General features: G+C 37.9%; 2 protein-coding genes and 1 long non-coding RNA gene across 3 annotated transcripts in view; 1 reads left to right on the top strand and 2 right to left on the bottom strand.

Moving 5' to 3' along the window:
* Positions 1 to 38,627: 38,627 nt before the first annotated feature.
* Positions 38,628 to 48,096, bottom strand: LOC120533305. Its single transcript, XR_005634472.1, has 3 exons — positions 48,009 to 48,096; positions 42,129 to 42,396; positions 38,628 to 38,662 (listed from the first exon to the last, which is right to left on the bottom strand). It is a non-coding gene; the product is annotated as an uncharacterized LOC120533305 (long non-coding RNA).
* On the top strand, positions 47,971 to 123,047 carry LOC120533294 (monocarboxylate transporter 14-like). The gene is made up of 5 exons (XM_039760126.1): positions 47,971 to 48,618; positions 94,938 to 95,200; positions 96,161 to 96,304; positions 97,023 to 98,042; positions 122,058 to 123,047. Exons 2-5 carry the CDS (start codon positions 94,963 to 94,965, stop codon positions 122,204 to 122,206), a joined length of 1,551 nt encoding a protein of 516 aa, XP_039616060.1. The 5' UTR covers positions 47,971 to 48,618; positions 94,938 to 94,962; the 3' UTR covers positions 122,207 to 123,047.
* An 8,557-nt stretch (positions 123,048 to 131,604) lies between these two features.
* fbxo36a (F-box protein 36a) overlaps positions 131,605 to 144,179 on the bottom strand; it is a 52,004-nt gene continuing 39,429 nt past the window's right edge. The window contains exon 4 of the mRNA XM_039760114.1: positions 131,605 to 132,559. Coding sequence (XP_039616048.1) covers positions 132,374 to 132,559 — 186 coding nt within the window. The 3' untranslated portion in view covers positions 131,605 to 132,373. The remainder of the gene's footprint in view (positions 132,560 to 144,179) is intronic.

The following is a 144,179-nucleotide window of genomic DNA, read 5'->3' as shown; positions in this document are numbered from 1 at the left end:
CAGAGCTAGATGACAACATTCACAGGTTAAATCTTGCCCTGGAAACATTTTGAACAATTTTACATGAGATTAATGTGCTTGATGAAAGATTTTAAGTTGAATGATTGAGTGTTTTGAGCACATGGAGCTAGAATATATTCTGTGAATGGCTGCCTTCCATTCCTTTTCTGAAATATTAAGTTAAAGACCCTTTCCCCATTGTACCCTAGGATCTCTGAAAGCAAGGGACTTTAAAATGTTTTTGTAAATTGTAGAGATGCTATCTGAGTCTTCAATATTGATCAATATTTCTTCTGGAGTAGATATAAGTGGAAGGTGAGGAATATTGGGCAGGTTCCATTTAGCAAAGTTTGTAGCTTGAAAGTTGTGGAAAAATTGTGCTGTGAGAAGTTAATTATGAAGCTTAATTGCTCTTGGGATGCACAAACATTATCTATGTAGAAATCTCTAAATGTTTTAATCCCAGACATTTTCCAAACATTAAGTACTGTGTATGTTTGAGGGGGTGGAAAAATGTGGTTGTCATGTAGTGGTGCAACAGATAAGAGCGTCTCTGTCTTAAAATGCTTCCTTAATTGGTTCCATATTCTGAGTGAATGAAGGGCAATAGGATATTAGTGTATTGATGATAGTTTGTATTTACTGGAGCACAGAGCAGTGAATATAAGAAGTACTGCACAGTTTTAATTCTCTTGCAAACCAGGCTCGTGTATGTTCATCAGTTTGTGTTGTTGTATATGGGGATGGTTTGAAATAAGCAAAGAAGCTTGGTAAGGATATTCATCTTAACTGTGTTGATTCTCCCTGCTAACATGAGATGAAGGGTGAACAGCAAAAGTTTGTTGAAAAAGAACTTTGTGTGTACTTGTAATATTTACTCCCAGCTATTTAAACTGATCTGCTAAGATAAATGGAAGAGCGTCTAGTCCAATAATGTGTGGTAGAGAGTTCACAGGAAAAAGCACACTTTTATTCAAAATGATTTTGAGTCCAGATATCTTTTGAAAATCTGCTAGTGCTTTTAGGACTGCTGGAACGGGGAATTTTGTGGGCCAGATAACTACCACACCATATCATCTGCATACTGTATAGTGTTATTTTCTGTTCACATTCTTCTCTGATAATCCCCTTTACCTCTAATGCATTTTGAAAGTAAACAGCCAATGGCTCAATGGCGATTGAAAAGAGCAATGGCGATAGGGGACTTTCTTGTTGCGTACTGCATTCTAGTTTGAAGTTGTCAGAAATAATGTTGTTAATATGAACTGAGGTGTCTGGACTAGTATAGATTAGTTTTATCCATGCACATACAGTATATATTTGGGCAGTGTGGTGAATAGGTATTCCATTCAACCATATCAAATGCTTTTTCTACATCCAAGACCGTAAGATCTCTGGGGTGTTAGATTTAATGGGTGAATATAATGTGTAAGATTTGAAGTCAAGTGTCCACCTTTAATAAATCCAGTATGGTCTTGTGATATTACAGATGGAAACACTTTCTCAGTTCTTCTAGTTAGTAACTTTAGAGAGTATCTTAAAATCATTATTCAGGAGTGAGATTGGTCTGTACAGTATGGTGTACATTGTAGTAAGTCCTTATTTCTCTTAGGAAAAATTTAAATTAATGCTTGCCAAAATGTTTGAGGTAGAATTTTGTTGTCTTCTTCTTCTATAGATGTTGCTATTAATAGTGGAACTGTCATAGCGAAACAATTGTCACCACAGGGCTTTTTACCTGAAATGAAGGCTATTAGAACTCAAAACTTATATAGTAATTTCTTATCACTCTGACCTCGCTCAAATTAGCTCAGTTGCTGTTTTTCTCTGACTCCCTTCTGCACCGGTCCAGCCAATATCTCGAGTTCTCGTGGGAATCTTTATTATCTCTTGACTTCCCACTGCAGCTGGTCTCTGGTATTTTTACTGTCTATTGTCCATCTTAGTTTCTGTTTTGCTTATTTTTTATTGACCAAGGCCAGTACAGACATTCCCTCTCTTCCATTTATGGGCTTCATCTCGTCACTTCCTCTTACTTCAAGCTAGTTTATTTGGTGCCCAAAGCTAAGCTTTAATTAAAAAGAAATATGGCATGTGCCTTTATTTTAATCATTTGCTTGGCATGCTTGACTTGCCTTAACTTCTGCGCTAAAGTAATTCTAATATATTTTTCTATATTTATTTATGCTAGTGCCTGAATATACTCATTTTATTTTTCATGCATTACATCATCTTGACCTCGTTTGTAGCAATGCTTTTTGCTGTTTCTGCTGATTCACTATTCCAGCTGGCTTCTTACATGCCTACCAAGACCATTTTTCACTGATACCGTTCCTCAGCTTCCTAACTTTTTGAACACAGGTGCATGTGTCCCCCCTTCTCCTGTCCTTTTATTCCCAAATTAGTAATTCTGCTTCAAGCTTAAAAATAATGCAATATGACTAATTTTTTTCATTTAACTATTTGTTTGACATATCTTATTTGCTTGACACTCTAATTTATGCTAAATCTAATGTTTCAGAAGCTGTTAATTACTTTTATGGCTATTTATGCTAATATGCTATTTATGCTAATATATACATTTTTCTCTTCCGTAACTTATTTCAATTTTTTTTTATAAAATTCCACTGGTAGCCTTTAGGGCTAGTTGCTTTCCCACTTTGAAGTGAGTTTATAGTGTCTAGTAATTCTGAAAGTGTCAGTGGTTTATCCAGTTCCACAGCACTAAGAATAACTAGCTATGGTATCTGAAATGAGTCAAAAATGTATTAGATTATGTCTCATTGTTTTTAGACTGAGATGAATATAAGGACTTATGGTGCTCTCTAAATGTGTGGGATACATTTTTATGGTCAATGCTTTTATCTCCATCTGCGTTGCTAATTGCTGTTACTACATCATGGATTTCTTGCTTGTGGATTTGTTTGGGCTCTTATTGGGTTTCACTCCATGGTTCATAATAATGATGTCATGATTTAAAGAGGAACTGTTCATTTTCTTTAGTAGTCAAAAAGTTAGTCTGATTGCAAAATCTGTCTTTTCCTATAAAGTGTATTATTTGGAGACATGGCGTATTCTAGATCTATTGTGGTAATTTCTCTGATTAACTCAGATGCCTTCTTGGTTTACAATTTATTTTTATGAGGAAGATATGAAATAATCTGTCCTCTTAAAAAGTCCATCAAAGTATCTTGCCGAGATCTCTGAGGATGCATTTATCTCAAGAAAAGAATCAATTTGCTTGGATATGAATTCTGTACAGTTCTCATCAGCTGATGACAGGAGGTTGAGATGACCGTTGTGACAGATAGGGGGCAGTATCGTTCCCTTGAACCCCTGTCCAAGACTCCAGACACCAGATAAAAGTCCAAATGTTGACTTTATTAATATGCAACAGTGCATAAAGCACCCTCTCCTCCACTATACTCATACAGTACACAATACTACACAATAATAAACAATCCTCCACTCCCAGATGCGTTGCCCTCCTACCACCCAGCTCAAAACCATTCCGTAAAGCCCCCCACAACCCCCCCGCATCACTGACCTGAAAGTGTTCCAATCCTCAGTTCATGTGATCCTCATCTCTTCCGGGTCAGATAAAAAGTCCTTTTCTTCATCCTGGAAGTACGTCACTTCTGCTGTCGCTCTACCTATGACACACTTCCGGGTTATAGGGCACATATGATTCTCTATTCCTCCCTGCAGCGTCCTCTGTTGGCCCCTGGGGTATCCAGCAGGTTTGTAAGGGAAAACTCCATGGTCCATGATTCCCTGCTGGCATCCGAGGCACCTCCATGCTGCAGGGAAAGCTCCATCTGGCGGCCTGGGGGTATTGGACGTGGTGACAAGCCGGCCATATACCACACCATGTAAAGCATAGTGATTTAAGCTTCATGATAAGAGGGACGTAGTTTGAGATAACAATAGTGTTGTGCTTACAAGATTTGGTAGTGGGCCAAAATTTATTGTCTATGAAGAAATAATCAATTCTTGAATAACAATGATGAACTTGTGAGAAGAAGGAATATGCTCTTAGGTAAAGATTTAAAAACCTTCCTGAGTCTAATAAGTTCTGATCCATTGCAAACTGTGTAATTATTTTTACAGTATTAGAAGTTATCACTGCTCTAGCTGAAGATGTGGCATAAGAATTTACTGGTTGAGCATATTTTATTACAAGAACCAGAATTTACCATACTCTCACTGTCAGTTTCTAAAGAACCGTCACTATTATAACACAAAAAATCCTTTGCTTTCAGGCGCTCTACATTCTGCCAGCTCATTTTCAACTCTCCTGCAACTGCAAATGCTGTTTGAATAGCCGCCTTCCATCAGAAGTTAGTAGAGTTAAGCTAATCTTCACCATGCAGTTTGTAAAATTAGATCCATGAACTTGGATGTTGGGGTAGGCACTCCATTACCTTACAGAGTGTTCCTACAATGACATCACAATGGGTAGCCATCATCTACCAAGGGCATCTGATGGCAGAGCCCATGATCCAAATTTAAACCCAAAATGTTACAGAACTGATAACACCAAGTTCGCATTAAACATATAGCCACAACTGGGTGGGGGGTTCATGTTGACATCTTTTTTTGTTTTTTTGTTTGGATTGATTTTGAAGCATACTGTTGTATATGTTATGCTATTCTTACATGTATGATTGAACTCTGCTATTGTAATGTTTTTTTACAAATGAAATATATATATTTATATATATATATATACAGTCATATGAAAAAGTTTGGGAACCCCTCTCAGCCTGCATAATAATTTACTCTACTTTCAACAAAAAAGATAACAGTGGTATGTCTTTCATTTACTAGGAACATCTGAGTACTGGGGTGTTTTCGAACAAAGATTTTTAGTGAAGCAGTATTTAGTTGTATGAAATTAAATCAAATGTGAAAAACTGGCTGTGCAAAAATGTGGGTCCCCTTGTAATTTTATTGATTTGAATGCATGTAACTGCTCAATACTGATTACTTGCAACACCAAATTGGTTGGATTAGCTCGTTAAGCCTTGAACTTCATAGACAGGTGTGTCCAATCATGAGAAAAGGTATTTAAGGTGGTCAATTGCAAGTTGTGCTTCCCTTTGACTCTCCTCTGAAGAGTGACAGCATGGGATCCTCAAAGCAACTCTCAAAAGATCTGAAAACAAAGATTGTTCAGTATCATGGTTTAGGGAAGGCTACAAAAAGCTATCTCAGAGGTTTAAACTGTCAGTTTCAACTGTAAGGAATGGAATCAGGAAATGGAAGGCCACAGGCACAGTTGCTGTTAAACCCAGGTCTGGCAGGCCAAGAAAAATACAGGAGCGGCATATGCACAGGATTGTGAGAATGGTTACAGACAACCCACAGATCACCTCCAAAGACCTGCAAGAACATCTTGCTGCAGATGGTGTATCTGTACGTCATTCTACAATTCAGCTTAATTTGCACAAAGAACATCTGTATGGCAGGGTGATGAGAAAGAAGCCCTGTCTGCACTCACGCCACAAACAGAATCGCTTGTTGTAAGCAAATGCTCATTTAGAGAAATCAGATTCATTTTGGAACAAAGTGCTTTGGACTGATGAGACAAAAATTGAGTAATTTGGTCATAACAAAAAGCGCTTTGCATGGCAGAAGAAGAACACCGCATTCCAAGAAAAACACCTGCTATTTACTGTCAAATTTGGTGGAGTTTCCATCATGCTATGGGGCTGTGTGGCTAATTCAGGGACTGGGGCCCTTGTTAAAGTCGAGAGTCAGATGAATTCAACCCAATAGCAAGAAATTTTTAAGGATGATGTTCAAGCATCAGTCACAAAGTTGAAGTTATGCAGGGGTTGGACATTCCAACAAGACAATGACCCAAAACACAGTTCGAAATTAACAAAGGCATTCATACAGAGAGAGAAGTACAATGTTCTGGAATGGCTGCCACAGTCCCCTGACTTGAATATCACCAAAAATCTATGGTATAATTTGAAGCAGGCTGTCCATGCTTGGCAGCCATCAAATTCAACTGATTTTGTATGGAAGAATGGTCAAAAATACCACCATCCAAAATCCAGACACTCATCAAAGGCTATAGGAGTCGACTAGAGGCTGTTATATTTGCAAAAGGAGGCTCAACTAAGTATTGATGTAATATCTTTGTTGGGGTGCCCAAATTTATGCACCTGTCTAATTCTGTTATGATGCATATTGCATATTTTCTGTTAATCCAATAAACTTAATGTCACTGCTGAAATACTACTGTTTCCATAAGGCATGTCATATATTAAAAGGAAGTTGCTACTTTGAAAGCTCAGCTAATGATAAACAAAAATCCAAAGAATTAAGAGGGGTTCCCAAACTTTTTCATATGACATATGATATATATATATATATATATATATATATATATATAAACAAAGCCAAAACATTAAAGTAAAAATTAATTAAAGAAATTAAATATACAACATCCCAAGCTCAAATTGTAACAATTGCCATCTAGGCTGACAATAATGTTCAGTGTAAACTGAACACTTTGATCCAAGAGGGGGAAAGTTCCCAGAAATCTTTTAAAAGAATCTTTCTTATAAAAGTTACAGCAGTTCCTTTAGTCACCTTCTAAAATACTCTCCTTGAAATGGTATACTTCTGTTCCTGTACCCATCTCTTGTTACCGTGTCTACAGCCTCTTGCGTTTTTTTCTTGGATTTAGCAAATGCTCTTCAATCTCAAGTTTAATTCTGGGAACAAAAAGAAGTCACAGGAAGCAGAATCTGGTAAATGGGGGTGGGGAGGGGTTGTGCGAAACAACAACTTTATTGTTTTTAGTCAAAACTATTAACATGGTGTATGCAGGTGAGCTGTCAAAATCCACTTTTTGCTGTGCTTCTTCTCTGGACATTTATCCTGATGCTTTTCTATAGATGTCTCAGCACTTCAGTATACATGTATTGCAGCTCAAGGAGAATATTTTGAAAGTGACTAAAAAGAAAGAAAGTTTTATAATGAAGTTTATAGGTTTATGGGGGTATGGACTTTCCCATCCGTTTATTCCTGCTTCCTGCAGAGGTGTTTGTTACTCATTTACCTTATTCTAACCATGGAAAATTGTGTTTGTAATGCCTGCAAGTTGAGGCAAAGACCTCTTGTGTTTTTAGCTTTGTGTTTCATTTAGTTAATCTTTGGGTTACATTCAATCCTTTTTCTTGTGCTTAATAATTAATTAATAATTAATTTCTGTTATGGTTATATATACTTGTAATAAATTGTAAAAGGTTATTATATGTTAACTAAAACTTCCATAGTACCAAGGAATCAGAAACCAGGGAGTTATATTGTCTTAATTTTGTTCCTTTTTAATTTTTTCTCAGGTTCCAGCTGGTTTATTTCGTTAGTTTTTTATTCCCAATGGAGTTTTTGAATTATGAGGAACTCATTTCAGTCTCTTAATTCTAAATTGTTCTGACAATGTTATTATTTCAAATCATGAAACACTGCCATTTTGCCTTACCATGGGTTGTGTTGCAGGATTTTGTGTACTTTTGCAAGCTTGTGACACCCAGAAGCCATAACACATAACATCACCTTTGTCAGAAATTCAAAATACTTCATGTAGTACAGTGATCCCTCGCAATATCGCGCTTCGACTTTCGCGGCTTCACTCCATCGCAGATTTTAAATGTAAGCATATCTAAATATATATCACGGATTTTTCACTGGTTTGCGGATTTCTGCGGGCAATGCGTCCTTTAATTTATGGTACATGCTACCTCAGTTTGTTTGCCCAGTTGATTTCATACAAGGGACACTATTGGCGCATGGCTTAGAAGACACCCAATCAGAGCATGTATTACGTTTTAGATAGATAGATACTTTATTAAATAAAACTCCTCAATGATGTACAATATGCTTCCTGCGTGGTGCTTGATTGTTTGCTTTTCTCTGTCTCTCTCACTCTCTCTGACATTCTCTGCGCCTGATGGAGGGGGTGTGAGCAGAGGGGCTGTTTGCACAGAGGCTGTTTGCCTAGAAGATACGGACGCTACTCTATAAAATGCCGCTTTATCGCGGTGCTTCGGCATACTTAAAAGCACGTATTTGATTTTTTGATTGCTTTTCTCTCGCTCTTTCTGACATTCTCTACTCCTGACACGCATTCTTTGAAGAGGAAGATATGTTTGCATTCTTTTAATTGCGAGAAAGAACTGTCATCTCTGTCTTGTCATGGAGCACAGTTTAAACTTTTGACTAAAGGGTGCTATTTCATGTCTAGAGGGCTCTAATAATGTTAACAGTGTGGGAGAGTTTATAAGGGCTTAAAATATATAAAAATAACCATACAAACATATGGTTTCTACTTCGCGGATTTTCACCTATCGCGGGGGGGTCTGGAACGCAACCCCCGCGATCAAGGAGGGATTACTGTAGTTGTAGTTACTAGTAGTTGTTCAGATTTCTAGCTTTGAACCTTTTGCATGGTTCTTTTGACTTTTGGTTAACATTAATGTGCTTTGTTTTTTTCAGTAACTTTGACTTTGACTAACAGGTGGTTAGTAATTTTGACCCTGATTCTTACTCTACCTTTTCCATCCCGGGCCTCAAAACAATTGAAAATTTGACCAAGACTTTACTGACTGCCTCAGAACTAGGCCTCACCCCACACAGCCAGACCCAAAACTCAAGAGGCAGGTTTTGAGGCCTGCATATGTCAAATATGAGGTATTGACTTTAAAAGTTCAAATCTCTCAAAAAACACCAAATTGCCCTAAAAGTGAGAAGAAACCATGAGACATCTAGCTTGGAAGGCCAATATTTGTAAATAAGGAATGTATTTATCAACACTCAAAAAGGCAAAATAAGGTAAAACACAAAAGTAAAATAAGAGCAAAAGGATTTGCCAAACATGGCAGTCAAATGCAAATGAGACCAATTCCAAAATCCCTTATCAAAAACCTAGAAACTGATGCAAAAAGTAAAAAAAAGAAAAGAAGATTCAACAATGCGGACCTCCATGAACCTCACTCAACCAGTGAGATTGAACATCTAATGGATTCACTCTCCAGCCTGAAATATATAGGCTGAAGGCTGTCTATCTGCATTCACATAATGGTTCTGCCACTTAGGGTTCCTCCTGCAGAATACAAGGAATGTATACTTTAAGCACATTCGTACAACATATAATTCTTAAATACATAAACATAAAAATTAGAGCTATTAATTAATCGGCTTTAACATGTGAGATTAACTTCTTCACCCATACACGTTAGTAGTGTTGCCACTTGTTGTTTATACTATGGGATTGGCCTCCTGTATTGGAACATGAAGTGCTTCTTACTGCACTGAATCAATAAGGGATGTGATCCATCCTGTATTTTTGTCCACATCATTTCATATATACACTAGTTCCTCAAAATGCAGAGAATAACATATGAACAATTACAATCAAACCAGTTATACAAGTGGAGTGAATTTCTGTTAAGACACTAATCTTACAGACAGACCAGCTCTGCACACTTTATGAGATTGTGCATCAGCAGTGCCTTGATCAGACATTGATTGATGGCTTTATGTTATCATTTTTGTTTTGGAACACAGTAGTAATGAATGTTGCAATATTCTTTGTTCTCTTTGTTCACGGAAATAGATTTACTTTGATTACAAGTATTGGTTTCTTATCTGTACTAGAAAAAAAGATAACACAAAGGGAAAGCACAGTTTGTAATGCCTTATATTTAATAGTAAGTAATAATATAACATATTTAATTACTTTTTTGTAACTAATGAGTAATGTAAGTAAGTTCATGTTCCCTTGTGAACATTTCTTTTCTGTATCTGAATATCCTCCCTTGAACAACCAGTGCAAATAAACTAGTATGTTTAAGCAATAAAGAAAATAATTTAATATGCATAAGCAAGTGATTATTAAAGCTGGTTTGTACAATTAGTCACGATTACATTTTTTATGGAACTGCAGCCCTAATAAAAGCAGAAATTACATAAAAATGAAAAATACATGGAAAAATAACAATTCAAAAATGTAGAAAATAATCATAAGCCAGAGAAAAGTAGGAACACAATTGACAGCAATTGTCAAAAATAATACTTTAAGCAAAATCCAAAGTTAGGAAATAAAAGCTAAAATGCCCTGGCACCCTAATAATCATTTCACTAATTAACAATCTCATGAACAAAGGATTGTTTTGGAGTTTTAATCCAAAACCTTAAAGCTAATATTACTGTACCACCATCTTAAATAGGAGTTAGGTGATGACATATAAACATCAGTACAAAGATCAAATAGAAACATAGTAATTTCCACCATATCTTCTGTTACAGTAAGTAATAATAAAGTAATCATATATGTCATTTTCTGGTTCATTTTCTCCATGTTAAGATTAATTCCAGCTTTACAGTTCTTACCTGTAATGAAAAAAAGGGGAAAGAAGCTGTCAACCTTGCTTTGTTCTTAGTGTTGGAAAACCAAAATTAGCTGCCGCCACTCTCTGAAGTGATGTGGCCGTTGTGTTACAATTGACATACTTTTTTTCATTATTATAAGTAGTTATATTTTAGCTTGTGTTAATAAATTAAATGTTAATCTTTCATTACACACCTGAAAAGCATAGTCTTGAGTGAATGATAAACGGATGAGTCTCTTCAAACTCTAAAAAACAAAATTCTATAGAAGACCATTTCAATGTCACAGTTGAAAAAGCAGACAAAACATAATGAATTTGTAAATAACAGAATTCTGTTATTTTCGAAATAACAGATTTTCCATTTTCCTGATAATGCTTTGAACTCAACTCTTTCCAAAACAGGATATTATATTAAGGATTCACCTTCTGATGAAACTGTTGACAGTCTAACACTGGAGGAGACCAAATGAACAAAATTTCTCCTCTGGCTTTATCTTTGTTGTTCTACTCTTCTAGATGAAGGCAAGTTCGTACCTGTAACATCCATGTACTGCAGTTCTGTTGTGTTATATCAGTTAAGAAGTCTGTTCTCATTTGCTGTCCTGATCCCTTCTGATCTCTTAGAAATAGCAATTTAGGAAGCAAGACGTGACCAAAGAGTGTATCGATTCTGAATGCTATCTTAAGTTGTACTCCGTAAAATCAAGTTACTTTCCTTGAATATGTTTAGGGCTAATAAATTAAAATGATTGCAATCCATGTTTCTTTTAGTAGAATTTGAGAAGCCACAGCAGCTGGTATGAATCAACTTCAGTAATGAAACTTTTTGTTTTTCCTTCATTTAGTGATATTGCCATAATAACATTCATAATGTTTAACACCATATCTTGATTAGTTTCCCTCCCGTAGTCAGATAAATATTGGCTCTTGTTCACCATGTTGGTCACATTCCTTGTAATCTGTCCTCAAGTGGTTTACTCAGAACATTGTCATTTTGGTGTGTGTCCAATTTATTTCTTTTTTAGCCTTGGAATGTTCTTCAAAACATTTTTGTATTTCTTACTTTATGTGCAATGTACATACTGGTTTTAGGCCTTGTTAATTGATTTCCTTTATTTTCTTCCATGGTGCTCATTTGGTGGTGTTCATCCTCTGTTCTCTGTTCATATACTTAATATATACTTACTCACAGCTCTCACCACTTGCTAAGCACCTGGGTTACAGATGGCAGTCGCCTAGTGACAAAACTATTTTATCATGTTAACTCTATCCCAATCTACAATGTTCTTTAACATCTCACTTCCTCTCCTCCTTTGCTAATGTCTACAAACTCACAAGCCTGTTGTCTGCTTTCATTAAACTGCATATCTTAGAGCGCTTGGTAATCTTTTTATCGCTGCATTTCAGAAGATGACCACCATACTTCTGTCATTTTCATTTCTGATTATATCAAGAGCTCATGTCACATGTTTTCACAATCCCACCACAGTACCGCTATTTATTTTACCTCTAAATCAAGCATGCTTGTGAGTGAAGGGAAGAAGAATACAAATAAAATTTTTAAAGAAGTTCATACCTCTGATATTTGGAGGAGAAATCAGTACAGACCAAAAAGATATGGTGGGTTGCTTGCAAGAGGCAGAATCCAAGCAGATTAACCCACCATGGGCAAGATTAGCATCACTGTCATTAAATGCCCTGATCAATAGCTTGTCCTCTTTATCACAAGGTGGAAGCAGGACTGAGACAAAATTCAAAATCTGGTAGACATCATCAAGTAGGAGATGGCAAAGCAGGAAACCTTTGGCATGTTGAGTGTTGTTTAGCACATGCAAGTAAGAATTAAACCCTACATGTGACAATAGCAAACTAAAACCTAAAAACAATAAAGATGAAAGGAAGTTTCTTTGTCTTACTCTGGAGAATCAAGCATAACTGGACTGTGGTTCTTCTGTCTTAACCACTATTGTCATTTATAGAGTTTATTTTTTAATGATTGCTCACTTTCTGGAATCCATTTATGACTACTTCAGTACTTCATGGTCTTGTTCATTCATTTCTGTATAACGTTTCTTTAAACTCATTAAACATAGGGGGTCTCTTCATTTCAAATCCTAGTCTCTTCTCAGATAGACCTCCATAACGTCTCCTAAACCTCAGTTTTGTTTTCCTATTTAAAAGTATCATCTTCCTCTCAAACCTTAAGAGCAGTAGCGTTGTCTTTGATGTATTCATAATCACAATAATAATATTGTGATGAGTTCAAGGCTAGTGGATAAAACTGTTCTTAAAGTTTCAAGTGTTCCCAGGAGCACAGTGGCCTCGATAATTGTGAATTAGAAGTTTGGAACCACCAGGACTTTTCCTAGATTTGGCCATCCAGCAAAACTGAGTAACTGGGCAGGGACCTTGGTCAGGGAAATGGCCAAGAACTCAATGCAGAGCTTCAGAAGTCCCCTGTTGAGACTGGAAAACCTGTCAGAAGGACAACTATCAATCAGGCCTGAGTGGATGGATGGAAATCACTCTTGAGTAAAAAGTATATTTTGGCATTTAAAGGACTCCGAGAGCATGAGGAAAAATATTCTTTGGCCTGATGAGACAAAAATTGAAGTCTCTGGTTTGCCTTTCACCATGACAGTGACCCGAAACATACAGCCAAGACAACACTGTAGCAGCTTTGGGACCAGTGTCTGACTGTCCTTTAATGATCCAGCCAAAGCCCAGACTTGCACCCCATAGAACATTAATGGACAGACCTGAAGATGGCATAGCAGTTTATAGATGCTTCCAATCCAATCTAACAGAGCTTGAGTGGCTCTACCAGGAAGAATGGGGTAAACTGCCCATGTCCAGGTGTGCAGAGCTGGTAGAGACTTAGCCAGAAAGACTCTAAGATGTAGTTGCAGGCAAATGGGCTTGAACAAAGTATTGAATTATGGGTGTAAATACTTACATGAACAAGAGGTTTCAGTTTTCAATTTTTAATACATTTGTAAACCTTTCTGAAAACATGTTTTCTCTTTGTCATTATGGGTTATTGAGTGGCGATTAATGGGCAAAAGTGGCAAATTTATTCATTTAAAACTCAATCTACATCACAATAAAGTGTGCAGAAAGTAAAGGGGTCTGAATACTTTCTGAATCCACTGTATGTGTGTGAGTTATATATACTGTGTATACTGTATATATGTATACATATCCTAATGGAATACTGCCATCTGATGGACTAGTTTAATAAGAACAACTGCATTATCACTATACAGTTATACAGTACCTTGGTGTGGTATTATGGGTCCACAGCTCGCTGAGCAAAGGCCGTTTTTTTTTTAATAAATAATCACCGTACTCGCAGCGGCTTAGTGAGGGGCCGTTGGGCCATAGCAAGCCACGGGGCGATCTGCGGTGTGGGCGTTTCTCACCTATTGCACAGGTGAGGGACTGCCCACATCCGTGATTGTTCCCGTGGCTAATGTGCTGCAGCTGTTGTGGCCCCTCGCTGTATAAATGAAGCGCGAGTCAGTTGGGAGAAAGATCAGAAAGAACGAGAGAAAAGAAAAGAGAACGAGACGGAGGTGGAGGTTATAGGGAAGCATGTTGGTGCAAGAGAGAGAGCCACAAAGAGCGTGTGGGTGAACGAGCACTCGCGGGCAGCTGCGAGGAAGCCTGGGTGTTAGGCCTACACCCAGGGGTTGTAGTTGATGTCGCTACCGCTGAACGAACAGGTAGCGGGAGTGACCAGGGAAAGACGACTGGCTGCGGAAGGCCGGGAAAGGCAGCAGGAGTCGTGAGGCTGGGTGGTGGATTCTCCAACGTTTGCGTCCTGGCCGTTGGATTGAACCAAGTCTCGAGGCTGGGATGAGTGCCAGACCGAAGCCAGGGATCAGGAGGTCTCCAGTCTCGTGTGGATGCGATATGGAAAAGTGTAGCTGCAGAGAGCGTCTCGCCTGCTGCAAAGCCTAGTTGGGAGAGGCAGGTGAAACGCCAGCATAGAAGAAGCACCGAGCTTGTTGTTTTTAAAAATTGCTTCCTATATGAACGTTTTAACTTCTAGATTTTAAAGGATTGTTCTATTTATTGGTTTTTAAAATCTCCACGTTTGTTTTTGTTGGATTTTTAATAAAAGCACTTTTGCACATTTGAACCATCTTGCTCAGTTGTTGCCTCCACTGTCTAGCTCATCTCGGTTATATCTATTCACTGTGTTGGGTTCAAGGGCTCCCAAACAGCAATGGGAGCATGGAGTCGAACCCACATCGTCACACTTGGAATCCGAACTTAATCTGTTCGAGAACACCATTCAAGTTCAAAGACAATTTTTCCCCTTTAAAATAATAGAAACTGGGTTAATCCGTTCCTGGGTCCCACGAACTGGAATTTTCAAAATGATTTTAACAGTAAATTCATTGGATTTTACGGACAAATATTAACAAACAATAATATTTGAATAAAAATGTAAACTGATAAAAATATAAAAAACTCTTTTTCATTAATCCAAACTAAGAGGAGTTTTTCCATCTCTCCCATACTTTTCAATCTCCTAGAGGTCAGTGTCATAACCCTTTTCACCATATCAGCTGCTTTGATAGCTTCTTTATTTTTCAGAATCGTACCAACAGTCGATTTAGGCATCCTGAACAAAGTAGCGAGATCAGCCACATGTGTATCGCTTTCATGCTTAGCAATAAGATCTTTCTTAACTTCAATTGTAGCTCTAACAGCTTTCCTCTTACTCTTATTTTCCTTACTATACTTTTTAGGACCCATGGTAAATACAGTAAGTTGTTATTATATAAAAAAATAACACAAAACAGGCACGAAAGCATAAAATTAGCAGTGAAAATCACACGAGATGCTTTCACTACAGCTTCCGACAACGAACAAAACGACAAAGTGTATGGGTGGCCTGAGCACTGGGGAAACATACTCACAAACACACACGAATAACGTGCAGGGCGTTCGGTTTAGGGGGGAAAATTTGCTTGAATTTTTCGTTCGGATTCCTAGTTGTTCGAGTACTGAGGTGTTCGGATTCCGGGGGCAATACTGTTTAAGGATCCTGTGAAAAATAAGCCTCTGGGGGCCTACAGTCTTCAGAATTTCAAGAGTACTGTATTAATATTTGATGAGATCAGCCAAATGGTCACAATGTGTTTCCTTGGCTTTTTCCTTTTATGTTACCCAAGTCACTATCTGTCATGAAAGTGTGGCAGTCGGATGATACCAAAGTCACTGTAGAAGTACTGTCCTTCTTGGAATCATGTAGGCATTCACATTTGGGAATAATTAAGATTCATCATTACTTTTACAGGCACATCTTTGAATATGGGAGAAAATCCCACATGGATACAAGGAGAACATTCAGACTCGGCACAGACAGAAATCAGGCTAAGATTTGATTCTAGATCTCAGGAGTGGTGAGACAGCAGCAGACTGATAGTTTCATACGTCATCTGCTCTTTCAACAAAAACAGCAATTTACTTTTTTATAGCTCAAAATCACACATAGAATGGCTCAATGGGCTTTAACCAGGCCATGTTCATTTGACAGCTCTCCAGGCTTGACTTTATAAAAAGACAAGAAAAAAATCCCAAAATAAATCTTAGTGAGGGCAATTCAAAGAGACATTGCTTCCATGCAGGTTAGGTGTGCAATTTGTGTCAAAAAATAAGTACACAAAACCAAACACATATAATCCTCTTCTCAGAGCTAGCCGGCCAATCTATCATTACCACCTCAGAAATACAATATAATAATACAATATAATTTGTTCTTGCACAGCCTGCCTCAACTAGTGCAATTGCAAAAGGCTGCAAGATCTGCCGGGGAAAAATGTTAGAGTAGATTATACCAATCACAACCTACCACATATATAGATACGTATTTGATAACATACACCGAGAACAAAATAGAAACTGATTAACGTAAAATGGAAACCAACAATATTTGTCCATTAAATAATTGTAGAACTATGGCCAGTTGACAATGGAGTAGAGAGGAGAGTCAAAGAGAAAGTCAGACACAGTCAGAGTCCTGGGTATCTCGGCCAAATAGCCAACCTTCTTGGGCGTTCTATAGTAGAGTCTGTGCTGGTACATCCACTCTGATGAAACCTTCTACTTGATCACTCCAGTGCTCCTTTATTTGAGAGGAAAACTTGGGCATAAAACAATACTGAGAGTAAAAACGGAATAGCGATAGATTATAAATATTGTATTACTTATATTTCTGTACAAACGACTAACAAATAGAAAAGCAGTATGCACCTCTAATCAGTGGCCCCAGTTTGGCAGTTATGAGTCTTCAGCCGGGATTTAAAAGCTGAGACTGAAGGGGCACCTCTTATAGTACCAGGCAGACCATTCCACTGCTTCAGGGCCCTGTAACTAAAAGCTTGACCTCCCACTGTTATTTTATTAATCCTTAAAATCATAAACAGGTTGGCATCTTGAGATCGCAATGTGTTCTCTGGTTTGTAAGTAATTATAAGTTCAGATAAGTCAGCAGGGTCTTGTCCATTTAAGACTTTATATGTTAAAAAGAGGGTTTTAAAATCTGTCCTAAACTTAACTGGGAGCCAGTATAAGGACTTAAGAACTGGAGTTATGTGTTTGTATTTTCTGGTTTGGGTAATAATTCTGGCAGTACCATTTTTAATTAACTGAAAGCTGAATGAAGAACAATTAGAATAGCCAGTAAATAACACAATCCAGTAGTCAATCCAACTAGAAATAAATGCATGAAGTCATTTCTCAGTTTCCTGCATTCTTAGAAAATGGCTTCATCTTCCAAGCTTTCTAAGATGGAACAAACGTGTTTCGGGTAGTTTTGTAATGGGTGTTTTAAATGACATGCTGGTGTCAAAGATAACGCCTAGACTGCTGTCTGATTTAGTAAAACTAATGGTGATTCCAACTGAGTTGAAGAGTGGCAGAATTCTGATGTGGTCAGCACCATTCCCTCCAGTAATTAATATTTCTGTTTTTTCTATATTCAGAGACAAGTAGATTTCATCCATCCATTCATTTAATTCATGGACACAATTAATTAAGAAAAGCATCAGAGAAGTGGCGTTTGGTCTAAAAGAAAGGTATGACTGGGTGTCCTTTGTGTATGAGTGCAAATTAATGTGATGTTTTCTAATGATAGTACCCAGTGAAGGCAATGGGTCTATAATTTTTAAGAGTAATGTGGGTCTGTCTGTAGCTTTTACCGGTTTAATGACTGACACTTTTAGTATATCAGGAACTGCACCCTTCAATAATGTGCTCTCGATAATGCAAGAATGGGTGCTGCCAGTATATCCATTGAGCTTTTTTACTAGTTTACATGGAAATGGGTCTCGGGAAAAGGCAGTCAGTTTTCATTTTAGAAATTAAATTCAAAACTTCCTGATCATTCCATCCTATTTGCATTTTTGTTTTCCTCAAGCCTCACTCTTACTGACTTGTAGATCTGATCTGATCACACCACAGTTTGGAGCATTTCTACTCATAGTCTTTCCAGGTCAATTCTCTCTTTTACCATTATGAGTTTTTCCAGATAACATTAATTTCAAATTTCGTTGTCTTTAATTTGTTCATTCAGCTCAGTGTCTAGTAAAGCCGGGCCTTTCTTGCCAGATCTTTTTGCTCCTTGTGTCTTACGTTGCTCTGCATTTACCGTTATCTAATTGGTCTATGTGCTATTCATTTTTCTTTCCTATGAAATTTACTTGGTGATAACATTAATGTTTTTCCTTGCGGACTTTTTCAACACCATTGCTGGTCAACTTCTTTGTTACAAGCAGGGTCGTCTTAAGAACATCATAGGCTCCCAGGCAAAGTAGTGCCCCAGGGCCCCTGTTTTTTTAGCAAAACAGAAACATACATAGACATGAGAAACATCGTGGCCCCCTATGTGCCTTGGGCTCATTGTGCCCATACATTAAGACTGCCCTGGCACAAGTAATGATCTGAGACCATGAACCTGTGTAAAATAAGGCTCATGTAGTTTACGTGTAGACAACAACAAGATTTATTTATATAGCACATTTTCATATAAAAGATGTAGCTCAAACTACTTTACATGATGAAGAAAGAGAAAAGAGACAGAATAAATAATTAAAATAAGGGAACATTAATTGACATAGAATAAAAGTAAGGTCTGATGGCCAAGGAGGACAGAAAAAACAAAAAAAAAGCTTCAGACAGCTGGAGAAAAAAGTAAAATCTGCAGGGGTTCTGAGGCCACGAGACCACCAAGCCCCCTCTGGGCATTCTACCTAACATAAATAACCTCAATCAGTCCTCATGGTATTCAAGGTTCTCATGGAGGAATTTGATGATGACGGTCTTGGGGACTTCTGGCATTTAATCCATCAATGTAGGGACAGCGCGGTGCTTTGATCAGGTGGCAGTGGCGCAGATCGTCACCTCAGAAAACCAGAAAAAGAACAGCAGAGAAAGTAGGGGTTAGTATGGATTACAGATCCACCATAAATAATCATGATAATTAATTGAATATACATCAGCATCAGGATTTAACTAAGCTACGAGAAAGCCATGTTAAAGTAATGTGTTTTCAGCAGTTTTTTAAAGTGCTCCACTGTATTAGCCTGGCGAATTCCTATTGGCAGGCTATTCCAGATTTTAGAAGCATAACAGCAGAAGGCCGCCTCACCACTTCTTTTAAGTTTAGCTTTTGGAATTCTAAGTAGACAATCATTTGAAGATCTAAGGTTACGATTTAGACACTGTGTTAGTGCAGTAGAAAATGGACAAGACCAGCAGATCTCAGAATCTTATCCAGCCTTTGAAGCCTTTCTAGTTTCTTCTATGTTTTTACCGTCATCGTCTTTTAAAGACCATCACCCAGTCTCTACTGGTGTCTCGTGTCTCAATTTTAATATGCCTGCGGATTCTTTTTTTTTTTTTTGAAAATTCTATAGAATTATGAAAAGAAAAGCTCTGCTGCCTTTTTTGTCCAAAATACATTACATTTTCTAAGGCTATCAGAGAAGAACATTTAAAAACATAGAAAACATGCGTTTGTTTGAAGGTATTATGTGAATTTTAAAGTGCATCAGCTTGATTTGCACACAATATACTAGATAAGGACTCACCTATATTTTGGCATGAATACTGCATGACTTACCATGAATTCCATACATTTTACAATACCAGGTGTTTGAAAAAGCTTCCCTTAGTTTGGCCTCTAAGTCACACAAAACATCATTATTTTTTTTAAGAAAATACTGGAAATTTTCTGGCTTTCTAGGCATGTATGTAAGCTTTGTTTAATTTAAACACAGGTACAGTGAAACCAAAGTGAGTTAATTTCTGTACTGATTGTTTATGGGTTATAGAAGGTTCAAGTTATGATTTTTAAGGATAGCTGAGGTATTTCGCATACCCCCTACATGGCAAAATTCATAAGTATTTGATTGGCACTAATATTTCTAATATTTCAATAATATGGAAACCTTTTAGTCAGAGCACTGCAAATTCACTGGCACCATGTTATTCTGTTTTGTTTTCTTGCTCTCTCTGTTGTTTAAGGCCCTTCTGCAGTACATTCTGGATGGCAGTCTTAGGTAAATCAAGTTCCAAACTAAATATATTAAGCCAAGGCCATCTGGAGGAGAAGAAAACAAAACTCTAGTCTACAAGGACCTCAAAGAACACCATCCTGAGAACGCCAAAAAGAGAAGGCGTCACAGATTTGAAAAAGCAATAATGAAACCTCAACTTGAACACAAATGTTCCTCCTTTGTGAACTCGTGTCTCTCCCATGTACTTTCTCCATCCTAACCTCCACCTAGTCTTGTATCCATAAACTCATAATCCCCTGGAATATTGACTGTTGCTTCCAACTTAAACATCTGTCTCTTAAGTGAAACCTTGCCAAGTTTATTCTGAAAGTAGTGAAACTATGTAATTTGTACTCATGTAGCATGTTCAAAGAAAACCCCAAAATTCTTAAATATATTCTACCTTTCCAAAATCAACACTTGCCTATCTGTTAGAATGTTGCTTTCATTCGAATAATTCCTAAAACACTTCAGCACTGTTAAAGGATTGATATAAACCGTTTAGGTATTGGTCTGTGTTCTGCTGTCTTTCTTTGTCAATGAACTAGATCTGGTCTGGATCTTTGTGGAGTCTGTATAGTCTCCCCATGACTGAGTGAATTTTTCTTTCAGTACTTTGGTTTTCCACATTTCAAACACATTTATTTTAGATTAAATGGTAGCTTTACCGGCCTAATGTGGCTAACCTTCAGTGCGTTCACGAGTGATTGTATCCCATGATGAACTGGTATCCCATCCAAGCCTGCTTTCTCTTGTGCCCAGTTTTTGTCAAGATAAGTTTAAACTCCACCAAATCTAAAACTGGATTTAGCAGGTTCAGTTAATGAATGGCTTAATGCATATTTCCAACATGAGTAATTTATTGAAGATAGTCAGTGAGTAGTGTATAAATGTCATCCTCTATCTTTTGCCAAGATACTGCCTGGGCTGGAAAATCATTATGTTGCCATCACACCTTGATACCTTTGTAACCTCAGGCTTATTATCTGTTTTATCTTCTCTACTGTAAATGCACATAAAAAGCATTCATTATGTACTTAGCACAGTTCATTCCAGGACAAATGTTAACCTCGTTTGTCACTTTTTTTAATTAATTTAGCATTATGAGTGTGGTTTTGTTATCAGTTACTGCACTTCAATATCTGCAATAAGATGCTGCAGATGTTCTATCAGACAGTTGTGGCGAGCGCCCTCTTCTACACGGTGGTGTGCTGGGGAGGCAGCATAAAGAACAAGGATGCCTCATACCTGGACAAACTGGTGAGGAAGGCAGGCTCTATTGTAGGCATGGAGCTGGACAGTTTGACATCCGTGGCAGACAAACAGGCACTGAGCAGGCTTCTGTCAATCATGGAGAATCCACTGCATCCACTGAACAGGATCATCTCCAGACAGAGAAGCAGCTTCAGCTTCGTTCCTTCCTCACACTCGGCGATTCTTTGGAGGGTAAACAACATTATTATACAATGTTATTGACTGTTATACCTGCCTTTGCACTCTCCACCTTGCATTTTTAACTTGCACTGCATTTTTATTTAATTAATATTGGTTTTATCAGTATGCTGCTTCTGGAGTATGCAAATTTCCCCTTGGGGATTAATAAAGTATCTATCTATCTATCTATCTATCTATCTATCTATCTATCTATCTATCTATCTATCTATCTATCTATCTATTTAGAAGAATCTCCCTTTGCCTTCCAGTATTCCAGCTTGATGGATCTCTCTTCTCTTTTTGGTGTCTTCAATTAGTAAGACTTAACTATTTTCAGTACCTTAGCTGTCAGCCAGTGTTTGCCCATTTGCCTCACTTGCCCTCCATTGTCTGCAGTACCGGGAAGCTGCAATCACCTTTCACAAGAAGATGTGCTTGGCTAAATGGAAGATGTGAGATTTATAGTGACTCAACTGCATGCATATAGGATAGATGCTGTCATTTGTGACCTGAGTTAGCACTTCTCCATGCTATTAATTTCTCAGGAGGCAAAGAGTAGGAAATTTTATAACTAGAAATGATACATGTGGGACAATTGTGGGCCAAATAATCAAATTAGCTTTTGTTAAAGATGGCAAAACTGAAATCCGTCTATAATAGTTGGAAATGTTTAGTTTTTAAACAATTATTTTTGAAGAAAAGGTACAATTTGTGTTAAGGTACAGACAGAATCTGTACTGCACCTCTGGCTGTTCAAGTGGCCACATCACCCACTGATACTCACTCAGAGACAAACTGCAATCAGGATAAATACATTAATATGAAAAGCAAAGTGAAACATGACACAGTGTCACCAAGGCACCAATAAAGAAAACAATGAAAAAAATGAATGTAATTCATTTTTTTAAATGAAACTAGGGGGCTTTGCCCCCTGCTCGCTTTGCTCGCCAACCCCCCAGTCTGCGCTACGTGTTAGCCCCTTTGTGGTTCTGCCGCTTGCGTATTGGGATGCAGATGTACAATTTAAACAGATTTTTATTTTCATGAGAATTGTTACATATGCATTCATACCACGTATAACTGCCTGTGATTGAATTTCGTTTCTTTCTCTCTATTAAATAAAATGACTTTTTTGAATGTTTGGCTCTGAGATTTGTTAATTGTCTTTGCAAAAACTATTCTAACAGGAAACTGTTAATGTTTTAATATGACCGGCATATCAAGATCTCCTTTGTTGTTATCCGCGGAAGATGTAGTAAATTACCTTTCTTGGATACATCCTTCTTTCTACAGTAATACGTTATAAGAGTGGACGTTGTTCACAGTTGTAGATATTCTTTGGGATATTGTTGTTTATTGATAAGTTGTTGTTTTCATCTTCCGCACGATCACCACCAACTGTTTCAGCATAGTTTATTGATACGCATTTAACCAATTTGCCATGTAACCATTCGACATTTTTGGATGCATTTAACCATTTTGATGTGTAACCGATCGATATTTTTGCTGTTAATTCATTTGACTTCCTCGTTTCTCGGTGCTAGGATTGCGCATTTATCATTTTTTCTGTTGATAACCCTTCATGATGAAATTCTTCAATAAGATTCGGACATAACACGTCTTCTTTAATTGGGAACTTAAAGTGAGGAAAACGTTAAAATGTATAAGAGCTGAGAGCACAGGAAGTGTGTCTGACAAAGGCATTCACAAAAATTACAGTTAAGGTTTAGTTTGAAAATTTTTGTAAAGAGGCTGTGACTTGGAAAAAATGTCAAGGCAAAGGTCTTGTCTTGCGGGACCTGAAAAAAATCTCTGTCCAAGAAGTCTTGTCTCCAAAAAGTCTTGTTGCGTCAAAGGATTTTTTTGTATAATAGAGAGATGTAGACAAATTCCTAATACAGCATCAAAATGTATTTAATTTGCTGGAGATCCCAATATTATGCTGTGCCATCCACTTCACTCATTTTTAGTCCACAATTCTTTGAGAGTCCAAAATGTTTCTTTCAGTTTTTGCACCAGCTGGGGCACTAGAACACAACATTGTAGAGATTTCCACTCTGATAAAAATAAATATGTTACTGCTAGTCAAAACTTACTTACAACAGTATATAATTTGCTGTTAATTACCTTTTTATGCCTGAATGTACTGTAATGTTCTGCATAAATTCTCTTATCTGACAATGCATGCTATGATTTTTGCTACTTCTCCCCCATGTGTAAACGTCTAGGCAGTAATTTAACTGAAAGCCAGATGCCATCAGGGGGTCATTTACCCTGTGGTTTATTTGTGGATCTCAATGTCCCAGTTCACTGTCCTGTACCAAAATTGGTACCATGCCTCTGATGTAAAGCTGAGGCCCTGACTGTCTGTGGTCAGAAAAGATCCCTGGGCATCTTTCAAATGACTAGGGTACTTCCCGATGCCCTGAATAACTGACCAACTGGCCAACAATCTCTCTCACCCTTTCATGGCCTAATAGCTAAAGTGTGATGAGCATACTGGTGCAAAAATGGCAGCCATTGCATCATCCAGGTGTATGCTACACATTGATGGTGGTTGAATTGGTTCCCCACTGTCTATGTAAAGAGCTTTGAGTAGGTTAGAAAAGAACTTGTAAATGTAATTTATTATTATTATTATTAAAGGTAATGAACTGGATTGCAAATGTGCAAGGTATCAGTATTTCAGTTAAGCACCCATGGGATAAAACAGAAAGCATCTTAACCTTTCAAATTCATGCCAATCTCTCAATAAAGTTTCCAAATTTCAGGACATACCCAGATGGTCCTAGGCAATAGTTTCTTTTTACTGGAATATAAGAAGGCTAATGCCAACATCAGCAAGAACACTTTACAGCTTAACATTGCTGTGGCCTAATTCCTGGTTTACAGTATAACCCTGTTTATTCCCCAGAATATTTTTGGAAACTGTAGATCTGAATAACTCTTTCCTTAGAAATATGTAAAAACACAGCTTGGAAGACATGCCATGATCGTATTAAGGTTCATGAATAATGAGTGCAAGTATTCAAATATGAACTTGTGTTGCGACAATGATTTGGATAAAGAATATGAAATACAGACTGGTTCTGCAACAAGTGTCACTTAATTTTCCAATGATATAGAGTTACATGGCAAAAGTCAAGTCTGTCTTGTTTAGTTGCTAACATGTAATTTTCTACTTTTGTGTAAAATCTTTTAATGTACGTTCTAATGCCACTCCCTAAAGGTATCTGCACAGTGTAAAAGCAGCATGTGTGAGTTGGTTTGAAGGGCAAAGAGCAGCATAAAAGCTGCACTGTGCAGAAACAATGCTTCAGTGATTTATCACAATATTTTCAGTGCCATAAATTTTTGAATGTTTTTTGGCTATGGACAATTGAAACTTCAGTTCATTACGCTTACACAATATATATGGTCATTTTGTTGCTATAGTACTGAGTGCTAACTACTTCCTTAGAAGGTTGGCGTCCTTCAACATCTGCAATAAGATGCTGCAAATGTTCTATCAGACGGTTGTGGCGAGCGTCCTCTTCTGCGTGGTGGTGTGGTGGGGAAATTTTATTTTAGCTAAATTCTAATTTTGTTTTTTTAGGCCTCCAGGAAATTGGTCTTTGTGAAGTTCCATGCCACTATCCAGCCTTTTGTACAAATCAGTTTTGTTGGGTTAGTCTAGGGTTGTCAGATTAGAAAATTAGAAATACGGGACACAGTTAAAATCTCTCTTTACATTACTATATTTATAAATTTATACATGCCCCCTACACACCCAGACCAATACATTATATAAAAGTAGAGACATAAGTTAAAAACGTAAAGCAAGGATTTTAATTAGGTTATGAGGAAAACAAAAGTAAAATCATTTGAAAATGATTTAATACAAGCTAAAAAAAATCCAGTAAAAGTGAAATCATTTGAAAATATTTATTTAATACAGACAACAGAGAAATTATTATTATTGTTTAATACAGGCAGTTAGAAAAAAGTGGGCCGTGGCAAATAGTAACAACACACTTTGTTGACAGTCGCTGTATGTTGCAATGCTGATACAGAACTGCACAGCAGCGCAGCTGGAGAGCAAAACGGTAAAGAGTGTCTCTGTCCTCAGCCAACCAGAGCAACTGAACAAGTTGCAAACTGGCAGCAAACACTAGTTTCCTCATTACATTTGGGTTATTTTCATCAAGAGAATTTGAGAAAAGAAAGTATAATTACTTATAAAGTTACAACTAAGTACCGTAAGAAGGTAGTAAAAATATATTTTTATTATGAAATTTGAAAGTGAGTTTCCTCCCACAATCCAAAGACATGCAGGTTAGGTGGATTGGCGATTCTAAATTGGCCCTAGTGTGTGCTTGGTGTGTTTGTGTGTGTCCTGCGGTGGGTTGGCACCCTGCCCGGGATTGGTTCCTGCCTTGTGCCCTGTGTTGGCTGGGATTGGCTCCAGCAGACCCCCGTGACCCTGTATTCGGATTCAGCGGGTTAGAAAATGGATGGATGGAATTTGAAAGTGAACTAAATACAGGACATTTGGGTGTCCCTGAAAGGTCAATACGGGACAGAGGACAAAAGTATCAAATATGGGACATGTCCCATATATAAGGGACGTCTGGCAACCCTAGGTTAGTCTCTACTGGTTGTGGGATGATGCAACTTCAAATCAGCCAAATCTACTTCTCCTCAGTTCTCAGCTATGCATGGATAGACTGGCCTCCCCATTACAATGGGAAGTGCTGAATTCATATCTAGCATTCAAAAAGCAATGGAAACTCAGTTCTTGAACTGTTACTAGACACATTAGATCTAACAACACAACATCTTTAATGTAGACTATACTACTTGTCCGTAGATCTTTAACTGGTAATGCTACTTGGCATGCAAATGTATTAGATGTTGAAATTTAATCTTTGTTGTTCTAGCTAATTTGTGTTGCCCCTTCATGACTGGTGCATATGGTTTGCACACTTAAAATCTTTAGATACTAGTGAATTGCCAGGCAAATTTGAATCGAAGTGTCTATTAAAAGGATAAAAACAAATAAATTTTGCTGCATGTATACATCTCAAGAAATTCCATTTACTAAGTAAAGTAAATGAATCTTGTTCTTCTAGGATGGCACTAATATATGAGTAGAAGTATAAATAGCATAACCACCATCATGGGCTGTGCATAACTATATTAGGTCTATTAGCACATAACAGTAATGCGGCAAGCTCTGCTCAGTTGATTTTAGCTATTCAGGTTTTTCCTTTCATTTAATTGTGCTCATTTTTTTTCATGAGACATCAATTGCAGTCTTTGCCACAAACCATGAATAAGAAAGTAAAGAACAGGAGACACGCCATAGAGAACTTGGCCCTGAAGGTTTTTTCTGTGGATGAACTGAGTAAGAGTCCTTTCCTTAGTTTGACCTTCCAGGTTGTCCAGACAAGTTTTGCAACAACATTGATTTTTATTTATTTATTTGCAAGTATTTTGTTTTTCTTTTACTGCACGATGGACACTTGAGCGTCCATCCTATAAATCGGAAACTGTTTTGTTTTGAAAACAAACATGGCAGTCCAGGAAAAAGCTGTCAAATGCCGTTCTATATAGTCTTGCTCTGATGCTCAGATTGCCATTTTCACAAATCAATTTAGAAAAGTATTTTAGTTTTGTTATTTTAATGTTTATTGGTGTTCTTTAATGCTCTAGTTTTGTCTGTTTTGTTTTATACTATCAATCAAAGAACTTTTCTTTGTATCCCTTTAAAAGTCTATCTTATTAACCTTCATGTTTTAGTGACTGTAAAAGAATGTTGGCAAATATTTTAAAATGAAAAGAATTGCATAGTTAACTCTAAATAAGGATTTCTCAGCCAGAACAATTGAATGTGAAAATGTTTTCTAAGCTACAGTTATCCTTTAATTTTAGCAAACAGCATTACTTCTTTAATTACGTACATTGATGATTACATAAAATGATTTTTAACCTAATAATGCACATTAAGTGTATTTTATTGCACTTCTAAGACCAATGCAAGAAATGATTATGAAAATTACAATATAATCAATACTTGCTCTTAGTAGACTGGGCTGGACTGAACTGAACTGACTTAGTGTTAGATACTGACTTGCCAACATGGTAAACTCCTGAAAATGGAAAAAAGAAAGAAAAGGAGATTTAATTCACTTCTAGATTTTGTATTTCTTTGAATTAAAGGAACAGTTAAAGGCATAATGTATGCAATGCATCAAAGATATTTACATTCATAAAACCACTTAGTCTAATTTAGGATCATGGAAAACTCGAGTCTATCCTGGCAGCATTGAAAACAAAGCAGGCAGCATCACAGGGCACACACCCACACTGGGCCCACTTTTAGAGTCGCCAACTATCTTAACTTGCGTGTCTTTGGCAATATGGGAGAAAAACCAGAGTAACCAGCAGAAAAGCATTCAGACTCCACACAGACAAAAACTTGGCACAGGCTTTGAATTCAAGGTGTGTCATTCACGAAGCAGCATGTCCTCATGCCATCTGCTATAAACCTTTTCATTTTTAAAGTTTTCTTTAATATGAACCTGATCAGTAGGATGTAGTCTTCACAAAGCCTTTCTTGTACTAGTTATTATAGGAAGAAACATTAGTGGAAAGATATTCCATCCATTGGTAAGCTATAAAAAGAATGGGTTTCAAAGAAACATAAATTGTGATGAACTTTAACAATGAAACTACTGATGAATCTCTGCATTCATTTCAATATGGAAGATACACTAGGATTACGGAAAAGCCTGAGGAATGAATAAACATAAAGGGTAAATGCATCTGTTTGTACTAAAGGAAGAAAATAATTACATTTTCACTGGAAGAAAATTAAATTAACTTATTGTTTCTCAAGCTAAAACTTATAGTAAACACAGTACTGGGGGAGTATAAAAGCATATTTATTGATTTTACTGCAAAAAAACAGCCAACTGGCTTGTGTTTCACTGAAAATCTGGCATTATTCTGTCATATAAGAAAGTAAATCAGGTGTAAAAGGGAGAGAATTTGAGAAGACTGGAATTTTTTTTTGCAAATGAAAGACATTAGAAATAAGGACAATCTGTTAGCCCTCTCTATCACAATTTCCATTCCATAACCCATCATCTCTTCAGGATAGCAGGACAGCAGTGGTGATCATTCACTGCTTGCATCCGGCAACCATACTGGTTAATCCCATCTATATTTGAACCAACATAAGATTTTTCTGTGGCTACTGTCAGCTCTTGAATGGAACACCCCAGCTCCCCTAAAGTTCTCCAAAGTGTCTTAACTGGCATCCTACTTCGACTTTAAATGACCACAGTTTCCATCATATACTTCTAATATTATCCACAAGCTCATCATACCTTACATTTTCCCCTCTCAATAGCTTCTTGAAATACTTCATCTCAAAGAACTGTCTGCACTATTTCTGAAAACAAAACTCACTTTTGTAGGCCAGCCTTCATTGTACAGCGTGAAGTGCAGACGCTAGTCAAAAATACTTGTATAATGCCTCACTGTCTGCGGTGGGCTGGCGCCCTGCCCAGTGTTTGTTTCCTGCCTTGCGCCCTGTGTTGGCTGGGATTGGGTCCAGCAGACCCCATGACCCTGTACTTAGGCTTGGATAATGGATAGATGGATGCCTCACTGTGACTGTCAGAAGTCTTTTTAAATTTTATTTCTTTTTGGTCATTTTGGTGTGTGTTCAGACAATAGTGTGTGTGTATATATATATATATATATATATATATATATATATATATACACTTCATGCATCCGGAAAGTATTCACAATGCATCACTTTTTCCACATTTTGTTATGTTACAGCCTTATTCCAAAATGGATTAAATTCATTTTTTTCCTCAGAATTCTACACACAACACTGACACAATGACAACGTGAAAAAAGTTTACTTGAGGTTTTTGCAAATTTATTAAAAATAAAAAAACTGAGAAATCACATGTACATAAGTATTCACAGCCTTTGCTCAATACTTTGTTGATGCACCTTTGGCAGAAATTACAGCCTCAAGTCTTTTTGAATATGATGCCACAAGCTTGGCACATCTATCCTTGGCCAGTTTCGCCCATTTCTCTTTGCAGCACCTCTCAAGCTCCATCAGGTTGGATGGGAAGCGTCGGTGCACAGCCATTTTAAGATCTCTCCAGAGATGTTCAATCAGATTCAAGTCTGGGCTCTGGCTGGGCCACTCAAGGACATTCACAGAGTTGTCCTGAAGCCACTCCTTTCATATCTTGGCTGTGTGCTTAGGGTCGTTGTGCTGCAGAAAGATGAACCGTCGCCCCAGTCTAAGGTCAAGAGCGCTCTGGAGCAGGTTTTCATCCAGGATGTCTCTGTACATTGCTGCAGTCATCTTTCCCTTTATCCTGACTAGTCTCCCAGTTCCTGCTGCTCCTGGTGGTTTTTGAACTTCTTCCACTTATGGATGATGGAGGCCACTGTGCTCATTGGGACCTTCAAAGCAGCAGAAATTTTTCTGTAACCTTCCCCAGATTTGTGCCTCGAGACAATCCTGTCTCGGAGGTCTACAGACAATTCCTTTGACTTCATGCTTGGTTTGTGCTCTGACATGAACTGTCAACTGTGGGACCTTATATAGACAGGTGTGTGCCTTTCCAAATCATGTCCAATCAACTGAATTTACCACAGGTGGACTCCAATTAAGCTGCACAAACATCTCAAGGATGATCAGGGGAAACAGGATGCACCTGAGCTCAATTTTGAGCTTCATGGCAAAGGCCATAACAAAATGTGGAAAAAGTGATGCACTGTGAATACTTTCTGGATGGATACACTGTATATGTATATATATATATATATATATATATATATATATATATATATATATATATATATATATATATATATATATATATATATTTATTTATTTAATGAGCTTTTGTAAAGTTCTGTCTGTCTATCTATTGACCAATGTCTAGTGAAGTGACTTTATGTAAGCAGTGCTGGCAGGGTTTGACTCTGGCTTGTGTTGTGCTTTTTCTCTAACCCAATAAATCTGATGTTAGATCACGCTGTTTGTGGTTTTGTAGCTCTTCTAAGTCTTTTCAAGTTCAGGGCTAATGCCTTGAATATTTTATCATAATGCCACCTATTCATTCCTTGTGCTACTGCCATACAGCAAGCAGAGAACACATGTTAAGGGTTGCTTGTCCCGGTCCAAACAATGTGAAAGGTGGACTTTTATGAAGGTTGCTTTTTAGTGAGTCAAACATTGCACACATATAGCATAATTGAGATTGGCTGCATGTTGGTTGGGCAGCAGCTCAGAATTTTACTGTACTCTATACATGTGATAGCATTAATAGACACTGAATCCCAAGTAGTTCAAGTATTCACATATCACTCCATGTTAGCCTTCTATCTGTTGTTTCCCATGCAGTTCAAGTTCTTTGTTTTCTCAAATGTATAACATTCAAATTGCAAACTGAATTTCAACGACTGAAAAGAAATCTAACCTGTCCACTACTGCTACTGCTTTCCACAGTGCAAAATCAAAACTTAAGAACTGATTAAGGCAAACAATATCTGGCTATGCCCACCTGATTCAGATACTGTATAATGTTGGTAATAAAACATATATTTTAACCTAAAGCAAGACTTAATCTTTTATTTAGAAATGGATTTAAGCAAAAGTCAACAATCAAGTTTTTGGACTTGAATTGAGGATGGGTTTGGGGAGTGTGGTGGGAAATGTGAAGGTATAGGCCTAATTTACCTGTGGAGCTGTGTATCTTGTATAATTTATTATATTAATGTTCAATAAAAAACTCATAAAAAATTATCTGCTGATGACTCTTTAATTCATTTTCTGAGCCCAGTTTTAATTTTGGCAGGGGCCTATAGCAACATTGATAATTCGGCCTCATACAACCAAACCATCCTCATTTAGGATAAAGGTCACAGAGTGACTAAGGAATAACCAGAAAGAAGAAACCCAGATCTGTTTTTATATCCAGTTTATTCCAAACTAGAGCCCTTAATGGATCATCTTAATAGCCCCAAAAAACTTGTTTTGAGTTTCGGTGTACACATATGCCTTACATTCAACCTTATTCACATTAGAACATGTTGGACTCCCAAATCAATCTTAATTTTAAAACATGTTAACTGGATATAAACATTACATATCTTGGCTTGTTAATAGCAACAGAAAAAAGAAATTCCATCAAAATACCCTCCTTCAAGATGCCAATTATACTCCCACTATTCCATTGCAGACAAGGGTAAATGTTAATGTAAAAAAAGATAGCAGTCCAACTGTCATCCAGCAATTGGAGGAGACTGATTTCATGTCATTTTCTAACCCGACTAAACCAGACCAGGGTCATCGGGGTGCTGGAGCCTATCCCAGCTAGCATAGAGCACAAGGCAGGAACAAACTCTGGACAGGGTGCCAGTCCATTGCAGCTGAAGAACAGTGTGAAAACTAAAAAAAAGAACAGGGAAAAGAAACTGCATCACGGGGCAACCCCTACCCAGCTTCTGATCAACTGCCCTGTATTCAGCCACATGTAGATCATAGGACTCGATGAGTAGACCACTTTCACACTTCTAGGTTCATAAACTCGGAAATGTTGGCTTGCTGGATCTGGCATATCCAGTTAGATGACAACAATTCTCACACCAAGTTGAAGAGTTTTTGTAGTGTTCGTTTTTGTTCTGCTTTGAAACAAAAGCGACCATATCTGAGTTTTCACAACTTCCCAGTTGATAAAAGCCAAAAGAAGTGGACTCCAGCATTAAGACACAAAGAAGGTTCAGTGTTTCGTGTTAATCGAGGTAGCTCTTTTGCATGTAGTCTGCATTTTACTGAGAATGACTACCTTCCATTTGTACATTGTAAGCATCTCAAAATTGCCGCTGTCACATAAAGTTGAACACCTGGGGAGGTAGGAAGCAACCAAGCAGACGGCCGTCTGGGACATGATTTTTAGCATGTTGTTTTTGATGTGGCACTCGAAATGCAAGAGACAGACATAGAAAAACTGTCCAACACTGAAATCATGACAGAGCACAATTATGGTCATCCTCCATCAGGTATGCTTACATATTTTAATATACAGTAATAATGTTTAATGTAATCTTTATTGAAGCTCCAATGTACCACTTATGTGACTAACAAAGAATCAGTAATCAAGAGCTAATGTAAATTTAAGACTGATATTCAATACTTGTACGCAGTAACAGAAATTATCTTTTATCATTTTATCTGTTAACTGTGTGCAACTGTACTGCATATTTAAACAACTAAGGCAAGTTTCATGCCAATTTTATGCAGATGGACAATAAACCTTTATAACATTAAGAATAATGAATACTAGCCAACCCGCGGCATACCATACACCGCGTAATCAGGCCGATTTTTTAATGATTTTTAAGCACAGGGAGAAAATTAACATTTGAAAAATTGGTAATGTAATAAATCAGCAAGAAAAGCAACTTTGTAACAATGCACGGAACGAACCAACACACAATCGTCCGTGACTGAAAACTGGCGGACTGCCATCGTGCCTTGTCCTGCCAGACGGAGGGATGCGGCTCCCTCCATCGTGCTAGTCTGCTGATATGTCGTTCAGTATGCACTGCCCGCTCATGTGCCCACCTCCAACTCGTCACGTGAGTCGTTGTCGTCTTTACACAGTCCAGATGCACCTGTGACTCACATAGACGTTTCATTGCTCTGTACGGTTTTGGCTGCTTTTCTATATATAATCCACCAAGACACCCGACCACGGTAGTAGCGAGGTGGGAGGGGGGTGTGTACAAAGGGTAGGGACGCAACCAGTGGGAGCGTATGAGTCACACTTAGTGGGAATTCCACGGTTTGCAGCCCGAATGGGGTTCAACGGCTTACCCGCGCCTCTCAGCGCCGGGTAGACACACACTCAATCTCATGCATAATTATTAATTGAATGCTAAACACTTCTGGAAAGACACGGTTGTCTAAAAAGGGAGGGTTTGAGGATACAACAGAAAGTGAATGAAAAGATGGAACTCTGGAGAGAGCAACATATAATTGTCCGTGAGGGAAGAAGATGCATGTTTGTTGCGGAAGCGAATTGCTGTATGTAGTGTGAGTTGTGCGTCGTAACCGAAAACTCGGGTTTTAAAGACTGCTTACTTCATTGTGTTTTAACCTCAGTTGTAAAGGATTGTTTTAAGGATCCCATGGGATACCCCTCTCAAACCGTTTTGCATGCTGCATATGGCGATTCACCTCCGCGAGAAACTTGCCTCTATGAACAGTCAACGTGGCTCGGAGGTGCCAGGAGTTGGTGGCCGTGGCTCCTTCCTGCGTGTGCCATAGTTGTCATGTTTGTCGGAGGCTCAGTGAATCCATGCCCCTTCCGCCATGCTTTCCATGGTTGTCTTGCCTTAGTGAATTATATATATAGATACTGATTCTGACTTTAAATTATGTAATGAAATTGTCTTTGGTTGGTTATTGATTAGTATATGTGGGTTCATTTTCAACATGTAGAATTTTTGTATTAAACATGCGCACTAGATGCTTTTACCTTTAAAGTACAGGACCTGGAGTAAACTATCAGCAAACTGGAAACAGAACTGGCAAAACTTGTAGTGGCACCATTGCAGATCAACAGATTTTATGCATCTGATGTAGACTTTCAGTTTTTCACACATTTTCCTTCTGAGAGGGCCTTCAGAGAGTTTTGGCTTACAATTGAACTATCTCATACCAATACAGTGTATTGGTCAAAAGCACAAAAGAACGCATTAACTGAAAGCAAAACTGCTCCAATCCAAAACCACAAACTGCAGTTCATCAAGGAGTTTAACAGTTTAACTGCTAACGTTCAATGGCCACTTAATGTGAAAGGACACAAAGCTCTAGGAGGACTCTCTTAAAGCTCCTGTTATACTAGTAGCCATAACACACCCAGACTGAATTTGTTGATTTTATAAATATTAACTTCTTTTAAAGCCTGATGAACAAATCACACCTTTGAAAGTCACTTTTATGTATTTTGTTAAATAAATGACCTTGTTTAATCAAAATCATCTTGCTTTTAAAAATTTTGACAAAGTGTTGATGCTAGGTATTACTAGATACTAGGTATCTGTCCTGGGTATGACGTTAAACTGCATCCTGCCCTGCAAGTGGTCCTACAACTTTTAGGGAAATCATGGGGATTGGTGGCAAGATTGGCACTCCAGCCACCGTATAAAAAACTTGACACAGCTCCAAGATGACAGAAAGGCCTCCTTTTTGCTCTCCGCGGGAGTAGCTCTGCTGCAGCCGCCCATAGGAAGGCTGCTGGCATCATGAAGGGGATAGGGGAAAAGCCATCCCCGGAAGAGTTGAAACCGTTGGAGAGCCAATAGGGTGAGGTCTGTTGGGGATCGGAACTGGTGTGTTGCTGAGGTGTAGCCCACTGCATGGCAGCACTTGGGGCCCAGTTTGAGGCGGCCCATACAGGTGGGCGCATGGAACGTCTTGTCTCTCTGGCAAGATGATCATCTTCCTCTGCTGTCGGAGGAGCTGCGTAAACTCCGCATTTCAGTGGCAGCACTCTCTGAGGTGCGCAGACCGGGGACTGGCCAGATCTCTGTAGGTGGATACATCTTTTATTGGTCTGGTTGCTCTGATGGCTGTCACACTTGGGGAGTAGCTGTTGCTGTAGCAGATTGGCTTCATCCGATGGAGTCCAATGTCACTCCTTTCAACGAGCATATTATGGGACTCAGATTATGGCACTCCCTGGGTGCCTTGTCTGTTGTCTCAGTGTATGCTCCGACCGCGGTGAGTGATGTCTCAGCGAGGGAGACATTTTATTCGCAGCTTCACTCAGTGGTTGATGGGTGCCCATGAGGTGACACTCCTCTGGTCATGGGTGACTTCAGTGCAACCATTAGCACTGACAGGGCTGGCTATGAGGATTGTGTCGGTCCCCATGGGTCTGGTGACCATGGTGAAAGTGGCTCCATGTTCCTTGACTCTGTAAAAGCTCAGGGGCTGTGAATCGCTGGATCCTGGTTCCAGCACCCTGAACCGGATTGTTGGACTTGGTACTCTAATACTGGTGGTGCGGTGAAGGAGATCAATCACATCCTCGTGGGCAGACGCTGGAGGCTCTTGCAAAACTGCCCAGTTTGTGAATTCTGACCACAGACTTGTTGCTACTCTTGGGATCCAGCTTATGTCCAGTAGGTTACCATCTACTAGGAAAATGAGTTTGGACTTGGCCAGACTCCAAGACCAGGCTGTTTCTAATAAGTTTCCACGCAGTTTGTGTAAAGAACTTTCAGATTTGGATACGACTGCCAATCCTAATGTGATGTGGGAGACCTTCCGTGACAAGACCCTGAAGGTTGCTGAGGGTTGTGTTTCATCTTGCAGGGCACCCTGGATATCATCGAGAGGAGTCGCAGTGCACGACTCAATGGCAACTCTGGTCTGTACAGGGAACTGAGAAGGACGGTTGCGAGGGCTCTGAGGGCAGATAAAGAGGCGTTTGCTAGAGGAACCTGTGAGCAAGTGACACACCATCTGTGGTCTAGCGAGCCATGTCCTGCTTACAGAGGAGTCGAAGTATTATGCACATCTGAATCTGTCGGAGAGTCGCAGTTAGGGCAGCTGATGGAACAGTCCTTATGGATGACACTGCAGTTGTTACCTGCTGGGCTGGCTACTTTGAGCAGTTGTTCAAAGCTGATTCTCCGGCTAGGACGTTGGATATCTCTGGGTCCATGGTTCTTGAGGCTGATCCTCCAATTAGCTGTGAACCACCCAATCTCACTGAGATTGCACAGGTGGTGAACCAGCTGAGGGGAGGAAAGGCTGCAGGGATCTGTGGTATCCGGGGTGAACTTCTCCAGGCTGGTGGTAAGGCTGTCCTCCTGGCATTGCAAGCAATCTTTGCTTCCAAACAGGACTTGTTGTCTCTATCTGGAAAGGGAAGGGTGATCCCCTGGATTGCAGCAACTACAGGGGGATAACATTGCTCTCAGTGCCAGGTAAGGTCCTTGCTAGGGTCATCCTCAATAGGATCCGTGATCACTTGCTCACCTACCAGCGACCAGAACAGTCTGCTTTTACGTCTAAGAAGTCTACCATCGACCGCATCCTGGCACTGAGGGATCTCATGGAGCTCAAACGCGAATATCAGCAGAGTTTCTTTGCAGGCTTTGTCGATTTTCGCAAAGTGTTTGACTCAGTTGATTGAGCTCCCCTGAGGGATGTCCTGAGGGTTCCCAGGATCCCCTCGAGATTGCTGGATATCATGGCTGGCCTGTACACTGGTACTATGCAGAGTGGAGTGTTTTTTCCCAGTTGATTCTGGGGTTCGTCAGGGGTGTATTCTTGCTCCTACTCTGTTCAATGCTTGTATGGACTGGGTGTTGGGCAAAGTTGTGGGGTCCAGTGGCTGTGGGACATCTGTTGGTGAAGAAAGATTCACGGATCTTGACTTTGCTGATGATGCTGTGATCTTCGCGGAGTGAATTGAGGCTCTGATCATGGCGCTCGACAGACTGAGTGAGGAGTCTGAGTGTCTGGACTTGCGAGTGTCCTGGATAAAAACCAAGATCCAGGCCTTTAATGACCTCTTGGGCACAGCCATCAGCAGTGTGTCTGCTTGCAGAGAGAGTGTTGACCTCATTGAGAGGTTTACTTACCTTGGCAGTGACATTCATGTCTCTGGTGACTCTTCCTATGAAGTCAGTAGATGGATTGGGAGAGAATGGGGGGTCATGAGGTTGCTGGAAAGGGGTGTGTGGCGCTCCCAATATCGATGCAAAAGGACGAAGGTCCAAGTCTTTAGAGTCCTGGTGCTTCCTGTCTTGCTATATGGTTGCGAGACATGGACGTTATCCAGAGACCTGAGACGAAGACTGGACTTCTTTGGTACTGTGTCTACCTGGAAAATCACTGGGTACCGTTGCATGAGCGGTTGCTCATGGAGTCCCAAATAAGGCACATTACCTGCATTGTGAGTGAGCGTCAGTTACGGCACTACAGCCATGTGGCGCATTTCCCTGAGGGAGATCCAGCTCGTAAGATCCTCATTGTTGGGGACCCAAGTGACTGAACCAGGCCAAGGGGTCGCCCACGTAACACCTGGCTGCGGCAGATAGATGGTCATTTCCGGAGGGTGGGACTGGACTGCGTGTCTGCCTGGGGGGCTGCAAACCGGGATCTCGAGTTGTTTCGCCATGTAGTGGGTGTGGCAATGCTCCCCAACTTGCCCAATGTTGGGCATGCTCCCCAACTTTACTTGACTTTGTTAATACTAGCCTCCAATTTAAAACCTTTTAAACATGTTTCGATAAATACTTGTGAAGCACATTCAGATATTTAATAAATGGCATGAATTTAACAAAATATTTTTGTAAAATAAATTTGAGATTTAATGTACAAAATATTGGAATTCATATAATTACAAAAGCAATTATGATGGCAAAAAAAGTAATCACACTAGAATTTTGGCCCTTTGATTCATCTTGAGATTGTAGAAAAAGAAACACTTCTTTCAATGTTCTTAAGCATACAGCTAAAACACAGTTATTTACAGATTTTCAATATTCTTCCATGTAGACACGAAAGTAGTGCAGTTTCAGTTGATCATGTCATCATGCATCCATACTCTCGCCCTTTGTGTCTGTAATAAAGTCACACCAGCTCAGTTTGGTTATAGTCAACTGACCTTGCACCTCTAAACTTTTGTTTGTTTTTTTTTTTCTTTTCAAGTGTAGCTTGACCTTTGATGAGCTTTATGTGTTCTGCTTTAGAACACTCAACATCTATACATTTTTTTTTCATAAACCCAAAGCATGGATTATCAGATAGATCAAACAGTTTTGCACCAGGGCTGGCCTCTTTTCATTGCTTCAGCCTGCCATGTTCTCTTGATTATTCTTCTTGCCATTGATTGGCCAGATGACACCCCTCATACATGACACACTTCTTGAAATCTCTTTGCTGTTTCCCTTGGTCTTAGTGGCAGGCATATTTCTGACCACACAGTGCACTAAGACTAGGGCTGCAACTAATGATTATTTTGGTAGTCTAGTAATCGTTCAGTTTTTTTCCGATTAGTTGATTAGTCACAATTATTTCATGCCTGACTGTTTTGATGCCTGCAACCTGTGGTTGCACATCCTGCTGTGGGCTCCAGTGCATGTCTTACATCATCTGTTCACGTCTGTCCACCTGTGAATGTCACCCTGACGTCTCTGCATTAACACAATTAAAATTAATAATCAAATTAAAATAACAACCAGTGAAATATGAATTTGAAAATAATCAATGTTTTATATTGGTATGACCATCACAATAAAAAAGAAATAGATTAAACAATACAAACTAAAGTGCACATAGTCTTTAAACAAAAAAAAGTGCATTTAACTTAACCAAAAGTGGCCACTGGTGTGTCTTAAAGTCCAAAAGTTTAAATAAAGCTTCAATACAAATATAATAAAACAATAATGTACAGTTTATTAAAGATTCAGTGCATATATTCCTGATTGCAGTGCAGGAAGGTGAGCATTTCGATGTGCTCTGGTGTCAGGCTGGCTCTCTTCTTTGAGACCGTTTTCCCAGCTGCTGAGAAGAGACGCTCAGAGAGAGTAGAGGTAGCAGGAATACACAAGAATGATTTTGCAGACAGAGAAAGATGTTTTAATCATCACACTCTGAAGGAAAAGTGTTGTAATTTATCACATCATGTACTACAGTATATTATGCCAAAATGAAAAAAAAGGACTAAAATATGTAACAAGCTAATTACTGTTTACTCCAAAACACAAGTTATCCTACGTTAGTTAGACATTGATTATTATTCATATGAACTCAAAGATTATACGAAAAAAGAAGAAAAAAAACTAGGGCAGCTCAGCTACTCTTATTCACTTGTTTACTATAGCTCCAAACATGTTAGCAAACATAACGGAAGTTATATTCACTTAATCCTTAAACTGCTGCAACCGGCTAGAGTCGGTTTCCAGTGCAATTTGGAAGCACGCCAGAGCTGAGTATATTCGACAATGTATATTCATTGAATGCTGCAACCGGTTGTAGTCATGTCTCAGTGCAATTTGCCAGCACGCAGGGGGCAAGTATATTCGGCGACGTACATTCATTGAACCCCGCAACTGGCTATATTTGCTTCACAGAGCAATTCGGCAGCACACCGGAGTTGATCAGTCACTGCGTATATTCGTTGAACAGCCAGCTCATGAACACTGCCGGCCCCTGCAGCCTCACTGTCTCTGAGACTTGGCCTCTGCACTAGACGATCCTGCAATCATCAGCGTTTACCTCTGTGTGTTTGCATGAAACCAGTTCAAGCGCAGTTGGTTCGGTGATTTACTTAATCTCATCAATGGCTTCAGTTGAACATATAATAGATTGTTGCAGTAGTTTTTTTATAGTTTTTACAGTTCATTTGCAGTGTGTTGCAGTAATGCTCTTTGCATGAAAAAAAATACGTGTTCCATTACAATTTCACATTTTGTTTGTGAATTGTGACATTTACTTAAAAAGTGCAGCTAAAAAGTATTTGGCGTCCAGGGGTGCATTAACCCCCAAGTATGTGTCGGTTTAAGGGTTAACTGTCATTGTCGAAACCTTGATATACACAGAAAAGAAAGCTCCGCTTTGCATAATCTGCATTCAACTTTTTTTTCTTTTTCAGTGAAGTGCTCCCACACTTTAGAAAGTTTCTTTCTCAATTTTTTTCCATCTCCTTCCCCCTCCTCTATCCGACTCACCATTGCAACCACGTTTATTTTCCTCTACATTCTTCTTTTCCTCAGACGTTCTTCTTCGTTGGTAGGACTGTGTGCTGTCTTGACAAACAATAACAAACGATACTGCCCCCAGACGTTCATGTAGTGCATTGCAGTTACAAAAAGCAATGTGGTTCTTTGTGACTGGAGCCTCTATTGAAGGTCCTGTTTATGACGCATCGACAATAAAAAATCTGCGTCGATGATTTTTTGTAGTCGTCGTCGTTGATTACGCCAACTAATTGTTGCAGCCCTAACTGAGACTGTTTTATTCTCTCTTGTTCTCTATCAAAGCCAACATTTCAGGACTCACTGTTAAGCTCTCCAACAAGAGTAGCTGATGGAAGTTGGGAACAAGGTTCAATTTGCTGTCAAGTTTTATTCCAAGCAGACTTTCAGAAACTCTGGAGCACTTGTGTTGTTTGTACCTTCTGTATTTTCAGGAAGTGGAGGCAGAGGAACATTCTGCTTATTATTATGAAGTGGGACATTCTGATAAGGAATCAGATCATCCTCTGGATCGTAAGGAAGTGGAACATTCTGAGCGATTTGAAATAACTCCTCGGCATCCATCTGTGCAACCACTCCTGGTACCACTTGTCACGCTTGGGTCACAGATTTGCACAGAAACACAGGAGGTTGTAGAAAACAGTAATTTTATTCAAACACTGCAAACAAACATTTGTCTCGTTTTCAAAAGTTTAAACGTGCTCCATGACAAGTCAGAGATGACAGTTCCGCCAGGGGCAGAGAATGTCAGAGAGAGAGAGAAAAGCTAACAATCAATTCCAAATCTGACAAGTGCCCGTACAGACTTTTAAGTATGCGGAGTATCGCGCAAGAGATTTATCACGTGACAGAGCACAAATAAGGTAAGGAGCAATGTGAAGGTAGTCTGTCAACGTTTTTCAGGGGTTTTCCCAGGAACGTCTGTTTCTCTGAGGGTGCGATCAGTCCCCCAGCTCACTATATATATATATATGTGTGTGTGTGTGTGTGTGTGTGTATATATATATATATATATGTATATAAATATGTCACATAAACATATGCAAATTACCTGATCCCTTAGCCAATGCCAGGTCTGCAGAGGGCTAGTACTTGGGACTGGTGATAGGGTGGTCTGCATTTTCCCCATGCTAATATGTGCACACTGGAAAAGCAAGGCGACCAGGTGGTTGCACAGAGCTTTCCCTGCAGCTTAGGAGTATGACATGTTTTTTTAATTGCAGAGGTTCAACAGTCTGTAAAGTGACCTTCAGGTGGACAGAGAAGTGTGTGATACTACAAGGCAAGGAATTAAATGTTTGTTACAATAAATGGTTGATAATGAGGGGTAATTAATGAACATGGGCCTTCTGAACAAAGGTTTATGGAAAAACAGGAGCAATATGACGTTATGGCAGTCAGCCACTACAGGCAGTCCTCTAGCTGTTAGCAAGTTATCATGCAACTTTAAATACAAGTGACATCTACCATAACTAATAACTAGAATGCTGACTAATTTAAGCACTTTACACTGTGCACTTTGTATTTAAAACTCTTGCAATGCCATAAACATAGAAACATTGGATTTGCTTTAGCGGGTAGATAAACAGTACCAAAAAATTCAGTATAGAGATCTGCAATCACAGTGAATAAATGTCTAAACACGACAGGGGAACAGAACAAAAAAACTATAGACAGTATCTGCAACCACCATGAATAAATGTCAGCAGACCACTGTATTACAGAATATGTAAGTTTAGTTTGCTAAACTGTTTGGAATGTGGTTCCCATCTTTTCCTCATTGATCTGTAACACCTGTATTTTACCACTTCCTTCATATTCAACACATTTGATACTAATCACATACAAAGAAGAAAAGAAAATGAAAATTGCTCCATTCTAGCATTAACAAGAGAGCACTTACCTTTGCAGCCGAAAAGATAATTTTCATGAAAATATTTGTATTCCTTTTCAAGTTTTTTAGATGACATGTTGAACTCCACTAATTGTGTAATATATGCCGTGGTCAGTTTGGAAATTTTTGAGAGAACAGTTGAACAGTCCAGATTGCTCCATTGTGTTTGCTGACTACCATTCAATAGAAAGTTGATTACCCCAGGAAACTGGCCTGTTGATTTGTGACGTGGAGAGATCCAAGAATGCTATCTTAAAGATTCATGATTTCCTGTGGGCTGAAGAGGCAGAGTTAAGGCATCACCAATGGGGTGTGAGAAATAGTTTTACAACAGTAGTAGCTAAATCAATCACCCACTACTACAGCACAGAGAGGAGGAGAGATAAGAAGTTCAAAAGTGGAGAGAGATGCCAGTAAAGGAATGAAGAGAGAGATTTGGCCAAGTAGGTCAAGCGAGAACCAACTTGGAGACACTGTCAAAATATGTGGAAGTACTAGGAACATTTAAGGACCAGAGGTGACAAAGCAGGGCAGGAGCAAAACCCACTGAGAAAGTCATGGGTGTAGTTTTGAACTGGGTGGGCCGAGGCTTAATGTTTGATAGATGCACTTTTTTAAACATTTCTAAATACAGATTTCCAACACAATCTTGTATGGGAAACCATATAATGGAAAGTAATATGGGTTTATATAGATGTTATAGAGCAAGAAGTGAAGAGAAACTACTGGGTTTGGATTTAGAGGAAAAGGAAACTCTGTTAAGTTTTTTGACATGAAACTTCTGGTGGGGCCATACCAGTATTTTCCTCAATGTGTACAGACTTTTGTATAGTAAACATGACCTCATTAATAGCTATCTGTCATTGGTAATGACTAACAAAGCATGCAAGTTCACATACCTTTCATGTCACAGAAAAAGACAAAAAAATCAAACAGTGGGAACCTGGTTCCCAGGCTATCACAACAGTCATGTAAATACCTCAGTAAAACAGATTGGCTAAATTGAAATGGCAACACAACAAGTTTAGAATGGAATGCCTTTGAGGTGAAAAATGACAACCCACAATAACATAGAAAGAATAAGCAGACTACACATACTGCATGACTCATAACTGCACACTGCATATTCTATAGCATTACTTACTAATGTGCACTTGCAAACAATGGAAAAAGTGTACAAAGAAATACAAAATTTCTACACACTGTAGATACCTGCTCTTTCTGTAAAGTGAAAGATTCTGCACATCTTTGAAAGAGTACAAAGATACCGCTGGCTCCTTTTCAATGAAGTGCAAGGTTCATGTGAAGGCTTCCTTAGTATTTTTTTTTCAAATTTTAAAGTAAAATCAGGATGTAGCATGATGTATTACAAACAATACATTCTTGATACTGATCTTTTGTTTTATTTATTTTTCAGATAACTATCGGTACCTTTAATGGAGAAAATGGTATAGGACGTTTTGTTCCTCTTTGCTGGTATGTGGTCACAACTGGAAGAAACTCTAACTGGAATTTGCAAAAGTGGAAGCGCAATAAAAGAATACAGTAATCCCTCCTCGATCAGTGAAAGGTGAAAATCCACGAAGTAAAAACCATATGTTCATATGGTTATTTTTATATATTTTAGGCCCTTATAAATTCCCCCACACTATTATAAACATTTCCTGCACAGTTATGCAGCATAAACCCTTTGTATTCTCTTAGATATTAGGTAAGATTCGTTGATTCGTTGAAATTATGTATGTAAACACACTGTTTATATACAGTGAAAACTAAATATTATTTTAAATTGAGCATCTCCGATATCACATATGTTACAGCCATTATGACAGACAGGCCACCAGCAATAAATACGTACGATGCAAGAAAAATTGTATACTGTAAAATGTGTGTACAGTGACACTAAACGTATGTACATGTAATAAGTAATGTACTTAGAAAATTAATCATGGTTACTCACCAACAATGACACAGCGACTTGTTCCGATAATGATGAGTTTAATTTTACTGCACAACAAAGAACAGCGTTACAGCTCTTCTAAAGGAGCCCCTTTAGGCGATTGTGTAGCACCGCCGTTGTTCTTCCGGCAGTCTTCAATCCAAATCCCTAAAGCAGATTCCATCCGGACTACCACCTTATTACATCCACTTACAACTCGTTTTGCGCCCTGGTTAAAGGACGCTGCGGCCATAGATCTTATATTCTTTTCCTCCTTTTTAAATAAAAAGAATCGTGGACTCATTGATGTCGTAATGGCGTCCTGCAGCGTTGTGGCTGTTCCCTTCCTTCAACATATCCAAAACTTTTACCTTTTCGGCAATCGCTAACATCTTCTGTTGGCGCTAGGGCACGGCCCCAGAAGCAGGAGCAGATCGTTTTGGAGCCATAACGAAGGGCTTGACTACGCACAAAGATAAACACAAAAAAGCACAAAAGTTAATTCTTTACACAGTGAAACATGTTGATGCTGAATGAGCGAGATGAGACTTCCTGGTTAATGCAGCGGAATCGAATTTAAATATAACTAGAAATTAAAAAAAGTGGTCACTTGGTATTTTGTTTCTCTTCTGTTCCTCTGATGGTGTTTCACAGTAAGAATGACCAACAGTTGTCTGCTAACATAGACTCGCCCCACTTTCCACTAAAACGTCTCTCCACTTGAGCAATGTCCTGGTGGAACCTCTCTCCGTGTTCATCAGAAACTGCTTCCATGGTCTTAGGCAAAAAAATGCAAATAAGAGTTGTGGAGCTCAGCCCGGACCCAGACAGACAACGAGACACACAAGTCCCAAAAGCACACGTTTATTTTTTATCTTCTGCCCATTACAGAACTGCACACAGTGCACCAATTAGCTACAACAATAAACTCAGTCCTTTGCTTTTCTCTCTTTGCTTTCTTTTTTTTCTCTGTCACCCTTGCTTCTCGACTTGGAAGCTCTGTCGTCTGCCTTCTGACTCCGGCTCCCTGAATGGTGTGAGGCGGCCCCTTTCATATCGTACTCGGATGTGCTCCAGGTGCTCGTTGGTGACCTTCCGGCAGCACTTCCTGGTGTGGTGGAAGTGTTGCATGGGCACCAGGAAGCACTCGGAAGTGCTTCATTCCAGGGCACTGATCCTATCCATCCACAGGTCCCCACAGTGTTGAGCTTCCAAGCTCTGTTCCTATGGTCCCAACACCAACCAGGGCGGCTGCCCCCTCGTGTCTCGTGGGAGATACTGCTTCCCTCCTTGCCCTTCCATTCTCCGGGCATGCCGGCTAGGCAAGGGTCCCAGTCGACCATTACAGAGTGTAAGAACTGGACATTTAAAGACATGTTGTCAACAAGTACTGTTGTAGGTATGAAGACAGAAGGTCCTCAACTAGTTCTGCTTAGTTTTCCACCTTTGTATTCTCAAGAAAACTGTGGCACACAGTTTTATTTTTTAATAAAGGAAGGGTGTGTATTTTCTGTTTGCATACCTGTCACCTGGATAAGACAATGAAGGGATCAACGCACCCTTGCATATTTCTGTAAAAAACATTCAAAACATCTACTCTCTCTCTTCTGTGCAATAGAATGGCACATTTCTAACCTAATTATAAATTCCTGGCTATTCAGAGAGAGAAAAAAATGATTGAGAGCAAAAAATGTGTACCATTTTGGGTTGTTTCCACATTATCTAAGGAAGACTGACTTTTTTTAGTGCAAAATATACTTCAAATTATATTCTAAGCATGACTGATACTTATGCCATAAAACAAACATAACTTATATTTAATTAATTAACAGTTTTTTTCATAACAATGTTTTTCACTGATTCCTATATCTTGCAAAAACAGTTTGTGGTAGAGAAATTCCAATTTATGAAATGGATGTAGCACACTTAAATCTGTAAAGTATACTATTTCTTTGCATGGGAAAATTTTGTGTCAGACCAGTGTAATGTCATTTTCTAACCCACTTAATCCAGACCAAGTTCATGGGAGGGCTGATGCCTAACCCAGCTAGCATAGGGCACAAAGCAGGAACCATCCCCAGACAGGCTGCCAGTCCATCACAGGATGAACACCAACACATCCCCACACAAAACACACACTAAGGCTAGTTTTGTCATACCAGTGTAATAAGTTACATTACTAAGGGAAGCTTATTACTTATGTTGCCCCACTGGCCCCTAACACAGAACTGCCACTAAGTAAACAGCAACAGTGTGAAGTGGGTGAATGGGGAGATCCCCAATGAAGTCAACCAGCACATCTTCAGGACATGGTATCTCAAAGCAAACACATTATATATGATACACAGATAAGCCAGAATGTTGGCCTAGTTTGCAGAATCTCTGCCAGGAAAATAAAGAGCAAAAGAGGACAAGGAAACAAAGTGAGTAGACAGCCGGGATTTATAACATTGACCTTCTATGACCTAGTCCAGTGGTTCCCCATCTCAGTTCTGGGGACCCCCTTGGAGTGTGAATTAGCTTTAAATGTTTAACTTTCTTTTGTCAGTTTCCTATATTATCTTGCCCTTTCTCTGTGCAGTTTGCTACCTCCATTGTATCTTAATAATGCCAATTAAAAACAAGCACAGTAGAGCAAACAACACTGAACTAAGAAAGGCTGCAACTACTTTAGCATCAGACCTACTAATTAGTAAATAATGGATTAGACAATTAGGACACCTGAAAAGCAGAATGAAAATCAAGATGAAAATATTTTTAAAAAGAGAAAAAATGACATCATTCCCATTTAACTGCCTTGCACATTTTAATAAAAATAAATTTATCGAACTTAGTTTTGTAATTTCTACATAGTCTCCAACACACGGAAAATGGAAGATATGAGCATGGGAAAGGTGCTAAATAAATAAAATGTATTATTAATAGCTCACTTAATTAAGCCAGGAGTCCAATTAAAAACATGTTGGTAGGAACAAAAACCTGCAGTCACAGGGGGTACCCAGGAACTGAGTTTGGGAACCACTGGCCCAGTCTTTGGTGACTGTATCGCATACTAAGACAACAACAACAACAAAAACAATTTATTTCTTGTATTGCCCAAACTAACTCAATAATACCTTAGTGGGCTTTAACAGGCCCTGTTTTGAAAGCCAAGAGCCCTGAGCCTCAGAAAGCAAGAAAAAAAACCCAGAAGAAATCTTGGGACAGGCAATTCAGAAAGTGACCCCCTTCCAGGCAGGTGTCAAAAAATAATATAAATGCAATACACAAAACAGAACACAGGAAATCCTCTTCACATTGCTAGATTGATAATCTATAATTGCCACCCTGTTGACCTGTGATATACAGTAGACAGAAATAAGTTCTAAAAAGAAAATATCCAGTTCCCCATTGTGACAGCCTGGGGAGTTTTCTAAGGTGAAGCGGGAATCCATTTGCATAAAATGTGTGAAAAGAAAAATTCCAGCTAGCGTAAGAATGAGCACAGATCTAAAGCTTGACATTCTGAGAAACAGGTTAAAAGAGTAGAACGTACAGTATAACTTACATCTAGAATAAGACAACTGCAGGACAGTGGCTTAACATATGCAGTAAAGTGTCAGTGACAACCAGGGGCTCATAAATGACATTGTGAACCTGGCTGGGGAAGAAAAATAGTCAGTAGATACTGTCAGACATTTTCTAACCCTGTTACTCCTGAACAGGGTCGGGGAGGTCAGCTGGAGTCTATCCCAGGTAACATTGAGTGCAAGGCTGGGAACAAACTCGGTACGGGGAGCCAGATCATCGCAGTCAGTACATACTGACAAAGTGATAATTGTTGTAACAAACTATATATATATATATATATATATATATATATATATATATATATATATATATATATATGTGTGTGTGTGTGTGTGTGTGCCAGCCATTATCTATATCGTTCTATAATAAAGAAAGCTTACCATGAAATATCGTTCCCGGGGCTTGACAAGGCACTTCGAGATGAGGCGTGCATGGTGGCAGAAGTCTTGTCCAATCATTGAATCTATAGTTACATTTAGAATCCCGCCCCTTTATGTATGTATTAAGTAGCAGACATATTTGCATAAGAAATGAACAAGACAAACGAAAACAACAGTGACGCCTAAAGACACGCGTGTTCTTCTATCTCGCGCGGAACCGCGCTGCTCGTGTCGCTGCAGAGAGCGCGCGCGCGCCTGCCTGCTCGCCGTGACTGCGGACCTCCTCACCCAAACCAGCCGTAGCCGGTATGGCAGTGAATGAGCGCACCTCAGGCGACTCGAGGAACTGGCGAACAAAACGACTGCACGTTATAGAGAGAGGCAACTGAAAGAAAAAAAACAACAAGCCTCTAAGCTGAGAAGAATAACAAAGGAAGGAACGAAAGCCAAAGCAAGAAAAAAAACAAAAAAAAAAAAAACAAACAAAACAAAAAACAGCCACTTATGCACATGGAAGCCAGAGCGCGCATTCATTGGGATTTAGAGGCACAATTCGAATTTGGAGGCTCGCAGCATCAGAAGTGAAGATTCAAGTCTATAATAAAAAAAGGTAGGATTGTGATGTGCGGCGACAAGCAGATGACCTGTCACGGGAAAGACATGGCTATCTATCAGTGTCATCTGAAGAGCTAGAAAGGGCACGAAGAGGCGTATTTCTCGGAAGAGGACCAGTTTTTATTTTGTCCCTTAAAAAATCATCATATCGAGCCACAGGGTTCCCATTTCACTTTTATTTCAAGTTAAGGTCGGAAGGCTGGCTGCGGACGCATTGTCGACTTGGTTTTGGGCGCATCTTATGGTGTTTTTCTTAATTTGCCTGTGAACAATTCAGCTAGCGGATAATGTATGGATGAAAATATAAACAAATGAAAAATTAGTGTAGGAAGTATCAGATCAGTTTGTTAGGTAGATAGAAGCTTTACTGTTGCTTAGTGACATGTATATTAATTCCTCATCCATATATGTAGTTTTGTAGTTTGATACACAACTAAATTGCAATCGTGCAGTTTAAACCAATGGGGTTTATTCAGTGTTGCTTGACTCTTGGAAAAGCTATTTTGTAGAAACGGGTTAATTAAATTGTAGAAGAAATGTTGCATTTTAGCCCCCACTTCTTTTGTTACTTTTCTGCTCATAAAACTATTTAACTATGAATGCATATACTGGATGCCTGTGTGATAACGCTCATGTGCAGTGTGACACAGTCAAAGAGTTTGAATTGAGTTGTCAAAGCTATTAAACAAAGACTTAATTTTTTTTTAACCAAATGGCTACAGGAGACAATAAGGTAGTGACAAGGTTTGAAGGTAACCTCATGCCTCCATCTCAATCACTAGAGAAGATAAAAACTAAGAGCAATTTTATTTTGGCATCTCAGTGAAAAAAATGCATGACAAAGTCATATTTGTTCTTTGTCACATTCTTAGCTCTCTAGGAATTAGGTTGGTGTTTTCTAAGTTGTTTCATCCTTTGTGCTGCAGTTTTATTTGGTCCAGAAGTTAACTTATCAAGTTATAAGCTGTAGGCTCACCAACTAGTGACTACTAGTGTTACTCTGAGGAAGCCACTTAACCTAAATACATACTGTAATGTTAAATTGCATTGCATCTGGAAGGTTTACTTTTGCAGCATTGACCTTGAAAGACACCATATAAAATATGAATTGTGAGTGGATAGTGCATATAAAAAGTGACACAAAAAACTGGAAAACAACTTAATTAACATTTTTTCAGGCATTCATTATGTATCCGTTCAGTAATTGAAGGTTGCTCCAAGTAGCGTGGAATGGTATTAACAGATAACATTTTTACCAAAAATTAAGGATTTTACTAACAGCAGAGTATTTGTACTGGGGAGACACCATGTATTACATTCATTCATTTTACACCTTCTTATTCCAGTTCTGGGTCTGAGTCAGTTTGGCCTGCACAAGCCACAGACAGTAACCAGCCATGGGTTAGGTGTCAGTCCTGTAGATATTTGAAATGTGGAAGCAAAATAGAAGTACATGGGGGGAAAAAACCTAAGCAGACAACAGGAGAGTGTACAGACCCAATGCAGATAATATCTTGGCTGGGATTCAAACGATTTTATGGAGCTGTGAGATAACTGTGCAAACTAAATTGCAACTTGGTTGCCCCCATATGCCCGTGACACGTGGCAGTTAAGTCAATTGTTTTTCTAGGTTTTGTAGACATAAAAAGTCCAGTGTATAAATAGTGTCATGGAAGTGCCATAGCAGGGTATTTTGAAAACCCAAACATATGTTGTGTTTTAGTTCTTGAGAGGCACTAAATGGACCTCTCCCTTGTCTGTAGTTTATTTAGTAACAAAAGACACTTTAAAGGAAAAGTGTATCAGAATATTGGCTATTTTAGGTAGAATGTTTTGACTTAGAAGAAACTGTAACAGTGAAGTGCACCAAACTATATATACTGAAACAAAGGTCACTAATTTTTGTAGTGTGCATATCTATCTATCTATCTATCTATCTATCTATCTATCTATCTATCTATCTATCTATCTATCTATCTATCTATCTATCTATCTAAATTGGGAATCACCAAGAAATTGTCATGTTTTTGATGCAACCCAATGACAGACAGTTTATTGGCTTAACTGAAAAAGTTTCAGATTGCCTAATACAGTTTACCTTTAGGAAACTGAAGAAATGGCTACTGAAAATGAGACCTTGCAGTCACAGTTACTTCTACTCACTTGTTTTGGCTTCTTTTGTGGAATCAAACCACAATCCATTCCAAGTCACACATTTTGCACTGTGCTAACGGTAGGTGGTCAGCCGTGAACACACAATGCCTAGTTTACAAAGGTCCTCAGAAACAGCTCCCTTTTCTACACCATGGCCAATCAGACAACTCTAATACTCGGTGGCAAAGCAGAGCACTTCTGGGTGACATCAGTTAAGTTCTCTCTGACTATGTCCCTACCTTTTTTGCACAGCACTGCCACTACACACTCAAAAAATGGCATCCCCTGTGGTTCTTTCTGTCATCTTCTGAACAAGAGCAACTAAGCATGTACTATAGGAAAAAAGTGTACTTCATTTTGTTTCATTGTGCCACAGCAATTATGGCATAATTTGCATTTATTTTCATTTGCTAAATGTTTTTCTTGTCATGCATGAACATGACATACCACAAAACACACGTAATGCCAAATGTGGACAATACCATTTCCTATTTCAAAACTTATTTAATCACTGTCTGGTGGCTGTAATCTCACACCATAGGTTATATAAAATATAAAATCACAAAATATAAAAAGGCAGTGATAAGCGAAACAGCTGCATTTACCTTCATGTACAGTTTTACGAAATTGATGCTAAAATTCCTCTTACATGGGATTTTACAGTTTCAAAACTCATTAAAATATTTTTTTTTTACCTTTGGAATTTTTTTTTTTCAGCGGTGTAAAGAACGGAACCTTTCTTCCCAAAGGCTTGGCAACACTGTACTTTACATTCCTTTTGGAACCATACATTTCTCAGAAAATGGTCCAGATAAAAATAAATGATGGGAAAGTGTCTTTTCAATATGCAAAATGGCTAAACAGAATTATAATGACACAAAAATATATACTCTTAGACAAAAACTGTAATCCAGCAAGGCAATAAAATTGTTAAACAAAGTGGTTGAGAAAAAAACAAACGCTGCAACGTGTGGTTTTTGATGAAATTCTGCTTTAGCCATTGCTCCTATTTAAGCTTTGCACAAGAAGTCATTCCATGAGACCCAGCACAATTCCGCTACTTGATGGCAACTGTAGTCCTTGATGTGATGAAAATATCTGGGAGGGGTGGAGGGTTTTTTAATGCTAAATACTATTCTTCCTGAGTCAAATGCATTGATTTCACTGAAATCGCTAAGATAATAATAATAATAATAATAATAATAATAATAGGCTAAAAATAACATAGGCCTGGGTGGCCCCTTCGGGTTAATTATTGATGCCTTAAATTTTCCAAAGTGATTGAGTTCCACAAAGCTTAACTGGCAATCTAAAAACTGAAGATCAAAGATATTTGTTATTCATCACCAAAGATGAAAAATGGATCCATAACTTTGAACCGGAACAGACACAAAACCTAAGTAAACTGTTCTTCCCTATCCACACTACAGTCCATGTTTCACTCTCTTAGATTTACATACCTTTGGTGCCTTCAAAGATGCCATCTGCTGAAAAAAGGTTTTGGATTGATGATGAGGTATTTGAAAAAAGAAAGAAGTGTTCATAATCTGTTATCTAACATTTTTAAAAATGCTTTTGAAAAGCCCAACATAAGTATTTAAAACTAATGCCAATATTTCAAAATAAGTGAAAGACACAAAATAAGACTTGTAGTTACATTATTTATACTGCAAGGAAATACTTACCATCAAAAAATAAAACAAGAACAACAGATCTAAATATTAAAAATTAATCAACACAAAATTAATATGCAATAAAATATACCAAGTCACTAGCATTCCCCCTCAAAAGTAACATCCAGAAATTGCTGGTGTATAACTGCTGGTCTTATTATAAGAAGTTAGAAAATGTGTGCATTGTGTAATATACAGGTGAATTTGAGCACCTGGTTAACTGTTTTGAAAATTTGAGCATTTTTTTATTTTTGATTTCTTGATTAAAGTGATCACAGTTTTGTGTATGAAATATTTCTGTACCAATACACCATATTCAAAAATATCAGAAGTGATAGAACATAATTTCATATATTGGTAGCATGCATAAAATATGTGTTAAGTAAATAATGTAATTTAAAACTGAGTTCAAATAGAGTACCATTATGATACTATTTTAAGTTTGAATGTTATGGGAAATGGTCTGTATTATGTTATTTATGTGTGCATTTGTCTTATAAGAACCCGGATATATATATATATATACTGTATATATATATATATATATATATATAATATATATCCATCCATTTTCTAACCTGCTGAATCCAAACACAGGGTCACGGGGGTCTGCTGGAGCCAATCCCAGCCAACACAGGGCACAAGGCAGGAACCAATCCTGGTTAGGGTGCCAACCCACCACAGGACACACACAAACACACCCACACAACAAGCACACACTAGGGCCAATTTAGAATCGCCAATCCATCTAACCTGCATGTCTTTGGATTGTGGGAGGAAACCGGAGCGCCCAGAGGAAACCCACGCAGACACGGGGAGAACATGCAAACAGGTCTCCAAACTGCGAGGCAGCAGCTCTACCACTGCGCCACCATGCCGCCCATATATATATATATATATATATATATTGTCACGCTTGGGACACAGATTTGCACAGAGACACAGGAGGTCGTAGAAACAAGAAGGATTTTTATTCAAACACCGCAAACACATGAGCTTAAATGTGCTCCATGACAAGTCAGAGATGACAGTTCCGCTAGGAGCAGAGAGAGATAAAAGCAAACAATCAATTCCCAAAACTGACAGGCGCTGCGCAAGGCTTATAAGTCGGCGGAGTACCGCGAGGCTTGTATTACGCGTTATAGTGCAAGGATAAGGAGCAATGTGAGGGTATTCAGTGTTTCAGGGTTTGTGGTTTTTCCGGCCGGGACGCTTTGGAGGACCAGAAGCGGGCGTGTGCCCATCTGGGATCATGTGGGGGCCGCCATCCTGGTTGCTTTGGGGGCCACGGGTTGAGGGCAAGGAAGCCCCACCCTTTAGGGGCCCGTGGTACCCGCCAGGGGGCGCCCCAATGCCTTTGGGACCCTGGACCTCAGCACTTCCGCCACACCAGGAAGTGCTGGGGGGAAGAAGAAGAGGGACACCTGGAGAGCTTCCGGGAGAACAGCCGGCATTTCCACCACACTGGGGCATGTCCAGAGGGGAATGCCGGGAACCACCTGGAGCTCATCCGGGAGCATGTGTGTGAGAAGTGTGGAGGCGGCCCGAAGAAGAGGCATTTGTCTGGCCAGGACTGTGTGTGTTGGGGGTTTATGCATGGGACTGGGTCTTAGTGACCATAAATATTGTAAATATTTGTAAATAATAAACGTGTGGTGGTGAGTAACAACATGTCCGCCTGTCTGTTACCGGGTCGGCTCCACAATATATATATACATAAATATATACAGTATATGCAAATATCTTTATATATATATATATATACAGCATATCAGTATATATATAGTATATAGTATAAATATATCTTTTTGCGAATAGACTTTTATTGCAATTCAATTTAAAGTTTGTATGTTTTCCTTTCTTTTGTGTTATAAAAAGATGTTCTTCACTTTAATTCGTTGTTTGTTTATTAGTGCCATTTTCTTTTGTAAATGTATTTATTTATTGGTAAGTCAACGGCTATTGCCAACCACTGATCACAAATTTTCACAGTTGCATTGCAATTACCAGCCAGACAGGGATGTTTTAATTCACTTCTTTCTACCCAAGAATCAGTGGATGAATATTTGAAGCCTTGTAATAAAAGAGAAAGGTAGAGCCATGCCATCACCTTCTTTAGGTCTATTTAAATCAGGCTTTTCAAATCATGGCCATTTTGAAATCTTTTACAAATTACAAGTTACAGATGAGTTGATATTTTTGGATAATAGATTAGTGAATATGTATATATCTGAAACAATATATTTATTTATTTATTATGTAAATCCAACAATTTAATAAAAATATTCTCAGAATAGCAGCGGAGCGATTAGCTGTCAGATACTTTATAGAGTGCTGTACATCATCATAGAAGTATAATTTTTGTTTAAGCCATTTCCGTATGACCCCGTTTATCTTGGATTGCATCTTAAGATGAATAGCTAAGGGTTCAAATATAATCTAAAAAAGTATTGGTCATAATGGGCATCTGTGTCAGGATCAACATTCAATATGAAATGGTCCTAATTGAAGCCTCTGTACTAGAGTGAAATAACTTAATATATGAGAAAATGTTTGCAATGTAGTAAAAGAGATAATTCCACTCAACACTCATCAAAAGCTATTTCTGCATCCAGAAGTACAATCTTGAGACTCAGATAATAGAAGGAAATAACTTAGTTACATTAAACAATCCTCAAACATTTGAAACTAGATGTCTGCCTTTGATAAACCTATTTTGATCTAGAAGTATTATAAAAAGGAGTAGTTTCCTTGTTTTTCTAGTTTTCATTTTCAGCATGACCTTTAACATTATTACCCAGAATGATATGTAGTAAGGTTGGTTTTTATTTTTCTTTGGAAAGGTAGCTATTGACACCTGGTGTGTCATTTTGGGTCAAATGTTATGTTTTCTACTTTTCACATTAATTACCAGTATTAACAGTGCTAATTTAGCAGGGGACATTTCTATAGAATTCTGCTGGGAAGCATTTTAGCCTTCAGCTCTCCCTGCTCTGCAGTGAGTTTGTAGCGTTTTGATGGAGCATCAGGGGTTTTTCCTCCTCTGTGCAGGGTGTGTTAATAAGTCATTAACTTGAGACTTATCTACTTTACATTTTTAACTTGCCATTTATGTAGGTGACCTACATAAATGCTTTATCTGTCCTTAAGGAGGAAAGATGTGAAAACATTTTTCCCCCTTAAGATTGTGATTGAGCATCTTAACATTCCACCCAGCAGAATTTATTATTAAACTTTCTGCATTCTAGATAGGAGTAATTTTCAAGAGATAACACAGAAATAGTAAGCAAACTTTTTTACCCTAGCACCCCATAATGCTTTTTGAAGCCAGCGTAGCATTACAGACCTGTTAGCAGCCAATGTTGGATGAGACAGCCCCCTGAATATATAATACAGGCTAGGAGTCTGCAAGTAGAAGCCAGTACTCACCTTCAGAACAGCTGGAATGGCCGATATGCAGTTATTCCTCTTCCACGCCTTCCCCAACCCTCCTGTTAGTATACAGCGGCCAGTGCTCCATCACCTAGATGCTGGAGCCTGAAAACCACTACCGCCCAGCCACCCCCAAACAGTGTCTAAGTGGGCAACTGGCAAAATTGTTGGCCCTACAGCTTCTGCCTTATTGGCTGATGGACATTGCCCCTTTTGTCAGCTGGTGAGTTGCAGCATCCTTAACTAGCAGATTCCTAGCTGTTATTACTCTGCAATTCTGTAGACAGTCTGGTGTTCATAAAAATGAATGAGACCTGGATCACTGAAGATTTCTAGCCCTCTACTTCCGATTTCAGGGACAAGATGGGTCCATTATCTATTCCTCTCTATTTCTCTCCCTTTGGTTTTCTGTAAGTCATATGTGAACTGGGCTTGTAGGGACAGAGCATCATCAAATTTATCCTTCTTGCTCCTGTTATTTGAAAAAATGTTACTGTTCAAATATTAAATGATATCACTATTATTTTTTAGATAGGAGCCTCAGTGATTTGTAATTCTAGCTGCTGTTGCCTCAGACTGCAAGAAATTTTACTGTTCTGGTATTAATTCTATTAATCATCTGATATTGGGTCCAGAGTGGCACAAATAAAACTAAAACAGTTGTTGAAACACTCTTTACTCTTAAACTAAGAGCAAAGGTGTAATACGTAATTTTATTAAGGGTCAAAAATATCATTATATATGGAACTAGCAAAATACCCGTGCTTCGCAGCGGAGAGGTAGTGTGTTAAAGAAGATATGAAAAAGAAAAGGAAACATTTTAAAAATAACGTAACATGATTGTCAATGTAATTGTTTTGTCACTGTTGTGAGTGTTGCTGTCATATATATATATATATATATATATAAATATATATATATATATATATATATATATATACACACACACACATATAAACATATATACTGTGGAGCCGACCCGGACACAGACAGGCGGACATGTTCTTAATCACCACCACACGTTTATTTACAAACTATTTACAACAATGAAGTCACATAGACTCAGTCCATTTAGTGCACAATTACCCCAGCAATCACAATCCTGGCCACAAATGCCTTCTTCTCGGGACGCCTCCACTCTCCTTTCTTGCCTTGTCCTTCTTCCACCCGACTCTAGCCCTGAATGAATGGAGACGGCCCCTTTTATCCAGTTCCCGGATGAGCCCCAGGTGTTCCAGCATTCCTCCCTTGGCCACGCCCTAGCGTCCTGGCTGTCCTCCCGGCAGCTCTCCGGGTGCTGCCCTAAATCTTTCACCAGCACTACCTGGTGTGGCGGAAGTGCTGGGGTAACAGGTCCCCAAGGCATTGGGGCGCCTCCTGGCGGTGACCACAGGCCCCTACAGGGTGGAGCTTCCATGCCCTGTACCTGTGGCCCCCAGAGCAACCAGGAAGGCGGCCCCCACGTGATCCAGGGTGGGCTTTGACCCTCTTCTGGTCCCTCACGGCGTCCCGGCCGGGTCGTTGCCCCTGGCATCCCTGACAATACATATATACATATCTACATATATATACATATATATACACATATCAACATATATATATATATACACATACATACATACACACACATATACAGTATATATATACACACAGACACATATATATATATACATATATATACAGATCTACATATATACATATCTACATATATACACACATATATATATATACATATCCACATATATATATACATATATATATATATATACTGTATATAGCAAAATCCCCGCACTTCGTAGCGACGACGCACTGCTTTTAAATTTTTATTAAGAAGAAAAAAAAACCTTTTTAAACTGAAGGAAAATATACCAATAACTATCTGTTAAAGATCTCTTTGTATACCACATTGTCAGTGTCCTGTTGTAATATGACCAAGCTGTGCGAGCTTACTCTTGAGAATGCAATGTATAGTAGTCCAGGAGAAAAGCAATGTTGCCTCAAATCAATGGCAACCTTTTGTAGGGTCTGTCCCTGAGACTTATTACTTGTCATCGTGCAGCAGAGCCTTACTGGAAATTGGAGGCATTTGAATTGAGATGGGAGATCAGAGGGTATAACGGGGATGCGAGGAATACATTGAGAGTGGAGAAACTCTAGAGACAGCATGTGTAATAACTTGTGGATTTTTCTGTGAGCGTGACAAAGTTGCTTCCGCAAGACCGCATTAGCTGTGGAGCTCAGCTCGGAGCATATTCTTTTCCTACCTTGTCAATTGTGTAATGCGTTTTTTGAACAGGTTTGATTCATGGAAGTGATCACTCGTACTGCGTTCAGTCAGTTCACGTGAGCTGCTCTCTTGTGTGATGTTGCGATGTCCACGGCTTTATTTAATGTTAGCTAAGACCCGGCACTTAAAAGTTTCTCGCTACAGCAATTTTAACTCCGTTACAAAGTGATCCAAAGTCTTGTTTATACCTCGTGTCTTCTCATTAAACTTGTATCTCGCGAATAAAGTATTTGACGAAGGCATGACAAACGGCAGCGGTAGCGTGTCTATAAATTTAATTTAAACTTACGGTTTACACCGTGCTTTGTTTCCGCAGTTGCTGCACTTCTGAATAAACTTGTATGCGTTTTTCTTCAGCGCTCTTTGGAGTTCTTCCATGTTTTCTATGTACTGCGTTCACAGTCAGTTCACGTGATTACGTGGGAGGCGTGATGATGTGACACGCAACTCCGCCCCCCACGGGCATCGAGCTGAAGTTGATTACAGTATATGGAGAAAAATAGGTTCCAGTTATGACCATTACAGGTAGAATTTCGAAATGAAACCTGCCCAACTTTTGTAAGTAAGCTGTACGGAATGAGCCTGCCAAATTTCAGCCTTCTACCTACAAGGGAAATTGGAGAATTAGTGATGAGTGAGTGAGTGAGTCAGTCAGTCAGTCAGTCAGTCAGTGAGGGCTTTGCCTTTTATTAGTATAGATCAGTGGCAGATTTAGAGCTCATGGGGCTCAATGCATACATTTTATTAAGGCCTTAATATTTTGCCCAAAAATGATTTTAACAGGCTCAAAAAAAGGACATTATAATAATTCTTTACATTTATATCGTGCTTTTCTCAATAGTCAAAGGGTTACCACACAGGGAGGACCCAGGACCGAACCCATGATTTCCTTACTTCTAACCTGCAACACCGCCATTTAACCTAATAATGTTTCTTTAGATTTGAAACACAATACGCAAATCACATTACTCTTGTTCAGTGGTTCTCAGACTCAGTGACTCAGTTGTGGGGATTCCATGTTGCTGCAGGTTTTAATCAAGTTATGTATTTACATCCTTATGGATGGCACTGCAGTTGTGACCCGCTGGGCTGGCTACTTTGAGCAGTTGTTCAAAGCTGATCCTCCAGCTACGACGTTGGATATCTCTGGGTCCACCGTTCTTGAGGCTGATCCTCTGATTAGCTGTGAACTACCCAATCTCACTGAGATTGCATAGGTGGTGAACCAGCTAGGGGGTATGGAGGCTGCAGGGATCTGGGGTATCCTAGATTTCTGCATAAATATGACCTAAAACATGACCTAAAACATCATCAGATTTTCACTCAAGTGCTAAAAGTACATAAAGAGAAACCAGTTAAACAAAAATATTATACTTGGTCATTTATTTATTGAGGAAAATGATCGAATATTACATATTTGTGAGAGGCAAAAGTATGTGAACCTCTTGGATTAGCAGTTAGTTTGAAGGTGAAATTAGAGTCAGGTGTTTTCAATCAATGACAATCAGGTGTGAGTGGACACCCTGTGTTATTTAAAGAACAGGGATCTATCAAAGTCTGCTCTTCACAACACATGTTTGTGGAAGTGTATCATGGCACACATAAAGGAGATTTTTGAGGACCTCAGAAAAAGAGTTGTTGATGTTCATCAGGCTGGTAACGGTTACAAAACCAACTCTAAAGAGTTTGGATTCCACCAATCCACAGTCAGACAGATTGTGTACAAATGGAGGAAATTCAAGATCATTGTTACCGTCCCCAAAAGTGGTTGACCAACAAAGATCACTCCAAGAGCAAGGCGTGTAATAGTCAGCGAGGTCACAAAGGACCCCAGGGTAACTTGTAAGCAACTGAAGGCCCCTCTTATATTGGCTAATGTTCATGTTCATGAGTCCATCATCAGGAGAACACTGAACAACAATGGTGTGCATGGCAGGGTTGCAAGGAGAAAACCACTGCTCTCCAAAAAAACATTGCTGCTCGTCTGCACTTTGCTAAAGATCACGTGGACAAACCAGAAGGCTATTGGAAGAATGTTTTCTGGACGGATGAGACCAAAGTAGAAATTTTTGGTTTAAATAAAAACCGTTATGTTTGGAGAAAGGAAAACACTGCATTCCAGCATAAGAACCTTATCCTATCTGTGAAACATGGTGGTGGTAGTATCATGGTTTGGGCCTGTTTTGCTGCATCTGGGCAAGGATGGCTTGCCTTCATTGATGGAACAATGAATTCTGAATTATATCAGAGAATTCTAAAGGAGAATGTCAGGACATCTGTCCATGAACTGAATCTCGAGAAGGTGGGTCATCCAGCAAGACAACGACCCTAAGCACACAAGTCGTTCTACCAAAGAATGGTTAAAGAAGAATAAAGTTAATGTTTTGGAATGGCCAAGTCAAAGTCCTGACCTTAATCCAATCGAAATGTTGTGGATTGACCTGAAGCGATCAGTTAATGTGAGGAAACCCACCAACATCCCAGAATTGAAACTGTTCTGTGAAATGGGCTAAAATTCCTCCAAGCTGGTGTGCAGGAATGATCAAAAGTTACTGGAAACGTTATTGCTGCAAAAGGGGGGTCACACCAGATACTGAAAGCAAAGGTTCACATACTTTTGCCACTCACAAATATGTAATATTCAATCATTTTCCTTAATAAATAAATGACCAAGTATAATATTTTTGTCTCAGTTGTTTAACTGGTTTCTCTTTATCTACTTTTAGGACTTGAGTGAAAATCTGATGATGTTTTAGGTCATATTTATGCAGAAATATGGAAAATTCTAAAGGGTTCACAAACTTTCAAGCACAACTGTATATGGTTGTGAGACATGGACACTATCTCGTGACCTGAGATGAAGACTGGACTCCTTTGGCACTGTGTCTCTCTGGAAAATCCTTTGGTACTGTTGGTTTGACGTTGTGTTGAATGAGCGGTTGCTCATGGAGTCCCGAATGAGGCACATTACCTGCATTGTGAGGGAACATCAGTTACGGCACTAACGCCATGTAACGCGTTTCCAAGAGGGTTATCCGGCTCGTAAGATCCTCATTGTTGGGGACCCAAGTGGCTGGACCAGGCCAAGGGGTTGCTCACGTAACACCTGGCTGCGGCAGATAGAGGGTCATTTCCGGAAAGTGGGACTGGACCTTGCGTCTGCCTGGGGGGTTGCAAACAGGGATCCCGAGTTGTTTCGTCATGTAGTGGGTGCGGCAGTGCACTGTACCACTGCATGATCCCCAACTTGACTTGACTTGTTTTTTAATTGGACTTCTAGCCTAATGAAGCAAACTGTTATTTCCCAGTTTTTATAAACAAGAAATAATTAGATTGGTGATTTTTTTTATTAGACTGTATCAAGTACTTATGTATTTTACACAGGATTCATTTAGTGTTCAGTTTCAGTGAACAGTTTTCATTCTTCATTATTTACTAATGAACACATTAGTGGAGCTGACACTGAAGTAGTTAAAGACCGGTGTTTGGCTAAGCTGCATGCACTTGATTAGTAGGCATTACTTTTAATTAAACATGAAATGTTAATAAACAATTCATATAAGTGGTCTTTTATTTACAGATCTGTTATTTATGTATTGCAAAGTGTTACAATTTTTTCTTTTGGAATATAATAAAAAAAATTTTGTTGATCAGAACTTTAGGATAATACACATGGATTCTATATTTGTTGTATTATTTTATGCATTTTTTTATAGACATTCTGTGTTTTAAGTCAGCATCTTTGGGAGTCTGTGGAAATACAATTATTTTTAAAAAAAGTATTAAAACAATTAATTAATATTGGCAGCTGAAATACTGCATAAACATAAATATACAGTACATGCATTTATTTGTTTTAAATAATTTTGTAACCATTAAGTGTTTCACAGTTTTTAGCGTTGGAAATACCTTTAATTTATTTTATTTTTATGGGTGTTTTTCTTGAGGTGTAATTAAAAATATGAATTTACTTCTGTAGTATTTGTTTCTTAAAAATCTTATGTATGATACAAACAGAAATAATAAACATAGTTCAAAACCTTTTTTTGTCTTTTGCACAAAACTGTTGACTACTTTATTAAAACTTGTTTTCAGAGCAGAGTGTTGAATCACTGAAATTGCCAGTAAATGGTGAGTTATAGTGAATGGTAAGTACTTTTTGTAGCCTTTTATTGTAAGTGCTCTGCACAACCATTCACAAGAAGCATTTGGTAATGGGCATTCTCATGTTTTAATATCATCACTTCTGCAAATAACAAACAGCTTTTGTTTCTGTATATCCTTTTGACACATCACTCATCAGATGTTCACAGTTGCTGTTTTCTCTATGTGCTTTTGCCTTTCTTCTTGTTTTGCTTTTAATTTTCTATCTTCTTCATGAGACTGTGACATCATTGTCATTGTGTTAAAACACTAATACTGTTTACAGGGGTGCTGCTAGAGATTTTGGGCCCCATAAAAGGGTATAATATTGGGCCCCCCATACAAAACCAAACCTATACCCTATGTAAACCCACCCATACCCATTTCAAGATTTTGATGTTACCTATGCAGGATGGCATTGCTCTAGTTGAGTCTCATACTTACTAGGGCTGTCAAATTAGCAAAAAATGTGGTTTGAATATTTGATTTAAAAATAATATATAAAAATATATATTCAATATATATTCAAACCTAGGTTAACAATTCTAGGTGTTAGTTGTTTGTTTGCACTTTTTTATGCGTTATTATTATGGTATCAACAACAGCATCAAGAGCAAAAGACACCAGTAAAAAAATTATAGCATTACTTGGGCAACTATTATAACTCAGTATAGGAGTCATCAAAATTCCTCGCTGGTGCACACTATAAAAAAGAAGCATATGCACATCTGTCTTGTCTTCAGTCTAGAAGTAACGACTAGGTGATCAAAAACTATTTAAACAGAGAGCCATAAAATCAGCCACAAATAGAAGCTGAAATCCTTGCAAGCTATGCTTGCCTTTGCCGCACTTCTGTACATTATCTATACTAATAAAAGGCAAAGCCATCACTGACTGACTGACTGACTGACTGACTGACTGACTGACTGACTGACTCACTCACTCACTCACTCACTCACTCACTCACTCACTCACTCACTCACTCATTCATCACTAATTCTCCAACTTCCCGTGTAGGTAGAAGGCTGAAATTTGGCAGGCTCATTCCTTACAGCTTACTTACAAAAGTTGGGCAGGTTTCATTTCGAAATTCTACGCCTAATGGTCATAACTGGAACCTATTTTTTCGTCCATATACTGTAATAGACTGCAACTCGATGGCCATGGGAGGCGGAGTTGCGTCTCCCATCATCACGCCTCCCACGTAATTGAGTGCCTGCCCATATAAGGTAAATATTCGTGGGTGAAGGACTGTGCTTAGCATATTCATAAGTAAAAATATCTGAATCACAAACTGATGTTAATTATATTTTGTCCATGAATGCTTATTAAATAATTCCAAATAGTCTGTTCTCTTCCTTTCATAGCTTTTCCGATGGTTGTGCTCTTTCCAGGCATGTATTTTCGTATTAAAGCATTTAACCAATCACCTTTCAGCCATCATTTGTTGCCAGGCACAGAGGCCTTCACAATCTGTTGTGCGGGCACTCTAACACAGAATAAATGTCGATTAACCTGTTGCTTCAACCAATCAGATTTTGAGTTGGTGTCAGTACGGCCCTCTAGCAGGCGTACGATGACTTCACCGTATTCAGACCCATTAATTAAATAGAAGCCGCAGGTTCGACTTTCAGCATTAGCTTCGATGGCGATAGAAAGGGACTTTTTGATGGAACTGAGGTGCACGGATAATCCGTACGACAGAGTGATTGAACTGTTTTTGAGGAAAGAGAGGAGGATGGATTTTGTTTACAAATAATCCAAATTTTTGGTGAGTGAAATGTTGCGATTTTCCTAAATAATATTGCAAGTTTATGAATTATTATTGATGTTTTTTATGTGTGTCGTGGCTGCAGTAGAAAGGAACTTGTTCACCCTTGGTTTGTCTATTCAATAAAGGCATTTATTGTGGCTACAGGAGTTATCTATCTGCGATGCAGCGACTCTTTATAGTGTATTTCTGCATATTGAGATGGTTTTTATAAACATTAATTAGTTTTTGAGGTGCGGGTTGATTCAGACGGAGCAGTACTGAAGGCCTAGGTGTGAGATGCACGGTCCGCCAATGGACCAGATGATACATAAATTTAATGAACATTACAACACAAAAATAAACAAAACTGTAGAGAGGCCCATGATTAAATGAACGGTAAAAAAGTAAGAGCGAAGGTGACTTATTGAGGCAGGCAGGCGAGAACACAATAGCTCGGGGCTTGATGCAGTGGGCGTTAAGTCGATCTAAAATGCGCGCTCAAATTAGAAAAAATATATCTTTTCAAGTTCTATTTGGATATAAGTAGGTTCTATTTAGTCGACAGAAATATCTTTGGTAGGAATGTAAGTTGAATTTAGTCTTTACATTTCTAAGGTGAAGAAAAATTTATGCAATGATGACTAAATTTAACTTACATTCCTACCAAAGATATTTCTTTCGACTAAATAAAAATTACTTATACTTATAAATTTAAATAGAACTTGAACAGATACGATAGTTCATAATGCCCACGCAGCACTACGTGCACGTAAGAGCGGAAGTCATCCGTTTTAACAAGCAGCGTATTGCACTGATACGAAATAGCCTGCCCATTTAATTATTTAGGAATGGATAGATAAATTAAGATTTTGTACAAATAATGTTTTTTCCATTTTTCTTCCTCGATGGATTCTGGCACGCCTAGCAACAGCTGTTCGCACCCCAAAGGATATATATATATATATATATATATATATATATATATATATATATATATATATATATATATATATATATACAGTACTAACAAAATACCTGCGCTTATGGCAGATAGTGTGTTAAAGAAGTTATGAAAAAGAAAAGGAAACATTTTAAAAATAACGTAACATGAATGTTAGTGTAATTGTTTTGCCACTGTTATGAGTGTTGCTTTCATATATACAGGTGCCGGTCATAAAATTAGAATACCATGACAAAGATGATTTATTTCAGTAATTCCATTCAAAAAGTGAAACTTGTATATTAGATTCATTCATTACACACAGACTGATGTATTTCAAATGTTTATTTCTTTTAATTTTGATGATTATAACTGACAACTAATGAAAGTCCCAAATTCAGTATCTCGGAAAATTAGAATATTGTGAAAAGGTTCAATATTGAAGACACCTGGTGCCACACTCTAATCAGCTAATTAACTCAAAACACCTGCAAAAGCCTTTAAATGGTCTCTCAATCTAGTTCTGTAGGCTACACAATCATGGGGAATACTGCTGACTTGCCAGTTGACCAAAAGACAACCATTGACACCTTGCACAAGGAGGGCAAGACACAAAAGGTCATTGCTAAAGAGACTGGCTCTTCACAGAGCTCTGTGTCCAAGCACATTAATAGAGAGGAGAAGGAAGGACAAGATGTGGTAGAAAAAAGTGTACAAGCAATAGGCATAACCACACCCTGGAGTGGATTGTGAAACAAAACCCATTCAAAACTGTGGGGGAGATTCACAAAGAGTGGACTGCAGCTGGAGTCAGTGCTTCAAGAACCACCACGCACAGACGTATGCATGTCGCATTCCTTGTGTCAAGCCACTCTTGAGCAATAGACAGCGTCAGAAGCATCTCGACTGGACTACTACTGTGTGGTCCAAAGTTATGTTCTCTGATGAAAGTAAATTTTGCATTTCCTTTGGAAATCAAGGTCTCAGAGTCTGGAGGAAGAGAGGAGAGGCACAGAGGTCCAGTGTAAAGTTTCCACAGTCAGTGATGGTTTGGGGTGCCATGTCATCTACTGGTGTTGGTTTTCTGAGGTCCAAGGTCAACACAGCCGTCTACCAGGAAGTTTTAGAGCACTTCATGCTTCCTGCTGCTGATGAACTTTATGGAGATGTGCAGATTCCATTTTCCAACAGGACCTGGCACCTACACAAAGTGCCAAAGCTACCAGTACCTGGTTTAAGGACCGTGGTATCCCTGTTCTTGATTGGCCAGCAAACTCGCCTAACCTTAACCCCATATAAAATCTATGGGGTATTGTGAAGAGGATAATGCAATACGCCAGACCCAACAATTCAGAAGAGCTGAAGGCCACTATCAGAGCAACATGGGCTCTCATAACACCTGAGCAGTGCCACAGACTGCTCAACTCCATGCCACGCCGCATTGCTGCAGTCATCCAGGCCAAAGGAGCCCCAACTAAATATTGAGTGCTGTACATGCTAATACTTTTCATGTTCATACCTTTCAGTTGGCCAACATTTCTAAAAATCCTTTTTTTGCATTGGTCTTAATTTATATTCTAATTTTCCGAGATACTGAATTTGGGACTTTCATTAGTTGTCAGTTATAATCATCAAAATTAAAAGAAATAAACATTTGAAATACATCAGTCTGTGTGTAATGAATGAATCTAATATACAAGTTTCACTTTTTGAATGGAATTACTGAAATAAATCAACTTTGTCATTATATTCTAATTTTATGACTGGCACCTGTATTAATACACTCACCTAAAGGGTTATTAGGAACACCTGTTCAATTTCTCATTAATGCAATTATCTAATCAACCAATCACATGGCAGTTGCTTCAATGCATTTAGGGGTGTGGTCCTGGTCATGACAATCTCCTGAACTCCAAACTGAATGTCAGAATGGGATAGGAAGGTGATTTAAGCAATTTTGAGCGTGGCATGGTTGTTGGTGCCAGAGGGGCCGGTCTGAGTATTTCACAATCTGCTCAGTTACTGGGATTTTCACGCATAACCATTTCTAGGGTTTACAAAGAATGGTGTGAAAAGGGAAAAACATCCAGTATGTGGCAGTCCTGTGGGCGAAAATGCATTGTTGATGCTAGAGGTCAGAGGAGAATGGGCCGACTGATTCAAGCTGATAGAAGAGCAACTTTGACTGAAATAACCACTCGTTACAACCGAGGTATGCGGCAAAGCATTTGTGAAGCCACAACACGCACAACATTGAGGCGGATGGGCTACAACAGCAGAAGACCCCACCGGGTACCACTCATCTCCACTACAAATAGGACAAAGAGGCTACAATTTGCACAAGCTCACCAAAATTAGACAGTTAAAGACTGGAAAAATGTTGCCTGGTCTGATGAGTCTCGATTTCTGTTGAGACATTCAAATGGTAGAGTCAGAATTTGGCGTAAACAGAATGAGAACATGGATCCATCATGCCTTGTTACCACTGTGCAGGCTGGTGGTGGTGGTGTAATGGTGTGGGGGATATTTTCTTGGCACACTTTAGGCCCCTTAGTGCCAATTGGGCATCGTTTAAATGCCACGGGCTACCTGAGCATTGTTTCTGACCATGTCCATCCCTTCATGACCGCCATGTACCCATCCTCTGATGGCTACTTCCAGCAGGATAATGCACCATGTCACAAAGCTGGAATCATTTCAAATTGGTTTCTTGAACATGACAATGAGTTCTGTACTAAAATGGCCCCCACAGTCACCAGATCTCAACCCAATAGAGCATCTTTGGGATGTGGTGGAGCAGGGAGCCGTGCCCTGGATGTGCATCCCACAAATCTCCATCAACTGCAAGATGCTATCCTATCAATATGGGCCAACATTTCTAAAGAATGCTTTCAGCACCTTGTTGAATCAATGCCACGTAGAATTAAGGCAGTTCTGAAGGCAAAAGGGGGTCAAACACCGTATTAGTGTTCCTAATAATCCTTTAGGTGAGTGTATATATATATATATACACACACACACACACATATGAACATATATACATATAAATATATCTACATATACACATATCTATATATATATATATACACACATACACATAAATATATACAGTATATATATATATACACATACATACATACACACACACACACACACACACTATGTGTGTATATAACCACATATACACATATATACATACCTACATATATATATATATATACACATTCATACATATATACACACATATATATATATATCCACATATACATATATACACATACATACATACTGTACATATATATCTACATATATATATACTGTATATAGCAAAATCCCCGCGCTTTGCAGCAACGAAGAACTACTTTTAAATTTTTATTAAGAAGAAAAGAAAACCTTTTTAAACTGAGGGAAAATATACCAATAACTATCTGTTAAGGATCTCTTTGTATACCACTTTGTCATTTCAGCAGTCCGGTTGTAATATGACCAAGCTGTGCACTGAGATTACTTTTGAGAATGCAACATATAGTTTTGTCCAGGAGGAAAGCAATGTTGCCTCAAATCAATGGCAACCTTTTGTAGGGTGTGTCCCTGAGACTTATTAATTGTCATTGTGAAGCAGAGCCTTACTGGAAATTTGAGGCATTTGAATTGAAATGGGAGATCAGAGGGTATAACAGTGATGCGAGGAATACATTCAGAGTGTGGCGCTCTGCTGTTTTTTTGTGTAGCTGCCTTCACACAACTTCTCCGCTGCTTTATAAACGAATGCCATATAAGGCCGTCGTTTCTCCTTGCTTCGCGGTTCTGTACTGTTTTATTGTTCGTTTATTACGATTCTTATAGTTATTGTGTAGCTATTCGAGACTTACTTTACTGTTCAGGTACCCATTTCCTTTATTTAATCCAGGCTTGTGCGCTATTTTTGTTCGTTTATTACAATTATAGATATTTATTGATTCCCTTCTTTAGCTGACTGCCTGCTCATATAAGGCGCTCCGCTAGTTTTTTGTGAAGCAGCCTTTACACAGCTTCTCCGCTGTTTTATAAACGAACGACATATAAAGCCATCGTTTTTCCTTGCTTTGCCAAGGAAGCTGCCTTTTTATTTAATCCACTGGTTCTCCGCTGTTTTATTGTTTGTTTATTACAATTATTATAGTTCTGTTTATATATCACTTTGTCAGTTCAGCACTCTGGTTGTAATATGACGAAGCTGCGCGAGCTCACTCTTGAGAATGCAACGTATAGTTGTCCAGGAGAAAAGCAATCTTGCCTGAAATCAATGGCAACCTTTTGTTGGGTCTGTCCCTGAGACTTCTTACTGCTCATCGCGAAGCAGAGTCTTACTGGAAATTGGAGGCATCTGAATTGAAATGGGAGATCAGAGGGTGTAACGGGGATGCGAGGAATACATTGAGTGTGGAGAAACTCTAGAGACAGCGTGTGTATTAACTTGTGAATTTTTCTGTGAGTATTTGGTGGCAGCGTGACGAAGTTGCTTCCGCAAGACCACGATAGCTGTGGAGCTCAACTCGGAGCATATTCTTTTCCTACCTTGTCAATTGTGTAATGCATTTTTTGAACAGGTTTGATGCATGGAAGTGATCACTCGTACTGCGTTCAGTCAGTTCATGTGAGCTGCTCTCTTGTGTGATGTTGCGATATCTACGGCTTTATTTAATGTTAGCTAAGACCCGGCACTTAAAAGTTTCTCGCTACAGCAATTTTAACTCCGTTACAAAGTGATCCAAAGTCTCGTTTATACCTCGTGTCTTCTCATTAAACTTGTATCTCGCGAATAAAGTATTCGGCGTTTTTCTTCAGAGCTCTTTGGGAGCTCTTCCTTCTTTTCTACGTACTGCGGTCACAGTCAATTCACGTGATTACGTGGGAGGTGTGATGATGTCACATGCAGCTCTGCCCCCCACGGCCATCGAGTTAACGTTCATTACAGTATATAGAGAAAAATAGGTTCCAGTTATGACCATTACGTGTAGAATTTCGAAATGAAACCTGCCCAACTTTTGTAAGTAAGCTGTAAGGAATGAGCCTGCAAAATTTCAGCCTTCTACCTACACGGGAAGTTGGAGAATTAGTGATGAGTGAGTGAGTCAGTGAGGGCTTTGCCTTTTATTAGTATATGTATGTATATGTATATATATGTTTATATTTTTGTGTGTGTATGTATATATATATATATATATATATATATATATATATATATATATATTGTGGACGTTGACACAGACAGGCGGACATGTTGTTCTCAACCACCACACGTTTATTTACACAATTATTTACAAATATAATGTCACTAAGACACAGTCCAATGGTCACGTGCACAAAAACCCCAAAGTCACAGTCCTGACCACAATGCCTTTCTTCGGGCCGCCTCCACAGCTCTCCTGAGCTTCTTCCTTCCTCCTCCGACTCCAGCCTCGAATGAAAGGAGACGGCCCCTTTTATGCATGACCCGGATGAGCTCCAGGTGCTTCCGAGACTCCCTCGTTGGCCACGCCCCAGCGTGGCGGAAGTGTCGGCTGTTCTCCCGGCAGCTCTCCGGGTATCCTCCAAAGTCTTCCCCCCCAGCACTTCCTGGTGTGGCGGAAGTGCTGGGGTAACAGGTCCCCAAGGTACTGGGGTGCCTCCTGGTGGTGACCACGGGCCCCTACAAGGTGGAGCTTCCATGCCCTGTACCCGTGGCCCCCAGAGCAACCAGGAAGGCGACCCCCACGTGATCCAGGGTGGGCGCAGACCCACATCCGGTCCCTCATGATGTCCCGGCCGGGTCATGGCCCCTGGCATCCCTGACAATATATATATACTAGCAAAATACCCACGCTTCGCAGCGGAGAAGTAGTGTGTTAAAGAAGTAATGAAAAAGAAAAGTAAACATTTTAATAAAATAAATAAAATAAAATAAAATAACGTAACATGAAAATTGTTCTGTTACTGTTGTGAGTGATGAGTGTTGCTGTCATATATATATATATATGTATATATACACACACATATAAACATATATATATACATATCCATACATATATACATATACACATATATATAGTATACACACACACATATATACATATATATATATATACATATATACACATACATCCACATATATATACATATCTACATATACACACATACATACACATACACATATATACACATACATATATATATACATATATATATATATATATATATATATATATATATATATATATATATATATATATATATATATATATATATACACACACTCATTGCTTTGCGAGCAACTGTTGCTGGGGGTGCCAGAATCCATCAAGGAAGAAAAATGAAAAACATTATTTGTACAAAATCTAAATTTTTTTTATCCATTCCTAAATAATTAAATGGGCAGGCTATTTCGTATCAGTGCAATACGCTGCTTGTTAAAACGGATGACTCCCGCTCTTATGTGCAAGTCTGCATGGATATTATGAACTATCGTATCTGTTCAAGTTCTATTTAAATTTTAAATAGAAGGAATTTTTATTTAGTTGACAGAAATATCTTTGGTTGGAATGTAAGTTAAATGTAGGCATCATTGCATACATTTTTCTTCACCATAGAAATGTAAAGACTAAATTCCTACCAGAGATATTTGTGTCGACTAAATAGAACTTGAAAAGATATATTTTTTCAAATGTGATCGCGCAATTCAGATCGAGTTGATGCGCACTACATCGAGCCCGCATGCTATTGTGGTTTCGCCTGCGTGCCTTAATAAGTCACCCTCCCCTCGCTCTTACTTTTTTACCGTTCATCTAATGATTACACTGAGTATGGCTTTACCAAAACAATCATTGATGGTGAATAAAGTATCCATTTTTCATAAGGCTTCAATTGGTGATCTGTCTTTCTGCGTTAACTGCATATTTTTTCATATGTCTCAAACCAAGGGGATGCGAGGGTAAAATGAATCGGGAAGCGCTGATATATATGTATGTGAGTGTATATATATATATGTATGTATATATATATATTGAAATAATTTTACTGTGAAACAATGCAAAGAGTACGCGACACGTGTTTCGCTCTAATTTTGGGGTCATCAGGCATACATACTCAGTGCACCCCTCTCGGGAATCGAACCTTGAACGTCGGCGCTAGAGGCGAAGCTTCTTCCATTGCGCCACAGCGTGTGGTTTGTCTATTTGAGAGTATGTAGATCGGGTGTATATATATATATATATATATATATATATATATATATATATATATATATATATATATATATATATATATATATATATATATATATATATATATATATATACGGAGAAGAAGTGTGTTAAAGAAGTTATGAAAAAGAAAAGGGAACATTTTAAAAATAACGTAACATGATTGTCAATATACAGTAATTGTTTTGTGAGTGTTATTGAGTGTTGCTGTCATCAAGGATTTGATTATCATTATTTCTTTCAATCAGGTTCGTATTTGTAGGATGTGTTGTGTTCAAGTAACATTCCGTGTTTGTCTATCGTTGTAAAGATAACCGGTTTAATTCATTGATTCGTTTCTTACTGTATCAATAAACAGTTCGTCTTCTTCTTTATCTGAGATGTGACACACTGCATGCACGGGTTTTTTTTTACACTGTCTTCCTTTAGCGGGACATTGACTTTTCCACCGTGTACTTTGTTTCGCAGTAGTTGCACTTATGAATATGCTTGTATGTGTCACACGCTTCACATTTTTTTGCTGCCTTCTCAATTGTGTAATTCGTTTTTTGTTCAGCACTCTTTGGAACTGTTGCTTTTTGTCTGTGCACTGCCTCAGTTCACGTGAGCCGCTCGGTGTACATGCATCGAAGGTTCCCAGCTGTGCTGGTGCCATCTCGTGCGATGTCCACAGCTGTATTTAATGTTAGCTAAGACCCGGCACTTAAAAGTTTCTCTCGCAGTTTCGCTGAGTTTGTGCCAAACACCACCCTGACCATCTCATCTTCATCTGCATAAGCACAGTCCTTCACCCGTGAATATTTAGCGGCAGTGTTTCTATTGGATTGCCGCTGACGGACAGCCTTATATGGGCAGGCACTAAATTACGTGGGAGGCGTAACTCCGCCTCCCATGGCCATCGAGCAGAAGTCTATTATAGTATATGGATGAAAAAATAGGTTCCAGTTATGACCATTACGGGTAGAATTTCGAAATGAAACCTGCCCAACTTTTGTAAGTAAGCTGTAAGGAATGAGCCGGCCAAATTTCAGCCTTCTACCTACACGGGAAGTTGGAGAATTAGTGATGAGTCAGTGAGTCAGTCAGTCAGTCAGTGAGTGAGTCAGTGAGGGCTTTGCCTTTTATTAGTATAGATATATATCCTCTTTAATAAATCCCCTGTGTTCGTCCAGGTGTCCGTGTGTGTGTGTCTTCTGGTGAAGTGCGCATGCGCGGGCCACACGGCACGTGTTCAGTCTCTTCCTGTGCATTCTCTGTGTGTGCAGAGAGAGAAAGGGACACATACAGATGCGTGTGCACGCGAGACAGACACACACACAGACACAGGCGCACGCGATACACACACACAGATAGGTGCGCATGTGCATTGTTGCAATGTTTCTTTTCTTGGTTGTTTATTAAATTACTGATTTTTCAAAGGTTCATTTTTTTTCCCTGTGTTTAAAACTCATTAAAAGAAAGTGTTTTTAGCGAGCGGTTCGTAAGGCTATAGAGCGAACTCTTGCAGTGTTAGTTTTCTCTGTTGTTCAAGGTTTTTTTAGTGTTATTCAATGTTTTTACATTTAGTTTACTGTTATGCTGTGCATTCAATGGTGTAATTAACTATATTTGTGCTTAAAAACCTAAACAAATATATATTTACATACAGTTCATACGGTCTGGAACGGATTAATTGTATTTACATACAGTCCTATGGGAAATTATTTCGGTTTACGACCAAATTGGGTTACAACCAGAGTTTTGGAACAAATTATGGTCATGAACCGAGGTTCCACTGTATAACTGTCAGAGAAAATTACATGCATTTTATGGAAATTCAAACCAGTATTACTGAGAGAGAAAATTAAAGGCACACAATACAGTGACGCATATTACAGCCACATACAAGGTCCCTTGCCATTTAATATAGACTGTTCCTACTAATGTTTATGCACTACTATTCTATTGGCCGTTATTGTAACGGGCTTAATGTCTAGTATATACAGTGGTGTGAAAAACTATTTGCCCCCTTCCTGATTTCTTATTCTTTTGCATGTTTGTCACACAAAATGTTTCTGATCATCAAACACATTTAACCATTAGTCAAATATAACACAAGTAAACACAAAATGCAGTTTTTAAATGATGGTTTTTATTATTTAGGGAGAAAAAATCCAAACCTACATGGCCCTGTGTGAAAAAGCAATTGCCCCCTGAACCTAATAACTGGTTGGGCCACCCTTAGCAGCAATAACTGCAATCAAGCGTTTGCGATAACTTGCAATGAGTCTTTTACAGCGCTCTGGAGGAATTTTGGCCCACTCATCTTTGCAGAATTGTTGTAATTCAGCTTTATTTGAGGGTTTTCTAGCATGAACCGCCTTTTTAAGGTCATGCCATAGCATCTCAATTGGATTCAGGTCAGGACTTTGACTAGGCCACTCCAAAGTTTTCATTTTGTTTTTCTTCAGCCATTCAGAGGTGGATTTGCTGGTGTGTTTTGGGTCATTGTCCTGTTGCAGCACCAAGATCGCTTCAGCTTGAGTTGTGAACAGATGGCGGACATTCTCCTTCAGGATTTTTGGTAGAGAGTAGAATTCATGGTTCCATCTATCACAGCAAGCCTTCCAGGTCCTGAAGCAGCAAAACAACCCCAGACCATCACACTACCACCACCATATTTTACTGTTGGTATGATGTTCTTTTTCTGAAATGCTGTGTTCCTTTTACGCCAGATGTAACGGGACATTTGCCTTCCAAAAAGTTCAACTTTTGTCTCATCAGTCCACAAGGTATTTTCCCAAAAGTCTTGGCAATCATTGAGATGTTTCTTAGCAAAATTGAGACGAGCCCTAATGTTCTTTTTGCTTAACAGTGGTTTGCGTCTTGGAAATCTGCCATGCAGGCCGTTTTTGCCCAGTCTCTTTCTTATGGTGGAGTCGTGAACTCTGACCTTAATTGAGGCAAGTAAGGCCTGCAGTTCTTTAGACGTTGTCCTGGGGTCTTTGTGACCTCTCGGATGAGTCGTCTCTGCGCTCTTGGGGTAATTTTGGTCGGCCGGCCACTCCTGGGAAGGTTCACCACTGTTCCATGTTTTTGCCATTTGTGGATAATGGCTCTCACTGTGGTTCGCTGGAGTCCCAAAGCTTTAGAAATGGCTTTATAAATTTACCAGACTGATAGATCTCAATTACTTCTGTTCTCATTTGTTCCTGAATTTCTTTGGATCTTGGCATGATGTCTAGCTTTTGAGGTGCTTTTGGTCTACTTCTCTGTGTCAGGCAGCTCCTATTTAAGTGATTTCTTGATTGAAACAGGTGTGGCAGTAATCAGGCCTGGGGGTGGCTACGGAAATTGAACTCAGGTGTGATACACCACAGTTAGGTTATTTTTTAACAAGGGGGCAATTACTTTTTCACACAGGGCCATGTAGGTTTGGATTTTTTCTCCATAAATAATAAAACCATCATTTAAAAACTGCATTTTGTGTTTACTTGTGTTATATTTGACTAATGGTTAAATGTGTTTGATGATCAGAAACATTTTGTGTGACAAACATGCAAAAGAATAAGAAATCAGGAAGGGGGCAAATAGTTTTTCACACCACTGTATCTATGTATGTATGTATGTATGTATGTATGTATATATATATATGTATATTATATATATATGTATGTATGTGTGTAGATATGTATATATATGTATATATATATGTGGATGTATGTGTGTGTGTATATATATATGTATGTATATATATATATATGTATATGTATATATGTACATATGCATGTATATGTATATGTGAATATGTATATATATGTTTATATGTGTGTGTGTGTGTATATATACAGTGATCTTTCGCTATATCTCGCTTCAACTTTCGCGGCTTCACTCCATCGTGGATTTTAAATGTAAGCATATCTAAATATATATCACGGATTTTTCGCTGGTTCACGGATTTCTGCGGACAATGTGTCTTTTAATTTATGGTACATGCTTCCTCAGTTTGTTTGCCCAGTTAATTTCATACAAGGGATGCTATTGACGGATGGCTTAGAAGCTACTCAATCAGAGCATGTATTACATATTAACTAAAACTTCTCAATGATATACGATATGCTTCCCACGCGGTGCTTGATTGTTTGCTTTTCTCCATCTCTCTCACTCTCTCTGTTTGCACAGAGGCTGTTTGCCTAGAGGACACGGACGCTCCTCTACAAAATGCCGCTTTATCACGGTGCTTCAGCATACTTAAAATCCCAAAAGCACATATTGATTTTTTGATTGTTTGCTTTTCTGTCACTCTCTCTCTCTCTCTCTGACATTCTCTGCTCCTGACATGCATTCTTTGAAGAGGAAGATATGTTTGCATTCTTTTAATTGTGAGAAAGAACTGTCATCTCTGTCTTGTCATGTAGCACAGTTTAAACTTTTGACTAAAGGGTGTTATTTCATGCCTAGAGGGCTCTAATAATGTTAACAGTGTGGGAGAGTTTATAAGGGCTTAAAATATATAAGAATAACCATACAAACATATGGTTTCTACTTTGCGGAGTTTCATCTATCGCGGGGGGTTCTGGAACGCAACCCCCGCGATCGAGGAGGGATTACTGTATATATAGTATATATATATATATATATATGTATATGACAGCAACACTCATAACAGTGACAAAACAATTACATTGACAATCATGTTACGTTATTTTCAAAATGTTTCCTTTTCTTTTTCAATACTTCTTTAACACACTACTTCTCTGCTGCGAAGCGCGGGTATTTTGCTAGTTGTTAATACAGTATATTTGATTTTTTTACTCTCTGTGCATCTGCAAAGCATGATGTGCTTTTGACACTGCATGTTGTGTGGATGATGTAGCCTTCAAATGTAAGGAGTGGTTGAAAACACTTTTCTGTGTGCATACTAAGTGACATGATAAAAAAAAAAATAGTGCATATGTGTATTACCGCCTGTAAAGCACATATGAAGACCAAATAATGCTGCCCAGGATTGCTTAAACAAAGTGAATACAGTCAATAGGTTATTTTTCCCCAGCTAAGAGTCCTTTTGCTTCATGAAGCCAGTTGACAATATCTTTAATATAAACGGATGCTGTGTGACTCAATTGAAAAGGATGATGCCTATGTTCTTGTCTCACAAATGATGTAACTGAGTCTGAGTGTACAAAATTTTGCATTGTAATAATCGATAAATGTTTAATTGTCATATACATTTTTATTTAGTTTATATTTTTAAATCAACACTACAGAGCTAAACGAAAGTCTTTGCAATATTGAGAACATCTTAGCATAGATGAAGACTCAGGAATCACAGACTTAGGCGTGAATCAAAACTTGATCAAATGTTAAACAATACATATAAGTTACAGGAGAAGTGTTTAGAAACAATGCTTTGAGTACACTTGTAGATCAAAAAGAAGAGCAATGGGATAGGAAAACAGACTTTACATTGAAGTGTTGTGGCTGTAAGTTTTATTAATGAAGATAAGAAACTTCAAAATTGTGAAAATGCAGATCGTGGAAGTGATATTCAAAAACCAGATATGCAAAACACTGTGGCATTTCATAACATGTCTGGAATAACACAATGCCCAAATCAATGCAAGGTAAAACAAACATCCATTCTTTTACAGTCTAATATTAGTCTTCGTCTTCAAATCCCTCTCAAATGAATTTGAGCTGTATTCAAATAGTGACATACAATCTGACACTTACTATCTATGACAAAAGGTTAGCGGAAGATGCCTCTGTGCCGAAACCACAGCTAAACCAGTTCATTTCCACTATTGGAGGGACACCAATGTATTGAGGAGGTGTATGTGTAAGCTAGTCGAGGATTGTTTAAATTAGGGAATTGGGGGGGCAGGGAGTTTAGGACAGGCCAGGTTTAGATCTATACATGGAGGAACAAACAACGGTGTAGAAATTAAAATGCATAGTAATGTAAATTCTAAGCAAACATTTAAATGTAGAAGGAGTAACACATTAAAAATAGCTTGCCTTAATGCTAGAAGTATCAAAAATAAGGTAAGTGAGTTGGAGTTGTATGTAGCAGAGCATAATTATGATATAGCAATAACGGAAACCTGGCTAAATAACAAAGATGGGGATGAGTGTAACATAGAGGGATACCCATTTTTTAGGAAGGATAGACAGAACAGAAAAGGAGGTGGGGTTGCTGTTTATGCCAAAGAGAATTTAAATGTAAGGCCTCTTCAGCTGGATGATGAGCCACTTCGTAGTGAGCACTTTTGGCTTTGCCTGGAAAATATTAGGAAAAGGGGTCTTATTTTAGGAGTGTGTTATAGACCACCCAATTCAGACAGTAATTTCAACACACATCTTTTTAGTAATATCAAAAGGCAAGTTTACAGGGGAGATATTATAGTCATGGGGGACTTTAATTATCCAAATATTAACTGGGATAACCTTGCAGATGGAGGAGCACAAGAGTTTTTAGAAGTAATCAGTGACTGTTTTTTAACAGAGCATGCTAAAGCACCAACACGGGGTGAAGCCTGTCTGGATTTAGTATTTTGTAATAATCAAGATAGAGAGGTGATTGAACCACTAGGGTCAAGTGCCCATAATGTAATACAATTCTCAGTATTTTGTAAGAGTGCAGATGCAAAGACTGAAATAGTTAAGTTGGACTTTGGTAGGGTGACAATGTCAAAGTAGGATACACTGGGATAAGCTTTTAAGTGTGGAGACAGTCGAGGAGCAGTGGAACAGGTTTAAAAATGTTTTACATGTAATGCAGGACAGATACATACCTAAATTTGGAATTAATAGGAAACTAAAAAACTCCACAGTGGATTAATAAAGATTTAAAAAAGAAGTTGCAAAGGAAAAACTGCTTTATAAGGCATATAAGACTAATGACTGCAAAGTGAATCGTACAGCGTATGAGAACATGAGGGCAACCATTAAGAAGGATATCAGGGAGGCTAAAAGACAGTTGGAGAGGAATATAGCAGATAAGGTGAAAGAAGACCCCAAGAGATTCTTTCAGTATTTTAGTAGTAAAAAAAACAGTCAAGGAGGAGGTCAAGTGCATCAGGAATAGTAAAGGGAATTAAAAGATACAGACAATGAAATAGCAGATGCCCTAAACTTACATTTTTCTGAGGTGTTTACAAGTGAGCAAGTGGATAACCTCCCAGAGGTAAACACGACTACTAAGGAGGTACTGAGGGATTTGGAAATTGTAGAGAGAGAAGTGCTGCTCAGATTAAATAAGATGAAATCAAACAAATCACCAGGACCAGATAATATTTATCCTCGTGTTCTTAAGGAGGCTAGTGAGTACATATATAAACCCTTGACACATATTTTTAGGAAGTCACTGTGCACTGGAGAGATTCCAAAGGACTGGAAAATGGCAAATATCATCCCATTATATAAAAAGGGTGACAGGGCAGATCCAAGCAACTATAGGCCAGTAAGTTTAACATGCATCACAGGAAAATTAATGGAAGGAATTATTATGGATAAGACTGAGCAACACCTGGCAAGGATGGGAGTTATTCTGAACAGTCAGCATGGGTTCAGAAGAGGGAAGTTGTGTTTTACTAACATGTTGGAATTCTATGAGGAGGCAACAAAAGGATACAATCAAAGTGGAGCTTATGATATTATTTATCTGGACTTTCAGAAAGCATTTGATAAGGTGCCACATGAGAGGTTGGGCATACAATTAAAAGAAATAGGAGTTCAAGGTGATGTTTTTAGATGGGTGCAGAATTGGCTCAGACACAGGAAGAGGACGGTAATGGTGTGAGGAACCTCTTCAGAATTGGCCTATGTTAAGAGTGGTGTTCCACAGGGGTCAGTGCTAAGGCCGCTGCTATTTTTAATATATATATAAATGATTTAGATAGGAATATAAGTAACAAGCTGGTTAAGTTTGCAGATGATACCAAGATAGGTGGATTAGCAGATAATTTGGAATCCGTTATATCATTACAGAAGGACTTGGATAGCATACAGGCTTGGGCAGATTTGTGGCAGATGAAATTTAATGTCAGTAAATGTAAAGTATTACACATAGGAAGTAAAAATGTTAGGTTTGAATACACAAATTGAGATTACACCTTATGAGAAGGATTTAAGTCATAGTGGACTCTTAAGCTATCAAATTCCCAACAGTGTTCAGAAACCATTAAGAATGAAAACAAAATGTTAGGTTATATAGCATTATGTGTGGAGTACAAGTTCAAGGAGGTTATGATCAACGTTTATAATGCTCTGGTGAGGCCTCATCTTTAGTACTGTGTGCAGTTTTGGTCTCCAGGCTACAAAAAGGACATAGCAGCACTAGATAAGGTCCAGAGAAGAGCAACTAGGCTTATTCCAGGGCTACAGGGGTTGAATTATGAGGAAACATTTAAAGAGCTGAGCCTTTACAGTTTAAGCAAAAGAAGATTAAGAGGTGACATGATTGAAGTGTTTAAAATTATGAAGGGAATTAGTACAGAGGATCGAGAGTGTTATATTAAAATGAGTTCATCAAGAACACGGGGACACCGTTGAAAACTTGTTAAGGGTAAATTTTGCACAAACATTAGAAAGTTTTTCTTTACACAAAGAACGATAGACACTTGGAATAAGCTACCAAGTAGTGTGGTAGACAGTAAGACTTTAGGGACTTTCAAAACTCGACTTGATGTTTTTTTGGAAGAAATAAGTGGATAGGACTGGTGAGCTTTGTTGGGCTGAATGGCCTGTTCTCATCTAGAGTGTTCTAATGTATGGAGAATAGAGTAATGTTGATAAACAGACCAGAACTATACTATTCTGGATAATAAAGAAAGGAGAACTACAGTGTAGTTTGACTGTGGATTGCTACTATTGGCAAGTAAGTAAGTAAATAATTCCTTCAAATGGATAATAAAAGGTAATAAAATTATGTTCCAGTATTTTTGAGGGCCCCTGTCAGTCATGCACCCATGGAATTAACCAGACTTTTCCTCCATTACCTCGCCCCTCATTTTTCATTTCATTGTGGCTTCACCTTATTTTCACATTTTTTTCCTGTTGAGTCATTATCAGTTTTTGTTTGAACAGTGTGCTGCACGAGAAAATGTGATTAAATACTGAAAATACATTTTAATTGCTGGTATAAATGTAATCCGGCTAAATTAAATATGGATATGTTCAATACATGAAAGGAACATTAAAGGGGGTCTTTTGAGAAATCCAACCTGTTGCTGTAGGCCGTTTGTAAGATGTTTTCAATACAGATGACTCGGACCAAATTTAAAGGGTCCATGGATTGGATCAAGCCCACAGGAATTGAGTTTGACACTCCTGCTTTAGGAGATAAGTACAGTTTGAACCAAAAGACTAAGGGCTTCATGTATAATGCCATGTGTAAAATTCGCACTAAAACTTGGTGAGCAGACAAAACTGGAAATGTGTGTATGCACAAAAAATTCAGATGCATAAAACTGTGTGTAAGCAAAGTTCCATGCACTCTCCGTTTATAAATCCCAATCAACATGAATTTTAATGCACGTGCATTCACTTATAGCCCCACTCTGACCCCTTCCAGAATTTTGATTATTTGAATATGAAAATCAGTATAAATAGCCCCTTCTGTTCAATGTTTTGTTAAAAATTAATTGCAAAATCACTTGGGGGGAAAAAGAATTTCAGCAAATGCGAAGTCAAGGTAAGGAAAAATGTAGCATTTGTTGACTTAAGCAGTGTTATAAGCAACAAAAGGAAAACTGATAGAGTGATACAACGTGGCACAGTCGAAAGTTCAAGTTCGCAAAGTCAAGACTAGAAATATAAAAGAAGTCTTTAGATATCAAAGTCCATGTGAAATGGCGAGTCATAGCCCATTGTCTGTTTATTCTGTTTGAGACAATATTACAAAGCCTGACCCCTGTGCCGAGGTCACGACTCCAGGCAGTGATGGTGCTGCTGTACCCAGAACATCTTCGGGCATTGGCTGCTCACACACCTCTGCCTCGGAAACCAAGGCATTCACCCAGATCATAAGTGGAGGGAGCCCAGCCACACGAGTTAGCTACTGAACAGTCAGTTGGCACACTAATAAACTTTGCCTAAGGCACTTAACTTAGCACTGCGCTAAAATATAAAGGCTTTACTATGTGATATTTATCACAAATTAAATTAACTGGTTGAAAAATAAATGCTGCCTCTAATTCCCTGTTTTTAATTTCTGCTAATTACATTAAAATGAAATTGTAATGCTGTCTGATTTGGCTGATTATTTGGTGGGTCAGGGTCAGGTTCATCATACTGCATCTCTTCTATGGGCAAGCCACAATTGTGTGCCATATTATGCAGCACATTACATGTTTGCACATTGTGACATACTTTCTGTGGATTGTAGAGCAGCACATTAATAGAGTGGAAATGCTTTCTATTTACATAAGCAAATTCATTCTCTTAAGGGGCCTTTATAGTGTAGCATCAGTGCTTAACACCACAATAGATAGATTCTCTGCTCTTTACTTGGCCCTTTGAGGTGACTATTCTTAAAAGGACTGCTTTCCTTTTGCCACACTGGTTGGAAAAAGCACCTGCAACCGTGCACAGTTGCTGTTTTTGTTGGCTCTGCTGCTATAGATGATGTAATGCTAGCTTATTCTTTTGTTGATTCATCCATGGCTGAAGTAACTTGTCCAGCGCAGTTATAATAGTGTGCAGTTGACCGTTCTGATTACATTTGGAAAAACGGATGTTGCTACAAATTACTTTTTGATATTTGCCAGTTCTACTATAGTGTAAGGAAATCTTATACAGTACATCTGGATGACAAGTGGATATTACCATCCCATACAGCTGGCATGGCGCAACTCAATGATGATTGTAAACTACCAGATCGGTCAGAAAGTTCACATTGGAAAACTCCTGTGGCTAAAAACCTGAGAGTGGATAGAACTTGCAAAGGTGCAGGTAGAGCACAATTACTCAAAGTCTGCCATTGTGAATCCAGTGCCTGTTCAGCAAACAACTCGCAACAGGATAGCTCTCGGAAATCAAAATTGATTTAGAAGCCAGTTCTCATCATCTATAAATACGCACTCTCTTCTAATTCTTCCATTTGCAATATCTTCTAACAATGCTAAAGCAGCCATGGTAGTTGGAATAGTTTGGCCATTCAGTGCACCATTATATTGTTACAGAATGGTTACAATCAAGTGAATTTAATTTGTAAATGATATGCAATTAATTTCAGTGTATTTGATAAATCCTGTGTCATAGATGCAAATCTAAAACAGAATTGGTCACCACACAGAAGCAATAGCACTGCTTTAACACTCTTACCATACTCTTTACTTTTAGAACATCATATAAACCTCTCCCTTTGATATCTCTTTGATTCAGAGACCCGTCTCTCTCTTGTCCCCTTTCATGAGACAGTATATCAATCAATGTTTGGTTCTGTTCAGATATCATCATATCCAGTTCTGAATGTACCCTGCTCCTGGTAAACATCATTTAATAAGCCTTGTTCCTGACCCTCTTTGCCAGTTATGGTGGACTTTTCTCCACTTCTTATGGCAATGTTCTCCTACATTTTCCTTTTGGACACATTTATGTTTCCTGTTGTCTTCTTTTTTTCTTTGAATATTCCTCTTTTGCCTCACATTTTCATACTTTGAGACCTTTCTATGCTTTCACTTAAACCTTCTGTACTGTATTGTAGACATTTCTGATTGATTATTAATCAATAAGACACCCACCCGAGACGGCAATGTAAGGGGTGTAGGATCTCTGTTTCATGTTCTGGCCGTGACACTAGAAATATGAAGAGATCTGTATAATTTATGAATAAGGTTCATAAATCAGTGAAGGTCTACATTAACACTTTCTCTGTTCTGATTCAAACTATGGCTTGCTTTTACAAATAACCCAGTAACGTTTGGTGAAATAAGCAAAATAATACAGTTTGTTTATAACATAAGGATAACAGAAGATGGATATATGAAAATATATAGATATATATATAGACAAAAGACACAAACAGCACAAAACTTAAAATTATGAAAGCTTAGCTTAACTTTTTTACTCTAGAAAAAGGCACATAACTTGTCAATTCTATCTCTTGACATATATAGAATTTTTCTCTCTTATAGGAAAAGGCACACAACTTATGAATCCTGAATTTTTGAGTTCATGAGGTTAACATAGATAAGTTCTCTGGCTGATTATAAAGTTTCTTTTGCCATCAAGTGGCATTCATTTGCTCACAGCAGCTAGCCATTGCCCAGGCTTAGGGACCAACCCCCACCACACTGAGTTCTCTGTTTCATTGTGTAAGTGAGGAGCTGCATTGCTCTTTCCTTTTGGATTTAGGGTGAGAAACTTATAGTAGCCAGAACTTATCTTTCACAAGATTATTATCTTTAGTTAGAGTTAACACCTGTACCTGGCATTACGATGTCTGTTAAATTGTAGTTAATAGTCCTCAGAATCAAAGTACTGTATACTTATGGTCAGCTTTCTTCACACAACTGGTAGAATTTTTCAGCGCATTTTCTTATCCTTGATCAGGAGGTCTCTTTTTTCACCTTTGATTGCACCTTCTGGTTGCGGAAGCTACTATAGTCTTTTTTTCAAGGTTTTTAAATAAAGTGTCATCAGATGCTAGCACAGTTACACGAACTAAATCAACTGGTGATGAGTCAGTGATCACTGTTAACAAGGCAAATGCGTGGTTTATGTAAGGTCTCTTTCTCTCTCTTGCTCCTGTTTCCGCTGACCATCAGCAAGGTTGGACTAATGGCAACCTAGTCCACACTCCAACACAGATGAGTATTCCACCTTTTCAGTGCAACACAGTTGCCCTCTGGAGTAAAGGGATTGCTTCAATCTGTGTTGCGGACACACCCTATCAGCTATGGGTGCTCGCTATGGGCAGCCAAACTATGGTCAGGTCAAGCCCTAGTGTAGTGAGAGAAAAGCAATTAGTTATGGTGTTACAAGGGTTTTTATAGGGAGGAATAGACATCGCATAACATTGGCTTCTTGGGTGCACATAAGCCCATCCTCTTGATTGACCTGTGGTGCAAAGTGTGTTCATCAGTGTTACTCATCTTGGATTTATTGTCATTTGTTAGAAATTGAGTCCATTTCACGTAGAGAGACGTCCCTGGCTGTTACATGACCTGGAATTGATCATCTGATCAGATAAAGCTGCATTCCAAAGGGAGGCCCAGTAAGGCAAACAGAGAGTTTTAGCTGGTAATAAGAGTGTCTGAAATCAGTTTACTAAGCCAGGACTCTGGTTGCAGCCTGGTAAAATGGATACAAGTCTGTCCAACAGGATTATGACCATTTTTGTTGTTACTTTGAACAATTGACAGGGTTCTTCCCTACATTTTATTCCATCTTGAATGCTCTGTATCATGGATTAATGGTGCTTCCAGCAATTCAATTGAAATGTGGACTGCTGCTGCTTAATTGTTTAAATCCTGGTTTGCGCCAGCCTCTTGATGCTTGTTTTTTGTCGGTTGGAGCGCCATATGTTGATGCATTGCATTTTTACCATGTTTTAAGAGGTCAGCATGTTCATCTGCAGGTCCTTCATGTAAAAGACCATGGTCTTAAGCAAAAGTCAAATAATATTGTGTTCTGTAAATGTGAAATGGCGTATCGTAGCAGTGCAAAAATAATGCAGGAGCCTCTAAGACGGAAGCGTTCCCGAGTTTTCCATGAAGACGCATCCAAGACAGTGCCGTACGTTCTAATTACATTTGTTAGTTCTGACTGGTAAATCACTGCATTCTTCAGTCATTTATTTTCCTGAGTGCTGAACTTCATAAAGGACCCATCACCCTGGCAACAATGCAGTAATAGGCTAGTGCTGAGTAAGTAGCAAGACTTTTTTTTCGGAGGAAGCTTATAATTAGTAAAAAAAAAAAAAAAAGATACGATCTAAAAGTAGTTTCTGGGTGAAAGAAATGGCTTATAATAATTAGGATAACATATTGTTAGCTGGTGAATATCGGGAGATTTATAAGTTACTTTACTTTCACTTTATATTAGTTTTTTTTTTTTTGCCCAAGATTTTGCTATATAGTTTTATATACATTCCAAAGTAATTTATACAGTTTTAATTCAGACCTTAATTGGAAACTGTTATAAAATAAGTAGACACCTTAAGCTTGATAAATCTGTTTTCATGTTAGTGGGGAGCCAGACCCAATCCCAGCAGTATTTGGCACAATACAAGAACCAACTCAAGATGGGACTCACTCAACACCAACAGATACTGTAACTCAAATCAGAATTCTCTTGAAGCAATAATTCAGCACTGCCAACTGCACATATGTATATAGTATATTTAAATACTCATACAGGCTTACATATATAAATAAGAGATTGGGGAGAAATCAATACAGACTAGAACTGAAAATTATTTTGTCATGATTAGTAATTGATAAACTGAGGGCAAGTGTCAATATTTTTCTGCATATAAGGACTGCATTTTAATGCCCGTTTTCATCTGGTTTGGAACTTGCAGAGTAAAATACAGAACTTTACTTGGCACACTAAAAATGAATGCTTTTGTAATTGATTATACACTTAACTCTTTTTTCTTTCTTGTGAAAATAAAAATGAACTAGAGAAAATAGAAGAACTAGAGAAGAAACTTTAGAGATCCTGATACAAAAAGCTCTGTCTCCATTTAAGTGTTTGAGTACATTATAGTGTACACAATGTTACAGATGGAAAAAAGATCTTGATGTGAAACGTTCAGCTTCAAAACATTGTAATTTTAAAAAAGTCACGTAACATGCCGCTATATAAATTAAAGATGGCACAAGCAAAGTTGAATTTCCAATATATTCAAAAGTGTGATACAGTTTAAGTATTCAAATGTTAGTTGTAAATTTCCAATATTTCCACTCAATATCACATTTAACTGATCATCTTCTCATCCTCTCATTTCTCTTCCACGAACAGATATATGGTATTTTTTCCTTTGATAGCTTCAATAGTAGATTAGGCAGCCATCTGTCCAATGAGATAAAGCAAACTTTTTGTGTTCAAATGAAACAGGGTCCCATTATAGCTAAGCTCCATCCTTCCTTTCAGCTATAAAGGCCGAGTAACGGGATTCTGTCTTCTCTACATGACCGGAGCTATTGAAGCCTGACATGATTTTAAGGTTATGGCTTAATATGGCTTATTCATGCTGTAATTTAGCTTTTGTTGCTGCCATTCTCTGTGTTTTCATGTGGCTGCAGCCATATTATTTATAGTCACTATACCTGTTGTTGGTCATGTGTCAGGGGTCATGTTGGATCACATAATATTGCTCCATTTACTTTCACTTTCCAAGTTTGTGGGTACATTGCAGATCAAAAGCTCATGTGCAATATTAATATTTATTTTTGGGGAATCAGATCTTTGCTGTTTGTTTTTGATTGTTTTTGGACATTAATTATTTTATTTCATTTCAATCTTTCATCTTCAGACCCCTGCTAGTTTTTAAACAACATTTCTCTTTCTTTTATTTCGGTCCTAGTGCTTATCATCCTGACTGTGTTTCCATTGTAGCAGAACATACACCACATGCATAAACTCATTTAATCTGTTGTGCGCAATGACCAAGAATACTTTTGTTCAAGAAAACTTCAGACAAAATCACATTTATTCAAGAACTGCAATTTTCACATGTGCTCTGTGCACACTTTATTTGCCCCTTCCAGATCAGCATTAGTTTACTTTTTTCACAAAGTGTAAAACTGTAACAAAGCTTTGTTTCAAAAATAGAAACATTGCATTAATTATTAGTTGAAATTCACACTTCAAACACAAGGACTCATCTCACAAGGCTTTACCTAAGCGTATGATTACGTGATTTACACATACAGTATGTGTGTTATGCACTGTAACTGAGTTTCCCTAGTCTTACTGTGGAGGTTTCCATAATTAATAACTACATGTTGTAATGATTTCCTGGAGAGAAGCAGGTGCTTCTCTTTATTTTGTGCAACTGAAAAACTTAGAGGATGATATGACCTTAAGGGAGTAAGCAGTCAGAAAGATGACAGTATTCAAAAGCAGAAAACTATCAGCATCAGTCATCAAAACTAAAACATTAAAGCAAACTTGTAATCAAAAGAAGAGTTGTAACTGTAACTTGGATAATTGCCCCTAACTTTTAATTTTCGTCATTAGTTATTTTGTCTGCAATGCATTATTTTTTGTGATGTCCCCTTTTAGACTCTTTATTATGTAGACTTTACCAGAATGCCTCAAATCCCATACTTTTACCACACTGTCAGGTACTGTGGTTTAGCACTCCCTCCTTCCGTTTTACATCAATAACCTCAGGCAATTAGATAGAGTAGAAGAACAGGCAGGACAAATAGTTAGACTTTTAGTGTTATAGGTAAAATACCCAAGATATTAAATAAAGTTTAGATGCGAGTGTTGACACACCATACCATACAACCTGATAATGTCGATGTGCAATTTCAGGCAGTATATTAATTTGTACTTACAATCAGTTATTTCTGGTCACTTAATTTCTGGTCAGCTCTTTTCAAGTCATCATCTGGTCCGATTTCTTCAGGATGGAAAATGACAGAGAGAGCGCATACCTTTGTAAGCCTCCCTATTATTTTCCCTGCTTCCTGAGATCATTCACCAATGTACCAGCTCAGCCCCAACTCCCTCCCAGTTTAGCATTCACTAATGAAAAAGCACAGGCAAACTCAGCCCGCTAAGTCGAGCATTTTCTGTAGTTTCAAAGACTGCAGTTTAATTATAAAACAGGCCATGGTGGTTTTCTTCTTATCAATGTTACTCTTGGTGTAGAAAAAATGGTTTATCGAGCTCACTGCATCTTTCAGCATTATTATACAATTTGTGGCCAACAGGGGGTGCTCCAACTCCCCATACACTTTACACAGGCTCTGGACACAAGTTGCAGTTAACAGAGGCTTTTATTGTGTAAAAATTCTTCTCATGAAGAGTTTCCCACACCGCCAACACAAATTCAGCAATAAGCATACAGCATGTCTTTTTCTTTCTCTCATCTCTCTCTCCCTTTATCATTGCTTTCTCCCTCCTCCCTGCAAGCTTTGTCTCCTTCCTCCTGACTCTTGCTGTCTGAGTTGTGGCAGGCAGATCCTTCTATACAGTGCCCAGAAGTACTTCTGTTGTCCCGTAATCGTGGTCAGGGAGCACTTGTGGATAAGGTGGGAGCCCAACAAATTAGGGGTCGCCAATCCCCGCAGCACCTCCTGGTGACACCACAGAACCCAACAGGGCTGTGCTGATGAACTCCATCTTCCATTATTCCTTATGGGAATCCGTGGCACTGCTGCAACGCAGGGAGGCTGCAAACTAACGATTTGGAGGAAACAATGCCCTGAGCATGCTATCTCCCCTGGTCCTTCCATTCTATGGGTGTCCCAGGCCGGGTAAGGATCCCGGCTGTCCGTCACAACATGCAAATCTGATTTTAGAGATAAAGACATTCAGAATATTTACCTACTTGTATACTTTGTATTACTAATGTTTTCCACTCCACCAACACATTCATCAAATAGCAAACTGTTGGGTGCAGCCATCTTAAATGATGACATGATGTGTCATGTAACCAATAACAGATATAGGAACAGTGTACAATATAGCTATAGTCACACAGTGAAAGACACAAAATGGCAGTGATCAGTGCTAGAATAACCATAAAATGAATAAAAACATAAAGAACCTAATGTGCAAAAATTCCAAAAATAGCACAAGTTAAACAAGAGATGTCCAAAATGTTTGTTTATACCATATTTTAATTGGGTGAACTGACTCGGGTATTTTTCTGTTTAGAAAAAACTGATAAATCATGAGATATAATTTCAACTTCAAATAATAAATTGGAGTATTAAATTGCAGTTCAAACACAATAATAAATATTTTGCAAAAGGAATATAAAAAAAATCACAGTCTTATTGTATTGACCATTCCCTGTATTTTTAATATTTTTAGTTTAAAATTTTATTTAATCAAGTTCTCAAAATACCATATAATGTTAATATATTTACTGTATGTAGTAAATTAAAATATATAAGCTTAGTCAGAATTAAAGCCCCGTGGCAATAAAGGACAAGGTCCACTATTACAAGGTCTAGAATTCTGGACATTATGGATAATTGATATTTATGGACAATATAAGATACAGTATCATTGGGCCTGGCACTACTCTAAATCACACACAACTTTCTCAATTACAGTTTTCAAAAGTAAACTGTTATTTCTTTTCATCCAAAGTAATTCAGACAAAAACCAGAAACTTCTCTGTTTGGTAAAATGTACAATCTTACTATAAGTTCGGTGACAATCATCCATTATTAAATATATACCTAGCCAACTGCTATATGTTCTCATTTAGGCTCTGTTTTGAAGACTTCCATAGTTTACTGAACTACCAGACTGGTGTATTTCACCATGACTAAAATTAGCTTTCACAGGAAAAGGCAGTGAATAAGCTACTTAATTTTTATTGTGAGATATTTTATGGGGTTTACACTTTATCAATGGATTTTTACAAAATTTTGGAACTCTTTGACTGTTTGCATTATATTTTCTCTTTATACAGAGACTTGGACAGGTGTATTTATACCCTGTACCGGTATCTCTTTAAGAACTTACAGAGTCATTTAAACAAGTATATTTTAAAACACTGTGTGCCATATAACAAAATATATTACTCTTGACATCCCTTAAATACATACATCATTGAATTCTTTCTTTTATTCTTACGAGAAAACAAATTGTTGTTTTTGTCCTTATTTTTCTTTCCCTAGCTAAATCATAGCTGCAGTGATTCAAATGCAAAATGCTCCATCAGCATTTGTTAAAAACTTTAGTTTTCATAATGTTGTATGGAATAAATTTTTCTATGAAAGAAGCTGTTTACAGATCTTGCCATGTGAAAATCAAGCTCTTGCAATACTTCAAACATAAGTGTTCATCTTAAAAGCAAATATTTTAATATTATCATATTGGGATTCTACAGTAGTATTACATTATCACATATTTACCGACAGCACTATAACTGAGGCCCATGGTTAAAGGAAATTTCTCAGGTCCAGTTGGTTAACATAGCTAGTATATCAATGTAAGTACCTTGTGTTTCTGTGTCTGTGTCTTTTTTACACAAATAGAAATTTTAGGTTAGGTATTAATTGTGTATTAGGAGACTGCTTCAAATGAAATAATCTTCATTATAATATTCTGCATTAATATTTATGACTGTATTAAATTATGAATAGGACTCAGAAGCCTCAACGTCATTAATAATAAAACTAGCTGGCAGAATATTGGCTTTATATTCAGCCATTTTAATTCATATTGCTGTGGTCCAGATTTTTGGTACACTCATCACAAAAACAAAACACCAGTAATGCCAAGCTTTGAGTATAATGCCACAGTTGTTTAAACATTCAGGTGCATTCATAAACTTGGTTAGCTGGTTTGAAATTTGAAACATTTTTATATTTTCTAGTCACTTCATCAAAGCGTTTGCTGTTTGTTTTTACATGTATTTTTGTAACATGGAGTCATATTCCAAAATAACACTATAAAAATTTCAAAATAGCACTATAAAATGATGTAATTTATACCATTTTACAATGTCATTTGACTGAAATTGCTTCCATAGACATTGTATCCCAACTCAAGTGATGTAAAGATCTATGTACTGTTGTTAGATGTTGAGAGTCTGTAGCTAATTGTAGTTTGAATATCTTATTTATCCACTTTAATTTTAAAGAGGAGGAGAAGTGAACTGCTGTGACTGAGGTTCATGCAAGACACAGCTCAGCTGCAGAGACAAGCGTATGATTGGGAGAAGGCAGACGTGAGACTGTTAGCATATAATGAGACCTACCCCTGCATTCTGGTACAGTAAAAGGCAGTGATAAATAAACAATATCATTTCCACTGTACTGAATAAATAAAAAATATAATTATTAACAAAGTGAATAAATAAAAACACATTTAAGGTCATACCTTCCTAATATGGTAATATTGGTCATGCCACCCTACCCCATCCTGTGTTTTGGTTCAGCAGGCACGATGTTAGGACTACAGGGTTTGTTTGCTGTTTGGCTGCCAGGAGTCTGGACTGAGCCTTTTCTCATTTGCAGTAGTGATGAACAGGCTGACAGAGGAGATTAGACAGGAGTTCCTATGGACTATGATGTTTGCAGATGAAACTGTGATCTGTAATGAGAGTAGGGAGCAGGTTGAGGAGACCCTGGAGAGGTGGAGATGTGATCTAGAGAGGAGAAGATTGAAGGTCTGTAGGAACAGACAGAATACACGTGTGTGAATGAGAGGCAGGTCAGTGGAATGGTGAGGATGCAGGGAGTAGAGTTGGCGAAGGAGACTGAGTTTAAATACTTGGGATTAACAGTACAATGTAACGGCGAGTGTGGAAGAGAGGCGAAGAAGAGAGTGCAAGGTGGGGTGGGTGGAGAAGAGTGTCAGGAGTGATTTGTGACAGATGGGTACCAGCAATTGTGAAAGGGAAGTTCCACAAGACAGTAGCGAGACCAGCTGGAGACAGTGACACTGACAAAATGACAGAAGACAGAGCTAGGGGCAGAATTAAAGATGTTAACATTTGCATTGGGAGTTACGAGGATGGACAGGATTAAAAATGAGTACATTAAAGGGTGAGCTCAGGTTGGACAGCTTGGAGACGGTTTGGACATGTGCAAAGAACAGTTGCTGGATATATTGGGAGAAGAATGCTAGGGATGGAGCTGCCAGGTAAGAGGAAAAGAGGAGGGTTTATGAATGTGGTGAGAGAATACATGCAAGTAGTGTGTGCTACAGAGGAAGATATGGAAACAGATGAGCCGCTGTTGCAACCCCTATCAGGAGCAGCTGAAAGACAAAGAAGAAGAAGAAGAAGGCTGCCAGGAGTGGCTGTCAAACAAATAAAAAAAAAATATAAGCAATATACAAGTTGGAGTAACCTCTCTCTAGGTAAAATTGCAACAGTAAACTAATTCATAATTGGAGTTGCGCAGGATATTTCTCTTATTTAAGCTATGCAAGATCACAAATTCACCAGTGCTTCTCATTGGGAGATTTAGAAATTTAAAAAATATGTATAGCACTCTGTATTCAAGATATCTCAACAAAAATTTTACTGTCCCAAAAAAATTCTTTGAAGAGTAAATATGTCAAATTTAAACAAATTCTGTCCACTGGGAGCCAAGCTGATTCATGCAGGCAGACATGGCTATCTCTGTTAAGTGCTTTTCACATTATGTTCTATTATATATCTTCCAAACTTCCAAAACCCCAGTTCTGACACTGGAAAGGTAAGAATACATGTAGGAAGATACTTTGATAATATTTAGGTATAGATTTTCAATAAATGAACTTTCAGGAACCTGAAAGTAATGTGATAGCTGATGTCAAAAAATAACCACAAATTCTGTTAAATATGAGAAGGATAAAATTACAATCAATAGTATGATTTATTTTTTGGCAAATTTTAAACCTTCAGTTATGACTTAAGGAGTTGGGAAGAATAATAGCTACTGTGCACTAAAAAACACTTGGGACCTTCGGTGGATGACCATAGTGCTAGAACATACTCAGGAGGCAAAAAATATTTAGCTCTTCATTCAACTCCTAAATATTCAAACAATTGTATTTCATATAGCTGTTCATTTTTAATTCATATTGACATGGTTATTACTGTACAATAGTGTTAAATAAAATAAAAGTGTATCTGTTTTTGCTTTGAAAATAAGTGGCTGTTTCCCTGTTGCCTTGTTAAACCAAGTAAATACTGTGTACCAAACATTTCTTCTTAACTGTAAGTGATTTTTTCAAATATTGCACTTAAAATTCCTTACTAGATACCTTTCATCAGGTGACAACATTAGTAACTAAGTAAAATAGAGTTTGTTTTTCATACAAATCAGAAGCATATTATAATAATCATGAATTAAAAATACTATATTTAATAATGTCATCATGGTAATACTGGTAGTATACTTTGTCCTCAGTCGGATTCCTGGCTTAGGTGCATGCTCACGCATTGATGTTTAGAGCTTCCAGTAGGAAATTCACTTTTCCTCTGCAGTCCACAGAAATTTTTTAGGTTGACCAATAAATTTAAACTGACCTGTGTGCATATGTGCCTTTCATGCACTGTTCCATCCAGGTCTAGTTTTAACATTGTTTGCTCTGTGTGGATATAATTACTAAAGCAGATAGATACTGTATGTGAATCTATTTTTATGATTATGCAACTTTACACAACAGGAACAATCATAAAGCACAACATAAAGCATGCAATTTTAAACCAAAGCAACAAGACATAAAAAATGTAAATAAATGAATCTAAGATTAATATATTGTATAATGAAAAAGATGTAAATTTAATAAATGAAATTTGATTATATATCTAATGCAAATTATAATTTTGTCTGTTGTAGCTGTATGTGGCTAGTTTGGCCCTTAGCCTGGTAACTAGGTAGGCTAGGTTGACTGGGGTCCTTATATTGACCCAGTATAAGTGAGAGTGGTATAGTGGCTTTCTATCAAGGATTGCCTTCTGCCTTGCATCTGATGTCAAATTATAACTTGTTACATCCTACAACCATTTATTGGAATAAACAGGTTAGGAATAATGTTATGCATCTGTATGTTAAGTAAAACTTTCTCTTTTATTTTTTCTGTGTATGAAGATTTGACTCATGACAGGTACAAGAAATGGCTATTAATTCAGAGGTAAAATGCAAGCAGGACGATGACTGGAAAACTCACCCAGATATTGATGGAGGATGGGCTTGGATGATTGTCTTTGCCTCTTTTATAATTCACGTGTTAATCATGGGTTCCCAAATGGCTCTTGGGATTTTATATGTTGAGTGGTTGGATGAGTTCAAGGAAAGTCGAGGACTAACTGCATGGATTGGCTCATTGACAATTGGCATCACTTTGATTGTAGGTAGGTTCAGGCAAAGCTATTCATTTTATCTTTTTCAAAATTATGTTTTTAAAAACACACAGTTATTACTTTTATCTGATTATCTTCACAATAAATAAAAGTGCTAATATCCATCCTCAAATAGACTTTTAAAATTAAGGCACTGCTTTATTACACTGAGTTTGGTTCAAACAAGCCAAAGAGATAACATATTAGTTAAGACAATTCAAGACTCATGTTTATTCATTAATATGACTATACTGTACTCAAAACAAATTGTGTTAACACCATTACATGTTTCTTAAGTTTTACAGTATAGTTAAGAATGTTTTCTTGCAAAAATATAATTCTTGATGAAAAGGAATTTACTTTTCCTGCTTTTCTTCTTTACAGCTTATTTCCTGAAATAACAATTCCACTTTTCCTTTAATAATATGTACTTAATTTTTACTAAAGAACAGAATAAAATAATATCAGCTTTCCATGTGTATCTATTCATATTATACATTTAGCTGACATCTTTATCCAAGCCAAATTGCAAGATCTGGATACAATACAATTTACTGTATATTAATTTTTTGCAGTTGCACCAAAGGTGGGTCAAGAAACTTGCTCAGGGTCACACACTGAGTTGGAGGCAGTAATTGAACTAGCAACATAAATGTTTAAAGTTCAATGTCAATAGTTATGGGTGTAATTTATTTTTGTTGTTAATTTTCTGCTGTATTACTGCTTTACTCATTTTAGTATTATTTTGTTAATTTGATGTCAGTCTTTGACAAAGAAGAACTTTTTAAAAGTGTTTGTAAAATATTTTTTAAAGTATGCAGACAGTGTAAAGTTAATTATTCAGTATCACAAAGAACACGTTATATCATAACAAGTTTCAGTATGGCTGTCATAATTAGAAGCATGTCATTACTTATATTGAGACAGCCTGAATTAGCATAACTAGGCTTTTTCTTTTTTTTTTTTTGCTAGGACCTATTATTGGCCTTTTTGTGAACACATGTGGCTGTCGTAAGACAACAATTATTGGAGGCCTTGTGACTGCCTTAGGCTGGACTGTCAGTGCATACGCTACTAATGTTTACTATCTTTTCATATCATTTGGTGTCACAGCTGGTAAGTTTTCATGGAACTGTTACAACTGAGGTATTTCAGGAAAATAATGTGTTTTTTTTCTCTGTAAGATTAAAATAACAATTAATTTATGGCTGGATTAGAGTCCCATTTAGCAATTCATTTACCTATGATTCTTGCAAGTATTTGCTGTGCTGTGCATTCCATAACTACTGTTTGTACTGTTTTCTCCTTACTGCATATCCATGCCCATATAGTATTTCTTGACTAAGTTTTAGTTTTTGTTCTTTTAAGCTTACTTTTTAGTCACTGAATTACTAAATTTCAGTAATTACTGAATTTGTGAGGCAGAAGGACTTACTTTTTAGTCACACCCAAAACACACAGCATTGTTTTTTTTTTATCTTTTGTTTCAGATTTATACAAAAATTCATATAGGTGTATTATTACATTGGTCCACTTAGTGTAGATTAGCAAGAATGTGTGAAATTATGGTTCAGTGCTCATAAATAAACCTAGGTTATTTCCTCTTAGAGCATTTAAAAAAAAAGATTGGAATTATTTGTCAAGTTGACTGCTTAAATAAGTTATGTAGGACTTTCATTCTTTAAGAGTAATACCTTAGAAAATAGATCAGTTTGAAATATGTGAAGATTAACACATCTTTTAAAATCATACAATGGTTTTACTAAGAACCGATTTCAATTTGTTAAATATATTTTTAGCTTTTTATTATTATTTTATTCTTTATCTTTATCAGGTGTAGGGAGTGGAATGGCATATCTGCCTGCTGTTGTGATGGTTGGACAGTATTTTCAGAAAAGACGGGCTCTGGCACAGGGACTAAGTACCACAGGAACAGGATTTGGAACTTTTATTACAACTGTTCTTTTAAAATATCTCTGTATAGAATATGGATGGAGAAGTGCCATGTTGATACATGGTGCAATCAACCTTAACTTATGTGTATGTGGAGCACTTATGAGACCTTCCCCTGCTCTTCCATGTCGCAGGCAACTTGGGAATTGTGAAAAGAATGAGTGTAATGAAAAATTTGAGAAAGATGACATTGGCCAGAGTGAGTTCACAGGTTGCTTTGATACAGATGCCATAGAAGAGGCAGGCGATGATGAAGATGAACAGAGCCCACCTCAGGACCAAATTAGTGAACAGATGAAGCAATTAGACTCTAATGACACGGACAAAATGGAAGTTGTGCTCAGAGAAAAATACCCTGTTAGCATACTGAAGACAATAAGTCACGTGACTAGCAACATGAAACTAGGATTTTGGAAATGGTATTCTGGCTACTTTGGAAACAAATCCCTCTTCTCTAACAGACTGTTTATATCATTTGTTTTCTGGGCACTATTTGCATATTGTAGCTTTGTCATTCCTTTCATTCACTTGCCAGAGATTGTAAAACTATATGGCTTTGATGAAGAAAATGATAAAATTCCCTTAACTTCAGTTATTGCAATAGTTCATATATTTGGAAAGATTTTTTTGGGCATGATAAGTGATCTTCCCATTGTAAGTGCCTGGAATGTTTTTGTCATTGCTAATATGACTATGTGTGTTTGCATTTTTATTTTACCTTTGATGCACACTTTTGCAGGACTTGCTATCGTGTGTGCATTATTGGGATTTTCAAGTGGCTATTTTTCAGTGATGCCTGTTGTGACAGAAGATTTAGTAGGATTAAATAATCTTGCTAATGCTTATGGCATTATTATTTGTGCAAATGGGATATCGGCTTTATTGGGACCACCAGTTGCAGGTAATATACCTTTTTCTTATATTAGCGAGAATTGTGATTGATATTTACTGTATAGGCAGATAAAATATAATCTAAAGTGTTGATTCAATACATTGTAGATGCAATGTTTACACAATTGTGATGGAACTTGGGACCAAAGTTTACACTGGTGTTTTCCATCCATCCATTATCCAACCCACTATATCCTAACTACATGGTCACGGGGGTCTGCCAGAGCCAATCCCAGCCAACACAGGGCACAAGGCAGGAAACAAACCCCGGGGAGGGAGCCAGCCCACCACAGCACTGGTATATTTATAAACAAAAATGGTGTTGTGTGCATGGCTAGAAATTGAGAGCAGACTTAAGGCTCCCAAGTCATCCTTAATGTATAAAGTATTTTTTCATTCATACAAAACTGAATCTTGGAGGGCAAGTTTTAATGAATTATTATATTAATCAGAGTATTCATCAGAAGCCAAATCATGTCAATAACTCAGTGCTTTGTTTTACAATTATAGACAGTATATCTGTAAATTAAGAGATATAATGCATTGTATGAAGTCTTTTTCTAAGTAACATATATTTTTTGTTCTAATTCCTACTACAAAGGCATCTAATTAATTTCTTTTATTTAGGTTTCATTTTTTTAATATTTTTACTTTTTTTTATTAAAGTTATTAATATTTTTAACTTTACTTGTTAGGCTTTCTTCCTTTGCTTTAATTATTTCAGTTATCAATGAAAAATATGAGTGCAAGTAAGATAGTAGAATGAAAGCATATCATCTTATTCATTGTTTTTAAGTTAGCTGTATGAATTAAACATATTATAAACATTAAAAAAATAACATATCATTATTAAAATCAAGCCAGTTCAGAGCAGCGGAGAACTGGAACCTAGCACAGCACAAATGGACACATGGTCCAGTTTTGCAATCAGAGCCAATTTAGAACCACCTTGCTAGTATGGTGACAATGTGCTAATTGTAAACAGATTGTGACTAGACTCAGGATTTAAAACCAGGAACCTGAATTTGTGAGGCAGAAGGACTAACCACTGTACCAGCATGCTGCCCAAAAATAAAATAGCAAAGTCTAAATAAGTAAGTTCTAGAGAGCTAACTCACAGAGCATATAAAACATACATGCATTTTGCCATATTTCTCAAGAATATAACTCGCACACAGCTCTGTATTTCTAAAATGATACACAGACAGTTAGAAAAATACTGTCAGTTAATTCAGCATAAGGCTGTGAATAGTTTAAATCCATCCCATTAGCTCTGAGCTTATTTCAGTAATCACATCTATACAGGGTGTTAGTTTGTACAGTAACAATAAAGATTAATCCTATCACTCTTTCAAATGTGTTTCAGGCACATTATTCAATGCTTAATGCCTACATTATGCACATTTAATAAATAGATGTTTTTAACAAGAGATGGGCATTGGCACAGCAGTTAAAGCCGCTTCTTTTCAGCTCGAAGATCTGGGTTTGAATCCTAGCATTATCCTTTACTCTGTAAAATGTGTTCATTTTACCCATGTCTGAATAGGTTTTCTTCACAGACTCAAAAGAAATGCTTATTAGTTTGATTGAGAGAGTGTACATGTGTCCATGAGTGTGCCCTGTGATGGAATAGCACCCGAGCCTGGACTGTTTCCTGCCTTGTACCTGACACTGCTGGCATTACCTCAATGCAGCCTAGAACTGGAATACACTGGTTCAGACGATGAATCAGTGTTAAGATGGATGGGAAAATATAATGAAAGAAATCCATGATAATTAGTGTCTAGTAAAGAAATGACAACAATATGTACAATTTATGTGCAATGCTCTTAGTTAAGTTAAAAGGAAGGGAATGAGTGGTAATTGGTGACTTAAATATAAGTACAAAAATGACAACATTATACACAGTTGGTGTACACTGCACATAATTAATGTACTTTCTGCAACAAATGTTCCCAGTACAGTATTTGAATTGCCATTCATTTTTTTTTATTTTAATTATATTAAAGACAATAATGGACTACTTCAAAATGTTACTGCTGTCTTGGTTGTGCCACATTTTGCAAGTAAAACTACAGCTGTTCCCAGAGGTTATTGATATGTCTTACACATGGGTAATTTATTTTTATTTCTCATTGTAGAACTGCTTCAGCTCAGGGACATTTGCAAGTTTGTCAAGGATTGAACTACTTCATTCAGATTCTGTTGTAATATCACATGCTTGTTTAGGAATGGACTTTAACAAGGTTATTCCAGAACTCAAACTTAGAATTTATATTTTTTTCCAATCAGTATAATGTAAATTAAGGTGTTTTTTGAATAATTTTCATTCTGCATCACCCATCTGATCTGCCATTCTCCTGAATAATCCTATGTGGCAGAGCTGAATTCATAATTTCTTCAGTGATGTCAAGTCATCCAGATTGTGATTCTACAAAGAATCCCCAACACCATGACAATAAAACCACTATGCCTGTCCATTATATGATATTCTATGGGGTTCACCGACAAAAGTGCGATAGACAAACCGTGACGGACAAATGAACGCCGACAAACTCGGTAACTGGTTTTTCGACAAATGCGCGCCGACAAAATCGCCACAACAAAATCGCGAGAGAGGCCAAGAGAGTGGGACGCGTACATTACGCATTATGTACACATTATGTGGTAGGTTATAACTGTTATAACTGCTGATGGCATGCCGTGAGGATTGGCATTACGTGTCTTATACAAAGCGGAATTACCAGCAGTCAGGCAGCCAGCCAGCAAGTCTAAATAAGCTCAACTATCAAGACGTCTTGCTGCAATTCTTCCTACATATGCAGGGCTTGATCTTAAGGACTATTTGCGTGCCGTGTCTCATAATATTGACTTCTAAAATAAACATTATTATACACTCACCTAAAGGATTATTAGGAACACCATGCTAATACGGTGTTTGACCCCCTTTTGCCATCAGAACTGCCTTAATTCAACGTGGCATTGATTCAACAAGGTGCTGAAGGCATTCTTTAGAAATGTTGGCCCATATTGATAGGATAGCATCTTGCAGTTGATGGAGATTTGTGGGATGCACATCCAGGGCACGAAGCTCCCGTTCCACCACATCCCAAAGATGCTCTATTGGGTTGAGATCTGGTGACTGTGGGGGCCATTTTAGTACAGAACTCATTGTCATGTTCAAGAAACCAATTTGAAATGATTCCAGCTTTGTGACATGGTGCATTATCCTGCTGGAAGTAGCCATCAGAGGATGGGTACATGGCGGTCATGAAGGGATGGACATGGTCAGAAACAATGCTCAGGTAGCCTGTGGCATTTAAACGATGCCCAATTGGCACTAAGGGGCCTAAAGTGTGCCAAGAAAACATCCCCCACACCATTACACCACCACTACCAAGATGCACAGTGGTAACAAGGCATGATGGATCCATGTTCTCATTCTGTTTACGCCAAATTCTGACTCTACCATTTGAATGTCTCAACAGAAATCGAGACTCATCAGACCAGGCAACATTTTTCCAGTCTTCAACTGTCCAATTTTGGTGAGCTCGTGCAAATTGTAGCCTCTTTTTCTTATTTGTAGTGGAGATGAGTGGTACCTGGTGGGGTCTTCTGCTGTTGTAGCCCATCCGCCTCAAGGTTGTGCGTGTTGTGGCTTCACAAATGCTTTGCTGCATACCCCGATTGCAACGAGTGGTTATTTCAGTCAAAGTTGCTCTTCTATCAGCTTGAATCAGTCGGCCCATTCTCCTCTGACCTCTGGCATCAACAAGGCATTTTCGCCCACAGGACTGCCGCATACTGGATGTTTTTCCCTTTTCACACCATTATTTGTAAACCCTAGAAATGGTTGTGCGTGAAAATCCCAGTAACTGAGCAGATTGTGAAATACTCAGACCGGCCCGTCTGGCACCAACAACCATGCCACGCTCAAAATTGCTTAAATCACCTTTCTTTCCCATTCTGACATTCAGTTTGGAGTTCAGGAGATTGTCTTGACCAGGACTACACCCCTAAATGCATTGAAGCAACTGACATGTGATTGGTTGATTAGGTAATTGCATTAATGAGAAATTGAACAGGTGTTCCTAATAATCCTTTTGGTGAGTGTATATGCTTTAAACTAGTAACTCATGTTTGATGAAACTTTATCGATTTTGTCGGCGCGATTTTGACGCTGCGTTTTAATGGCCGCTATTTTGTCGGCGCTCATATGTCTATCGCGCAAATGTCGGGTCACTATTTTATTTTATGGAGGATTTATGCTGAGGATGATCCAGGTTCATCCAGGGACACAAAGAGTCAGAGCAGTGCTTTTCTGTGCCATAGATAACATTTTATCCAGTGCCTTTTGATGAAGTGATGATCATTCCTGAATAGGCTAACAAATGTCTGAATAACCTGATTTTTAAAAATTTTGTTTTTGTTCTTTCTTTTTTAAACAAAAATGAAAATTTCACTTTTTAAAGGCTGTAATCAATCCATCCATTATCCAACCCGCTATATCCTAACTACAGGGTCACGGGGGTCTGCTGGAGCCAATCCCCAGCCAACACAGGGTGCAAGGCAGGAAACAAACCCCGGGCAAGGTGCCAGCCCACCGCAGGATTGTAATCAATCAAAAATCTAAATAAACTGCTAATACAAATACTGTATAGGATTGCGAGAAGCTAGAGCTCATCCCAGTAGCAACATAACATAAAAGCTAGGAATCATCCTGAACAGGATGCCGGGCCATTGGGGCCAATTTAAAGAAATCAGTTTGCCTAACATGCCCATCTCAGAGATGTGAGACACAATCTACAACACCTGGGAAAAAACAATGTACACCTGAGTAGAACATATAAATAACACACACAAACTGTAAATTGACTGGGACTCAAACCTGGGAGACTGGAGCTGTGGTGCAACAGATTATCAGATTAAAATAATGTGCCACCTTTCAATTAACATACAATAAATAGATTTCTATTTGGAAAAGCTTTATACATCGCTTGGGACATAGTAGGATCTCTCTGCAGCCTAAATAAGCTGATGGAAAATGGTAAAAGTTGATTTTTTTCTATTTGTGGTTTTTGTTACTGCCTTTTGTTACTGCCTTTTGTTATCTTTGTTTAGTAAGAGTTGCTTCACAGACAGTATTTAGCAGAAACACATATTGATGTTACGATACAGAAAAAAATTTAATTTAGTATTACTTCCATCAGTATTCTAGGCCGTAGGACAGCCCTACAATTTCATTTCTACTGATCAAGGCTGACCTAAATCAGTCCTGATTGTTAACCAAAGTATTCCAACAGCTACCAGTAATTGCTCTTTTAACTGGCTTGATTACTTTGCACACTGAACAAGATAAAGAACCCTAAAACGTCGGTGACTTCATTTATCTTACAGTGTCTTCTGTACATTACTGCATCCCATAAAAAATCTGACCAACTTCCCTATGAAATATCTGCAGTAATGGAAGCAGACAAGGGGTGCAATTTTGTTATGACACTGTAAAACCTAACTTGACATATTAACATTATTTCTTACAGGTTTTTCATTGTGTAATTGTCAGTGGTCTTGTTGATTACTAAAATAGAATTGAATTCCACAGTATCAACAAAGAAAATAATATAGTTAATTTAACCCTGAATCTCACTTTATTGCCTCATATTACTACAGTGTAATTTTATGTATGGTTGGTAAGATGACATTGAAAAAACCGACATTTAAGTCTCATTTTATACAACATTATACATAATCTTTTCTGATTCGCATGTCTTTTTTCCAGTTTTGAAGTACTGTATATTTACAATCAGTAAAAACAGTGAAAAAAAACCTAGTGAACCTTATTATTTCAAATATAAAAAAATGTAACCACAAACTTAATTCAGCGAATAATCTTCATTCTTAACTCTTTTAAAAATCTCATCAGCTTCTAAAATGGTTATACATTAAAATATAAATTTCATATTAGATGCTTTGATTATTCAAATTAGGCTAACTTTGCAGTTACAGTACCTTGCTTACTGACAGTAAGACGGGATTTGAAGACCCTTAAATCCCCATGGTCACTTTTATTGCTGTCTTTAACTGTGTCTGGAATTACAGTCTTCTGTCTATAATTTATCAGTCCATTTCTTGTAAAGTATACCTACAAAAATGATCAAAAAATGATTAATTACATTGTTAGATTATACTCTAAACTTTTAACTTGACAACTCACTAATAAATAAATATATGGACACAACTACCTTTTTTCCCTAATTTTAAAAATACACATTGTGAAGCCTTCCCTTATTTAAAACAAATAAAGTGTTATTGTAAATTAATTTTAGTGTTATTCTTTTAAATAATAGGCTGTTTTACAATTCTTATCTTTTGTTTATTTTCTGTCCTTCAAGACAAACTATAACTTTGGAAGCAAAACAAAAGAGAATGAACAAAAATAACACCATTACATTAACATCAAAACTAAAATAGTAAAGTTTATAGGTGGATTTAATTTCAGTAATATATAATATTATGGATTTTAAAAATACTTCATCCTTTCAAAGCAAAGCACTAACTCAGAAGAAAACAATAGGGTCAATTTTTTCCACCTAGATTTATTTTTGGTTTCCTCTTCATAAAATGGGCGTCAAAGAAGTGTTATTTGTAAAAGACCAAAAATATTGTAGTTACAGTCTTAGTTTAGTCTAATCCAAATTAAAAGGTCATTCTCCAAACTATCATCCTTTTTATTTCTTTTGTTAAAATAATTGCAAAATGGATAGCAAAACCCCAACTGAATTATACTTATTCATCTTTATAAACATACTTTGTCAAATACAGGAAGCTGCATGGTTTTATTTCTTTAACTATTGATCAACTCTCCTCTCTAAGGCTTAGCAGAATTATACAGCAGTTGTAAAGTATGTACCACTTGTACATGTTACATGTGTATCTTTAATTTTACATTGTTTAATTTCTTCCATTAGTACTACTATAGATAATGATGCTTGTACAATAATAGACATGAGGAAAGTAATAGATGATTTCTGAAATGCATTAGAATTACCTGATTTCATGTAGTATGTATGTATTCCTCTTGGGCACTCATTTCACAGTGGTGCTAGACAAGATGTGGTAATGATATTACACAATAAGAGCTGTTGGACTGTTTATGCTTTTAGATTTTCACAATATGGTCTAATGATTGTATTGCAATTGGTTTCTATAAGGCAGCTTGAAACTGTCAGAAGTTCTCCAGAGAGTGGTTTGCTCTTTGGCAGTTAATATCTGTATAATTTGCTTATTGCTTTCATGTTTACAGAAGTCAGACACACAAGAAGTCAAATAGTTAGTTTTAGAGATTCATTCCAATTCCTGTATACAGAAGATTGTAAAAATATTAACTCATGTAATTAAGTATTGAAACATGAAGATGTTTTTTCATAATAATATTATGTGATTGTTTGCTAAATAACTTACTACATCCTTTAAAATGTTGTAGTTTGCTGTGACCATATGGTACGACCAAATAATGATGGATATCAAGTACCAAGTGAAGATAGATATTAAATACATTATAACTTTCCATCAAATAGTTAAGTAGTAAACATCATGTTTATTCAAGTCTTATTGGAAAACCAGGGGCATGAATCTCTCTGTCTGTCTAGCCTCTTCAAACGATGAGTCATAAATAAGAATAGGTAATAAGTGAATATAAAAATCCATACACAGTTTCAATGTAACATTGAGCTGGGATTATTAGACATAATACATTGGGTACACAAGAAATGGTGCATGAAACATAATGGACTGTCAAAGGTAATTAAGATGAAGAACAAACAGTAACATGGTGCCCTTTGCTCAGAAGAAAAAACAGGCAGTAGTACTTTTTATAATAAAGCATTTGGCTTAAATAAACAAAAAAAAAAAAACAGCACCATATGGGCTGTAAGACTATCTCGAACACAAGAGATTTTCAAAATCATGTAAGAAATAGAACTGCAGGAGTGGCATGCAAACCTTGCATTGACTTTAAAGATTGGAAATCTGGCACTTTTCCAGTTTACAAATTTAAAATAATGGAATGCAGTAAAAGTAAATGTCTGCAATTTCCTTATTTTTATTTGTTTGATAATTACACTGTCATATACATGGTATTGATCGGTAGGAGGCTTCTATAATAGTGTAAAATCTAGCTTTCCATGGACCCCAGATTAATGCTGTATAAACAACAGATAAGACAGCCACTAAGCTATAATATAGTATAGGACGTCCTCCTTCAGTTTACAACTACATAACCTTATACTATATATTCTGCTTTTTAATCATTTCTGAAAGTGCATTCTTTTAAACACACACATTATCAGACCCCATGTCATATGTAAGTATTCCGAGCATTGTGCTCTAGGTGAAGATGATTTTTGCCAAGACTTTTGGCAGTTTTCTTAAACTGCTTGGAAATTGCTTTTATACTGCCAGTTTCAAGCTGTAACAAAAATTCTTGAAGGTGTTGTGATCAAGACTTTGACTGGGTCACAGAATACATGATAAACACCAGAAAAAAATATCACATGTGCCTTTAATACTTCTGCTTGTGATCTTTTGGCAGGACATGTCTTTGCACAGGGACCCCTATTTTAAATTTATGTTGATTTTAAAGATTACATTATAATTATATAAAAGCCAGTAACACATCAAATTCAAATGAGATCCCATAGTCCTTCTATAAACTATCTAGAGGACAAAGAAATATTTAATATGAATTAATCATAAGTATCCAAAAGTTTAACAGAGTGTCAGTTTGTTTAATTAATGGAGGACAACTTTAATAAAAGCCTGATAGATTTGAAAGAACTTATTAACTTTTTGTTATGAAATGAATATGATTGATTCCAATTTCACGTAAAGAAGAATATCCATTCTGTATTGTGTAATAGCAGATGGATTAGGGTTCTTCCAATTGAGAAAGATAAAGCAGCACACTAGCAATATACTGTATATGATCACAATATATGTTCATTAAAAAGAAATGTATTCTCTGCTATGACAGCATACAGTGTTGTGAGAAGATTAATGATTATTGTTTGTAAGGAACTTCTTGATAGATAAGTAAAGATTTTAGTACATTAAAGTCTTGAGTGTTGAATATTCCCAGAACGTGTTGCTCCGATGAGCAAGGTGCCTAAAGACATCTTTGCCTGGATACATATGAGAAGAATTGAGAAGAAAAATATGCATTGTACAATGGTGCATTGAATTAGACGGTTGTTACCAAGACTTATAACTTAAAGAAAATTTCATTGAAAAATACCTTTCACAGCACTGCTTTAGATTTTCTGGAGATGTCCGTTTTTTTTCTAAGGCGTGGTATAGCTTGTAAATACCACGTGTTTTTATTGCAGGTAGTATATTTTGCACAGTGGATATTGAGGGAAGGTTTGTTTTAGCAAAGTGTCAGAATTCCATGTAGTACAAGAAATACTTTGATGAAAAATTATATTTAGGGTTCAGTTCTTTCAAGGATGAAAATATATTATTAGTATACAAGTCTCAATAGCCTCCAAAGCCAAGCACATTCTGCATGTTAAATATCGTATATGTTAGGGATGGTGGAAATACTGTATATGGGTGCAATTGGAAGTAAAATCTCAAAGGTAAGTTCAGTATTTTTCAAGTCAATGTTATTTTCTCAAAATCTTTTTATATATTAATTTGCCACATGAAATTGTGTTTGAAAGTGAAGCATATTTTATAAATTTATAAAGTAATTTGCATTTTATAATGGAGCTAGCGAGTACTAGGTTTGAATGTTCTAACTTATTTCGTCCACTTATTTCGTGGAATTCATCCATTTTAAAGTAGCAAATGTTTTAATTTAAGAAAATGTGCCGTCCATAATTCTGAGGTATGTTTATGACAACAAAAGTACCCTGGAAATAATACATTTTATCACTAGAGTCTTGATACTATGTTCTTAAAGTGAGCATGTTTCTTTCTCACTTGTCTGGGCATTGTCAGTGCCAGACTTATGACAACCCCAATGGTCCTTACCCCATATTCTCTGAGTTATATTCTTCTAATTATTCTGCCTTTGTTTCTGCACTTATGTTTCTTGAGCAGTTATGTTCTGCCATGGCTTATAACAATGGACAGGTGTACGCTCAAATCTTATGATTTCATTTTTTTTTCTAAACGGTGCCTACTTTTCACCAGTTACATTCTGTTTTGTTATTTTACATAGCTTATGGAGTGAGTTTCATGCTGAAGTGTCAGCTTGGTGATGACAAGCACTCATAAGAGTTTTATTGTACTTAGTACAAATAACAATAAAACCAGGCTAAACTTATAACACTGCATTGTATTATTAGTAAAAGCCTTAGAATTTTGAAAGAGCCAAGCCACCTGCATATCACACTTTCTGTGGTATGTCATGTGGAATCATGAAAAAAAAATGCTCAGAAAAAAAAGGCAGATTGTGCAATAGAGCAGATTGAAACAACACAAAGCAGTTATTAAATACTATAGAGCATGATGTGTCGCTTTTGCTGAGGATATGGAAATTTAAGCAGTGAGGACAATGTTTTTGAGTGCATAAACCCACTTACACTCATTGATTCCAATCAGTATGTAAATACATGGGGGGAATGTGAAAATTCCATGAAGACTCAGGCACTGTGAGGCAGGAATGACAGCTCTGTGATAGCACTCTGCCTATGCTGTACTGCTGTAATCTGTACTAATCTTCCAAAATTTTAACTTGATGAAAACAAAATGTACGTCTTTAACATTTGTTCATATCTTGTCATTTGATTGCATGCTACATGCCTGCTCGGTCTTTCCTTTGCTAGACCATGAAGCACATGCATGCATGTTGATAACAGGTAGCAGCATACAATATCTTTATGAAATAATGAAATAAGCTTCCATATACTGAAAGAGTGTTAATAAAATACAGTAAGTGTGACTTTCTTCAGTTATTATTGTCTAGTTGTCTACAGAACAGAGAAAGTAATTCACATCTGTGTATCAACATTCAGTTTCAAAAACAGCGCTTGGGCATGAATTTCCAAGGTCATTGCCCCCAGCCCTGAGAGGGTTCTGCGGAGGAAGATGAACAGTGACATGAAGCACATAGCCAGTCTTCTTTAAAAATCAGTCATTATTCAAAAATGTATTACTATTCCCATGTTTTCCTAGTTGTCCTGGGTCCTAACTGCGTGGCTTGTATGTTCTCCCAGTGTCTGTGTGGATTTCCTCTGGGTGCTCTGCTTTCCTCCCTCTGTCCAAAGACATGCAGGTTAAGTGAACTGGCAATGCAAAATTGGCCCTAGTGTGTGTTTGGTATGTGGGTGTATGTGTGTGTGGTCACCCTGCGATGGACTGACGCCCTATGCAGGGTTTATTCCAGACTTGTGTTTTATGCTAGCTGGAATAGACTTCAGCCAAAAGCAACTCTGGTCTGGAATAAGCAGGTTAGAATGACATGACAACAACATAGATGTGCTGTTTTGCAATAGGTGTGCAATCTCAAAGTGCTCGCTATTTTTTAAAATATATATAATATGTTTCACTTTAGAAAGTAATTGTATCAGGACAATTACTACTGTATATACCACATTTGTGAAGAAATAAGTTTTGACTTGAAAATTCTGAATTTATAATTTAAATTGTTTCTTGCACTGGTTCCCTAGTCTATATGAGAATTAAACTACAGTACCAAGTTTCTGCTTGGTACAGTAGGTAGTAATTATGGGTATTTTTCTATAATTACGGGCTGGGTTTTCTCTCTCTGTCTACTCAAGTTGGTACAAGTTAATTCTTTCTATATTTTTTATAATATGTGCATTCACAAAACAGACATAAAATAGGAAGTTATGTGATGTCATTCCCCTTTGGCTTTTAACTGTTTCGAACTTTCAAAAAAAAATTCTGTAGTTATTTTATCCTTTTCCACTCCATGTTCCAAATAAAGTTACTGTTACTCCTGTTTTGTCAAAAGAGAGAGAGAAAGGGGTTAGGAGCACGCGCTGATACAGTGCATTGCAGCACCCACCACATGACAAACCAACTCAGGACCCCAGGTTAGGACCCGAGTGCAGCCATGCAACAGGTGACACTCCAGTGCCACACTAGTTCAAATGGAATTAAACCAGTGTGAGGTTATTTATGGTGGCTGGAGTGTCAACAAAGACGTGTTAATATGTATTGGAATGTACAAAACAAGACGATTCATAATAAATGGACAGTTGTTGAAATTAAGAACCAAGAAATTTTGTAGAAATTCTTCAAAATATTTAAGCATTGATGGACATAATGAGTCATGATCAGTAATATAAAGCAATATGCCATCTGCATAAGGAGAGACTTTTTATTCAAGTCCTTCTCTTATAATTCTGTAAATCTCTGGTTATTTATTTATGTTGGTAACAAGGGATTCAATAGCAATGGTAAATTAAATTGGTGACAGAGAAGATCTCTAGGATATAGCGGGTTGGATAATGGATGGATGGATGGATGGAGAAGATCCCTGTAAGGTTTTATATTCTAAAGCAAAATATCAATCATTATATTAGTTACACAAACGGAAGCTGTTGGTATGGAATGTAATAATTTAATCCATGCAGATATATTGTGAACAAATCTAAATCTGCATAATACTTTAAGTAACATTATTCACATCTATGAAAAGATTTTCCCTGAATCAAATATCTCAAGGTGCTCTTTTGCTGATGGGGCATATTTTGAACAAATATTTCTTATTTTATAGTGTTTATCAGCATTTTTGAAATCTATTTTGTTCATGAAAAATTACAGAAGAAATAACTTGCTCAACATTGTTTGTAAGAATTTTGGCATAGGAATACAAATTTTGACATAATACAACAGGAGAGGACAGAAGAAAGAAACTGTGCCATAGCTCACCAAAAGGCTGAAACTTTAGGATATTCCCATTATGGATTTTAGTCTTACTTTGAAAGATAACAACTTCTCAATTTTAAGATGCATTGAAAAAATATGATAAACAGAGATACAGTAATTCAATCTTAATTGAAAAAAAGTAAGAAAATGTTAACAAAGTAAACCATGGTATGTGTGTGTGTGTCCGTGTCCATGAACCTTTTATAATTAAAGGCATGAAAGCTAAGTTAATAGTTTTGCTTATGTAGAATGCATATTCTGAAAAGTTTTTATTTTTCTTAAGAAATCAAAACTGATGCATGGAGTAGTGTATTTCTTCACTAATTTCTAGGAACATAGCAAGCAATACATGGCCTAAAACAGAGTTTTGTTTTTTATGTATATATTGTGGGGTACAGCCCAGACACAGATAGGCAGACATGTTGGTTCACCACACACGTTTATTTACAATACAGTAATCCCTCCTCGATCGCGGGGGTTGCGTTCCAGAACCCCCCGCGATAGGTGAAAATCCGCGAAGTAGAAACCATATGTTTGTATGGTTATTTTTATATATTTTAAGCCCTTAGAAACTCTCCCACACTGTTTATAAATATTATCCGCACAGTTATACAGTAAACCCTTGTTTATCGCGGTTAATCCGCGCCAGGTAAATGAATTTCCACGAAGTAGGATTCGTTATTTATAAATCTTTATTTATAAATATTTTCGCAGTTAGATCATAGAAAACCTGTTTACGACTTTCTAAATACGTTTTTTAACATTATTAGAGCCCTCTAGACATGAAATAACACCCTTTAGTCAAAAGTTTAAACTGTGCTCCATGACAAGACAGAGATGACAGTTCTTTCTCACAATTAAAAGAATGCAAACATATCTTCTCTTCAAAGGAGTGCCTTCAGGAGCAGAGAATATCAGAGACAGAGGCAGAGAAAAGCAAACAATCAAAAATCAATACGGGCTGTTAGAGCTTTGAAATGTGCGAAGCACCGCACAGGCAGCATATCGTATATCATTGAGGAGTTTTATTTAATATGTAATACGTGCTTTGATTGGGTAGCTTCTCAGCCATCCACCAATAGCGTCCCTTGCATGAAATCAATTGGGCAAACAAACTGAGGAAGCGTGTACCATAGAGTAAAAGACACATTGTCCGCAGAAATCCGCGAACCAGTGAAAAATCCGTGATATATATTTAGATATGCTTACATTTAAAATCCGCGATGGAGTGAAGCCGCGAAAGTCGAAGCGCGATATAGCGAGGGATCACTGTACTATTATTTACACAATAAAGTGCACACTCCCAGTGCTTCAGTACAAATCACCCCTTTCAGTCCTGGACAACACAATGCCTTTACAGTCTTCAGACCGTCTCCACTCCTCTCCTCCGAGCTCCGTCCACTTCCACTCGACTCTTGCTACTGAGTGGAGGGAGGCGGTCCCTTTTATGCACTTCCTGGTGTGGCAGAAGTGCTAAGGTCCAGGGCTCCCAAGGCATTGCGGCGCCCCCTGGCGGTGACCATGGGCCCCTACAGGGTTGGGCTTCCAAGCCCTCTACCTGTGACCCCCAGTGCAACCAGGGCGGTCGCCCCCTCGTGGTCTGGAGGAGGCGCCCGCCACAATATATACAATGGGTCACTCTTTGTTATATTGCAGCCATTTGCTAAAATCATTTAAATTAATTTTTTTCCTCATTAATGTACACACAGCACCCCATATTGACAGACAAAAAAAAATTTTTTGAAATTGTTGCAGATTTATTAAAAAAGAAAAACTGAAATATCACATGGTCCTAAGTATTCAGACCCTTTGCTCAGTATTTAGTAGAAGCACCCTTTTGAGCTAATACAGCCATGAGTCTTCTTGGGAAAGATGCAACAAGGTTTTCACACCTGGATTTGGGGATCCTCTGCCATTCCTCCTTGCAGATCCTCTCCAGTTCTGTCAGGTTGAATGGTAAACGTTGGTGGACAGCCATTTTTAGGTCTCTCCAGAGATGTTCAGCTGGGTTTAAGTCAGGGCTCTGGCTGGGCCATTCAAGAACAGTCACAGAGTTGTTGTGAATCCACTCCTTCGTTATTTTAGCTGTGTGCTTAGGGTCATTGTCTTGTTGGAAGGTAAACCTTCGGCCCAGTCTGAGGTCCTTAGCACTCTGGAGAAGGTTTTTGTCCAGGATATCCCTGTACTTGGCCGCATTCATCTTTCCCTCGATTGCAACCAGTCGTCCTGTCCCTGCAGCTGAAAAACACCCCCACAGCATGATGCTGCCACCGCCATGCTTCACTGTGGGGACTGTATTGGACAAGTGATGAGCAGTGCCTGGTTGTCTCCACACATACCGCTTAGAATTAAGGCCAAAAAGTTCTATCTTGGTCTCATCAGACCAGAGAATCTTATTTCTCACCATCTCAGAGTCCTTCAGGTGTCTTTTAACAAACTCCAAGATAGAACACATGTTGTGTTTCTCATTTATTAAAAATCTCTAGTTAGAGCATTGCTTTCATTACATTCTGAAGAATAGGGCATCTTATCGTATTTGTTAAATATATTACTCTGCTCGGCTCAGTAACCTTGATTCTAATGCATTTTTACTTTCCGTGAGAACATTTTGAACTTCTTATTACATATATGATGAGAAACTGTTTTCAAAGCTAATTTTTTTTGAAAACCTGGCAATAATCAATCTTGGATATTCCTTGTTTATTTTGGATAATTAAACATTTAGATTTTTTTGTGAAACATAAGAGATTGTTTGTCCCTTCAGAAATGCTTTTCAGAGGATCACAGATATCTCCAGAAATACATTTGCTTTAGAAAAAATATTAATTTGTATGCAAGTGTATTTTTTTATAATAATGGGTTGAATCAACAGTCATGAGTTAAATTGGGAGTACTTGATAGTCTAAAGTTCCAAAGTTGAAGGGAAAAAGGAATATTGTCTTAAATAAGGATAGAGGAACCTCTATGGGTCCAACAGTTAATAATCCTTTAAGATCTGTAGAATTGTTGTAGCAGCATTAAATTGTATAGTTGTGCAATGATTCTAATGTTTTGGAAGGTACATATTGCATTATGTGAAATAATATTTTGTTTTTCTGCTATTTGTGTTATTTTTATTGTTAACCTGGTGACACCATTTTGTGGCCGTTTTGCTTAGTTGCAGCTACAGTATATTGTTTACTGTTCCTATGCTTGTTATTAGTCCTGATATGGAGATTACATGACAAATTATGTCATCATTTCCTGCTTTGAAAGGTGGCAGCATGTTATCAACAGCATTCAAGTTTTTGGATTTGTGAGAAGAATCCTTGTGACAAGCAAGATTTAAAAATTGCATTCAGAGAATTCGGATTCTTGCATGATGCTTTGACTTTTGGTATTCATTTTAGGCTTTGGTTATTTGGTATTTTATGATCTTAAGTCTTTTGAAGTTTGTGTGTTTTAAACAGTAAACTGATCCCATGTCCACTTTCATAATGGCATTGTCTGCCAGAAGCAGCTACAATATCATCACCTTCAAATACACAACTTGTTACTTTCTCCTAGACCTATGAAAAATTCCCTGTGTTGTTTAAACCATGTCATACCTTATTACTTTAAACTCTCTCTCTCCATGGTTGTCACACTAATTTTATTTAGCTGTTAATCTATACTAATAAAAGGCAAAGCCCTCACTCACTCACTCACTCACTCACTCACTCACTCACTGACTCATCACTAATTCTCCAACTTCCCGTGTAGGTAGAAGGCTGAAATTTGGCAGGCTTATTCCTTACAGCTTACTTACAAAAGTTGGGCAGGTTTCATTTCGAAATTCTACGCATAAGGGTCATAACTGGAAGCTATTTTTCCCCATATAATGTAATGGAGTCTTGAGTTGGAGATGGCCGCGGGGGGCGGAGTTTCGTGTGACATCATCACGCCTCCTATGTAAGTACGTAGAGCACAAGGAAGAACTCCAAACAGCGATCAGCACAAAACGCCATTTCACAATTGAGAAGGCAGAAAAACATTATGAAGCAAATGATGCATACAAGCATATTCATAAGTACAGCTACTGCGGAAACAAAGCACGGCGTGAACCGTAAGTTTATATTAAATTAAGTTCATAGGCTACCACTAGCGTTTGTAATTTAGTGCCTGCCCATATAAGGCCGTCCATCAGCGGCAATCCAATACAAACACTGCCGGTAAATATTCACGTGTGAAGGACTGTGCTTATGCAGAGGAAGATGAGATGGTCAGGGTGGTGTTTGGCACAAACTCATTGAAACTGCGAGAGAAAGTTTTAAGTGCGGGTCTTAGCTGACATTACGAGATGGCACCTGTACAGCTGGGAACCTTCGATGCAAGAACACCAAGCGGCTCACGTGAACTGGCGCAGTGCACAGACAAAAAGCAACAGTTCCAAAGAGTGCTGAACAAAACCGAATTACACAATTGAGAAGGCAGCAAAAAATATGAAGCGTCTTATACATACAATCATATTCATAAGTGCAGCTACTGCGGAAACAAAGCACACGGTGGAAAAAGTGAATGTCCTGCTAAAGGAAGACAGTGTAAAAAAACCCGTGCATGCAGTTTGTCACATCACAGATAAAAAGGAAGACGAGCTGTTTATTGATGCAGTAAGGAACTAATCGATGAATGAAACCTCTTATCTTTACAGCGATTGACAAACACGGAATGTAACTTGAACACATCCTACAAATACGAGCCTGATTGAAAGAAATAATGATAATCAAATCCTTGATGACAGCAACATTCAATAACACTCACAAAACAATTACTGTATATTGACAATCATGTTACGTTATTTTTAAAATGTTCCCTTTTCTTTTCATAACTTCTACTTCTCCACTGCGTACACGGGCTATATATATACATTTATATATATACCCGATCTACAATATATACTTTAGCATAGACAAGCGGTGGCAATTGTAGAGTCTTAAGCCTCTAACGCCGACATTCGAGGTTCGATTCCGAGAGGGATGTACTGACTATGTACGCTACCGATTCATTTTACCTTCGATCTCCTTGGTTTGGGACGTATGAAAAATATTAGGTTAACGCAGAATCATGTTACGTTATTTTTAAAATTTTCCCTTTCTTAGCACAAGCACAGCTGAGAAGCTTCGATGCATGTACTCCATAACGCGTTAAAAATAACGCATTTAATCACACTTTCAATTCCAAGCAAACGGGAACTTTTGTCAATGCATGATTTCCTGGTACATCCATTACACTGATGCACACATCACAGCTACAAAAATGTTAGAGTCGGAATAAAGCGCGTTCCTACGACTGATCATTTCGACTTCCCGAGAAAGCCTTAATAAAAGCATGGTTTTGTGCACACTGAAAAGCAAGCAAAATTAGATGCATTACAGAAAGCGGACTTTGTGGCTCTTACTGGGGATCATTGGACTTCCGTGACCGTTAGTAATTCTAAATACATCTAATTACAAAATGTTCAATGATCACACTGTTTTAGCCTAATGTACAAAATAATTTTGGCTAATGTTACTCAGAGTTTAAAGAGTAAGCTGGTCAAATTACCTTTTATGTTTCTGACTTATTTTTTTAAGAAGAAAAACTGCACTTTATGGTGAAATTTTGGTTATTATTATTTAAAGACAATACTATTCTGCAAATGTACTTAAAGTACTTAAACTACCACTTTATTTTTAAGTCTGCCCAATTTTAACCAGGGATGATATTTTTGTTTCTGTTTTGAATTCAAATGCAGTTTAAAGGCTTTTTTTCAGAAATTAAAACAGCTTCAGTTTACAATATTCATGTCCATGTCTATTATTTGATTCTGTAAGCCCACTAAAACCGTTTTAAATAAAAAAAAACATTTGCGATTTGGGGCAAATTTACGTGTCGATTACATACGATTAATCAAGATTAATTCTTACACAGCCTCTAATTAATTGGATTAATTTTTTAATCGAGTCCCACCTAATATATATATATATGTAGATATATATATGTAGATTTGTATATATATGTGTATATACAGTATATATGTAGATATGTATATGTTGTATATACAGTATGTATATATATGTGTGTGTATATATACAGTATGTGTATATATATGTATATGTATATATATGTATGTGTGTATATATGTATATATATATAACTGTGTATATATATATATATATATATATATATATATATATATATATATATATATATATGCCAGCAACACTCATATCAATGACAAAACAATTACATTAACAATCATCTTACGTTATTTTTAAAATGTTTGCTTTTCTTTTTCATAACTTCTTTAACACACTACTTCTCCGCTGCGAAGCGCGGGTATTCTGCTAGTCTATACTAATAAAAGGCAAAGCCCTCACTCACTCACTCACTGACTGACTCACTCACTCACTCACTCATCACTAATTCTCCAACTTCCCGTGTAGGTAGAAGGCTGAAATTTGGCAGGCTTATTCCTTACAGCTTACTTACAAAAGTTAAGCAGCTTTCATTTCGAAATTCTACACGTAACGGTCGATAATGGTCGACAAAGTCCACCATGTTGAACTTTCTTATTTCTTCACGAAATTTGGTAGGCGGCTTCCCTGCGCTAACCGAAACCGATGTACGTACTTATTTTGATGGTATGACGCCACTGTCGGCCGCCATATTGAACTTTCCAACGTCACTAATTTTCCAACTTCCCGTGTAGGTAGAAGGCTGACCCCATCTTCACGAAATTTGGTAGGTGGCTTCCCTGCACTAACTAAAATCGATGTACGTACTTATTTCGGTGGTATGATGCCACTGTCGGCCGCCATATTGAACTTTCCAACATCACTAATTCTCCAACTTCCCGTGTAGGTAGAAGGCTGAAATTTGGCAGGCTCATTCCTTACAGCTTGCTTACAAAAGTCAAGCAGGTTTCACTTAAAAATTCTACACGTAACGGTCATAACAGTTAACAACGTTCGCCATGTTGAACTTTCTTATTCATGGCCCTATCTTCACGAAATTTGGTAGGCAGCTTCCCTGCGCTAACCGAAACCAATATACGTACTCATTTCGGTGGTACCGCCATATTGAACTTTCCAACGTCACTAATTCTCCAACTTCCCGTGTAGGTAGAAGGCTGAAATTTGGTACTTATTTCGGTGGTATGATGCCACTGTCGGCCGCCATATTGAACTTTTCAATGGTTTTTGTTACTTATGGGCCCATCTTCAAGAAATTTGGTACGCGGGTTCCCAACACTAACTGAATCCTACTTACGTACATATATACGTCCATAGCCTGCAGCTCGGTCACCATGTGAGGTGGCATTGGGTCCCCCATCCCAACGCCTCCCAAGTTGTTGGCTGCCTGCTTATATAAGGCCATTCGTCACTCCAGTCTCTGCATTCCCTTTCTTGCTTCACCACGGGATTCATGTCTCCCTGCTGATAACTACAGCCTTTTTATTTTATCCATGGCTTCTCCGCTGTTTTATTGTTCATTTATTACGATTATAGTTATTGTGTAGGTATTTTAGACTTACTTTACATTGTTCAGGTACCCATTTCCTTTATCATTCCAACCGTACCCCCATTAACATGTCTATCGAGGTGATCACCATCGATCAAAGAACTGTCACTTACCGAGTGGTTTCCATGCCCGGAGATGGCACCTACCTTTTCCATTCTCTTTGTTACATATTGCACGGCCATATCAGGCTCGCTGTTGATATCCGGAGGAACATTGTGTCTTATGTATTGAATGACTGGGACAGGTTCAAGGTGTGGACTGATGACGGTACAGGAGATAATTATACTACACAGGAGCACTAGAAGAGTGAAATGCTTAAGCCCTTCACCTATGCATCTGCATGTGAGTTGATGGCTGCCGGTGAATTGTTTGGTTGTCGCTTTCAAGTGTACCGAAATGGCCAAATATTTTATACCTTTTGACAACCGCCAATGTCTCTTAAACATCTTAGATTGACAGGTGACGATTTCAGTAGTGGACACTTTGATGTTTCTGAATGTTTAAACTCTCAAAAGCTGGATGTAAAGTTATCGATGAAACCGGTTGTATACTTACAACGCTTGACAGATGCCGAATGTCTCTTCAACACAAGTCCTACAAATACTGTCGTAATTGAAACACACCATGAAACTCAAACCGATTATGACAGCAGCAATCCAAGCTGTGAAATTTGAAACAAGATTATTGTTCACATGGCCAACTGTAAGTTGCATGCTCAAGAGTAAGCTCAGCGCACAGCTTGTTTATGTTACAACCGGTGGGCCAAACTCACAATGTGGTATAAAAAGAGATCCTTAACAAATAATTATTGGTATATTTTCCCTCAGTTTAAAAAGGTTTAATTTTCTTCTTAATAAAAATTTTAAGGCAGTACTTCGTCGCTGCGAAACGCGGGTATTTTGCTAGTCTATACTAATAAAAGGCAAAGCCCTCACTGACTCACTCATCACTAATTCTCCAACTTCCCATGTAGGTAGAAGGCTGAAATTTGGCAGGCTCATTCCTTACAGGTTACGTACAAAAGTTAAGCAGGTTTTATTTCGAAATTCTATGCGTAACGGTCATAACCGATTCCTACTTACGTACATATATATGTCCATAGTCTGCAGCTCAGTTGCCGTGTGGGGCGGCGTTACGTCCTCCCACATCCCCACGCCTCCCACGTAATTGGCTGCCTGCCTATATAAGGCCGTCCGTCGCTCCAGTCTCTACATTCCCTTCCTTGCTTCGCCACGGGATTCACGTCTCCCTGCTGATAACTACAGTCTTTTCATTTAATCCATGGCTTCTCCGCTGTTTTATTGTTCATTTATTACGATTATAGTTATTGTGTAGGTATTTTAGATTTACTTTACTGTTCAGGTACCCTTTTCCTTTACTGTTCTAACTGTATCCCCATTAACATGTCTATCGAGGTGATCACCATCGATCAAAGAACTGTCACTTACCAAAACTCAAACCGATTATGACAGCAGCAATCCAAGCTGTGAGAAAACAGTAAAAAGGAGGAGTGTCAGACGTCGTAGTACAGTTTCTGATGCAGTTAGATGGAAACAACTTCATGACGCTGCCGCCAAATACTCGCAGAAAAATCCACAAGTTAATAGACACGCTGTCGCTAAATACTCGCAGGCAAATCCACAAGTTCATAGAGACGCTGTTGCTAAATACTCGCAAGCAGATCCACAAGTTCATAGAGACGCTGCCGCTAAATACTCGCAGGCAATTCCACAAGTTCTTAGACACGCTGCCGCTAAATATTTGCAGGCAAAGCCACAACTTAATAACGGGAATGCCTGTTAAACGTCTTAGATTCACGAGTATCGAATTGGGTAGTGAGCACTTCGATGAATGAAACCTGTTATCTTTACAACGGTTGACAAACACGGAATGTAACTTGAACACAACACGTCCTCCAAATATGAACCTGATTGAAAGAAATAATGATAATCAAATCCTTGATGACAGCAACACTCATAACAGTGACAAAACAATGGTACGTTATTTTTAAAATGTTTCCTTTTCTTTTTCATTACTTCTTTAACACACTACTTCTCCAATGCGAGCCATAGGTATTTTGCTAGTCATTTATATGTCTTCAGATTAGGGAGCTTAAAGCAGGGCAAAGATGAAGTCAACAGGTACATCAGCTAACTATGTTAGCAACTACATAGTACAAAAATTGTAGACAATTCAATAAGGTCACACTCTAATCCAGTTTATTCATAAAACAGGAGACAAACAAATAATCCTCGAAAAACAACAAAATACAATCTAAAAGTTTAACTTCAAATTTGCAACACAGTGTTAAGAGATGAAACAAAATGAAAAATATATTTTTGGCCTTCACTAAACTTTTGATGTCAGCTTCCAGTCAGCTTGTCCTCAACTGATCTGTTGACTGATGAGATAATTTCTAAGACAGTTCTAACACTGTGTTAGTAGTGAATCAGTTTATTTTATTGATAATCATCAACTCTTCCTCAATTGTAATATATATATATATATATATATATATATTGTGGAGCCGACCCGGACACAGACAGGCAGACATGTTGTTCTTCACCACCACACGTTTATTAATACAACTATTTACAATATATATGGTCACTAAGACCCACTGTCCATAAGTGCACAAACCCCAACACAGTCCTGGCCACTCAAATGCCTTTCTTTGGGCCGCCTCCACTCTCCTCTCTTGCCTCGTCCTCCTTCCACCCGACTCTAGCCTCGAATGAAGGGAGAAGGCCCCTTTTATACATGACCCGGATGAGCTCCAGGTGCTTCCGACACTCTCCCGTTGGCTGTTCTCCCGGCAGCTCTCCAGGTGTCGTCCAAAGTCTTCCCAAAGTCAAGGCATTGGGGCGCCTCCTGGCGGTGACCACGGGCCCTTACAGGGTAGGGCTTCCATGCCCTCAACCCGTGGCCCCCAGAACAACCACGAAGGCGGCCCCCACGTGATCCAGGGTGGGCTTTGACCCTCTTCCGTCCTTCATGGCGTCCCGCCAGGTCGTGCCCTGGCTTCCTGACAATATATATATATATATATATATATATATATATATATATATATATATATATATATATATATATATATATATAAATAACATTCTGTTAATTTAAATGTGGACACTCAACTTCTAGATATTTTTTTGAAATTGAGTCAAACATATGTGGGTCTTGGGGATTTTCATCTGTTAGGGGTGAAATTTTTTTTTTTAAATGTGTAAGTGGAGTAAAATGGGAATAATGAGGCTGGACAGTGGTAAGTTCTCCTACTTCATTGCTCCAGGAACTTAAATTTGGTTTATGTTCTGGCCACTGTCTGTGGAGTTTAGATATTCCCAAAGATATGCATTATTATCATCTGACAGTACTAAGCTGGCCTTGAATGAATGTGTGAGTACTGTATGTTTGCATTATTATGTCCTTGAACACTCTGGCATTACTTCTAGGGCTGGTTTCTGGGCAGATGATTGGATCATAAATGCCATGTTAGGAATCTGAAGCAACTTCTTATAAAAATGATATCAATTTAAAGCTATTTACTTAAAACAAAGTGTATTTTTAATTTGTACTGTTTTTTTGCTCTTCTGTTTTACAGGATGGATCTTTGATGTTTCGAATAAGTATGACTATTCTTTCTACCTCTGTGGTTTGCTTTACCTGGTTGGAATTGGATGCTTACTTATTAAACCTTGTCTCCAAAAGCAGAGTTCAGAAATGACAAACGAGCAGAATGTTAAAACCTAAGCAACTTGTTTATTCACCTGCTAATTTGTACTGAACATAAATAAAACAAATAACTTTATGCATGAAACACTTTTATCTTTTCAAGGGACTCAGTATGGCATGACACAGCACAATGACAATATCTTGTTTGCTATGAATCGATTGGTTTTTGAAATTTCAGCCAGTGTGTTCTTTTATGATACTTGTTTTATATTTTTGACAGTGGATCATTAATTTCTTCAAAAAAAGTAGCATAGTTTTTTTCATAGAAAATGTATTCAGTTTTAAGGGATAAGTAAATAAATGTTTTTCTCTATTTCAGCAAGTGCATTTACACCAAATTTTAAATAATGCAGTCTCTTTTTTATTCATATATTCTTACCCTTGACAATATAAACAGTTTAAAGGAATACTTTTAATTAACAGAGCAATAAGACTGGGTATATATGTAACCACAGAGCCCGGGAAAAATGTAATGGCGCTGGTTTCTAAAAAGGGTTACAATGCATGGCGTGTACCTGACATGAGGGTTTTGTTGATCTTATGCACATACATTTGCATTACATTAGTTATATTTATTTATTTCACTTTTTTGTTTTACTTTCTATTTTTGTTTAATATTCTAGAATATTACAAGACAGAAGGTGGCATACATTTGTATACTGCTTTAGTATAGTAAAGTGTCCTAAATTTAAATACTAATAAAAAAAAAAACAGTATAAAGCTGGGGTGCCCACACTTTTTCGGCAACGCGATCTACCTGCACTACCTTTGTGATTTACCGGTCGATTACGATCGACTCATTGGGCACCTCTGGTATAAAGGATACCTACAGCATTAAGAATATTTTATGGATGTGATTCATTCAAGTCCTCCAATATTAATGTGCCACCAAAAATGCATACACATACAAATGTAAATGCAAAATGTGATACAGATGTGAAAATGAGAGAAAAGAATGTCAATATTAGGAAGCCACTCTTACCAAATACTTTACAATTGCAAAAACAAAGTATGAAATACTCCTGACATATATATTCTTGTATCTGCATTCATTTCTGAAGCAGAAGTTACCACTGTCTTTGAGGGGTCTCTATCAATGTGGACAATGTCAAGGAATCCTAACTGCTTTTACATCTTACAATTTTTAGAATTTTCAGCCTATTTGTCTGTGAATTAAGATGCCTTGAATTGCTTGGTTTTATTGAGAAAAATAATGTTTCAGGGAAAGTTACGTTTCAAATGAAATATAAAATTATGATCTTCATTGTGCATTAGGCGATGCTTGGTGAAGATGGTGCTGCTTCCCTTTCCTAGCAGGAGCCCAGTCATCTGGATAGCCGTGAAGTGGTATTTTCTATTACTATAGGTAGTTTATTTTGTATGTACTCAATTGAATGATTTTTTGTTGCTGTCTGTCATAAATAAAATTATACTATTTGATTTACTTTTGTGTTTTTTCAGTGCATTATTGCTAGTGATGTGCATCTTTATCCTAGGGAATCCTCATGTAGAGCAGGATTTGAATATGAAAAGACCCCATTGAACTACTAGTAAGGTAATGCTTTTGCTAGGATCAAAATACAGGAAGTTAGCATTTGAGAATTGCACTTATATTTCACAGTTAAAGAATAAAGTAAATGCCATGTGCCATACTTTTTTGTTTCATTTTTTTTCTTTTGGAACTTTTTATCACATGGTTTTATATTTTATATTTGGGTACATATATTTTGAATGAAATGATTTTACCTGGATGGCATATAAACACACAGACACTTATGCTTTTATTAAAGTGGATTTCACTCTGGACTCTTGGGTTGGGTTAGGGAGCTAGTAATTTATCGTTTTAGTTCTGCATGGTGAAGAGGTGAGTGACATTTAGGATCTGGTATTTTATTATTATGTCTTCTGTGCATTTTAGTACTGCATTTATTAAACATGTATTATAAAAAAACAAAAATTGTTTTGAGGTTACTGGTAAAACTGGAAGACACGGATATCCGGTCATTAAAAAAAAAAAGGAACATTTTAATTTGATCATTTCTTGAACACACTTAACTTTATTACATGGCCTGGAACCCAGCCCTAATGCTAAGAGCTGAGAATCATCATTAAAATAATCTTGAAAATGAAAAGCCAATTTAAATACATGAGAAAAGGCCTTTGAGAAAATATTGTTGATAGCGCTCTACTATTAGCCAGTAGCTGACTCATTCTCAGGACTGGAAATTATAAACCACAACACTGTGCTGTCTTTCAAAGAAAATATTATCCTCAAGGTCACTCAACTGAATGTGCTCACTTGTGTTAACATTGATGTTGGCACGGACACATTTGGCAAACTAGTTTAGTAGTCAGACCTGTTCATTCTCGTCTCATTGTGTTCCCTTCGATGTTAACAGATATGTGAAGTACACTGCCCCCCCATTGTTTTTGGAACATACAGAACTTCAATTTGTGAAAACATGAACTTAAATGTATAAATAATAATCCAACATTCAAGGTAGAAGAATTCAAAATATTTTTACAGAGAAGTTCTTAACCCCCATTAACGTTACAGGGTCATTATTGTCAATAGTACAGTGGAATTCTTGTATTTGTTAATTAACATGCAACTGGCAAGTGAGTACATTTTGTAATAAATTGCAGGGAAAAATAGCTTCAATTGATTATTTGATGGATTTTTTTAGTGACATTATGTTTGAATTTTGTGAAGAATATTATTACATAAAATAGAAAACTTAATGTAGTGTTATCCTGATATTGAATTCTTTATCAAACTAATTTTTCATTCTACAAACTTGTTAATTAATTCCTTTGTTTTGTATTTCTTTTTTTTTAAATTCTTAATAATTTTATTGTAATCACTCCATACAAATCAATCAATTTTTACAAAAAATAGGAATGAGATTGAAAAACAAATCGACCCCCACCCCTGAGAAAGAGAGCATGGCCAACGGGGTAAAACTTAAAGAGACCAATAGAGATGAATGGAGAAGAAAAAGAAATGAGGAGATAATTGCTTCCTCAGTGCTTTAAGAGCTTATTCTAAAATATTACTGATTAGATCCTGCCAGGTTTTGAAAAAAATCTGTACAGATCCTCTAACTGAGTATTTGATTTTTTCCAATTTCAAATAGTATAACACATCGGTTTCCCACTGACTTAAAAGAGGATTCTTCCAGTTTATCAGAATAAGTCTGCGTGCCAGAAGTGTGGTGAATGCAATCACAGTTTGTTTGTCCTTCTCCACTTTAAACCCATCTGGAAGAACCCCAAACACAGCTGTTAATGGGTTAGGAGGGATTGTGACACCAAGCCTGTCTGAAAGGCACTTAAAAATTTTGATCCAAAATGATGTTAATTTGGTGCAGGCCCAAAACATGTGACCCAGTGAGGCTGGGACTTGATTGCAGCGTCCGCAGGTTGGATCTTTCCCTGGAAACATTTTGGAGAGTTTTAAGTGAGACAGATGTGCTCGATATATAATTTTGAGTTAGAGCTCGAGTGAATTTTCTGCATTGCTACTTTCCACTCCTTTTCTAATATATTGATTAAGAGATCTTTTTCCCATTTTCCTCTTGGATTTTTAAAAGGGAGGGACTGTAAAATAATTTTATATATTGCAGAGATGGTGTCTGAGTCCTTGAAATTGAGCAATATTTTTTCCAACATGGACGAGGTTGTAAGATGAGGAAAATCAGGCAGGTTCTGTTTAACAAAGTTCCTAATTTGAAGATAGTGAAAGAAACGTGTTGCTGGAAAGTTACATTTGGAATGCAGTTGTTCATAGGATGCAAAGACGTTGTCTATATAAAGATCTCTAAGCAATTTAATCCCAAATCTTTTCCAGATATTAAAAACTGCATATGTTTGTGAAGGTTGAAAGAGATGGTTCTCTTGCAGAGATGCCACAGATAACAGCTTCTCCATCTTAAAATGCTTTCTACATTGGTTCCATATTCTGAGTGAGTGAAGCACAATTGGGTTATTAGTATATTGCTGATAACTTGCATTTATTGGGGCACAGAGCAGGGAATATAAAGAAGTACTGCAGGATTTTACTTCTATTGTGGACATAGCCTGTGTATGTTCATCTATTTGTGTCCAGGTTCTTATCGCCTGTATGTTTGCTGCCCAGTAATAAAGCTGAAAGTTAGGTAGAGCCATGCCACCCTCTGCCTTTGGTCTTTGTAGGGTCGCTCTTTGGATACGTGGATGTTTTAAGTTCCAAATAAATGAGGTTATTGTTGAATCTTGCTTAAAAAATGATTTATTGATGTATATTGGAATGTTTTGAAATAAAAAAAGAAGCTTAGGAAGAATATTCATCTTAACAGTGTTAATTCTTCCAGCTAGAGTGAGATGAAGGGTTGACCATCTATGCAATTCTTGCTTAATTTTTTATATGTTCATTAAAAATGGTGAAGGCGGGAAGAGTGGTAATTGGGCATTAAACAGTTGGTATGACTTTCAAAAAATTGCATCACAAATGAAGGTAACTATGTAGAAAAGTGATGTAATTTGTTTCTTGAAATTCTTAATAAATAGAGTTAAAAAAAGTGCGGAAACTTTTTGAACGTGAATCGTACCTTTAGTTGGTGTAAGTATAGATTCCACAGGACTAGAAGCCATTTTAATTAGTTTATAACCTGTGAATGGAAAAATACTATGGAAACCACAGGACTAGAAGCCAGTTTAATTAGTTTATTAACTGGGAAAGGAAAGCAGTATGGAAGTGTGTAAAAAGATCAAAGACTTTGAGAAGAATCATTCATTATAAGGGCAAGATAGCCAATCAAAGGTGTATAATGTTACACGTCCCAAAACCCTATGTGTTTATTTTAACATAAATATGGCTGGCCAAAAAAAGTCAGCAACAGAGAAAGCAGTGCTAGAGATCAAGAGACATGAGCATTTCATCTAGATATTGGAGAATGTAATTTTTGAATAATGCTGATTATTTTGATTTAATGGTAAATCAAAAGCCGCTTTGTACAACATCCATCCCTTGATATTTCTGATTTTCAGTTAGCTTTTTTAAGACTGTTTATATCCAGACTTTGTTAATATATTTTCTATTGTATTTGAATCTATTTGGTATTGTTATACATTAGAAAATGCATTATACTTTGTCTAGAGTAATTGAAATAATAAAAGGGCACCTATGAGGAAGATTCCTGCTTTCTTGCCCATAGGATGTATCAAATCTATTTAGATTGCTTCTCAATAGTTAAAACAACTGCCGTAAAAGTAAGATGTTGTTTGGTTAGTAAGTGGCATATAATCAAAAGAGCTGTGCTTTTATGTGTGTCGTGAGGGCTTCCGCATGTTTGTTATCTATATGCGTGTTAATCTTCAAGGATGGGAGTAAATGAACCTAGTAAATGCTCCTGATAAGTAGCACAATCTTCACGATGTACAAAGCTGTGTGATAGCATAACTATCTTCCAAGACAAACAGTGCCATTTAAAAACACAAACAGTAGATGCTGTCAAGAGTATGCACCTTTGGGTTCACTGCTGGGAATATTAGGAGAAACCAGGGCAGACACACTTCTGTCTGCTTTTCCCAGAACTCTTATATGGTTGACCTGAATGGAGATCATTAGTGCTGGTCTGATCCTGACCATCTCCCCACTCTCACCAACAGGAACCCCAGTCTGAAACGACTGCCAGCTCAGCTCACCTTGACTCTCAAGCCCATTTGGCAATGCTATTGAAGCCACTAATATGTGCATTTATCACCCCAACGCTTTTTCAGGTCACTGAAGTCATCTTTCTTCACTAACAATTTCAAATAATACATATTAATATTTTATCATCAACGAGCAGAATCTTTTAAGGTGCGATACCCTTCCTGATACCAACCTTAATTAGTTACTTTTTACACCATGCAAGAGGAATGTGCATAATTTTAGTCCCAGACTGAAGTGGTTTGGACATGTGAAGCATAAGACAGAGAATTCAGTGGGTGGAAAAGTGCATCAAAAATGGAAGTGGAGGCGATGAGGCCAAGATGGAGGGCAAGGAAGATGTGGTTAGAGATGTCAGCAGATATGAAAAGATTGGGTCTCACCCCAAATGATGCTAAGGACCATGGAAAGAGGGCAAGTAATCTTGGTAAACCCAGAAAATAGCTCTGATGATGGTGAGTAGAGTAGTATTTTCTACATGTGATGGAACTTACTATCCATAGTTATCAGAAGAAACAATTTGTAGGTGAGGTCTGACAAAAGCAGCAGATTGTTCTGGTTTTACTAATTGAGAGTATGCTGTAATAGCAAAAAATATAGACAGCTGCATTTCACAAAATTAAATTGACTGTCAAATGAACAACATACCAGAAATGCCTGTGTTAACATCCTGTGATACTGTGCATCGCCATCAATCTCCATAAGAATATATAATATATTAATATTTTGTAAATCAATGGCATGTTGCAATCTTTGTTTTATGCTGCCTGAAACCGCTGCTCTGCCCTCATGTAAAGTTTGCTTTTACATTGCAGTAAAACGAAGAACAATATGCTTGTTTGTGAGATATTAGAACACTACAGTTTTATCCGTTTCACTTTATTATTTTAGCTTTTTCTACATTTTCATACAAAATGGTAAAGAATTGGGGTGCCAAGATGGCCACCACGTATAACAGGATGCAGCAAAAGTCAAAAAAACACAATTATTATGAAGTTGTCTCTGCAGAGGTGAGTTCAAACAGAACTGCCAAAAATGGTGGAGTTGTTCTAGCTGTCAATCATCCAGTCCGCATAGGGAGAAAGAGATAGAGATATTAAGATGCAGTGCCAACCCCTGATGGGGTTTTTGGAATTACAGTCCATTTAGCTATGCCATATATGCACATGTGTGACAAAGCAGAATCTTCAAGGCCAACTTAAATTGAACTTATCTAACATTGTACAATGCTGCCAGTTTCCAAGCTGTTTTGTCTCAGCCAGGGTTCCTCCCCAGGTTTGGGTTCAAGTGCTTGTTTTTTGTCTTTGTTGTTCATTTTTGATTATTTGGATGTTTTACTGTTTTTTATGTTTAAGATTCTTTACGTTTTATTTGACTTCATCTAAATCTGTGTTATGTTTAATATGTTTTGTGGGTGCTTCCCCAAGGGGCGAGGCCACCTGCCAATCACCTCTAGGAGCTACTGTTAACCCCATAAATCTGGAGGGTCTTCTGTGGTAAAGAGAGGTCCGTGGCTGATTGGTGTTTCTAATAAATAACTACCAGACTCGTGTCTTCAGGTGACGGCATGGTAGTGTGGTGAGAGTGGTACGATGTACGATGTGTGAATGGAGAGCACTGGTGCAGGGTCGCCCGCACCCCTAATTGACGCTGGGAGCTGCCGATTGCTGCAGCTGTGCCACGTCCCCGTGTTTACAAAGGAAAGCACATGTGTGAGATGGGAGGAATGAACAAAAGAAAAGAGAGCAGAGGTTAAAGGGAGAAGAAGTGAAGCAGGAGTGGGGGAGAGAGATGGTGCAAGGAAAGGAAGCAGATGGACACGTATGGAGATCCAGGGAGAAGCGTGGGTGGCCAGTGCTCAGGAAGGGACTGAATGGTCCCTCCTGTTGAGTGGCTTAAGTATAGCAGGAGCGGCCATCGGGCTCAGGAATGTACTCTTGAGAGGAGGAGCCGACAGACTGGCAGTGGTATGAGTGCAGCACAGGGCTCTGCGTCTCCCCATGGAACACCGAGGAAGTGGCGATGGGGACATGAGCCAGGGCAAAAGATTGTCTGCTTCTGCTGGTAGACTTCTTCTTGGTCTGCCAAGTTCACCTCGGTTACAGTACTGAGAGCGTCGGGTTCAAGAGACTCCCAAAAATTAAGAGAGAGCAAAGAGCTGACCTGCACAATCATATCTTCCATAGTTCCTGGCAGTTTCATTTTGAATGTGCTTGGGAGTTTTGGTGAATTTTCAAGTTTCTTTTGTGCTTATTGTGAATTATTGGATTTTTGACCTGTTTGGTGTCTTCTGACCACTGTTTGGATCCTTGTTTTGGAACTTTGTTTACTTTGGATTGCCTTGTTTTTTCAAGCTACTCCATTTTGAGTATTTATGCTCTATGGAAATTCATTGGTACTGTAGAACTCTTTTATGAAGAATAAATCTTTTATTTTATAATGATTCCACAAGGCCCTTTTTGTGCCTAGCTGGGGTTTTTGATGGGATTTCCTCCTCAAGTCCACATTTTCACAAGTGTTTTTGAGACTTACATGCTTTGAGACTTCTAGTTCATGACACAAGCCTGCTGTGTCCATTGCCAGATTCTGGGGCTCCAGGCAGGAAAGACCAGTGAAGGACAACATGCCATCATTTAAAAAATGTATTTGACTAAAATGTTATTATTAAGCACTTTATTAGATTTAACAAATTAGCAGCTGACTAACAAACTGTGGGATAAGTTAAATAACTCTCAATACAAAACCAGGAATGCTATAAAATTAATGGATATGAACCTAGGTGGACTTCTCAATACATCCATGTTGTATTCATAACCAAAATTTGTGACGTCTTAAAAAAAATTAAATAAATAACTGGTTACAAAAGTAACTAGATATAATAAAGATAATTATTTGCATTTCCTACTCAGCGTATTCAGGTTCATTTTTTGCAGCAAATTTAAAATGGCCTAACAATTAGGTAATGATACACAAATTATTTTTCAATATCAGCTGTGGAATATGTTCTAAACATATTTGCACAAAAATGATACAAAAGGTTCACCACACAAAAACAAGCTTTTGGCAATAAACTGGACTGTAGAAAGAGAACAGGCATCCTGGCTGGAAAAGAGAAGAAGCCATTATCTGGATGGGAGGCCAGCAGTATGATGCAGATGGATTGGCTGGTGGAACAAATAAATAACTTGGTGTAAATTAATGGAAAGACCAGAGGTACCTGGGAGTTGAGAACAGTTCAACCTCCCATATGATAGGTGGCAGTGGTCCTCACATAGGAACCCAATCATAACACCTGCAGGGATGCTTGGGAGTTGGAGTCTGGAAGTGCAGCCCTGTCAGGATCCCTGTGTATTGTTAAAAGGCGCTGTTGGGGGAGGCCCGCCGTACTTTCTTTATGGCCCACAAGTGCTTTCTGGAAGATACATCATGACACCAGAAACGTTCCTGGGTCTGGCCTAAAAAGGAACCCGCTGCCACACATGGACAAGTCCCAGTTGAGAAGCAGCAGGCAACACTCAGCAGAGTAGAGAAGGAGGAAGAATTCTATTGACTTACTGTGATTTTGTAGCTTATTGTTGGAGAGAGGATTGAAGATAAAGGTGCTTATGTGAATAAATACTCTTTATGTTATTCATATAACATGTGCCGTTATACTGTGTCTTGGGTTTGGGCCTCTCTGGCATCCCCTTGTGGTTACAGGACATATAAAGATCAAAATCAGGAGTTATTGTTTTATAATTTTAATAAGCAGAAATAGAACATTTTATTAGTCTTTGCATACATTACCCAGTAATCTATAAGAAATACACAAAATCCATTTTTTTCAAATCATTCACTTGCAAAAATTATTATATTCATCTCAATGGAAAATTAATGGAACAATTTAATGTAAAAACAGGCCTTTAAAATCTAAAGAAATAGAAAAAACGACTGTCAATATTGTACACTCTCATCATCTTGTAGCACAAAATGGGCACACCTTGTCTTAAACTGGTATTCTAAAAGTACTGAAAAATTCAAATAAAAAATGGAGACATGTAAACATAGAATAACACATTTAAACAAAGTGATTTCATTCACATATAGCATATTCTTAAAACTAAGAGAATGCTTTGGACAAAACTATCAATCTCATAAAAATGTTATAAAGTGAGCTTTTATTATTGCTTAAATCCCAAAAACACTGCTGGGGTGGGCACTGCTGGGCGCTTTACTCACACAGAGAGGTGATGCACCCGAGCTGACAACTAGGAGACAGAGACAAGCCCACCTACTTACACTGCAACAAACAATCAACTAGGCAGAAGAAAGGCGAGGCGGTGTCATGTGAAGACAAAATGGGTCAAGGGAGACGGTATTGGAGCCCCAAACCCCTTGGCAAATACAACCTGTGGAAATACTGCATTGAGAACCAAAACAACCCAAATCATACGTAAAAAATACCTTGTGCAACATTAATACTTGATCTTAGTGCAGAACATAAGCACTCCTCGTTATTTCTCATCAGTAACGCTTTCCTGGTTCTGTCTCCTACGGCGGATGCGCATCTGAAGCTGCAATTTATTGGTAAAAAAAATCTGCTTCCAGCCCATTTCTGCAGCCAAGGCTCTCATTTCAGGTGTAACTGTGTCACACGAGCTCTCCACAATGTTCTCCCATAGTTCATCGGAACTACACAGCTACAAGAGAAAAAATAAACAGGGTGAACACATCAATCTGCTAAACTCCAACTTGTAACATAAGCATTATGGCAAAATCTTTATATCTAGAAAGCACAATTGATGGATTGTTTGTTCCTCATGCACAGTTTAGTTTTGAAATGACAGATTTGAAACTTGAAATACTTTGGAACTTTGACACAGAGGTATTTCTCACCATACGTGGCATAGAGTCTGTGTAAGAGGCAATAAATACAGCAGTGTGATCATTTAATGAGGAATGGCGCTGCACAGGTTATGATGATGGTGATGGCTAACTCGGTTGCCTTTCAACCCAAAAATAATGTTTGTTTTCTGCTCACTACATAAAATGTTTTCTTTGATCAAGCATTTTTTCACTATCTTAGTCATGCCCTCAAGCAAACACCAGGTTGGGCCATATTCTCTCCAGACTTACATTTTGCAGCATGTGTAATCTGTCTCCTTTATGCCACCATTGCCAAGCTACATAGGTGAGACTTTTGACAGAAATTTTAGACACGGCCATCTGAGAAGGGGCAGGGGTGACTTGGGGTTAAAGGGAGCGATCGTAATCACACAGATGACGCTAGTGTCATAAAAAACTGGTATTAAAGTGTAAACACACTGATCATAACACTCAGACAATGCCAGGAAAGGAAGCTAAAGTTTCAAAACAGCAACTGGTATGAAGCACTACAGTGTGATCAATGGCACTGCACAGGTTGTGATGGCCCCAATATGTTTAAACATTTCTTTACCTAGTCATTTCTTCTCACTATTTTTTACTTTGGACCCACTCCACCCCGTGTGTGTCAGCAGAGGTTTTTATTGCAATTTGGAATTGTTTACACTAAAAGAAAAACTAATACTGCATGCAAAGACTTTTTCCAGCACTAAGAATACTTATGTAATAAATTTTAAGGTAATAATGTTTGGCAATGTATAACAATTTTAGAGCTACAACAACTAATCGTCATTATCGACAATAATTGATCATTAAAAACGTTGGCAACAATCACACTCATTGGTTAGCTTATTACGTCATTAAGCTTAATACATTTTGGCGTGCAACTGCGTCACAGCTTCTCTCAGCCGTGAACGCATTTGAAAAAGGCAAACAGTAAGCAAGGGGCAGAAAAGACAGTGTGACCTAAGACTTTCAAGGTTTAGGAACACTTTACACTGAACGCAGAAAAAAAGATTGAGAGTTAAAATGTGTGGGTCTGACTTTGTATGGCACGAGAGCACTTTGGAGATGCACAAACATTTGAATAGGAGACATGCCGTTACAGGCTCTGAGGAGGAAGAAGACTTGCCATCATCCCAGTAAGTTGGATGTCACTTCAGCGTTATGTAAACGCGATGTTTACTAGGCTAGGCATAATGACATGACTTTCGGTTTGAAGTGAGGAATAATCTGAGTCATAGTCCAGCCCTCTACAATGCACTAGCAATTAAAACACTAGCACATACGACGGCGTTTCACGATAAGCGACTAAAAATATAGGCTATTCGCTAGTAGCCAGTACACGTTCAGATTTTCACATGACATAGTTGGGTGTTTTTTTTGGTGCTGCGTTATCCACTTGCACTCATCTGTAACATTAGCGTGTGTATAACTTACAAAAATGACTGCTAAGAAACTTAAGTACCAATACAAGCAGGAGACTTTTTCAGTCTTGTCTGCAAAAGAAATCAAAATTTCAGCGACAGTGCAGCAGTGAATCCAAAAACACATCAGCCGCGACTGAAAGGCGTATCACTCATTTTGAGTCCAAACATACAGTAGTGCTTGAAAGTTTGTGAACCCTTTAGAATTTTCTAGATTTATGACCTAAAACATCATCAGATTTTCACTCAAGTCCTAAAAGTAGATAAAGAGAAACCAGTTCAACAAATGAGACAAAAATATTACACTTGGTCATTTATTTATTAAGGAAAATGATCAAATATTACATATTTGTGAGTGGCAAAAGTATGTGAACCTCTAGGATTAGCAGTTAGTTTGAAGGTGAAATTCGAGTCAGATGTTTTCAATCAATGGGATGACAATCAGGTGTGAGTGGGCACCCTGTGTTATTTAAAGAACAGGGATCTATCAAAGTCTGCTCTTCACAACACATGTTTGTGGAAGTGTATCATGGCACGAACAAAGGAGATTTCTGAGGACCTCAGAAAAAGAGTTGTTGATGCTCATCAGGCTGGAAAATGTTACAAAACCATCTCTAAAGAGTTTGGACTCCACCAATCCACAGTCAGACAGATTGTACAAATGGAGGAAATTCAAGACCATTGTTACCCTCCCCAGGAGTGGTCAACCAACAAAGATCACTCCAAGAGCAAGGCGTGTAATAGTCGGCGAGGTCACAAAGGACCCCAGGGTAACTTCTAAGCAATTGAAGGCCTCTCTTATATTGGCTAATGTTTATGTTCATGAGTCCACCATCAGGAGAACACTGAACAACAATGGTGTGCATGGCAGGGTTGCAAGGAGAAAACCACTGCTCTCTAAAAAAAAACATTGCTGCTCGTCTGCAGTTTGCTAAAGATCATGTGGATAAACCAGAAGGCTATTGGAAGAATGTTTTGTGGACGGATGAAACCAAAATAGAACTTTTTGGTTTAAATGAAAAGCGTTATGTTTGGAGAAAGGAAAACACTGCATTCCAGAATAAGAACCTTGTCCTATCTGTGAAACATGGTGGTGGTAGTATCATGGTTTGGACCTGTTTTGCTGCATCTGGGCCAGGACGGCTTGTCTTCATTGATGAAACAATGAATTCTGAATTATATCAGAGAATTCTAAAGGAGAATGTCAGGACATCTGTCCATGAACTGAATCTCAAGAGAAGGTGGGTCATGCAGCAAGACAATGACCCTAAGCACACAAGTCGTTCTACCAAAGAATGGTTAAAGAAGAATAAAGTTAATGTTTTGGAATGGCCAAGTCAAAGTCCTGACCTTAATCCAATCGAAATGTTGTGGAAGGACCTGAAGCGAGCAGTTAATGTGAGGAAACCCACCAACATCCCAGAGTTGAAGCTGTTCTGTACGGAGGAATGGGCTAAACTTCCTCCAAGCTGGTGTGCAGGACTGATCAAAAGTTACCGGAAACGTTATTGCTGCAAAAGGGGGTCACACCAGATACTGGAAGCAAAGGTTCACATACATTTACCACTCACAAATATGTAATATTCGATCATTTTCTTTAATAAATAAATGACCAAGTGTAATATTTTTGTCTCATTTGTTGAACTGGTTTCTCTTTATCTACTTTTAGGACTTGAGTGAAAATCTGATGATGTTTTAGGTCATATTTATGCAGAAATATAGAAAATTCTAAAGGGTTCACAAACTTTCAAGCACAACTGTAGGAGTGAAAGTTCCAGATTAGCTGGCTATGCGATAACGGGCAAGTACTGCTGCAGCAAGCCTAGTTTAGCCGGTGAAACAGATTTTGTGGCAGGATCACACCGTTTCAAATGTGAAAATCTAACAGCACACAGCCGACAGCAAATGACATGCAGCAGGCTACGACAGTGTGTTGCTTGCAAGCAAATGTGCCAAAGAATCTGCTGTGGTGAAAGGTTTCCAGACACTAAAAAGACAAATGATGATGCAAAAAGGTATGAAGTTTCAGTTAAAATAAACTCGGCATATTACTTGGCAAAGAAAGGACTGAGTTTCACACAAATGTTTTGCTGCAAAACGAAAATAATCTGGACATTTCCCCAGTATAATAATTCTTTGCATTTATATATCGCTTTTCTCACTACTCAAAGCGCTCAGCAATTGCAGTCAAGAGCCCAAGAGAGCAGAGTCCCTTTTGGCATTTACGGGATTCAAACCGGCAACCTTCCGATTCCAAGTGCAGATTCCTAGCCTCAAAGTTATTTATTGTGGTGCAACAAATTCTTGTGTGGTGGAATATTGTGGAGTTCAGATATTTACATGATGGTTTGCCAGTAAAACTTATCTTTCACAGAAACTGAAAAAAAAACTTAGTAACTTATAAATTGTTTAATTTTGAAGTGTGTGTTTAGTGTGATTCTGAATACATAAGCCATATTGTTTAGTTAATTGATTGGTTTTTAAGTGTGTGTATGTTGTGCGCAGAACAGCCATCAAGGAAAACAGTAAACTACTGAGCTGACATCTGACATTCTTAAAAACAATCAATAAAAATCTCGGTTTTATCAGCAATGACACGGAGGAAGTTTGTTAACTTCCAAATCTTAATATCAACTATACAATCACACATAACTATCACAATTACAATTATGCAGTTGCAGTTACAATTACTTGCTAGTAAAAATCTGCGTTAGGTCAATTGCCCCTTTAACTTGGCTGAGTGTGAGTGAATGTGTGTCTCAATGGACCCTGGGATGGTTTAGCGCTCCAGAGTGCTGCCAGAACAGGCCCAAGTCCCCCATGACCGAGAACATGCTGGGAGTATCTAACTCATCCCATAGACAAGCACACACAATTTACACTGCTTGTCTGCTTTGTAGGGTACTCATGCTACCTGACTTGTTTGTCCTTTGCTTTCATAATGTGATTACAAAAATACTAATATCTTCACATTGTATAAAGATTAGAAAAGAGAAGCTAGAGGAGCAGAAGATTGGCCAGCACTTGCAGACATACCTATAATAGAAACTGTTGCGACCATTTGACTTTCCTGTTGTTATAAACAATTCATACTTGGTAAGTGTACAATGGGTAGTGCTGTCCAGTCATTTTCAGTTTACTTTTATTCATCTCGAAGATGTTTCAAAGCATTAATATCGTCATTCCGTAAACAACTGGGAGCCTGCTTGTTTTTTTTTTTGTAGCCATTTTTGTTTCATTCCAGAATGATCTTTTCTAGCTGAAGTATGATTTAATTTATTGATAGGAGCCAGCACACATGACGTGCACATGCTTGCAAACACTGTAGGTGCAAACAGATGAATCCTAGCCACACTGAATTGCCTGCCTCATAGTTACATTTACACTGCCCTTATTTGCTGCTGGCAACACAGGTGCAGTGTCTGACAGACAGACACACAGATAGATAGATAGATAGATAGATAGATAGATAGATAGATAGATAGATAGAACTTTGTCTCCAGAATACTCATAAAATCATAATTTATCCCTCATTTATTTGTCAGTGAGTGCAGTGGCCAGAGTTTCTTCTTTTAGACCCTCCTCATATACAGTACATGTCAGCCAGGTGTCTTTAATATTGCAGTGCAAACAACAACATTTGCAATGCACCATGTGAAGATGCTCTGATGTGGGTGGCCACACTAGAAGGCACACTGATGTGAGACAGGCATTCAGCATGGTTAGCGTGTAGTCCCGATTGTGAACTCAGTGCCTCCACCGAACTCCACTTTAGTTACGGCATCTGCAATTGAGAAATAATGGCTTTGGCAAACTCTTCCTTGTCCTTGGAACCATTTGTTGTTTCTGATCTTTTATTGCTGAGTGACGGCATTGCCCAATGTTTCTTTTATTTTTTTTTTACTTCTAATTCTGTTGACCCTGAGCTGGATTAAGCAAGTTTGAAGAAGGGTGTATGACGGGAATGGATTGTCAGCAAAGCAGATGTTTAGACTAGGCGCACAACTGGAAAATATTATCTGACAGAAGGATTTTATATGATTTTAAACAAAAAAATATTTGGCAGACTACCACCCATATTTATTTTGGAGCTAACATATGTACGGAAAAAGTAAACAGAAATCAAGAAAGAAAGGATAAAAAGTGGGGCGTGTATCAATAAATGAAAAACATTGAAACCCAGAGATATAATTATTTGAAAATATTTAGGAATAAAGATGCTTTTGTTCTTCCTTACTGAAAGGATGCAATGGATTTTCAGCTTGTGTGCTATATTGTTAGAAAACACAGAATCTGACTATATGAAGAAACTTTATTAAACCTTTCGCCTATGTATTATCTACTCCAACCTTGCCAAGTGCTCTATAGCAGGAGTTCCTTTTATCTTGACGTACCATCTCCAGGAATTGAAATTTGTCAAAGTACCACCAATTGTTTTGGTCTTGTATTGCTAAGTGCTGAATTTTTATTAGGTCGAACGAAAGGCCCTATTTCATTGCTTTTGATTTTCAAAAAGTGTTAAATTAATTTCATGGGTAGCACAGAAGTGGGGAATTTATAGGCTTTTGGGATTTCAGCGTAAGGTTTATAAACAATATTATTTATCTTATTGTGTGCATATACTAAATGTGTCTACTAAATGTTTAAAACCAGTACTAAACATTCAAAAATTATTATGACATTACCACGTGAATGACTGCATACCAAAGTAATCCAGGATATTTTCATTTATGTCATTATGCTGTAGTAATACAGTTGTCAATGCAGATTTGTGAAGTTTGTGACATTTGCTGTTGTGAGATTGCATCAGTGTGTGGAGGAAAATTACCTGGTTAATAACACCAGTAATATTTAATAGACAAGTCAAATTAACTCAAATTTAAAATGTCTCAAATCCCTGATACTTTAATTTTCCTTTTTAAGTGTGTTTGCATATAATGCGTGAAGCACCTATTGCAATAGCCAATGTCTGTCTGTCACTCCACATGTAAGATCTGGGCTCACTGTGGATGAATTCTTTTGAAAAGTGGCACACCTACTCTTCAAGGACATTTATTGAAGTAGTTCAATTTTTGTTAAGATATCTTGAACAGATCACACTTTTCACAGTTTTAAAATTTCAAAATCTCTCATTAAAAAGCATTGACGAGTGTGCAAACCTGTCCAACTAAAACTGAAACTTTCTGTGCAACGTTAACTACAAATTAGTGTACTGCTTCAATTATGTCTTGACAGAAATGACACTAACTAGTATATTTTTTTTTCACCTCCAAAAAAAGTAAATGAAGCACCAGCAGAATGTGTGTGTGGTCAGGAAGTCGCTGTCACTGGCAGCTTAGGTGTGCGTGAAACTGCAATTGTCTATTGACAAGTCCAGCAAGGAAATCTTAATATCAGCGAGTTGTTTCTGCTTTCTGAAGTTTTCCAGCTGCTTGAGCACAAGCAAAAGAGAACAAATGCATCAGCACCTCCATCTTACTGATGCCTCACAACAGGTAAGTTAAATGATCTGCCTAACTGTTAATAATAATGCAAGCAAGGAAAACAAAAGGTCATCTAGCTATGAATGATTTATTCTGTGACGTTATGAACAAGATTAAATGAACATTTACTTAGTATTAACCTTACACTATGCCAGCCTCACAGCATCCTTATCTGCAGTTTATCATGATTTAGTATTTCACTGTCAGTATAATTTAGTAGGATGACCAGGCATCGTGGTGACATGGATAGACCTGATTCAAGGCTACACGTCCAATAAAGAACTGAAGAATATCAAAATTTCCCAGTTTCAACAGGCTGCCCATCTAAAAAAAAACACTGTTCCACCAAAACAAACATCCATACCATCACTTAGAATAATGTGTGCTAAACTGAAAAGGGGGCCGAGGCAATTTAGGTATAAAACTGCTGTCCAAATTCCCGAGGGGAAAAGGTTGATTAAGAAATTGTGTTAAATTTGAACAGCATCACAAAGGGGAGTAAGAACCAGACAAAAAACGGCAGTACTGCCATTTATTTTTGCCACATCAACCAATCCTCCTGCATAATAATGAGTAGGCCCCCCTCATGCAACCAAAACAGCTCTGACCCACTGAGCCAGGAACTCTAAAAGACTTCTGAAGGTGTCTTGTTGTATTTGGCACCAAGATGTTAGCAGCAGATCCTTTAAGTCTTGTAAGTTGCGAGGTGTGGCCTCCATGAATTGGTCTTGTTTTTCCAGCACAGATAATCGATCAATTTGAGATTTGGGGAATTAGGTGGCAAAGTCAACACCCTGAACTCTTTATCATATTCTTCAAACCATTTCTGAATAATTATAGGATTGTGGCTGGGCACATTATCCTGTTTAAAAGGCCACTGCCAACAGGGAATACCATAAAGAGGTTTATGTGGTCTGCAGCCCTCTTTAGATAGATGGTACATGTCAAAGTAACATCCACAAGAATTCTAGGACCCAAGATTTCCCAGAAGAATACTGCTCAGAGCACCATAATGCCTCTGTCAGCTTGCCTTCCTCCCACAGGGTATCATGCTGCCATCTCTTCTCCTGGTAAATGATGCACGTACACTTGGCCATTCACATGATCTGAAAGAAAACCTCATTCTTTGGACCATGCCACCTTCTTCCATTGCTCCAAGGTTCAGTTCTGACTATCACATGCCCACTGTAAGCGCCTTTCGGCAGAGGACAGGGGTCAGAACGGTCACTCTGAATGGTCTGGAGCTACACAGCCCCATATACAGAAACCTGTAATGCAGGGCGTTTTCTGACCCCTTTTGGTCATGGCCAGCATTAAGTTTATCAGCAATTTGTGCTACAGTAGTTCTATGGGATTGGACCACTTGTGTGCCCATGACTGCCTCACTGGTTCACTTCCTGCCCTTCCTTGGGCAACTTTTGGTAGGTTTTTAACTACTGGATACTGGAAACACCCCACAAGACCTGCCATTTGGACATGCTCTGATCCAGTCTTCTAGCCATCACAATTTGGCCCATGTCAAAGTCACTCACTTTCCCTGCTTCCAACACATCACCTTCAAGGACTGACTGTTCACTTACTGCCCAATATATCCCAGCCCTTGACAGGTGCCATTTTAATGAGATAATCAATGTTATTCATTTCACTTGTCCGTGGTTTGAATATTGGGGCCGATATCTGTGTAGGATTTATTTGTGAAAGTTTTTTTTTTTTCCTTGTGCCCAGATCCCTTTCAAATGATGATGAAATAAAGCAGCCATTAAACAAATGTTCATGGGCTTTATGCAAGGGTATATATATTATACCAGGGGTCTCAAACACGTAGCTCGCAACCCCTTTCCAAGTAGCTCACCAAAGGGTTAATGAATCCTACATAAATTTGAAAACTTGATTAGTCAAATTAGGGGTGGGCAATCTTTCCAAAAAATCATATCACGATCCACAATCTGAATTGCGATCTATCTTTTCAATGTGGCATACACTTCAAAGACTATCCGAACTCAAACTCATCAAGCCCTAAGTAACACTTTATTTTAAATATCAAACAAAGTTGAATTCAATTGTTCTCTCGTTCGCTATCTATGCGGAGTTAAGGAACACGCCCCGAAGCTGGCGAGTGAGCGAGGAGCTATGAGAATAAACATTAGAAAACATAAGTAACTCTCGGCCATTTTCATTTTGTAAAAGTAACTCTCAGGGGAAAAATGGTTGGAGACCCCTGTGCTACACAAATGTCCTAGTTTGGGACTTTGAAAATCTGGTCACTCTTACAGTGGGATGCAAAAGTTTGGGCAACCTTGTTAATAGTCATTATTTTCCTGTATAAATCGTTGGTTGTTACGATAAAAAATGTCAGTTAAATATATCATATAGGAGACACACACAGTGATATTTGAGAAGTGAAATGAAGTTTATTGGATTTACAGAAAGTGTACAATAATTGTTCAAACAAAATCAGGCAGGTGCATAAATTTGGGCACCACAAAAAAGAAATGAAATCAATATTTAGTAGATCCGCCTTTTGCAGAAATTACAGCCTCTAAACACTTCCTGTAGGTTCCAATGAGAGTCTGGATTGTGGTTGAAGGTATTTTGGACCATTCCTCTTTACAAAACATCTCTAGTTCATTCAGGTTTGATGGCTTCCGAGCATGGACAGCTCTCTTTAACTCACACCACAGATTTTCAATTATATTCAGGTCTGGGGACTGAGATGGCCATTCCAGAATGTTGTACTTGTTCCTCTGCATGAATGCCTTAGTGGATTTTGAGCAGTGTTTCGGGTCGTTGTCTTGTTGAAAGATCCAGCCCCGGCACAGCTTCAGCTTTGTCACTGATTCCTGGACATTGGTCTCCAGAATCTGCTGATACTGAGTGGAATCCATGCGTCCCTCAACTTTGACAAGATTCCCAGTCCCTGCACTGGCCACACAGCCCCACAGCATGATGGAACCACCACCATATTTTACTGTAGGTAGCAGGTGTTTTCTTGGAATGCTGTGTTCTTTTTCCTCCATGCATAACGCCCTTGTTATGCCCAAATAACTCAATTTTAGTTTCATCAGTCCACAGCACCTTATTCCAAAATGAAGCTGGCTTGTCCAAATGTGCTTGAGCATACCTCAAGCGGCTCTGTTTGTGCTGTGGGTGGAGAAAAGGCTTCCTCTGCATCACTCTCGCATACAGCATCTCCTTGTGTAAAGTGCGCCTAATGGTTGAACGATGCACAGTGACTCCATCTGCTGCAAGATGATGTTGTAGGTCTTTGGTGCTGGTCTGTGGGTTGACTCTGACTGTTCTCACCATTCGTCGCTTCTGTCTATCCGAAATCTTTCTTGGTCTGCCACTTTGAGCCTTAACTTGAACTGAGCCTGTGGTCTTCCATTTCCTCAATATGTTCCTAACTGTGGAAACAGACAGCTTAAATCTCCGGGACAGCTTTCTGTATCCTTCCCCTAAACCATGATGGTGAACAATCTTTGTCTTCAGGTCATTTGAGAGTTGTTTTGTGAGCCCCATGTTGCTACTCTTCAGAGAAAATTAAAGGAGGAGGAAAACTTACAATTGGCCCCCTTAAATACTCTTTCTCATTATAGGATTCACCTGTGTATGTAGGTCAGGGGTCACTGAGCTTACCAAGCCAATTTGAGTTCCAATAATTAGTTCTAAAAGTTTTGGAATCAATAAAATGACAACGGTGTCCAAATTTATGCACCTGCCTGATTTTGTTTGAACAATTATTGTACACTTTCTGTAAATCCAATAAACTTCATTTCACTTCTTAAATATCACTGTGTGTGTCTCCTATATGATATATTTAACTGACATTTTTTATCGTAACAACCAACGATTTATACAGGAAAATAATGACTATTAACAAGGTTGCCCAAACTTTTGCATCCCATTGTATTTACCAAAAAAGTGCCACATTAACCTGATATTCATAATGGCCGCAGAAACTGAGACTTGTTTTTATCGACCACTGTTCAGCTGTGCTTGAAGCTGTTGTGCTGTGAGGCGCCTGTCACGCTAGCTGGTGACCCTTAGACATTTGGGGAGACTTTGGCTCTGCCAGATCTCTTCCTATCAGAGTTTCTTCCACTTTCCAGATACCTTTGGATTGTGTAGGACACAACACTCACCGACACTTGGGTTATTTTTGCAGTTTCTCTAAGGAAAGTTTAATAATACTCAGTTTCATTTCATTTGTTAATTGCCTCTTTCTTGACATTATCACTGGAATTTACAACTTTCTACAGTGCAATGGCCAAGTAGAAGTTCTGAGGGCAAAGTAAAATAGGCTGTTCCAAGTTTACTTCAAGACAGACAGCGAGTTTTTAAGTAATCAACAGAAATTGATACCTGGATTGTTTGCTTCAAATTGCAAGTCTTAATTTACTTTAATTGTTGCAGAACATCTGTAGGTTGTAACCTATTACTTGTTCACTGAAGAAAGCTCATTTGTAATATTCTGAAATTTCCTTTTTACAGTTTGTGCTAACCTAAACTGTAAATGTAAACCTCTG

Source organism: Polypterus senegalus, chromosome 1, assembly GCF_016835505.1.
Source record: "Polypterus senegalus isolate Bchr_013 chromosome 1, ASM1683550v1, whole genome shotgun sequence".
NCBI lineage: Eukaryota > Metazoa > Chordata > Cladistia > Polypteriformes > Polypteridae > Polypterus > Polypterus senegalus.
Note: the sequence above shows the minus strand (reverse complement) of the source record. Positions and strands in the feature narration are given on the sequence as shown.

Excerpts from the sequence above, each read along its gene's own strand:
- LOC120533294 (XM_039760126.1), top strand. The coding sequence starts at position 94,963 with ATGGCTATTAATTCAGAGGTAAAATGCAAGCAGGACGATGACTGGAAA. Across the intron at positions 95,201-96,160 it reads TGGCATCACTTTGATTGTAG|GACCTATTATTGGCCTTTTT; the intron begins GTAGGTTCAGGC and ends TTTTTTTGCTAG. Across the intron at positions 96,305-97,022 it reads ATCATTTGGTGTCACAGCTG|GTGTAGGGAGTGGAATGGCA; the intron begins GTAAGTTTTCAT and ends TATCTTTATCAG.